At 45.4% G+C, this 123,863-nt stretch overlaps 5 protein-coding genes and 1 long non-coding RNA gene across 13 annotated transcripts; 4 read left to right on the top strand and 2 right to left on the bottom strand.

Annotated features, from left to right (window-relative positions):
* The first annotated feature begins 5,696 nt into the window (after positions 1-5,696).
* On the top strand, positions 5,697-19,120 carry HSBP1L1 (heat shock factor binding protein 1 like 1). Of its 2 annotated transcripts, XM_042239207.2 has the most exons (5): positions 5,697-5,859; positions 7,705-7,771; positions 8,756-8,849; positions 9,705-9,766; positions 11,130-19,120. In XM_042239207.2, exons 1-4 carry the CDS (start codon positions 5,809-5,811, stop codon positions 9,760-9,762), a joined length of 270 nt encoding a protein of 89 aa, XP_042095141.1. In that variant the 5' UTR covers positions 5,697-5,808; the 3' UTR covers positions 9,763-9,766; positions 11,130-19,120. The 2 variants fall into 2 exon arrangements, 1 of the variants encoding a protein (XP_042095141.1); XR_009598220.1 differs by lacking the exon at positions 9,705-9,766 and having other exon boundaries at positions 7,705-8,849.
* On the bottom strand, positions 18,716-29,677 carry TXNL4A (thioredoxin like 4A). Of its 4 annotated transcripts, none has more exons than XM_042239205.1 (5): positions 29,599-29,677; positions 28,874-29,120; positions 26,814-26,883; positions 22,931-23,034; positions 18,716-19,117 (listed from the first exon to the last, which is right to left on the bottom strand). In XM_042239205.1, exons 2-5 carry the CDS (start codon positions 29,103-29,105, stop codon positions 19,101-19,103), a joined length of 423 nt encoding a protein of 140 aa, XP_042095139.1. In that variant the 5' UTR covers positions 29,106-29,120; positions 29,599-29,677; the 3' UTR covers positions 18,716-19,100. The 4 variants fall into 4 exon arrangements, with proteins under 4 accessions (XP_042095139.1, XP_014959051.1, XP_004020444.1 ...); XM_015103565.4 differs by lacking the exon at positions 29,599-29,677 and adding an exon at positions 27,182-27,242 and having other exon boundaries at positions 28,953-29,068; XM_004020395.4 differs by lacking the exon at positions 26,814-26,883 and having other exon boundaries at positions 28,953-29,120.
* Positions 29,678-29,774: 97 nt separating this feature from the next.
* On the top strand, positions 29,775-55,843 carry LOC101122400 (probable 2-ketogluconate reductase). 2 transcript variants are annotated; one of them, XM_042239204.1, is made up of 7 exons: positions 29,775-30,063; positions 43,855-43,901; positions 47,450-47,834; positions 48,718-48,889; positions 50,323-50,501; positions 51,853-51,949; positions 55,629-55,843. In XM_042239204.1, exons 3-7 carry the CDS (start codon positions 47,453-47,455, stop codon positions 55,783-55,785), a joined length of 987 nt encoding a protein of 328 aa, XP_042095138.1. In that variant the 5' UTR covers positions 29,775-30,063; positions 43,855-43,901; positions 47,450-47,452; the 3' UTR covers positions 55,786-55,843. The 2 variants fall into 2 exon arrangements, with proteins under 2 accessions (XP_042095138.1, XP_011958648.2); XM_012103258.4 differs by lacking the exon at positions 43,855-43,901.
* Positions 44,554-57,619, bottom strand: LOC121817713 (uncharacterized). Its single transcript, XR_009598221.1, has 2 exons — positions 46,749-57,619; positions 44,554-46,402 (listed from the first exon to the last, which is right to left on the bottom strand). It is a non-coding gene; the product is annotated as an uncharacterized LOC121817713 (long non-coding RNA).
* A 649-nt stretch (positions 57,620-58,268) lies between these two features.
* RBFA (ribosome binding factor A) lies at positions 58,269-72,604 on the top strand. 3 transcript variants are annotated; one of them, XM_060405418.1, is made up of 8 exons: positions 58,269-58,421; positions 61,051-61,093; positions 61,928-62,809; positions 63,039-63,215; positions 63,693-63,805; positions 66,340-66,424; positions 68,876-68,949; positions 70,058-72,604. In XM_060405418.1, the coding sequence occupies exons 3-8, from the start codon at positions 62,807-62,809 to the stop codon at positions 70,317-70,319; spliced, it is 714 nt and encodes a 237-aa protein (XP_060261401.1). In that variant the 5' UTR covers positions 58,269-58,421; positions 61,051-61,093; positions 61,928-62,806; the 3' UTR covers positions 70,320-72,604. The 3 variants fall into 3 exon arrangements, with proteins under 3 accessions (XP_060261401.1, XP_027816506.2, XP_060261402.1); XM_060405419.1 differs by lacking the exon at positions 58,269-58,421 and adding an exon at positions 58,560-58,832; XM_027960705.3 differs by lacking the exon at positions 61,928-62,809.
* A 13,149-nt stretch (positions 72,605-85,753) lies between these two features.
* Positions 85,754-120,040, top strand: ADNP2 (ADNP homeobox 2). Its single transcript, XM_015103563.4, has 4 exons — positions 85,754-85,887; positions 96,584-96,704; positions 110,140-110,229; positions 115,339-120,040. The coding sequence occupies exons 2-4, from the start codon at positions 96,597-96,599 to the stop codon at positions 118,585-118,587; spliced, it is 3,447 nt and encodes a 1,148-aa protein (XP_014959049.2). The 5' UTR covers positions 85,754-85,887; positions 96,584-96,596; the 3' UTR covers positions 118,588-120,040.
* The last annotated feature ends 3,823 nt before the right edge of the window (positions 120,041-123,863 follow it).

Below are 123,863 nucleotides of genomic sequence, written 5' to 3'. Positions count from 1 at the left end.
CATGATTCAGGTTAATTGCTTCTGGGAAAGGCACTTGCTATAAATGGGGCCAGCATTGTATAATAAATAATTAGTGGGTTAGAAAATAGTGCTTATGTTGCAGTAAAAATAGACGTTAAGGGATTTCCCTGGTGGTAAAATGGCTAAGACTCTACACTCCCAACGCATAAGGCCTGGGTTCAATCCTTGGCCAGGGAACTAGATCCCACATGGCGCGACTAAGACCTGGCACAGCAAAATGAATAAAGGAAATATTTTTTAAAAAATAATTTAAAATTATGATATATTGCAACAGCCAATAAAAGGAAGCAAAAAAAAAATCTATGCTCAAAATCTGTGTATCCGTTGACATATTTAAAATGGATAACCAACAAGGACCTTTTATATGCCACATGGAACTCTGCTTGATGTTATGTGGCAGCCTGGATGGGAAGGGAGTTTGGGGGAGAACAGGTATATGTATAGCTGAGTCTCTTCACTGTTCACCTGAAACTATCACATTGTTAATCACTATATGCCAGTATAAAATAGGAAGTTTTTAAAAATCTGTATATTCAAATAAGTACCCTGAAAGAACTCTTCTTTTATTACAGAATTTTTAAGTGAGAATTTCAAACATACACAAGAGTAGAGATCGTAGCAGTGAACTCCATGTATCCATCACCCAGCATCAATAACTATAAAAGAGCTCTTTTAATGAATATAACATAAAAACCAGAACAGCTAATTGGCAGCATTTCTTCCTTTCTAGCAATGATGGTGCATCTTAAAATCAGCAGCATCTTAGATTGAAGGCCTTAGAAATTAAGCCATTCACATGGACTCAGAGGGGCCTCTGGCCGCTTCCGCTGGCATTCATGCTTCAGAGGATAGAACTTCCTCTTACATTCAGTTCAATTCGTTCAGTCGCTCAGTAGTGTCTGACTCTTTTCAACCCAATGGACTGCAGCACGCCAGGCTTCCCTGTCTATCACCAACTCCCTGATCTTGCTCAAACTCATGTCCATCCAGTTGGTGATGCCATCCAACCATCTCATCCTCTGTCGTCCCCCTCTTCTGCCTTCAGTCTTTTCCAGCATCAGGATCTTTTCCAGTGAGTCAGTTCTTTGCATCACATGGCCAAAGTACTGGAGCTTCAGCTTCAACATCAGTCCTTCCAATGCATATTCAGGACTGATTTCCTTTAGGATTGACTGGCTTGATCTCCTTGCAGTCCAAGGGACTCTCAAGAGTCTTCCCCAACACCGCAGTTCAAAAGCATCAATTCTTCAGCGCTCAGCTTTCTTTGTGGTCCAACCCTCACATCCATACATGACTAATGGAAAACCATAGTTTTGACTCTATGGACCTTTGTCGGCAAAGTAATGTCTCTGCTTTTTAATATGAGGTCTAGGTTAGTCATAACTTTTCTTCCAAGGAGTAAGCATCTTTTAATTTCATGGCTGCAGTCACCATCTGCAGTGATTTTGGAGCCCAAGAAAATAAAGTCTGTCACTGTTTCCTTTGTTTCCCCATCTATTTGCCATGAAGTGATGGGACCGGATGCCATGATCATCTTTTTTTGAATGTTAAGTTTTAAGCCAGCTTTTTCACTCTCCTCTTTCAGTTTCACCAAGAGGCTCTTTAGTTCCTCTTTGCTTCCTGGCATAAGGGTGGTGTCATCTGTATACCTGAAGTTATTGACATTTCTCCTGGCAATCTTAATTCCAGCTTGTGCTTCATCCAGTTTGGCATTTCGCATGATGTACTCTGCATATAAGTTAAATAAGCAGGGTGACAGTATACAGCCTTGATGTATTCCTTTCCAAATTTGGAACCAGTCTGTTGTTCCATGTCTGGTTCTAACTGTTGCTTCTAGACCTGCATACAGATTTCTCAGGAGGCAGGTCAGGTGGTCTGGTATTACCATCTCTTGAAGACTTTTCCAGTTTGTTGTGATCCACACAGTCAAAGGCTTTAGTGTAATCAATGAAGTAGAAGTAGATGTTTACCTGAAATTTTCTTGTTTGTTCTATGATCCAGAAGATGTTAGCAACTTGATCTCTGGTTCCCTCCCTTTTCTAAATCCAGCTTGAACATCTGGAAGTTCTTGGTTCACATGCTGTTGAAGCCTGGCTTGGAGAATTTTGAACATCACTTTACTAGTGTGTGAGATGAGTACAATTGTGTGGTAGTTTGAACATTCTTTGGCATTGCCTTTCTTTGGGATTGGAATGAAAACTGACCTTTTCCAGTCCTGTGGCCAGTGCTGAGTTTTCCAAATTTGCCGGCATATTGAGTGCAGGACTTTCACAGTATCATCTTTCAGGATTTGAAACAGCTCAACTGGAATTCCATCACCTCCACTAGCTTTGTTCATAGTGATGCTTTCTAAGGCCCACTTGACTTCACATTCCAGGAAGCTCTAGGTGAGTGATCACACCATCATGATTATCTGGGTCATGAAGCTCTTTTTTGTACAGTTCTTCTGTGTATTCTTGCCACCTCTTCTTAATATCTTCTGCTTCTGTTAGGTCCATACCATTTCTGTCCTTTATTGTGCCCATCTTTGCATGAACTATTCCCTTGGAATCTCTGATTTTCTTGAAGAGATCTCTAGTCCTTCTATTCTATTGTTTTCCTCTGTGTCTTTGTACTGATCACTGAGGAAGGCTTTCTTATCTCTCCTTGCTATTCTTTGGAACTCTGCATTCAGATGGATATATCTTTCCCTTTCTCCTTTGCCTTTTGCTTGTCTTCTTTTCTCAGCTATTTGTAAGACTTCCTCAGACGACCATTTTGCCTTTTTGCATTTCTTCTTCTTGGGGATGATTTTGATCACTGCCTTCTATACAATGTTATGAACCTCCGTCCATAGTTCCTCAGGCACTAATCCCTCAAGATCTAATCCCTTGAATCTATTTGTCATTTCCACTGCATAACTGTAAGGGATTTGATTTAGATCATATCTGAATGGCCTAGTGGTTTTCCTTACTTTCTTCAATTTAAGTCTGAATTTGGCAATAAGGAGTTCATGATCTGAGCCACAGTCAGCTCCTGGTCTTGTTTTTGCTGACTGTATAGAGCTTCTCCATCTTTGGCTGCAAAGAATATAATCAATCTGATTTCAGTATTGACCAACTGGTGATGTCCATGTGTAGAGTCATCTCTTGTGTTGGAAGAGGGTGTTTGCTATGACCAGTGAGTTGTCTTGGCAAAACTCTCCTAGCCTTTGCCCTGCTTCATTTTGTACTCCAAGGCCAAACTTGCCTGTCACTCCAGGTATCTCTTGATTTCCTACTTTTGCATTCCAGTCCCTATGATAAAAAGGACATCTTTTTTTGGTGTTAGTTCCAGAAGGTCTTTTGCAGGTCTTCATAGAACCTTTCAGCTTTGGCTTCTTCAGCCTTAGTGGTGGGGTCACATCGGTCACACCAATGTTCTCATCTCTCAGAGTTAAAATTCTAGCTTTCTGATTTAAAGTTATGTTTTATGTTTAGCTGCTGCTCTTGTGGTCTGTGTCTGATTCCACTGTGTACTTCTTGTGAGTGAAAGTGTTAGTCGCTCAGTCATCCAACTCTTTGTGACCCCATGGATTGTAGCCCACCAGGCTCCTCTGTCAATGGAATTGTCCAGGCAAGAATACTGGAGTAGATAGCCATTCCCTTCTCCAGGGGCTCTCCCTGACCCAGGGATCGAACCTAGGTCTCCTGCATTGCAGGTAGGTTCCTTACCACTGAGCAACCAGGGAAGCCCTGTGTACTTCTTAACCAGACTCTGTTTTCTTCCTCAGCCTGTCTTTGCACCAGTGAAGCATTGTCTAGTTTCTGCGGCTTCGCAGCACACTTGAATACTCTCCTGTTGTAGATTTGCGAGATCAGCTTCATTAGAGAATTTTTCCCCTGAACCTAGTTCCTGGGATTTAACATCCTTAACAAAATGAGTTTTTGTTGAGTGATTCTCATTTCCATATTAATAAATTTGTGTTCCACAAAGGCAGAACCAAGAATTTGACCCCTTCTTAAGGCGTGTAGGTGCTAGATAGAGAATGACAGGTCCCATTTCTCCAGTAGAGATTGGATTCTCAGGGTTATCAGAGAGTTTCTGAGTAGCTTTCCACTGAATCACAGAGATTGCAGTTGAAGAAAGAAAGAAACCCCTTAACTATGATGCAGTCTCTCCCCTTCCCCCTCCACTTCCTGTCTTTATGGATCTGCCAGGCTGAACCTGTCCTGTGGGTGGAGTCTAACCACTCATCCTCTCCTGACTGGCTTCTCACTGAGCATCATGCTCCCCAGGTTCATCCACGCTGTGTCAGGGGTCAGGGATTTATTCCTTCTTATGCCTGAATTGTACTCCATCCTGAGGAGGGACCACATTTTGTTTATCCATTCATCTGTTGGTGGACATCTGGCTATTTCCACCTGTTGACTATCATTAATAGTCAATAATGCTGCTATAAACTTTTCTGTACACGTTTTTGTGTGGATACATGCTGTCTTTTCCCTCGGGCACATACCCAGAGACAGAATTGAGGTTGCCTGGTAGCTTTATGTTCAACCTTTTATGGACCTGCCGGACTGGCTGCACCAGGCACCTTCCTACCTGGGTGTGACACAGACTCTGCCACTCCTTGTCCACACCTGTCATTATCCTTTTGACTCACATTACACACAATGGGTGTGAAGTGGCTCCCCTGGTAGTTTTGATCTGCATTCTCCTGATGAAAGAGGATGTTGGGTTTCTTTGCATGCAAGGCTGTGCTTCAACACACATCCAGCAGCCAGATGTCACTGTGTGGTCACTCGGCCAAGACCCCTGGGGTGCTGGGGCACCCATACAGACACAGCCCTGCCTGCAGAGGTGCAGATGTGTAAACAAAGCAGGTACTTGCCAAGCACAGGGTCCTGGGCCATCACCCATGAAGTGCCCCCGAGCCACGATCCAGACAGGCCTGCAGGGCACAGAGGGAGAGAAGGCAGCAGTGACAACTTCTTTCCAGCTCCTCAAAACATCAGAGCAGAGACTCAAGCGTTGGCCATTCTGCGTTGGTCACAGGACAGGACTAGCCTTTCTTTCTTCTTTTTTTTGGCCACCCTAGGAGGCTTGTGGGATCTTAGTTCCCTGACCAGTGATTGAACCTGGGCCCTTGGCAGTGAGAGCTTGGAGTCCTAATCACTGGACCACCAGGGAAATCCCAGAACAAAACTATTCTTAATCTTACAGTTGGGGGCAGAAATGGCAGAGGTTCAGGGAGAAGAGAGTCTCCTGGGTGGAAGATCACCAGGCGCAGGACCTCAGTGGGCTGCGGCCAAACTCCATCCTCAGCCCCACACCCCCACCCCGCCTCCAGGATCTCCCAGGAGGCAGGTGAGAGCACTGCTTGGTGAAAGGGTGAGTGCCAGGGGCTGGGGAGCTGGGAGGTGGTGTCCCCGGGCGCAGAGCCTGGGTTTGGGGCGAGGAGAAAGCTCAGGGAGCGGATGGCAGTCGTGGTCACACAACAACGCGGTGGTACCTGACGCCACTGCACCGTGCCTTAGAAACGTGTAAAACGGCAATTTCTATGCTGTGCATTCTCTGCCAGGATGGTCATTAAAAGGTCGTGCTCACTCTGGGCTCTGAAGCAATGAAAATAAACAGTGGAGCTGGGATAGGCCTGTCCGCCGAGATCCCGCCCCGCCCAGGCCGCCACCCGCGCGCCGTTCGGGTCTTGCTCCGCGAGTCCCCGGCCATCGCCGCCGGGAGCCCAGGGCGGCTGAGCGGACCCCGCGGAGCGGCCGGCCGAGGACCAGCCGGCCCGCCTGCAGCCCCAGCCCGCCGGCCGCAGACATGGACGCACGGGGCCCCGAAGCACCCGGAGGGCGCGCGCTGCGGGACGTGGTGAGTGGGGACCCTTCCGCGCCGAGCGCCCCTCCCGGACGGACGCCCCGCGCCCGAGGCTGCACCCCCTCACCCTCCACCCAGCCCGCAAGGCGCCACCACCCCACCCACCCCCTGTGCTTCCCATTTGCAAAGGGGCTGCAGTGCCAGAGATGAGACGGCCCAGGGCTGGTAGTCTCATTAAGAAGATTTGGTTAGGTGTACACGATTGAATCCACGTTTTTCTGACCAAAAAAAAAAATCTGATTGACCGCCGGGAAGCGCTCCAGACAGAGGGCCTAGTTCCACGCAGGAAAGGAGAGTCCAGGGGAGACCCGCTTCGGTGTTCTTGGCTCTAAAGCGGAGATAACACTGTGCGTGGAGGGAGTGTGTCCTGGACGGGGTGAGACTTCCACCCGGAAACTCAGGGCAGCCTGAGTATGCCCGCCTTCAGGCACAGGGATGGTGTTCCAGTTTGGCCCCCTAACAGGTTTCTGCAAACCCAGTCCCGCCGAACAAGCACCCAAGAGTGTAGGGGCGGCGCGCACCCGCGCGGTGTGCTCTGGGGAAAACTCCTGAAGAATTCTTTGAGAAGCCGAGGTTAGAGGTTTTCTCCCGTGCTATCTTCTGAACGTACGTCTGATAGTTTGTTGCTTGTATTTAAATGTCTGATGGCCTGGAGTTAATTGTGGATGGTGTGCGGTAAGGGTCAGGCCTGCTTGTTTAGTTAGTTACCGTCTGGCTATCACTGTCCCAGCTGTTGGTTGAAGCTGTTGGTTGATTTCCTTTTCTCTTTGTGTGGGAAAGCCTTCGCACCGTGTGAAAAATCAACTAATGGTAGGGTGCAGCCTCTGTGAAAAATAGTACGGGAGGTTCCTAGAACAGTAAAAACAGAATTACCGTGTGATCCAGCAAGCCCACCCCGGGCATATGTTCAGACAAAACTATAATTTAGAAAGACACATGAGCCCCTATCTTCACAGCATTATTCACAAAAGCCAAAACATGGAAACAACCTAAATATCCATTGACAGATGAATGGGTAGAGAGGATGTGGTGCACATAGGTGTGTAACGGAACACTGCTGCTGCTAAGTCGCTTCAGTCGTGTCCGACTCTGCGGCAGAGACGGCAGCCCAGCAGGCTCCCCCGTCCCTGGGGTTCTCCAGGCAAGAACACTGGAGTGGGTTGCCATTTCCTTCTCCAATGCATGAAAGTGAAAAGTGAAAGTGAAGTTGCTCAGTCGTGTCTGACGATTAGCGACCCCATGGACTGCGGCCTACCAGGCTCCTCCGCCCATGGGATTTTCCAGGCAAGAGTACTGGAGTGCTACTCAGTCATAAAAAAGGAATGAAGTAATGCCATTTGCAGCAACATGGTTGGACCTAGAGATGATCATACTGTGTGAAGTAAGTCAGACAAAGACAAACATCATATGATATCACTTACATGTAGAATCTAAAATGAGACACAGATGAACCTATCTACAAAACAGTCTCATAGACACAGAGAACAGGCTTGTGGTTCCCAAGGGTAGGGGGAGGTATGGGGTTCACAGACGCAAACTATGACGTTTAGAATGGATAAACAAGGTCCTAATATACAGCACAGGGAACTGTATTCAATATCCTGTGACAGATCATAATGGAAAATAATATGAAAAAAGAATATATGTATAACTGAGTTACTTTGCTGTACAGCAGAGATTGGCATGACATTGTAAATCAACTGTACTTCAATAAAAAAAAAATTAGCGTCAAACAAGAAATCAACTCATTGTTTATAGGGATGGTTCCCCTTCCATGGTTCTTAGAATGCTCTGCATCACAGGTAAATATATATTCACTTGTCTTGTTCAATTTTTCAGGCAGAAAATCTATTTCAGGAACTTCAAGAACATTTTCAAGCTCTGACGGCAACATTAAACCTCAGAAATATCCTTTTCTGTTTCATAACAAATACTGCAATGCTTTTGGACTGTTGAACTGTTGGGGACTATCTTCTGTTTTCTGCTGTTGATGGATAATTGCTGACGCGGAGCTTCCTGGTGTTTCCATCTGTGCTTTTACAAAAGATCCTGATGTATTAATCACTACCCGAAGGTAATACTTCCTGCTTGACCAGCAATGCAGGGTGTTTATGTAAGGCAGGGATAAAACACAGGACATACATATAGTACTTTTACTATCCAATGGGCTTTTCCAGCAGGCTTAAATAAATCTGGATGGTCTGCTCAGTAGCGTTTGTACTCCCTCAAACAGTCTGAACCCTGAACATGCACTGGGTAGGTCTCCAGCCTAGGGATCTTTATAATGGCTCTCCTGGCCTTGTTTTGCTTTGTAACTTCAGCAGCTAACTATCTGGTTAGATGTGAATTCAATCAAAGTTAGGTAGACTGTTTGTTTCTGGTTTAAGAAGACCCAGAGAAAGGGACACTTGCCCTAAGACTTCCCCAAGTGAAGTCACGTCACACAATTAAACTCCTGCCTTAAAACGCATGGGCATCATTTGCTGAGAGAACCCTTTACTTGCAACTTTTGATCCTGTAGATGGGGCCCAACAGGGTAAAGAAGATTCTTGAACATGATAAAAATAAACAGTAGGAAATTGTTTTAAACAGAGGTAATTTTCATCGTATTTACATGCTGATTAGAGTTTGGTTAAAACACAGTTAAACATACCAGACAAGTTCACATCCTAGAATCCATGTGCAAAGAAAGGGAGCCAAGTTTTCAGAACTGGGCGCACAGTGCCAGGACAGCAGCTCCGAGCCCGTGCAGGACACGGTTAGTGAGCACTGCCCTGAGGTTCGTGCCTTCGACGCCCTCCTTTCACGTGCAGCGCAGGGTGTGGCCATCGGCCTCTGAGGGGCCGAGCTAGGTGCCCGTGTCCATATTCTGCTCTCCTTGACCTTGTACTGGAAGAAATGGGGGGTCGCATTGAAGACTTGCAGAAGAACGTGAATGACCTGATGGCCCAAGCTGGGATTGACAGTCCTGCTCAGAAACACAGGTGAGGCCTCCTAGGGCGCTGATGTTCGCCTGCCACATGGCCTCTGCTTTCCTCTTGAACCTTTGCCCCGTATTTGCTCACTAAGGGAACGACTGCTTCTGCACTGCATGAAAAACCTCCAGGAGTGATTTTCAAAATTCACAAATGCTCTTTTCTAAGTTGAACAGAAACATTCTCTCATTGTTCCTTAAAAAGTGCACATTTAAAGGAAAAACCACTATTTAAATGTGGATTTTATTAAAGTACTTTTCACCCTCATCCCTCAAATTAGCCTTCAATCAAAACACAAGTCGCAGTGAGAGATTGGGAATGATGACTAGTGGCTTCTGTTTGAGACAGTACGTTCGTGGAACCATTTAAAAAGACACAGATGCATTAGGCTCTCCCCGTGGTTCATGAGCACTTCCTGAGGGTCCCACTCTACCCTCCAGAATGCAGGCACTTCTTTTCTGGTGGAATTTTGCTTCATCTTTTTTTTTTTTTTACTATTTTATCTTTCATTTTATTTTTATTGAAATTTTTATTGTATTTGATGTATAATATTATATGTACAGGTGTACATGTAATGTGTACAGTGTAGTGATTCACAATTTTTAAAGGTTAAACTCCATTTATAGTTATTATAAAATATTGGCTATATTTCCCAAGCTACAATGTATCTTTGTAGCTTATGTTATATAATAATTTGTACCTCTGAATTCCTTAACTGCCTCTTCCCTGCTCCCCTCTCCCCACTCACTTGTTCTCTGTATCTGTGAGTCTGTATATTCACTAGTTTGTTATATTTTTTAGATTTCACAATACAAGTGATAACATACAGTATTTGTCTTTCTCTGTCTGACTTATTTCACTTAGCATAACGCCCTCCAATTCTATCCACGTTGCTGCCAATGGCAAGTCTTCTTTTTTATGACACGGTAACCATGTCTTCTTTATTCAGTCATCTGTTGGACACTTGGGTTGCTTCCCTATTTTGGCGACTGTAAATAATGCTGCAGTGATCATTTGGGTGCGTGTATCTTTTCCAATTGGTGTCTTTGTTTTTTCTGCACTTCTTGAAGATGTAGATAAATGCTTGGCCTCAGGTCTTAGACTGAATGTGTTGTCTGTGTAACATACCTGGAGACACAGCCTTATTTTATTAAGATGCTCAAGCACGTTTTACTGACATAATATTCTGCTTCTGTGAGCACGCTCTAATTTTAGCTGAACAGGTAGATGTGGTCGCTTTCCTTGCTTTCATTTCTCTGTCAGTTGTTATCCCAAGTCAGTTGGCAGATCATCTGTGCTTACCCTGCTGAATCAGAGCAAGTTCACCTGTCAGTGACTTTATAAATTTCCACATCTGCTGTTCTGGTGGAAAAGATCGCTGGAATCTGTCCTGGACACACGAGCTGCAGGTCTGGGGGCGGGCGCTCCAGCTGTGTCTGCAGGATACTTGGCTCTACGCAGGTGGGGGGCTGCCTCAGACGGACCCACCTGCCCTGGAACGCTGTCCTCCCTGCGGGTGCCGAGCACTATGTTCTCAGGGTGCGCTTCCCTGAGGGGGCCGGCGGCCAGGAACGTGGCCCCTTCTGTCACCACCCAGACGCCAGCGGGCTGTTTTAAGTTTGGTCAGAACCCATCATAGGTTAGGCATCAAGTTAAATGGATAAGTAGGATCAAAACTTCACCTTTCAATGCACATACAGCCATTATCTGAAGCAGCATGAGAGGTCAGCTAATGCCTTTTAAATCAAAGGAAGTACCTGAATAGGTCTAAATCTGTTTGGCTAAATCTGTGCTTTTTGCTTCTGCTGGGTCAGGGGTTCCTAACATAGGGTGCTTGCTGTGGATTTCAGGGGATTTGATAAGCACCTTAAACTTGTGTTCCTGCTGTGAGTAGGGGAGTCCATGACCCCCACAACTACTGTTTCACGTTCTCCTGGCCGCCTCTTGGGTGCAGCATCTGAACACCTGTCCTGTTGCAGGGAAGCGGGCAGGCAGTTGTTCCAGGAGAATGTCTTCACGCTGTCGATGCAAAGTAGTATTCTGCCATTGGAAGAGCAGGCACTGTTTATTTGCCTTAAATTGTGCATCCACACAAGTGTCTGACTCAAATGAGAATTGTTTAACATTCAGGTTTTCTATATACTGAATTTTTCCTGTATAAAACGGTTCTAGTAATTACAGGAAAGGAAGGTACATTTTTTTGTTGATAGTGTTGGATTCCAATTTATTTAACTGCATATTAACTGATATTTAAATTAATCATTACTTCTTTCCATTTTTTTCTTACAGACTTGAAGACAGAACAGTCATTTGAAAATATGAAAAAGTGAAAACTGTACCTTTTGAGTAATAGCTATATAACACAAGTTCTTATTTTTAGTATTTAAGAATTCATTTTAGTAAAATAAAAGATTAAAAGAACAAAGGCAGGGCAATAAGAATGTAATTAGGCAAGAGATCAACCACTTAACAAAGATGGTTGTAAAATGACAGGACACACCTAACATTTGTGGATCATGGGGGAAAAGAATAAGATAGAACAGGTCAATTTTCCCCCAGAATTAAGCTCTATATAGAACTTTCTTAAGAATATCATAAGCAATTTTCTACAGAAGTTGCTTCTTCAACATCTTCGTTCCTGTTCAATAATTCCAGTCACATGATTCTGGGGAAGACTCATGTTCACCCATCCAGTCCAAGCAGACCCTGATGGTATGTTCTCCAAACCAAAGCAAAACCAGAGAAGCAGTTGATGCAGGCGCTCTGGACAGCTTCCTAGGACACCCTTACCTGCCCCCCACCCCCACCCCGCTGCCCCACGTAGAGGTCGTGACCAAAGAGGTGCACAAAGATTGCACCCATCCTTATCTTGTCAGTTAGAGAGGCTTTCAAATAATTGTCAATTCACCTATCTCTGAGCCAAAGTAAAAAAAGCTATGATCACCTAAAACAGGGTCCATTGTAGGCTCTCATTATAAAAAAATAACATTATCCCTGCATATAAAAGAAATCATACTCTTTATACAACTGAATGACTTCACTTTCACGCATTGGAGAAGGAAATGGCAACCCACTCCAGTATTCTTGCCTGTAGAATCCCAGGGATGGGGGAGCCTGGTGGGCTGCCGTCTATGGGGTTGCACAGAGTTGGACATGACTGAAGTGACTTAGCAGCAGCAGCAGCAGCATACAAAAGTCAAAAGCACTCCTACAATTTAGAATTACACACTATCAATACTTTTTTCTATGCAGGCAATTTTACGTAGTTCATCATATTGCTTGTAATTTAATATCCTGTTCTCATAAACACTTTTCCCCTTGTGAAAGTTTCATATACACTTTTGTATGGTTACTAATACTCTATTATGTGGCTGAAATAATTTAACCATCCCCTTAACCATTCCTTGGGGTTGAGATTATTTCTTACTTTCTGGCTAGTATAAGTGAGTTCCTTTAATGAGCATTGGCTATCCTCGAATTCTCTGCACATTTCTCTAGGGCCAGAAGTATGACCACAGGCCAAGCACACTGAGCAGAATGCATGTAAGAAAGGAAAGGTCATTTTATACCCTCAACAGTAATGCAAACCCAAAGTGTAAACCCAAAGTTTTTAAATTCAGTTTTCTTGGTGGTTTAAAATCATATTTCCATTTAATTATATGAAAGATTTCAAAACATCTTAGGTGTAATTTTAAGTTTAGCAGAAACTAGAGAAAATTACTTGAATTAAAATAAACCAAACAGATTTGCATCTCCATGAATAATACAGAACATAATTTAAAGTCCAGGATTTTTAATAAATTAAGTAAGTAGGAAAGTAAGCTTCTGTTTAGTTATTAACTAAAATAAAACATAGACATTGTCAAAAATTTATTAACTTTGCAAAGAAAGTTCTCAGCTGATCCCCTTTTATTGGCTCATTTGGCCATTTAACATCTCAGTTATTCACTCAAACCACAGATATCCATCTTTAAAGAGATTACACGGCATTTTTTAATATCATATCTGTTTCAGTATCTTCCTAATACTTTTATGAAGAATTGCTATTTTCTAGCACACTGTTACATATATTTAGAAAAAATCAAATGTTTTCATAAGAAAAAGAGGGAAAATAGTAGACAGATTTACGTGTACTTAAATACTCTTATTCTAATCTAAATGGGATTAACACCACTTTAGTAGAAAGCAGTTTATTCATTGAATACCTAAGTAAAATGGAGTTACTTCAATATAAAATCCTATATTCATGAATGTGTAATTTAAAACTTAACACAAAGTTATGAACTTGTGAGAATATAAAGCTTAATAATAGAGTTGAATCTATAGGGCAGAAGTGCTGCAAGTTTTAAATTCTTACATTTCATTCCTTTTCTACAATTGCCTTTATCTATCTCCATAGATTTTTAACTCTCCCCAAATCTCCTTTCAGCACCCCCGCCCAAGCTTTTTGGAAGTAAATTCCATCAACTCACACCTCCTTCCCTAGCAGAGCCTCTGCAGCTGCTAGCTCCCCTTAACCACACCATATTTCCAGCCCCAGGGCCTCGTCCCACCACAGGGCCTGGTTCTGAGGTTCCTTCTGGACCGGAGTTACACACACACACACAGACACACATCCACACCAGTCAGCACTTCCTGTATCTGATCTCAGCTTGAACATGGTCTCCTGAGAGGTCCTTTCCCTGAATGCCTGTCTGGGTCTGATGTCCTTCATGCGGTCTCTGGCTGACTGTCACAGTTGTCATTTCACTTCTTTGTAATCATTTGAGTCTCCTCCACAAGGCAGCAACCGGGTTGATTTTGTTCACCTCAGCTGCTCAGGGCTGGCACCAGCCCTGGAACCCACGAGCTACTCAAACTTTTTTTTAAACTAATGAATGAATTTTGAGAGTTTCTAAACACTTTGCAATCTTTTCTATGATGCTTTTTGCCCACAGAGATGTGTGAGAGCTTGATCACCTTTTGACAAGAAAACCAGAGGCCAGAGGGAAGACTGGGGACAACAGCAGTGACTGTAGGCTGGGGTGGTATGGGGAGGCAGCGCTGAGCTCCTGAGGGCACCGCGAGTGTTCTTTGTAAAACGTTGACGAAAAATGTAAAAATGCTGAAAAGAGTGCTAGGATCAGTTGGGTTTAAAAATCATGTAGGAAAACTCTTCAAAATGATACCCACCTAAAGCAAGTCAAGGTCCTAGGCTGATCTTCAAGACCTCATATAGTCACAAGAAGTCTGAGGAGGTCTCGAACATACACCCTGAGTTTTAACTAAGCAACCCATGAAACCAAACTTTGAGTGTGGTTTTCAGAAACATCAGCAGTGCGATTTTCTAGGAGAGTTGTAGACAGTAGATGCTTTGATTCTGTTGGTGCCCGAGCTCTTCATCTCTTACCGGCTCGGCAGAGAGAGAACTGGGCAGTCTAGCCTATGGACACGTGGATGCCTACATAGCTGTTTGTTGTACTGTTTCAGATCTTTGTTGTGAATGTCTTAGACTATGTAAATAGCATCATAACCCAGTGTCCTTCTGTACCTAGTTTTCCATTCAGTGGTTTGAGATTTGCCTATGTTAATATGTATAGGTCTAGATCAATGTAACTAACCACAATATAATAGTCCTTTGACTATTTGTCGTTTGTTTCCAAATAATGCTGCAATAAACTCTGCAGAGACATCACTTTGCCAACAAAGGTCCGTCTAGTCAAAGCTATGGTTTTCAGTAGTCATGTATGGATGTGAGAGTTGGGCAATAAAGAAAGCTAAGCACCGAAGAATTGATGCTTTTGAACTGTGGTGTTGGAGAAGACTCTTGAGAGTCCCTTGGACTGCAAGGAGATCAAACCAGTCAATCCTAAAAGAAATCAGTCCTGAATATTCATTGGAAGGACTGATGCTGAAGCTGAAGCTTCAATACTTTGACCACCTGATGCGAAGAATTGACTCAGGGGAAAAAGACCCTGATGCTGGGAAAGAGTGAAGGCAGGAGGAGAAGGGGACGACAGAGGATGAGATGGATGGCATCCCCGACTTGATGGACATGAGTTGGAGCAAGCTCCAGGAGTTGGTGATGGGTAGGGAAGACTGGCGTGTTGCAGTCCATGGGGTCGCAGAGAGTCGGACACGACTGAGCGACTGACCTGACCTGAATGCTGCAATACTCTTTCATGTCTCCTGTGCGTGTGCTTGTCTCTCTAGTTTACCTGACTGCTTATTCTATTACTGAACATATTCTGTACCTCTAGGTTGGTTGCCTCTGTGTTAGCTGCCTTGTCTAATTGCTGGACTTTGCAATAAAACTCATCCTGGGAAGAATGGGAAACAGAAGTCTCTTTGTGCCCAGACAACCGGGGGGTATCATCACCTTTCTCTACTAGCTCATTTCAACTTGAAAAAAGCAACATGCACAGCAATGAGGCAAGGTTTGATAGCCCTACAGATCTAGGTTTCGAATTAATGTCCTCTGCAATTAGTTGTGGTGGTGGTTTAGGCACTAGGTCGTGTTTGACTCTTGGGACCCCATGTACTGTAGCCCACCAGGCTCCTCTGTCCATAGAATTTTCCAGGCAAGAATACTGGAGTGGGTGAAAATGAAAGTGAAAGTCACTCAGTCGTGTCCAACTCTTTGCGACCCCATGGACTATACAGTCCATGGAATTCTCCAGGCCAGAATAATGGAGTGGGTAACCTTTCCCTTCAGGGGATCTTCCTGATCCAGGAGTTGGACTGGGGTCTCCTGCAATGCAGGAGGACTCTTTACCAACCGAACTGGGGTGGGTAGGCAGCCACCTCCTTCTCCGAGGGATCCTCCAACCCTCGTATCGGACCTGGGCCTCCTGCACTGCAGGCGGAGTCTCTACTGACTGAACCACCAGGCAAGTCCAGTCAGTTGTAACTACGGGCAACTACGGTTTAGTTTCCCTCTCTGTAAACTGTCTACCGGGCAGGTGCTTGGAAGGATTTGAGAAATGACTTATAAGTTACTTGGTTAAGGGTGAGGTAGATGGTAATAAGATATAAGCTTAGTATTACAGTTAATAAGCTTTTTACAATAAGATATAAACATAAAGAGGCCAAATCATAATTCAGTGATATTATACTTACACAGCACCAGTGAAAAGATAATTTTTAAAGCCAAATGTGAAGTCATTACAACTTGTAAATAAAACAAATTTATACTAGAGTAAATTTACAAACGTGAAGTACGATTTTTTTTGTTGTTGTTAATAAAGCTTTATCAATGAGAGAGAATTCATATGCCATGCAATTCATCCAACTAAAGCATACAATTCAGTGATTTTTCATATATTCACAGACATGTATATCCACCACAATTCTGCAAGATTTCCATCATCTTAAGAAGAAATCCTGTACCCATCAGCTGCCACTGCCCAATTTCCCCATCCTCCAGTCTTAAGCAAACACTAATTAGCTGTCTGTCTCTATGGATTTGCCCATTCTAGACCTCTCCTATAAATGGGATCACACACGACATAACCAGTTTCTTCTACTTATGTTAATGTTTTCCAAGTTCGGAGCCTACATCAGTACTTCGTTCCCTCTTATGACCAAGTGCTAGTCCGCTGCATGGATAGAGCACACTGTTCAATCCACTGGGGAGCTGACGGATGTTTGAGATGCCTGTCTTCGGCGCTTATGAAAAATGCTGCCATAAAAATTTGTGTCCAAATTTCTGTGCGGACATACATGTTTGAATCTCTGAGATATATACCTAGGAGTGACTCTGATGGGTCAGATAGTAATTCCATGCCATATTTTTGAGGAATTTTGCCACACTGGTTTCCACAGTGACTGCACCACTGTCCCTTCCCATCAGCAGTGCATGTCACCCCATTTCTCACATCCTTGTCAGCACTTGTAGTAACGGACTCTTGAATCTGTTCATACCCATTCTCATGGGTGTCAAGTGGCATCTCCTGGTGACTGATGACGGTGAGCATCTTTTCAGGTAATTACTGGCTAATGGTCTTGCTTGAATAAATGTCAGAAGTATACTATCAAATGTCTTTCATATGCCAGGTACTTAGGATCACATTTTTTTTCCTTTAGCATCTCATATGATACAGTATTATACTATTTTGGGGAAAATTAAAACTGGAGACATTAAACTGCATATTTGCATTTGAGTTTTATATCCATTTTTAAATTTTTAAAAAATATTTATTTGGCTGTACTGGCATCTTTAGTTACGGCATGCAAATTCTTAGATGCAGCATGTGGGATCTAGTTCCCTGACCAGGGATCAAACCTGAGCCCCCTGCATTGGGAGTGCAGAGTCTTAATCTCCAGATCACCAGGGAAGTTCCTATCAATTCAGTTCAGTCCAGTCACTCAGTTGTGTCCGACTCTTTGCGACCTCACGGACTGCAGCACGCCAGGCCTCCCTGACCATCACCAGCTCCCGGAGTTTACTCAAACTCATGTCCATTGAGTCAGTGATGCCATCCAACCATCTCATCCTCTGTCATCCCCTTCTCCTCCCACCTTCAATCTTTCCCAGCATCAGTCTTTCCCAATGAGTCAGTTCTTTGCATCAGATGGCCAAAGTATTGAAGTTTCAGCTTCACCATCAGTCCTTCCAATGAATATTCAGGACAGATTTCCTTTAGGATGTACTGGTTGGATCTCCTTGCAGTCCAAGGGACTCTCAAGAGTATTCTCCAATACCATAGTTCAAAAGCATCAATTCTTCGGCATTCAGCTTTCTTTCAACTCTCACATCCATAGATGACTACTGGAAAAATCATAGCCTTGACTAGATGGACTTTTGTTGGCAAAGTAATGTTGGCAAAAAAGTCCCTATATCCGTTTCTAAAAGCACATACTTGTGTGTGTGTGGCTTTTTAAAAATTTCATTCTTTGGTAAGTACACTCATGTTTCAACAATGAGTCAATCTGATAAGGCAGTGAGCCTTTTCACAGCAGAGGGCCCCCAGGGAATGCTGTGACTGATCTGAGTACAACAGGTGTCAGACAGCAGACGCTACCATCCTCTTCACACGGGAGAGCACTTGCCCAAGGTCCTCAGTAAGCGACGGAGGATGGCTGTGAAGCCAGGTGTGGGCTCCAGGTGTGCTCCCCCCCGCCAGGAGTCCACTCTTGACTTCATAGTCTGTGTGCACTGAGATGCGCCCAGGAAGATCCCAACTAACAAATGCTGCTTGGGTAAGCAATATAGGAGAGGAACCTGAGACTGTGATGAGGAAAGTAGCTACACGGATTGAAGGGTCTGGTTTCCACATAAAATACAGTATATGTACGCACATTAGATTTGATCTTAGCAAGTATAACAATCAGCTCTTAGTCTAAAGGGAAGACTGCAAAAATCATTATTTTATCGTACTGCTTTTATAACCAGAATAAAATGTAATTTTTCATTAAGGGTGTTCCTGAACTCAAGCCTTTGGTTCTATTGAGGGTTCAGCTGTGTCCCTGACAATTCCTGCGCTGGAAGTTCTCACCCCTGGACCTCAGAATGTGTCCTTGTGGAGATGGGACCGTTGCAGACGTCATGAGTGGAGATGGTCGTGCTGGAGCAGGGCGGCCCTCACCCAGTGGGACATCTGAACAGACATGCATACAGGGAGAACACTGCGTAGGATGAAAGCTGGGACTGCGGTGAAGCATCACCAGCCAAGGGACAGTTAAGATGCCAGAAACCACCAGAGCCAGGAGAGGGGTGGGAACAGACTCCCCGTCAGGCCCTGGAGGACCAGCCTGACAGCTGGATCTGACTCCAGCCTCTGGCATGATGAGACCCACTGAGCCTCACTCAATGGTAAAGAGTCAATTCTTGACTACCAAAATCATTAATCTATACACTAAGTTTCTTAGTAAATAAATAATTTTGACCATCCCCATCACTGTGTATTTTATTTATTTCAGTTAGATATTTACAGATATTTGCTGATACAAAAATACAGTGACCAGGCAGACTGAAAGGCGAGGCAATGCCACCCACACTGCAAAACCCTCCAGCTCCTTAAGCTCCGTGTACTTTGCCAAACGCTTTCTCAAAGGCTTTAAATAGTTGAAAATACTTCCACATGAGAATGACCCCAGGGCACCATGTGCACTGGGTGGGCCGGGCTCAGTATCTGTACTTGGTGGAGTAGTCCTTTGGAGACACGACCAGCCCACGGCCCTTGCGGGCCCCCCGGTACACCGTCTCGATGATGTCGATCATCTCCTGCTTGTCCTCCATGGCCCAGTTGATCTTGTTGTTGTTGCCGGTGCCCAGATCGATCATGATATGCTTGTTCCTGTAAGAGGGAAGGGGTCAGTGCTCGCAAGAATCCCTCTGAAAAAGAACCACACGGAAACATGCCTTACATCCCCACCTCCATCACAGGCTCTTGTCAAACATCAGCACAATCAAGAGGATCCACCATGGTTCAGAAGAAGACTATAAACCATCTAAATACTGTTAAGAAGGACACATGTTCCTTCTGTGTGCTCTGTAATTCCTTAGGACAAATCACCTACAGGGCAATCAAGGGTTGAAGGACACAGCCTCAGTCACCTGGTAAGCCAACAGTTTTCCAGGGGGTTGTAGTAACTTACCTGAAAAAGCAATGTGTGAGTTTTTCATGGTGTTCTTATGAACGCTTAGTGTAAATGTTACTGAAAGTCCTATTGACTGTGAAGTGAATGACATTTTGCATTTCTCGATTCTCCATAGATGGCTCTTTCAAGAAGCTACTTTTTAAAATGAATTTATATGTGCAATTCATGAAATAAAGATATTAACCCTTGTTGTATCAGCTGTACTAATGGTTATCGATTTAACTTTCTGTTTTTGAGAGGCTATGGGTCTAGCTGCCAGCTGTTGTTTCCTGTCGTGGGCTCCACCTGGGGCTGCAGAGAGGTCTCCTTCCAGTCAGAGCGAGCTTCCAGGAGGCAAACTGGACATCACTCTCCTGCTGCAAAAACTCGCTTCCAGGAGTCACACTGGCCCAGGAATCCGGGCATCTGGGCCTGGCCCTGCCCTCCCTTCCACACCTGCCACTCCCCACCCCGACCTGTGACGCCCGTGTCTTTGCAGGTCCCCAGATGTGTGGGCCGTTCTGCCCTGTGCCCCTGCCGGGCTCACGCCGAACTTACTCAGCAACCTCTACACACTCCCTGCCGCCCGATGACAACCAGTATTTGTGCCTCTGCAAATGTCTGCTGCAGTACTGTGACACAGGAGAAATATATATGCGGTCACTCAAAAGATATACTCTCCTATGGATTTGGTTTTATCCACAGTTCCTGGCTCAATACTGCCAAAACCTTTGGAACTGTCTGCAGTAAGAGTGATGGGATATTTGGACTCTGGTCCTCAGTTCCTGAAGACACTTCACGGCCATAAAGCTGAAATGGGTGCCTTGCTATTCCTAGGCACCTCTTCTGTTACAAGGGAGTTCACGTTAACGAAGGCCACTTCTAGATCCTACGATTGCTTGTGGGTGAGGGGAAGCCCCTCCCACTGGCACGCACACATGCTGTCGCCTGTCACTTCTCCCTGGTTTCCGGTGCTATCTGCTCTGCTGTTGCCATCAGAGGATGTTCTGTGACAGCAGGCACCCTGTCTGATCTGATTCATGTCCCAGCATAGACATAAAACTGAGCAAGACTTATGTATATACATATTTGGTGAATAAATTAACTAAAATTGTTACTACTTGTCTTAGAATTCTGGGTTGCAGGAACAGCAGAAGGCTTTGTCTCCTTTCCTGAGTGCAGCATCAGTTCTAAAATATCAAAATACACACCCAGCCCCAGCACTACTCAACCTCTTTCCCCAGCAAGGCATCTCCTGCCCCTCAAGGCTGGTCACACGCGGTGGAAGGCAGGATCCAAGATGGGAGGACTTTGGGAGAATTCTGAGGGGCAGACAGAAAAGACCCAGACTGCCTTCAACAGCCTGTCACTAGGAACATGGGCTGGGAGGAAGTGGGGATGCGTTACAGGGAGAAGAGGATGCCTGCAACACTCCAAAGTGATGGACGCAGATACCAGCTGAGGACACCTAAGTGTCCAGAAGGCGCTGTCGAGTTTCGTGCTGCTTACAGTAAAATGAGAAGAGAGACAAACTGGTGTAAGATCTGTTAACCAGAAAAATTTCTCGGCCTCTCCAGATAGCAGAAGGTGCTGAAATCCAGAAACAGCTGCTCAACTCTTGACAAAGAGGCCACACAACCTTCTGCGGAAACTTAGGGAAGACCTAAAGTCAGAGTGTCCAGTCACAGGACAGGCTCTTCCCTGAGGAAACAGCTATTGGGCACAGGGCACCCCAGAGCCCAGGACAGGAACCCTACTTGCTCAGGCTGAAAGGGAAGAGCATGCAGTGAGAAGAGCTGACACAACCCCAAAATGCTGCTGGCAGGAAGCAGTTGAAAAATGAACCAGCTGCAAACACCCTTCACGAAAAGGCAAAAAATAAAAACCTGCATTGGGCCAGGAGGATGACCCAGTGCTGCACCAAAGCTCCTCCTCCCCAGGTCCCTCCTCCCCATCTTCCGTCCTTGTGAGCCCAGAAGACTGTTTTTCAGGACTGTCCACACTGCGTCCTGGAGGAGGGGCCACAGATAAGGAGCAACCTCCAAAGCTGGCCAGAGAAGCCTCATCCACACCCGATTCTGCAACGGGACCCGAGGGTGGGGACCTCGGCGGGGGCATGAAGCTCTGCAGCCAGGGTGGGCCTGGCCTGGCATGCTGCAGTGCACAGAACCCAAAAAAGAGCCCCTACCTCCCACCTGAACCCCCGGAACTGGGCTGCAACGCGACCACACCCATCATCTGGTACCTGATACCGCACAGGGGGATCTGCAGCTATTTCCATGGTTGCTCATTGGTTGATTTTAAAATAAGGGGATTCTCCTGGATTAAGGGGTTCATCTAATCCAATCACACGTGCCCTCTGAAAGCAGAACAGGATGTTGGAGCAGCTTATGAAAAGAACTCAACTCATTGCTCAGGGTTTCAAAGACAGAGGAGCCTCTAGGAGCAGAGAGGGTCCCAGCAGAAACAGACCTCAGACCTGTGACCACCGGAAACTGGATCCAACCAATAGCGCCCCCTGAGCCAAGTGGATTCTTCCCTGACCGACAGCCTAGATGGGAGCCTACCATGCCTCTGGCCTTCGGAGACCTCATGTCAGAACCCTGACCCTGCCTGGACTGACCTACAGACCACCAAGTTTGTTACACGGAACAGAGAGTGAGTACACACCCTGCACACCCCAGCCAGACTTCCTCGCTCACTAGGAAGCTCTGCTTCTAGAGCTGGCCTAGTGTTTATACTGCTACTTACTAACTTCTGGAGTAACATAAGAAATTCTGACAGGCAAGTAAAAACAGTGTCATATGGTGATTTCTTTCCAAATTAAACCTCCACAACAGAAATTTTTTTCCCACTCATGCTGTTACTTAACTTTATTACAGAAAAAGCAAAAACCGTGTTTATATCTGCATCAGACTCCTGTGTCTAACCAGTAGCTACTCTGCATTCTCTTTTCATGCAAAGTTTGCATATCATAGGTGTAAATTTATTCAAGGCGATCAGGGAGATTCTATTACTTGAGCCAATGATACTGACTAGGGTCCACAAAAGAATTTTTCAGCTGATAAAAGATCTTTTTATAAGATGTTGTATTTATAAGCAAACTAAAGAAGTATAGGTTTCCCTCTTGGATATCACAAAAGGATGCTAAACAGTCAGTAATATATTTAAAAACTGAGTTACTGTAAACACAGTTTTCAATTTAAAAAGTGAGTTACTGTAAACATATTTTTCATCAACAGATTAAATTTAAAGGTATCTTAAATGTCAAAAAGAATGTTCTCCATTTAATTACACTTCACCTAGGTTCCTGGGCAGTTATTTCAAAAGGGTAATTTGTTACTGAGTAAATGGTAAAACTGGAATTGTTACTTTGAAAATTATTTAAAAGATCACATTGATTGCCTGGTGATACAAACTGTATTATGATACGACCACATTACAACTTCCTTCTAAAGATATCTTGATTGCATGAAATGCCCAGACCATCTTCTCAATTTAAATAACAATTTTAAGATAAGTGAACATACCTGAAGAAAAACATGACAGTACACGGATCATATAACTCGTACATTTTGTTGAAGTCAGGTACTTCTGTAATATCCACAAGATAAATGACTGCAAAATTTTTAACCTAAAAGTAAAGGAGATTGAGGGGGGGAAAGAACTGAAATAGCAAATCAACTTTTTTTCTGTAAAAGCACATTAAAAAACAAAAACAAGAGAATCTGTATATAACAAGACAATTTTCAAACTAGCTCTGCAACAGGTTTTCCCAGGAGAGTTGCCATGTGGACATCACTTCACTAGCATCACAGTCCTGAGCAACTGTCCATTAGCACGCTTAACATTTTCCAGACAGCAAGTTACGAGAGTCCTGCAGGAAAAGTCCACAGACACATCATTCATGCTGCTCCAGTAAAATGCTACATAAACTTTTACAAACATTTAATTGTATGTAGCAAACAAATGCTTTAAAATATGCCCCTGGAATTCAGCCACACAATCCCCTCTAACTTAGGTCTGGACACCTGCACATACTAAGGGCCTAACAACTCAAATCATATTGTAGGTAACAAATATTCTTTAATTTCTTTCTTAATTGCAAGTCCATCACAGAACATTTAGAAAACCCAGAAAATCATAAATAAAATTACATCCAATCCCAACACCCAGAGTTAATTGCTGAGAACATATTTTTACTATATTCTTTCCCACTTTTTCTGGTCTATATGTTTATGCTGTTCTAATAAAATGTGATCATATGGTGATCACACTACAATATTTTGTATCTCACTTTAATTATGAGTGTCCTCATATAAACTGTATACTGTATATAAGAAAGCAATCAAAACTTTATGGCTACTTAACATTCATCAAATGGCTATGCCATTATTTTACCATTCTTCTGTTATTTTTAAAAATTTTTCATGAATATAAATAAAATTTCATTAATATCAATTATTCACATATGAACATTATTACCCTTAAATTTATATACATATTTCATTATTTCTTAAGGATAAACACCTAAAATAGAATCTTCAGAATAAAGGACATGACATTTTGAACGCTCCTTATGATTTCTGTCTCAGTGCCTTTTAGAAAGCTTTTATCAACTTAAAATACTGTGGGTTGAATTATGTATGTCCTTTTACCCCAACAAGAAAACAAACTGAGCCCCTGAGCCCTCGTTCTCAGAAGGTGGCCTGACCTGGGAACAGGGTGCCTGCAGAGCTCATCAGTGAAGGTCAAAAGAGGTCACACTGGAGTTTGAGCTGTGATCCAACCCGGCTGGTTGAAACAAGCCAAGGGAGAACACAAACATGCCAACTGAACCCAGAGGGCTAGGGAAGGCACCTAGAAGTCGAGGAGTACCCCAGGAGGGGAGACACCAGGATGGGGAGAACAGCAGGGACTTTCCCGTGGGAGCACGTCCTGCTGACACACCAGCCTCGGACTTCTGACCCTCAAGCTGTGAGACAACACATTTCTCTTGTTTTAATATGCCCAATTTGTGATGCTTTGTTACAGCAGCCCCAGGAACTGCACAGAAAATGCGCATTTCTTCCTCCAAACTAACTCTAAAAACCTGACTGTAATTTACCAGTGAAATAGCGTGGGATATGGTTTAATACGACATTACAAAAACTGAGGGATTAAATGGTACAAGACTGACAGAATACTGGTAACTGCGACAAGTATTAAGTATTAGGTATTAAGTCCACTATGCTCTACTCTCTATTTTTGGGAATATTAAGAAATACTGACTATGGACATTAAACCACCACCTTCCACAAAAAGGAGGGAAGGAAGTTTACATTCACGAGCACCCCTTTTGCTGACAGACGTCAGTGCCAAGGCAGGGGAAGAAAAGCAGTCACTCCGAGCCTCTCCCACATCTTCTCTTCCTGGTGAATGGAGAGAACACCCCTGCAGAAGGCAGAAAGCGAGCTGAGCCCCACGGGGTCACAGGCACACACAGATGGAGGACTGCTGGGAGCAGCCACTCGCTCCGCTGCACGACTGCCTCCTGGCAAAAGTTACCCTCTGGTTAATAAGTTCTGGTGGCTGTGGTTTAGTTGCTAAGTCGTGTCCGACCCTTGCAACCCCAAGGACCATAGCCTGCCAGGCTCCTCTGTCCACGGGATTCTCCAGGCAAGAGTACGGGAGTGGGTTGCCATTTCTTTCTCCAGGGTTATCTTCCTGACCCAGGAAACAAACCTAGGTTTCCTGCCTTTCATAAGTCCTGCCTGCATCAAGTTTTACTAAGCAGAGATATTTTACTTCTTCTCTCATTAAAAAAGCAAATACTACAATGTAAAAGTTAGGTATTAACATCACAGTATAACCAAACACACACACACACACACACACACACACACACATACGCGCATAGCTTCCTAAAGCATAAAACGACAACTCAATGATGTACAATTTTCACGCTGTGAATGTTTGTTTTTATGTTGAGACCCTTAAAAAAGGTCTTATTTTCTTTTGCCTCCAATGATGAGTAAGGAAACGATAGCTCATTCAGAAGTCAAAAAACAAATGACACTACTGGCCTTCATCATCTCTTCCTTCCACATAAATCCCATCACGATAGACGTGAAGCCTCACAAGGCTGGGAGCCACATCTGCTGTCTTTTCTGGTGGTCCTCAAGCCAACCAGGACCTGACATACCCGGGGCACCAGTAAGTATCACTAGCTGAATGAACGAACTTCAGAAATACACATATATTTCAAAACTCAGAAAATGTTTCATTGTCACTATGGACTTAATTACATAATCCGGAGTTCAAACAGACCTGCCTTAAAAGACAGTCTGTTCTTCCTAGAGGAGGTTACCTGACAGGTCCTCTAGCCCTGCAGCACCAGTTGGCCTCTCTCCCACACAGTCACAGTGCAGTCCCACAGTCCTGCATGCCACTCAATGCCACTCACGCATGTCACTAAGACTGAAGGCTGTCAGTGTTGCCTTCCACTTTCTCTATGAAGCTCCTCCATTAGCTAAGAACCCACTTACAATTCTGGACAAATGTTCTTGACTGTCAATTGGTACCAGGTATTTTTGAAGTATCAATATTTACATTTTTAGATAGTTCCTTTCAAAGCCATCAAAAAACTGCATGATAACTTCCTTTTCTCAAACTATTATTTGCTCTGATTGGTTACTGGTTCCTATGAGATTTCTCAGTTGAGCATAAACTTCTGCAGATTCAACCTACTTTATGACATGTTTAAGAAAGAGCCCCGGAAGTCATTCCTAAATAATTCCACGAATACATTTACCTTATATACAAATTAGAAGGTCTGACTATGAGATAGTATCACTGAGGTTTTGCATATTTTAAATTCTACTTGTATGAACTCTTTAAACATACAAGAATTAAACATCCCATTTATTCTTACACATAATGGGACTTGGTCACAGTGCTGGCAAAGTACACTCCCCCAAAATGGCAAGACAAAAATAGTCTTACCTTGAAGCTGTGCATAAAATCACCCACTAATCAGAAAACTTAATTTTTTAAATATTTATTTTTATTTACTTTGCTGCCACCAGGTCTTAGTTGTGGCATGTGGGATCTTCAGTTGTGGCACGTGGGATCTTTAGTTGTGGCACATGGGAGCTAGTTCCCTGACCAGGGATTGAATCTGGGCCCCCTGCTTTGGGAGCCTGGGGTCGGGGCCACTGGACCACAGGGAAGTCCTGGAACTTTATTTTGATAATAATTCTACCAAACTGCAAACATCTGCAAAATCTTTCAACGTATCTCTATGTTTTCAGTACAGCTCAAAACTAATCCAGCATGAGGTGGGGTTGGGGCTGCTGAAGCAGTCAGTCAATAAAACACATTCCAGGAGAATAGTATAATCAAGTCCAGCCTCAATGTTGGAATTTTACTCACTTTAAAACAGCTGGGGTATCCAAACAGAGCTCGTAACAAGATGAGGAAGATCTCCCATTATCTGCCATTTCTGCAGAGGGAGATAGACAGTTAAATTGTTCTTTATACTAAAACCTTAGATTTCAAAAATTCCTGTTGAACGTCCCCAAAAAGGGCTTCCAAAATTATAAACTCATATTCTGCCCTTACACTAAGCAGAAAATAGAACATTAACATTTGTGTAACGCATTTCAAGTTTGCATTTTTAAAGACTATACTATTACATAGTATTAGAAGTTTATTAAAATAGAAATCGGGATAAAAGAAAAAGAATCACTTAAAAGACTAGAGAAAAATACTCCAAGTGAGCCCAATTAAACTGTTCTTACCAACAGGTTCCATTCCAAAAAGAGCCACCTGCTAGCAGTATAGCAATCTGGTCTCTGACCGCTACATAGGGATTAGAAAAGAACAATTCTGGTAAAAGTCCCTAAAAACTTACACTGACACAAAATCTGTCTCCTAGCTAAGAGTATCTTGCTGAGTTTTGCTCAGATATGAACAGCAAACAACCCTCACGCCTCTGCCATTCTAGCCTCGTGCTGAGGGCCACCGGGTCTGGACATCCCCTGATGCTTACTTGTCACCTGCAAGGCAGAACCCAGAACACCCACCTAAGTTACATCAGCGTCCACACAGCAGTGATTCACTTACTGAAACAGGGTCTTCATCCATCATCACTGACTTCTGCAGTCTCTGCCCTTAACCACTGTGGCTCAAGTCATGGGGAAATGACTTCTGGGCACCACCTCACTCCTGACCTCGGACCTGACAGGGAGGACCCAATTGGAAGAACCCTGCTCTCCTGAGTTCCCCAGGCATCTCTTCAAGCTCCCTCAACACCTTTCTGTCCAAGAGGAAGAGGAGGGTAAGGTTATCACCACAGACTCCTGCTCTGACTTGGATCTCCTTGAAGGGATTCAGAATTCCTGGGGGAGCTTCTGGATCTCATCTCAGATCTCCAGGATCAGACTCTCTGAGATGCACTTTCGGTGACAGACACAGAAAGATAGTCCCTAATGTTCAGAGTGCCATCACCCCTACCTCACTCTGCCTGTCCTACCAAAGAGGAGACAGTGAAAATTACTGATGGCAGGTCAGACTACTTTTCAATTCCTAAATACAAACTATATCCTTACACCTGTTACTCTTTACTCAAAGGAGTTATTTTAATCCAGCCCATACTAGCATATCTTACTCCTGTGAAATAAATGATGGCTTCAATGTTTCCCTTATTTTTATACTCTTTAATAAAATGAATAACCTCTCAAATTAACATTGAATATTAAACTTTTTATTAATACCCTAATATTTTTGCCTCTTGCCCTATTACTACAGTTGCAAAAATCTAAATCAAATTTACCTTAAAATACCCATGAGACAATTACAGAAAGAGAATTAAGCCCTAGTTACTCAACAGTACCCTACAATTGCTCTTTATTGTCAGCAAAGGGCCACAGACAACCCCCTGTACTAAATTTAAGGATTAGGAAAACTAGTTCTAACATTACAGTTCTACCTTTTCCCAGTGTTTCCTACACTGGTATCACTCTAAGCTATAAATCAAGTCACTTACAAAGAGCACCCTGGGGTAAAGAAGGGACTCAAAGAAAAAGAAGGGAATTTACTATGTTGTTACCATAGATGTTCTGCTCAATACATACAACAAACAAACACGGTACCAAAAAAAAGTCAAGTTTTTTAAACTAAGCCATTCAAAGTAAGCTCCTACACTCAGCCAAATGCTGCAAACGTGTTTTGCTCCTGGCACTATAGATGTAAATTTTTGAAAACACCTATGAGTTAAAACCGCTATAAATTAATAAGAATCACTTCTTCAAGGAGAGACATCATGAACCTCTTAAAAATTTGAGAATCTATGGAAACTTCTGCCAGTAAGGATATAAGCTATTCTGACCAATTTCAGGGAGCCCATCCTCATACTCCAAGGTATGTCTGTACTTCTGTGAATCCTACTGCTTCTCTTTAACCGGTGAACTGGCTGTACTTTTAATTCTTACCGGCAAAACAACAGCAATCCGACAGGATGCAAACACCAAACCTGGCGGCAGGACGTGACGGGAGGTGTGGCTGCTTTACCTTTTCAGCAATGCTGTACAGAACCTCATCCATCTTCATGCAGGTAGGGTCCCAGTCGTGCCCAAATCGAATGACGACCACGCGGTCTTCTTCCGAAAGGATGGCCTGATCAACCTGCCAGCCATTGTGCAGGTGCGGGAGCATGTACGACATCTTGAGCCAATGGGTCTGCGGGGGAGTGGAGGGAAATCACCGGCCAGTTCCTCCCAGCCCCCCCATGGCACACCCACGGGACCCCCCGCCCCACGGAGCCTCACCACGGGGGCCCCACCCCACGGAGCCTCACCACGGAGCCCACGGAGCCTCACCACCGAGCCCACGGAGCCTCACCACGGAGCCCACGGAGCCTCACCACGGAGCCCACGGAGCCTCACCACGGGGGCCCCACCCCACGGAGCCTCACCACGGAGCCCACGGAGCCTCACCACGGAGCCCACGGAGCCCCCGGCTCACGGGGGCTCACCCCGAGGGGCAGTCGATGCGCCGCCCGCAGGGCCAGGCCCGCGTCTACCAAGTTCCGACCCCGATCCCGCCACAGGAACGCCACTGTCCCCCGGCCAAGAAACCAAGGCGAGGGGACCCCTGGAATCGCACACCCGCGCATCACTCGCCGCCCCCTTCCCACCGTCTCCAGCCGCGCACCCACCTCTGCCCACACCGGACCCTCCCGCTCAGCAGTCCTTCCGGGCGCGGAGCGCTCCCACAGGCCGAGAGCGCCGGCGAGTGAGCCCGCCCGCCCACAGAGCGTGAGCGCCGGCGAGTGCGTGCGCGCGCCCGCAGAGCGTGTGCGCCGGCCAGTGCGTGCGCGCGCCCGGGCCGGGCAGGGGCGTGGACTCCGCTCAGGTACTGGGGCTGAAGGTGGGTTTAGTGTCATGAGCGTCTTAGAGGCGGCGGCTGCTTCAGACCTACTGTGTCTCCAGTGAGTCGGCGTTCAAGTTTCCTCGGTGCGACTGGGACCAGGGAGTGAACGAAGAGGATAACCTCTCTGAAGAAGGGCTCGTCGCCGTTCACTCCCACACAGAGCCCCCTAATTATTTTGGAGGCCCTGCTTTCCAGACGCAAGCACAGTTGCTTTACTTGTGAAAAGCGGTTCATTAACAGAAGAGTACTGGTAAGACGCAAATGCCCCCCAAATAAGTTATTGAAATTAGTATTTCTAAACATTTTTTGTTGTTCAGTTGCTCAGTCGTGTCCGACTCTGCGACCCCATGAACCGCAGCATGCCAGGCCTCCCTGTCCATCACCAACTCCCGGAGTCCACCCAAACCCATGACTATTGTGTCGGTGATGCCATCCAACCATCTCATCCTCTGTCTTCCCCTTCTCCTGCCCTCAGTCTTTCCCAGCATCAGGGTCTTTTCAAATGAGTCAGCTCTCCGCATCAGTTGGCCAAAGTATTGGAGTTTCAGCTTCAGCATCAGTCCTTCCAATGAACACCCAGGACTGATCTCCTTTAGGATGGACTGGTTGGAACTCCTTGCAGTCCAAGGGACTCTCAAGAGTCTTCTCCAACACCACAGTTCAAAAGCATCAATTCTTCAGTGCTCAGCTTTCTTTATAGCCCAACTCTCACATCCATACATGACTAATGGAAAAACTGTAGCCTTGACTAGACTGACCTTTGTTGGCAAAGTAATGTCTCTGCTTTTTAAAATGCTGTCTAGGTTGGTCATATTGTTATCGTAAAATTTAAATAGTATCAGTTCAGTCGCTCAGTTGTGTCCGACTCTTTGCGACCCCATGAATCACAGCACGCCAGGCCTCCCTGTCCATCACCATCTCCTGGAGTTCACTCAGACTCACGTCCATTGAGTCCGTGATGCCATCCAGCCATCTCATCCTCTGTCGTCCCCTTTTCCTCCTGCTCCCAGTGCTTCCCAGCATCAGAGTCTTTTCCAATGAGTCAACTCTTCGCACGAGGTGGCCAAAGTACTGGAGTTTCAGCTTTACCATCAGTCCTTCCAAAGAACACCCAGGGCTGATCTCCTTTAGAATGGACTGGTTGGATCTCCTTGCAGTCCAAGGGATCTCAAGAGTCTTCTCCAACACCACAGTTCAAAAGCATCAATTCTTTGGCGCTCAGCTTTCTTCACAGTCCAACTCTCTCATCCATACATGACCACTGGAAAACCATAGCCTTGACTAGACAGACCTTAGTTGGCAAAGTAATGTCTCTGCTTTTCAATATGCTATCTGGGTTGGTCATAACTCTTCTTCCAAGGAGTAGGCGTCTTTTAATTTCATGGCTGCAATCATAAAAGTTACCATTTTAGCTATATAGTTCAGCGGCATTTAGTATGTTCATATCATTGTGCAGCATTACACTCCAGATACTTATTTCGTTTAAAAGCTTGTTGAGATATTATTCACATACCATTTGTGGCTCAGTGGGTAAAGAATCTGCCTGCAGTGTGGGAGCCCTGGGTAGGGAAGATCGCCTGGAGAAGGGAAAGTCTACCCACTCCAGTATTATGGCCGAGAGGATTCCATGGCCTATACATGGGTCGCATAAGAGTCAGACATGAATGAGCGACTTTCACTATGTGGTACTACTACCATCAAGTGATGCACCGTTTTAAAATAAGATGGTTTTTCACAGAGTTATGGAACTCTGCAATCCAATTATGGGTGGGCATGGCAGTCCACTCCAGTATTCTTGCCTGGAGGATCCCCATGGACAGAGGAGCCTGGTGGCCTGCGGTCTATGGGGCCTCAAAGAGTCAAACACTTCTGAGAGATTAAGCAGAGCAGACACAGCAGTTAGTCCCACATCCTTCTCATCCCTTTGGCTTTTGGCAACTTCTAATCTATCCTAGGGCCTTCCCCGCTGGTGCTGCTGCTGCTAAGTCGCTTCAGTCTTGTCTGACTCTGTGCGACCCCATAGATGGCAGCCCACCAGGCTCCCTGTTCTTGGGATGCTCCAGGCAAGAACACTGGAGAGGGTTGCCATTTCCTTCTCCAATGCATGAAGGTAAAAAGTGAAAGTGAAGTCACATGGACTGCAGCCTACCAGGCTCCTCTGTCCATAGGATTTTCCAGGCAAGAGTACTGGAGTGGGGTGCCATTGCCTCCCCGGTGGTGCTAGTGGTAAAGAACCCGCCTACCAATGCAGAAGACAAAAGACAGTTGTGTTCCATGCCTGGGTGGGGAAGATCCCCTGGAGGAGGGCATGGCAACCCACTCCAGTGTTCTTGCCTGGAGAATCCCATGGACAGAGGAGCCTGGCAGGCTGCAGTCCGTAGGGTTGCACAGAGTCAGACATGACTGAAGCGACTTAGCATGCATGCAGGCAACCTATCCTAGATGTTTTGTGTAAATGGAAACATAAATATGTAGTCTTGACTTCCTTCACGTAGCATAGTGTTCTCAAGGTTCGCCCACACTGTATAAACATAATAGCAGGCGTCAGCACAGTTGACCCTTGAACAACACGGATTTGAACTTACACATGTACTGTGTGCACTGCATGGTCTGCAGTTGGGTAAATCTGGGGAACTAGGGATATAAGGGGCCAACTATATAGCTGTGCAAGGAGTTTTGACTTCACAGAGGGTCATCATTGAAGGATCAACTGTACTTAGTTCCTTTTTGTTGTTTGTTGTTTAGATATATTGCATTTTATCTGTCCTTCAATTAATTGACATTAGAGTTGTTCACACTTTTTGGCTGTTATGAGTAATGCTGCTATGAACACCTGTGTACAAATTTTTGTATGGATTTAAGTCTTCATTTTTCTTGGTTATATACAGGTGGGGTAGCTGAATCATATTATAATTACATGTTTTGAGAAATTGCCAACTGTTTTCAGACGTGGCTATACCATTTTACATTTCCAACAGCGACATGATGGTATTGGATTTCTCCATGTCTTTGTCTACTCTTATTATTTGTGTGTTTTTGTTGCTGTTTTTTTGGAATGATATCCTGCTAGTTGTGACATTTTATTATATCACAACTTTCCCTAATGGTTAGTGATATAGAGCATCTTTTAATATACTTGTTGGCCATTTGGAGAAATGTCTGTTTATCTCCCTTGGTCACTAAAACTGGATTAGTTGTCTTTTTATTATTGAGTCACAGGAGTTCTTTATACATTCTGGATAGAAATCTCTCATCAGATATATGATATGAAGATATTACCTCCCATTTTGTAGATTGAATTTTCACTTTTTATTGGTATTGTTTGCAGCACAAAACTTTAAAATTCTGAAGAAGTCCAGTGTACCATTTTTTCACTCTGTTGCTTGTGCTTTGAGTGTCATATCTAAGAAACTGTTGCCTAAGTCAAGACCAGGAATATTTACTCCTCTTTCTCCAAAAGTTTTACAGTTTTAACTCTTCTTTTTAGGTTTGTGGTCATTTGGAATAAGTTTTTGTGTATGGTGTTAGGTAGGTGTCCAAATCCACTCTTTTGATTTTTTGTTTTGTTTTTGCCATTCCATGTGGCTTGTGGGCTCTTAGTTCACCAACTAGGGATTGACAGCTCTGTTCTTTTGTGTGTGGATATCCAGGTGTCACAGAACCATCTCTTGGAAAGATTTTTTTTTCACCATCAAGTTGCCTCGACACTCTTGTTGAAAATCAGTTGACTTTAAATATCAGGATTTATTTCTGTAGTCTCAAGTTTATTCCAGTGATGTGTATGTCTAGCCTTATGTCGTACCACACTGTCTTGATTAGCATAGCTTTGTAATAAGCTGTGAAATCAGGAAGTGTTAGTCCTATTCTGTTCCTTGTTAAGATTGGCTTGGCCATTCTGGGTCCCTTGCATTTCCATATAATCTTTAGGATTAGTTTGTCAATTTCTGGTGGAAAAAAAAAAGAAACACACACACCCCTGGGATTTTGATAGGAATTTTGTTGAATGTGTACACCAATTTAGGGAATATTGCCATCTTAATAGTATTAAGTCTTCCAATCCATGAATATGGGATACCTTTCCATTTATTTAGGCCTTCTTTAATTTCTATGATTTTTATAGTTCAGTTCAGTCGCTCAGTCATGTCCAACTCTTTGCGACCTCATGAATCACAGCACGCCAGGCCTCCCTGTCCATCACCAACTCCCAGAGTTCACTCAGACTCACATCCATCGAGTCCATGATGCCATCCAGCCATCTCATCCTCGGTCGTCCCCTTCTCCTCCTGCCCCCAGTCCCTCCCAGCATCAGAGTCTTTTCCAATGAGTCCACTCTTCGCATGAGGTGGCCAAAGTACTGGAGCTTCAGCTTCAGCTTTAGCATCATTCCTTGCAAAGAAATCCCAGGGTTGATCTCCTTCAGAATGGACTGGTTGGATCTCCTTGCAGTCCAAGGGACTCTTCAAGAGTCTTCTCCAACACCACAGTTCAAAAGCATCAGTTCTTCGGTGCTCAGCCTTCTTCACAGTCCAACTCTCACATCCATACATGACCACAGGAAAAACCATAGCCCTGACTAGATGGACCTTAGTCGGAAAGTAATGTCTCTGCTTTTGAATATACTATCTAGGTTAGTCATAACTTTTCTTCCAAGGAGTAAGCGTCTTTTAATTTCATGGCTGCAGTCACCATCTTCAGTGATTCTGGAGCCCCCCAAAATAAAGTCTGACACTGTTTCCACTGTTTCCCCATCTATTTCTCATGAAGTGATGGGACTGGATGCCATGATCTTCGTTTTCTGAATGTTGAGCTTTAAGCCAATTTTTTTGCTCTCATCTTTCACACTCATCAAGAGGCTTTTTAGTTCCTCTTCACTTTCTGCCATAAGGGTGGTGTCATCTGCATATCTGAGGTTATTGATATTTCTCCCGGCAGTCTTGATTCCAGCTTGTGTTTCTTCCAGTCCAGCATTTCTCATGATGTACTCTGCATAGAAGTTAAATAAGCAGGGTGACAATATACAGCCTTGACGTACTCCTTTTCCTATTTGGAACCAATCTGTTGTTCCATGTCCAGTTCTAACTGTTGCTTCCTGACCTGCATACAGATTTCTCAAGAGGCAGGTTAGGTGGTCTGGTATTCCCATGTCTTTCAGAATTTTCCACAGCTTATTGTGATCCACACAGTCAAAGGCTTTGGCATAGTCAATAAAGCAGAAATAGATGTTTTTATGGAACTCTCTTGCTTTTTCCATGATCCAGCGGATGTTGGCAATTTGATCTCTGGTTCCTCTGCCTTTTCTAAAATCAGCTTGAACATCAGGGAGTTCACGGTTCCCATATTGCTGAAGCCTGGCTTGGAGAATTTTGAGCATTACTTTACTAGTATGTGAGATGAGTGCAATTGTGCTGTAGTTTGAGCATTCTTTGGCATTGCCTTTCTTTGGAATTGGAATGAAAACTGACCTTTTCCTTTCTGTGTCCACTGCTGAGTTTTCCAAATTTGCTGGCGTATTGAGTGCAGCACTTTCACAGCATCATCTTTCAGGATTTGAAACAGCTCAACTGGAATTCCATCACCTCCACTAGCTTTGTTTGTAGTGATGCTTCCTAAGGCCCACTTGACTTCACATTCCAAGATGTCTGGCTCTAGATTAGTGATCACATCATCATGATTATCTGGGTTGTGAAGATCTTTTTTGTACAGTTCTTCTGTGTATTCTTGCCACCTCTTCTTAATATCTTCTGCTTCTGTTAGGTCCATACCATTTCTGTCCTTTATCGAGCCCATCTTTGCATGAAATGTTCCCTTGGTATCTCTAATTTTCTTGAAGAGATCTCTAGTCTTTCCCATTCTGTTGTTTTCCTCTATTTCTTTGCATTGATCGCTCAAGAAGGCTTTTTTAAATCTCTTCTTGCTATTCTTTGGAACTCTGCATTGAGATGCTTATATCTTTCCTTTTCTCCTTTGCTTTTTGCCTCTCCTCTTTTCACAGCTATTTGTAAGGCCTCCCCAGACAGCCGTTTTGCTTTTTCGCATTTCTTTTCCATGGGGATGGTGTTGATCCCTGTCTCTTGTACAATGTCACGAACCTCATTCCATAGTTCATCAGGCACTCTATCTATCAGATCTAGTCCCTTAAATCTATTTCTCACTTCCACTGTATAATCATAAGGGATTTGATTTAGGTCATACCTGAATGGTCTAGCGGTTTTCCCTACTTTCCTCAATTTGAGTCTGAATTTGGTAATAAGGAGTTCATGATCTGAGCCACAGTCAGCTCCTGGTCGTGTTTTTGCTGACTGTATAGAGCCTCTCCATCTTTGGCTGCAAAGAATATAATCAATCTGATTTCAGTGTTGACCATCTGGTGATGTGCATGTGTAGAGTCTTCTCTTGTGTTGTTGGAAGAGGGTGTTTGCTATGACCAGTGCATTTTCTTGGCAAAACTCTTTTAGTCTTTGCCCTGCTTCATTCCGCATCTCAAGGCCAAATTTGCCTGTTACTCCAGGTGTTTCTTGAGTTCCTACTTTTGCATTCCAGTCCCTTATAATGAAAAGGACATCGTTTTTGGGTGTTAGTTCTAAAAGGTCTTGTAGGTCTTCATAAAACCGTTCAACTTCAGCTTCTTCAGCGTTACTGGTTGGGGCATAGACTTGGATAACTGTGATGTTGAATGGTTTGCCTTGGAGACGAACAGAGATCATTCTGTTGTTTTTGAGATTGCATCCAAGTACTGCATTTTGGACTCTTTTGTTGACCATGATGGCTGCTCCATTTCTTCTGAGGGATTCCTGCCCGCAGTAGTAGATATAATGGTCATCTTGCACTCTGTATTAATTTTGTTCCTAAATATTTTATTCCTTTTGATGCTCTTTAAATGGAATTGTTATTTTAAATATTTTCAGATTGTTCATAATCAATGTAGAGAAATAGATTTTCTCATTTGGTTTTATTTGTTATTCCAGTGTTATTGAGCTGTTACTGACATACAGCATTCTATGAGTTTAAAGTGTACAGCATAATGATTTGACTTGTGTACATCATGAAATGATTATCATAGTAAGGTTAGTGAGCATCCATTATCTTATATAGATAAAAAAGAAAAGAAAGAAAAAATATTTTTCCCCTGATGAGGCCTCTTAGTATTTACACTGTTAACAACCTTCATATACAATTTATAGCTTTGTTTATTATATTAATCATGTTGTACATCTGTAGTAGTTTTCCATCTTTTTAAATGTAACTTTATTTATTTATTTGGCTGTGCTGGATCTTTGTTGCTGCATAGGCTTTTCTTTAGTTCCGGCAAGCAGGGGCCACTCTAGTTATGGTGTGTGGGTTTCGCATTGCAGCAGCTTCCCCTGTTCCAGAGCAAAGGCTCTAGAGCGTTTGGGCTTCAGTAGTCACAGCTCCAGGACTCCAGAATATAGGCTCAGCGGTTTGGGGTGCAGTGGGTGTGGCTCCTGGACTCCAGAACACAAGCTCAGTAGTTGTGGCACATGGGCTTAGTTGTCCCAGGCATGATGGATCTTCCTGGACCAGGGAACGAACTTGTGTCTCCAGCATTGGCAGGTGGATTCTTTACCACTGAACCACCAGGGAAGCCTCACTTACTTCAGTTCAGTTCAGTTCAGTCATTCAGTTTTGTCCTACTCTTTGCAACCCCATGTACTGCAGCACGCCAGGCCTCCCTGTCCATCACCAACTCCCAGAGTTTACTCAAACTCAGATCTGTTGAGTTGGTGATGCCATCCAACCATCTCATCCTCCGTCGTCCCCTTCTCCAGCCTTCAATATTTCCCAAGATCAGGGTCTTTTCCAATGAGTCAGTTATTCGTATCAAGTGGCCAAACTATTGGAGCTTCAGCTTCAGCATCAGTCCTTCCAATGAATATCCCGGACTGGTTGGATCTCCTTGCAGTCCAAGGGACTCTCAAGAGTCTCCTCCAACACCACAGTTCAAAAGCACCAATTCTTCGGTGCTCAGCAAAGCTCAGCCCACTTACTTAAAACAGAAAATCTGTACCTTTAGACCACCTTCTTATAGTTCTCCTTCCCTCAACCCCCCACCTCTAGTAAGCACAAATCTTCTCTTTTTCTATAAATTTTTTGTTTGTTTTTTGAAACATAATTGACCTACAACACTCTGTTGGTTCCTGGTGCACAACATGGTGATCTGATATTTCTATACATTACAGGACAGAATTGATTTTTGTGTAGTGATCTTGTACTCTTTGGGCTGCCCAGGTGGTGCTTGTGGTAAAGTACCTGCCTACCAGTGCAGGAGACATGAGAGATGTGGATTCGATCCCTGGGTCGGGCAGATCCCCTGGAGGAGGGCATGGCCACCCACTCCAGGATTCTTGTCTTGAGAATCCCATGGACAGAGAAGCTTGGTGGGCTACAGTCCATAGGGTTGCAAAGAGTCAGAGATGTCTGAAGTGGCTTAACACTTACACTCTGCAACCTTGATAAATCATTTATTATTTTGAAGGGTTTTTTTTTAGTGGATTCCTTGAGATATTCTGCATATAAGATCATGTCATCTGCAAATAGGGACAGTTTAGTTCTTCTCTTCCAATCTAGATGCTTCTTATTTCTTCCTGTCTAACTGCCCTGGCTAAAACATCTAGTACAGTGTTAAATAGAAGTGGCAGGGGCAGACATTTTGTCTTGTTCCTTATCCTAGGAGGTAAGCATTCTGACTTCACTATTCAATATCATGTTTGCTGTGGGTTTTTCACAGATATCCTTTATGAGGTTAAGGAAATTCATTTCTATTCCTACTTTGTTGAGTGGTGGTTTACTTTTTAATATTTATTTATTTTGGCTGCATTGCATCATTGCCATGCCATGCACAGGCTTTCTGTAGTTGTGGTGCCTAGGCTTCTAGTTGTTATGGCTTCTCTTGTTGTGGAGCATGGACTGTAGGGTTCGCAGGCTTCAGTAGTTATAGCACATGGGCCCTGTTGCCCTGTGGCAGGTGGGATCTTCCCAGAGCAGGGCTCTAACTGGTGTCCCATGCATTGCAAGGCAAATTCTTAACCACGGGACCAGCAGGGAAGCCCTGTTTGTTTTAATCATGAAATACTGTTTGGTTTTGCCAAATGCTTTTTCTGTTGAGATGATCATATGAGTTTTGTACTTTATTCTGTTAATATGGTGTACTACACTGATTTTTGTATGTTAAACCAGTCTTACCTGCCTCCTGAGAAATCTGTATGCAGGTCAATAAGCAACAATTAGAACTGGACATCGAACAACAGACTGGTTCCAAATCAGGAAAGGAGTACGTCAAGGCTGTATATTGTCACCGTGCTTATTTAACTTATATGCAGAGTACATCATGTGCTATGCTGGGCTAGATGAACCACAAGGTAGAATCAAGATTGCTGGGAAAAATATCAATAACCTCAGATATGCAGATGACACCACCCTTATGGCAGAAAGTGAAGAAGAACTAAAGAGGCTCTTGGTAAAAGTGAAAGAAGAGACGGAAAAAGTTGGCTAAAAACTCAACATTCAGAAAAGTAAGACCATGGCATCCAGTCCCATCACTTCATGGCAAATAGATGGGAAAACAATGGAAACAGTGACAGATGTTACTTTTTTCAGCTCTAGTATGGTCAGTATGGTCAGCTGCAGATGGTACTGCAGCCATGAAATTAAGAGATGCTTGCTTCTTGGAAGAAAAGCTATGACAGACCTAGACAGCATATTAAAAAGCAGAGACATTACTTTGCTGACAAAGGTCCATCTAGTCAAAGCTATGGTTTTTCCAGTAGTCACGTATGGATGTGAGAGTTGCACTGTAAAGAAAGCTGAGTGCCGAAGAATTGATGCTTTTGACCTGTGGTGTTGGAGGAGACTCTTGAGATCCCTTGGACTGCAAGGAGATCCAACCAGTCCATCCTAAAGGAAATCAGTCCTGAGTATTCACTGGAAGGACTGATGCTGAAGCTGAAACTCCAATACTTTGGCCATCTGATGTGAAGAACTGACTCATTGAAAAAGACCCTAACGCTGGAAAGATTGAAGGCTGGAGGAGAAGGGGATGATAGAGGATGAGGTTGGATGGAATCACTGACTCAATGGACATGAGTTTGAACAAGCTCTGGGAGTTGGTGATGGACAGGGAGGCCTGGGAGTTGTGCTGCAGTCCTTGGGGTCGCAAAGAGTCAGACATGACTGAGCAACTGAACTGAAACCCATCTTGCATTCCTAGGATAAATCTTATTTAAGTACTAGTATTAGTCTCTCAGTCAGGCTCCTCTGTCTATAGGATTGTTTAACCTATATGCTGAGCACATCATGAGAAATGCCTGGGCTGGATGAGTTACAAGCTGGAATCAAGATAAGCAGGAGAAACATCAACAACTTCAGATATGCAGATGATGCCACTCTAATGGCAGAAAGCAAAGAGGAACTAAAGAGCTTCTTGATGAAGGTGAAGGAGGAGAGTGAAAGAGCCGGCTTAAGACTGAAAAAACTAAACTAAAAAAAGCTAAACTAAGCTAGACTAAAAAAGCTGGCTTAGTTAAAAACTAAGATCATGGCATCTGGCCCCATTACTGCATGGCAAATAGAGGGGGAAAAGGTGGAAGCAGTGACAGATTTCCTCTTCTTGGGCTCCAAAAGCACTGTGGATGGTGACTGAAGCCATCAAATCAGAAGACAGTTTCTTCTTGGCAGGAAAGCAATGACAAAGCTAGACAGTGTGTTGAAGAGCAGAGACACTACTCTGCTGGCAAAGGTCCATATAGTCAAGGCTATGGTCTTCCCATGGTCACATATGGTTGTGAGACCTGGACTGTAAAGAAAGCAGAAGACCAAAGAGTTGATGCCTTTGAACTATGGTGCTTGAGAAGATTCCTGAAAGTCCCTTGGACAGCATGGAGATCAAACCAGGCAATCTTAAGAGAGACAAACCCTGAATATTCACTGGAAGGACTGATGCTGAAGCTGAAGCTCCAGTATTCTGGTCACCTGATATGAACAGAAAACTATTGGAAAAGTCCCTGATGCTGGGAAAGATTGAGGGCAGAAGAAGAGGGCGTCAGAGAATGAGATTGCTGGATGGCATCACCAGTGCAGTGAACATCAACTTGGGCAAACTCTGGGAGATGGTGAGGGACAGGGAGGCCTGGCATCTGCAGGGATCATGAAGAGTCAGACATGACTGGGCGACTGAACAACAACTCAGTCGTGTCCAGCTCTTTGCGACCCATGTACTGTAGCCCGCCAGGCTCCTCTGTCCATGGGATTTCCCAGGCAAGAATACTGGACTGGGTTGCCATTTCCTTCTCCAGGGGATCTTTCCAACCCAGGGATTGAACACAGGCAGATTCTTTACCTTCTGAGCCACCAGGGAAGCTAAGTCCTATTTGGTCTCAGTAGTTTTTCAAAATATGTTGCTGAATTAGGTGTGCTGGTATTTTATTGAAATTTTTGTGTCTATAACTCACAAAGGATATTGGTCTGTAGTTTTCTTGCAGTATCTTTGTCTGATTTTGGTATAGGGGCCTCATGGAATGAGTTGATAAGTCACTAGTCCGGCCAAGAAAAATTGATTATTTGATCAAAGCTCTCCATTTCTCCTTTCATTTCCTCTAAAAGTATCTGATCATTAAGAAGATGGGAATAAATAGGCTAAATCATCTCTGAGTTAATCAGATGTCTTGAATTACATTTTATCTTTAGAAACTGAATTATTCATTTTAAAAATGACTAAACATAAGCATTAAAAAACGCAGTCTGGAATTCTCAAGTAAGGGCAAGACAGATGTTTAGTGGGAGAAGATGTTCCCATGTCTCCTAATTGGGAAAGGACACTCATGGCCAAACAGAGCCCTCATTCCTGTGGAGCAACTGTCTTGAGTTGAAAAGAAGGCAATTTGACAGAACTAATTGTTACTAATAAAAAATTATTGAAGAGCCTTATTACTCTTCTAGAAGGATTTGCATTTTTAAAAGAAGAAATGTTTTAAATCAAATGTAAGACTGTTAAAGTGAGACTTTCTCTCAAATTTCAGAGGCCCCAAGTTGCAGATAAATGTACACTAGACTAATAACAAGAATAAATAGCAGCTAAGGTGGGAAACTTCTTAGAACTGTCTGAAACTGAAAGAGGAAAGGAGAGTTTTAGTGGAGCAGAATAGAGTGGAGACTGAAAGAGGACGTTGTGTTTTACTGTTCCATCTCAAGGTCCTAAAAAGTCTCTTGAGAGAGCATTGCCTTGCAAAATGGATTTATTCAGGAATAGCAAGAACTGCAATTTAAAACAGGCAATCAATGGCTAAAGAAAGACAAGTCCAGAGAACAAAGGAGAAGAATCCCTTTTATAGAAGAGAAGGGAGAGATGAAGGTGAAGGAGGAGAGTGAAGAAGCTGGCTTAATACTCAGAACATTCAAGAAACAGATCATGGCATTCAGTCCCGTCACTTCATGGCAAATAGATGGGGAAACAATGGAAACTATGACAGACTATTTCCTTGGGCTCCAAAATCACTGCGGACAGCGACTGCAGCCATGAAATTAAAAGACACTTGCTCCTTGGAAGAAAAGCTATGACAGACCTGCTGCTGCTGCTGCTAAGTCACTTCAGTCGTGTCCGACTCTGTGCGACCCCATAGACGGCAGCCCACCAGGCTCCTCCATCCATGGGATGTTCCAGGCAAGAGTACTGGAGTGGGGTGCCATTGCCTTCTCCGATGGCAAACCTAGGCAGCGTTCTTAAAAAGCAGAGATATTACTTTGCTGACAAAGGTCCCTATAGTCAGAGATACGGTTTTTCCAGTGGTCATGTACGGATGTGAAAGTTAAGACCATAAAGAAGGCTGAGCGCTGAAGAATTGATGCTTTTGAACTGTGATGTTGGAGAAGACTCTTGAGAGTCCCTTGGACTGCAAGGAGATCAAATTCTAAAGGAAATCAACTCTGAATATTCATTGGAAGGACTGATGCTGAAGCTCCTATACTTTGACCACCTGATAAGAAGAGCAGACTCATTGGAAAAGACTCTTTTGCTGGGAAAGATTGAAGGCTGGAGAAGGGGAGGACAGAGGTCAAGATGGTTGGATGGCATCACCGACTCAATGGACATGAGTTTGAGCAAACCCTGGGAGATGGTGTAGGACGGTGCAGCCTGACATGCTGCAGTCCATGGGGTCGCAGAGTCAAACACGACTGAGCGACTGAACAACAAAAGGGGAGCTGGGCATGGCTTCTTGTAATAAAGAGTCCATTGGAGGGAACCTGGAGTTGAAAGTGTAGTGGCTTCCCATTAGCTGGGTTGCTTCCAGACTGGGAGGACGGTTTCCTTTCTTGTAGGCAGTGAGGCTGCGCCCTTCTTCCTGCTGGGTCTCCAATCAAGGGAGAGTGGTACCCAGAACTATCCCTTCTGGCCTCCCAACTCTAAAGTGAGGTTTCTCCGTGTTGATTTTCACACTTCTCACGCTGAGACTGGCCTGCAACCTCCTGCACGGACAGCCCCACACTCTACCATCTAGACTCTGCTCCTGCAGGAGGCTCCACCAAAGCCGTCCATCTAGGCGCCATTTGCCCTAGCCGTCCATCTAGGCGCCATTTGCCCTTCAGGCGGCTTCTCCTTGTGCCTAGAGTTCTCGGCCTCTGGACCTAATGCTGGAAGTGCAGGCGCGGCGTAGTTGGATGGGGCGGGGCTCGCAGAGGAGGCCCAGCGGGATGTGGGCTTTGGGGCGGAGCTGGGGTTGGCTCCGGAGGGGAGGGGCGGGGCTCCGCACGACCTGAGTCTTCACTGTCCAGGTTTTGCCTGGGAGATTGGGTTGACTGGAGCGTCCCTTAAATCTGGAGTCTTTTTAGAAGGTAAATGTACCCCTAGAATGTTGCGGTGTGGGGGGAGACTGGATCGAGCTCTGCCGCGTAGACATGACTGACCTTGGACTTCACATGGGGCAGGTGGGCAGCATTAGCCTCCTAAGACCCTTCTGGGCCCCCAGGGCACAATCCTGAAGAATTTAATAAGGAAACTCTCATGTTGTTATTTATACCTCCCTCGTTCCAGAGAAGACTTAAGGTGGCTTCAGAGATTCTCAAGGTCATTTTGAACAGGTATGTACTTTTTTTTCTAAACTCTAGGCAGTGGCAAATTAAGCTTTAAATGAATAAGATCCAGGTACCCACATAAGATTTTACAGTTTGTTCCCTACATTAGTCAAATTTTAATTTTTTAATCTTGCCTTTCTTTTCTCTGATATTTAGCAAGCCCTGACAAACCATTTCTTAGGAGGGAAGCAACCGTTTTTTGCTGAGACACATTGTGACAGTGTTGGTTTTAAGTTGCATTTGTTGATAACCTGGTGATTGGAGAAGTCTCACACCAAGGGTGTAAACAGTGCAGTTTTCATTAAGTCGGAAATGGCAAACACACCCTCAAGGGTATGCCGTTTGGTATATCTTAATCTTCAGGTCCCTTTATCTAGTCATGTGTGAATAGATCATTTGCAGCAAATCCAGAATATCAGCATAAGGATGATTTTAAAAAGCAGAGGGGCTAAACATGGCATCTCCTACTCTTCGTTACAGATTTTTTTTTCCTAGTCTGTTTTTCTGAGCCTCTTTAGAGCAGAATCAGGGATCTGTAGAGGACAGAGAACAAACAATTGTGATTTTATCCCCAGGGAGAGAGGGCAGAGAGCTGCTCCATAGGTGAGATTGTGGTAGCCACACGTTCCCAGAAACAAACTCACTCAGGAGGACGATGCAGATAGTGGAGTGCAGTTTATTACACTGGCGGGCCCAAGGCAGAGTCTCCTCTTAACCAACGACCCTGACCAGTTTTTGTGAAAATCTTATATACCCTAAGCGTACTTGATCAAACCCACCTCCCCAAATTCCTTGAAACTAGTCTGGACAAGATAAAAGAGATATATGATCAAAGTTAACCCATGATTCATGTGTCATAAGCCTAGATAGTTAAACATAGGCCTTTCAATAGGCGTACGGTCATATCCTGGTAAACATAATGGAATTTACGACTTTGTTCTGTTACAGAAATAATTAGCATATTCTTTTAGGCGAGGGAGAGTCCAAGTCCAAGTCCTGAGGTTCTTTTATCTGAGGGGATCTGGTTTTCCATTGGTATGCCATTTCTAAAGACACCGGGCACAAAGTTCAGAGTCCATTGGGAGGGTGACCATGTGTGTAGCCTAATGTTCGTAGTGTGGCCTTAGATGGAGTCCAGCTCTGTCTGTTTCCTCCTTCAAGATGAGGATAGACTTTGAAAGGGACTAGAGAGAGGATCAGAGGACAGAGTGGCAGGGAGAGAAGATAAAGTCAGTGGGCGCCAACTTGAAGCAAGTCTTGGCATGTTGGGGATCTGAGGATGATGGGAGGGTATTGGACTCGTCTCTCAAATACTGCGAGGAAGCTTCGTGAGGAAATAAGAGTTTTAAGAAAATTTTTAAAAATTTTACTGTGCTATATGAATTCAGTCTCTCTCTTTGGTGTAAGTTTGTTTCTAGATACTTAGCTAGATGTCTACATTGTTCTTCAGATTTGAACATTAGCAACCTCCTTCACTGAAGGCTTGCCCTCAGTCCTGCAGGCTCTGAATGCTGTCTTTCATTATCTGGGCCATGATGCAAGGCTGTGTGTTCCCCTCACTCTGCATTGGAGGAGAGCAAGTTTCAGAGAGAATCACAGTCAGGCAGAGTGGCCTGAACCAGTGCCTGTGGTCCTGCTTTTTTGTCTTCCTTCCTGCCCTCACCCCATCTTTGTTTCTTTCTCTCTATTCCTAAAACTAAAAATACTTCTTTGGTTGCAGTTGGTTTTTATTTTCATTTTTGCTTTTAAGTTAGAAAGATCTCTCTTACTCCCCTCCCCCTTACCTGGCCCCACCATTGCCCCTTCTGTGAACTGAAGTCGCTCTCACTTGGGTCACCTGGTGCTCCCTGCCCTGTCCTGCTCTGGGCTCAGAGTCCAGCTGGGCAGCCACGGTCACTGGTCAGGGATCTACATGCCTTTCTCTGCACTTCCCTCATGAGTGCCATGCACATGTCCGTCTTACTTTTCCTTGAAAGAAGAGGTTGGAAGTTCATTCTACTTTATTTTTCTTTCTGGGTTGCAATTTTAAAGAGGCTTTAAAATAAGAAAATCCTGGGTTTAGAGCCTTGGGTCTGTGGAAGGCAATTTTAGCAAAGTTAATACAAAGTCTTTTATTTTTTAATTGAGCAATCATTTTGCAAGGAGAAAGTAACTAATTTTAAATCTGTGTTAGCAGTTCAAATTAAACAGTGCGAGGAGCATGCACATAGCAGTTAGAAAATATACATGTCTGAACTATCACTCTCTCAACTAAAAACAAAGCTGTAAATTTTTTTTTCCAAAATTTCACCCATGGGTTTATCTTTCGACTTGGACAAAATGTGGGTGCCTAACAATACACCTTCTTTGTGGTGCATTCCTTTGTTGTCAGAATGTCCTAACCAACCATCATGTCAATACTGGGCATCCAAGGATGTCTGCTAGAGGCAAGTCCACTTACCTCTCTCTGTGCAGAAACTAGCAGTGGAGAATGAGATGTGATCTCAGGGCGCAGCTGTAAAACACACCTGTAAATATCATGTCAGTTTCACCAAGAACCGAGGAAGCCTGAGAGACCTTGGATCAGCTGCAGAGCGCTGCTGGAGCCAAAGTTCTCTCTTTGAACCCTAGAGCACCAGGGTCAGCAACAGGTGGGACCCGTGCTCCCTTCTAGGAAAGCAGTTAATGGGGATCCCACTTCCTGTCTCATGCTCCTTGGCCAGTTCCTGACTGTGAGTGGAGATGGTTAGAGGCTGGTGCTGGTGAAAGGAGTTATGGAGCAAGGGACAGAGCCCAGGGACAGGGTGAGCTCTTGAATCTGCCCAACGCTTCCACCCCCCCACTACCGCCGTCTCTCCCCGCTTCGACTCTCACCTCCTCTTCACCTTTGGAGAGGGCGCGAGTCACGTGCATGGTCTCGGGTCTTCACTGTGTGCACCCACTGACAGTGATGGCGTGATGGGTGTGTGTCACTGCTCCATGGCCAACTGGGAGCCGGCAGAAGTTGAACCTGCTCTCTGTAAAACTGAAGTCTTATCCTGAATGAGACTCTTTTAATCTTTTGCTCAAAGTCCAAGAAGTAACACAAGTTTTTTTTTTAGCCAATTATGCTCTGAACTTTGAACACATATTAAACATGTTTAGCCAAGTCTGTGACCTGAAGATAAAATGCACTCATTAGCCTCAACTCTTGAAAGCAGCTGGTTTTCTTTTTGGAAGAAAGCTATAAAATGTTTAAAAAAAATCTTATTTTAAATTAGGAACAAGGAGCATAAAACATCATTTAATTCATTTGACAGACAATAACAAATATCTTTTACTTTCACAATAAAACAAATCAGTCAGTCACTGCAGCTGCTCCGGCCAAAGGGCAGAAAGAAGGAGGAATGTGGCCTGGTTGGTGTCGGTGCCTTCAGGGTCCTGGTCTGTTGTGATTCAGACTTTACAGGAATTCATCCAGGAAATAACTCCAGTCTTAGAGTTCAGAAAATCTAAAGAATAGTAGAAGAGCATACATGTTGTTCTCTTGAAAAAACTCTTCTCTGACAATAGAAATTGTACCTGTCTTTCTGCAGGCCATGGGCGATCTGGACCTCCCTGGAGTTCTGGTGTCTGATCTTGAAGGGCCACATGGTATATGTGAAGATCATGTTGAAGACCTGAAGAGACACTTTAATCTCATTACCATGCAAGACTTTTTGGAAAATAAAGCACAGCTGGGTCCCAAGATCCAAGCTGTGTACATCTGGGGTGGAAGGCCGGCCATCAGCCAGGAGCTCCTGCACAGCCTGCCCTCCTTGAAGATCGTGGCCAGCGCAGGGGCAGGGCTGGACCACCTGGACCTGGGGCTCGTGGCCAGCTTTGGTGTGAAGGTGGCCAACACACCGCATGCTGTCTCTAGCCCCACGGCAGACCTGGGGATGGCCTTGCTGCTTGCCGCAGCTCGGAGAGTCGTGGAAGGTAAACAGCCAGGAGATGTTGGTTTTCCAGGTTAGATGACAGATGTTTAATATCACACCTGGTAAAGCCCTGGTCTCTTCACACTGTGTCCACGACTTGTGGCCCTGGGGTGGGAGCCAGTCTTGGTTGCTACAGCCTAGTGAGGGCCGGGCTCAGCACCTGCACGCATGCAGTCCACATGGTCTGTCTGAACACTGTCTTCCTCCACCGCATCCTACTGACTGTGCCATGGGGGTACCTGTACGTGTGAGGTAATTTCAGCACCACTATGGAAACGTCCTGGATTGGTAGTCAGCTACCCTGGGGTGAAGGCCCACACATGAGTAGGTGAGACCCCACCTCTTCACACACTGGACGTCACTGGGAGTGTTCTAGGAAGGACAGCTCAGCCACTCAGCACTTGGCCGTCATCCTGGTGGAGCTCTGAGATGAAGGGGCTTGAGGAGAGGAGGCAAGAACCAGGCTGGTTCTCTTCTGATTGCTGGTTCACATGGCACACTCACATACATACGCGCACTTGCATATGCACATAAGCCATATATAAACACATACGCAGTCACATACACATACATGTGGTCACAAACGTACAGACACACACACCAGAACCAACAAATTTTAACCACAGATCCTCCCTTAATGTGAAAGAAGTTGCTCGTTTAAAGCATCATGCCAGGAGGCTTGGGTTTGTGATGTGGAAACTGCTGTCCGATCCATCCTTCTTCCTGCAGAAACATTTTGCTGTTGTATAGATGTGCCTGAGCACCCAGGGTCCACCTTGGGCTTCCTTCAACCTCATCTCTCAGTCAGGAGGTCCCGTGAGGGTTGTGGGGATTCTGTGTATGGTGCTGTCCACATTGCCCACTCTGCACCTTGTTTATTTTAGGTCATCAGTTGGCTGTTTCACCACATACAGAGAACTTTCCTATAGACTATATGGGTCAACAAGTGACAGGGGCCACTCTGGGAATTATCGGCATGGGCAGCATTGGCTATAAGATTGCTCAAAGGGCCAGAGCATTTGAAATGAAGATTGTCTATCACAATAGGAAACGCAGGTAAAATTCAGAAAATGGACTTGAAATTAATTGAGCAGAACTTACATCATCACTGCCTTCAGTATGGCTTCGATATATTATTTCTCCACTTTTTATTCGATTCCCTTATTCTGTCTCCAAAAAGCAGGGTCGATGATCAAAGAATGGATTGTAGCATTTCTATGATTCCCTAAAAATGTGGCAGGTAAGCTTCTCTTCATGGAAGAGATTTCACCTGAGGAAAGAGATTTTGGTTCACCTACAGTTACGTGCTTTTTAAATTTGTAAACTGATTCTCTGACCATGAGAGATGCTGCCCACACTTTAATACACATAACACAAGGGCACAGGGTTTCCCCCAGCAGTGTTTCGTCTGAAACCGTCTTCCTCATACTCCATGAGCAGCATTTGGCCCAGTGCCCAGTCTTTTGATTCTGTCTGAGACCTGCCTGTTTGCTCTCACTTCATTGATGCCTCCTGCCTACGCCCTGGCTTTTCTCACCTGCATTCCACTCCCCCAAGGGGCAGCGTTCTCTGTTCTTGAACGTCAGCCCATTTGCAGACCAGCCGGAGAAGGGCGCTGTTCAGAGCCTTTCAGTGGCTTCTGTTCCCTGGAATAGCTTTCTACTCACAGAGGCAGGGTGAGCTGGGAGACCTTACATCAGGACCACCCTCTTCAGTCGATGTGGACACAGTGGACAGTGGTGAGGCTTCAGTAGCTGTCACGGCTCCCAGTGTGGTGAGGGCTGATGCAGAGGCCAGGGCTCTTCGGGGACAGGCATGTGATATGAGCAGGGCCTTCATAGTGGCTGCGCATGCTGGCCGTTCCTTTCCTCCAGGTGGTCCCCTGGCCAAGATGTGTAGAAAGAATCCATATAGTTTTGTATTGCATATTTGTAGGACAGGAGTGGCTACCAAGAACGCTGAGACCTCCTGGAGCTTGGTGTTTCTGTTGAGTAATCAGCTGCCTGGGGTGGGCAGAGCAGCTAGGATTGAACCTCAAACAGCACAGAAGCTGCCTGCACCAGAACCTTGGGTCCTTGCTCTCTGTTGAACACATGGCACTCCTGACCCTCTCCCATTTTTTTTTTTTTTTCCTGGAGTTTCTGACGTGTTTGCCCATATCCAGCAGTGTCTCATGTCACTGAAAGCGTGTCTGACACCATTGGCTGTACCAGCCTCTGGGGGCTCAGAGCTGAGTGAGAGAAGGCTCCTGTCCACAAGAGGCTTGCAGTCTGGTGTGAAATGCCATAGACACAGGGCTCAGAGCACCCAGAGGCACAGGTTTCCATGGGTAAGCCCTGAGCTCAGGGTCCAGCCACCTCTGAACCCACATGGAGTCTGGCCCCATGGGGGACATACTGAATCTGCAGCCCTCTCAGAAACTCCTTCCTGGGGTAAACGGATGAATTTCTAAGCAGAGAACATGGTCTTCTCCCTTGTTCCCTTCATAGAAAATTGGAGGAGGAAGAAGCTGTTGGGGCCACTTACTGTGAGAGGCTGGATGACCTCCTTCAGTGGTCGGACTTTGTGATGTTGGCTGTGAGCCTGACGCCACACACCCAGGGCCTGATCGGGAAGCGAGAGCTGAGGTTAATGAAGCCCACCGCCATCCTCATCAACATCGGCAGAGGTACCCACTCCAGCTGTATGTGGGCTGGAGGGCTGTGCAGGAGGACCCCCAGCCCTGGCCACTCTCTCAATATTTCCAGTCAACCTTTTCCCTCAATGGTCTGAAAAATCCACTAGACTTGTGGGTGGTGCGTTAAAGGGATTATACTTTAGAGATATTTCTGATTTTTATCTTCACATCATTTTGAGCCTCAAGTTAGTAACATAAAGAATGAGAACGCTGACCCTCTGTGGGAGTTTCATATCCCAGTGTGGGCATCTCCTTGGGAGGGCCATCACAATTTGACTTTCCACATGTTATCAAGCAAAAATTATGGGGATAAATTTTCTGAGCCTGTTTGGTTATTTGACATTGGCATAGAGCTGTGTGTGTGTGTGTACAGGAAGCCATAGGTCCTGTGTTGTGACTAAGTTCTCTGGAGCATTTGTAAAGGAGAAAACTGGGTCCTCGATGCTGGGGACATGAGCACATGTGAGGATTGGTGCTGGCATCACACTTCCCGGTGACTTGCCTTTGGGGTTGGGGGCCAGAGGACGTGTGAGACTTGGCACTACCAGAAGCTACCTGGACCTCTCACCCGTAAAACCCAGATAATAGTGCTTGCTGTGAAATCCCACAGGGCCAAGCTAGTGTGCTTGAAGGTCTCGAAAATTCATACCCTGTCGACAAGCAGGAAGGACCAGTGCATTATGTTCTTTTGGTGATGTCAGAGGTTGGAGACAAAGATTCTAGAAAAGCAAACACCCCAGGCAGGGCTTGGAACTAGGTGTCTCCAGCAGCAGCACGCGCAGGCTGGGTGCTGTGTCTTGACCAGTGGGGCAGCCCAGCCAGCCACTGGGAAGGGGACTTCTCTGCTTGAGGGAAAGGACCTCCTTCTCAGCTGCTGTTCAAGCAGGCCCTGCTATTTCACATTTGAAATGCAGTTATGGTTCATGTTTGTGCCTGCTTGGTTTTTTAGCATGTATATAAAACTATTATCCGGGGGCTGTTTCCTGGAATCCTCTGGTGGTTGGGAGGTGGTGTGGTGCAGCGGCAGGGCCCAGGCTCAGGGCCAGACAGACCTGGGCTCAGACCTGGGTGGGCGTGTGAGAAGCATATGACTTCAGCTGAGTATGTCACCTGTGAAATGAGTATTGTCTTCTGCTGGGTAGGCAGAGTCAGTGAGACAGCGTCTGTGAAGGGCTTAGTGCACTGCCTGGCACATGGCAGGCTCTCAGCGTCTGAGAACAGACTGGCAGAATGAAGTTCACGTGCTTTTTGTCAAACTTCCTACAAGATCAAGGTGTGTTTCAGGGTAACTAGAGAGCACTGCCTAACTTGGGCCTACAGAGGAGGGGTCTCGTCCTCCCAGGTCTGCTAGTTGATCAAGACGCCCTGGTGGAAGCCCTTCAGACCGGGCTCATTAAGGCGGCAGCGCTGGATGTGACACACCCAGAGCCCCTGCCCAGGTAAGGAAGCCAGACTGGATCTACGGTTCTCCCCCTCTGGGTGGGAGGTGCCTCAGACAGCTGCTGCTTCTGGCTTCTGCAGCCACGTTGGTTCTTGGCCTTGGAACATGCCCCTTGTGACCCGTCCATTTCTGCAGTGGGTCAGGCCTCTGCTTCAGCGCCTCCACAGACAGGGCACTTAGGGCACTGGGGGCCCAGACCTCATGGATGGAGAGCGCACAGAACAGTCTTTCTCAGGTTGAGCCAAATAGTCCTTCCTTTACCCGTTGATCCTGGTTTGCCCTCTGGAGCATCAGAGGCTAACTTTGATTATTCTTCTCTTTACAAACCTTCAGATAACCACCACATTTCACCATAGTCTTTTTTTTTCTTTTGAGGCTAAATATCTTCATATCCTTTACTTGTAGCCTAAATGATGTCCTTTCCAGACACGTTGTCCTTATTATTGCCTCCCAGTCCTTTGAAAATATGCTGCTGAAGACTGCACACAGTATTCATGTTGTGGTCTGACCACTGCAGAGAAGTTACACAGAGGCTGTGTTAGCAGCATGTTTCCTCACAGCCTCACTACACCTTAACTCACTAAGTTTTTTAGTTAGTTAAACTTGAAATTGTTATTTTCAAGTTTTTCTTTGAGTGTAGAATTTTACATTTATTTGCATTGAATTTCATTTGCTTGTATGTTTTGACCGTGTGATCCAGCCTAGTAGGACTGGCGTCTTGATTATCTTATTTATTTTGAATCTTGATGCTGTCATTTGTTAAACCAGCTATTCCTAACTTTGATTTCCATCCAGTAAGCAAATTACTGTCAGATGAATGAATGTTTTGACCAAATTTGATATCTAAGTTTATCAAGATTGACCTTAGAAATTAGACATTTCTGAGAAAAACAATAATTTATTGAGAATAGTTTCTCAAAATGTGGTCTGGAGACCACTCTAAGGGGTCTATGAAGTCAAAACTATTTTTCTTTTTAAAGGTTTAATTGGCTTCATTAATAATTCATAATCAGCATCCTGTCTAGAAAGAGACATCAGAACTGTTTTCTGTTTCCACATCAGAACTGTTTTTCTGATTCATAAGCAGTTGTTCATTTCCACTCATGTTTTCTCACAAGAGCACAGCAGGGTTTCCTCAGAATGTGTGATGACATCATCACTCAGTTAATGACGTGTATTACATTGTTTTCAGTTTTAATTTCTAATATAATAAATGTTGATAGACATAATCCTCATAAACACATGTTCTTTGGGGTTCTCAATTTTTAAGAGTGTAAAGGCCAAGTAAGCAAGCCACTCAGTTCAGTCACTCAGTCATGTCTGACTCTTTGCAACCCCCATTGACTGCAGCACCCCAAGCCTCCCTGTCCACCACCAGCTACTCGAGCTTACTGAAACATCAAGTTGGTGATGCCATCCAACCATCTCATCCTCTGTTGTCTCCTTCTCCTCCCACCTTCAGTCTTTCCCAGCATCAGGGTCTTTTCCAGTGAGTCAGTTCTTCGCATCAGGTGGCCAAAGTATTGGAGTTTTAGCTTCATCATCAGTCCTTCCAGTGAATATTCAGGACTGTTTTCCTTTAGGATTGACTGGTTTAATCTCCTTGCAGTCCAAAGGACTCTCAAGAGTCTTCCCCAACACCACAGTTCAAAAGCATCAATTCTTTGGCACTTAGCTTTCTTTATGGTCCAGCTCTCACATCCATACATGACTACTAGAAAAATAATAGCTTCGACTAGACGGACCTTTGTCGGCAAAGTAATGTCTCTGCTTTTGAATATGCTGTCTAGGTTAGTCATACCTTTTCTTCCAAGGAGCAAGCGTCTTTTAATTTCATGGCTGCAGTCACCTTCTGCAGTGATTTTGGAGCGCAAGAAAATAAAGTCTGCCACTGTTTCCATTGTTTCCCCACCTGTTTGCCATGAAGTGATAGGACTGGATGTCATGAGCTTAGTTTTTTGAATGTTGAGCTTTAAGCCAACTTTTTCACTCTTCTCTTTCACTTTCATCAAGAGGCTCTTTAGAAAAGAGCTGCTAATCTAGAACAAAAAATAATTTCAATACAAATAAAGAAGCATGAATATTTTAGACAGTGGCCAACTTACTCAAAACTGAGACATCATGCAATCACCCCTGTTGACTAACCTGCTAAAAAGAGCTTTTTCTCACAAGTCACAGGGCAAATACCAGTGTTATATCCCAAAGCTTAGTTTATCCTAATAGGTGATAAAGCCAAGGCCCTTGGCCTAGGCTGTCTCACACCAAAATGATATTTACTTGAGTATTTACATTTATTACAGTATTTATATGACAGGTTCAGCAATAGTATTGATATGACTATGCCTAACATTTGAAGGAGTTACTGTGGGGCAGGGATAAGATTTCAAGAAACAACTAATCCATTGTATTTTTGATTACTTGTTGCCCTGAACCTCTTCATCTACCACTATTTGTATGTTATGATGATCTCATGTAGCACTATTTAGTATATAAAGTTAGGTGATATTTAGTGAAATCCAGTAATTTCTCAGGCCAGTCATTTCCTATTGATCATCAATGTCAGTATTATCATCTGACTTACTTTCATGAGGCAGTTAAATCTTGCCAACAGTGCCAGTGTTACAGCATATTGCTATACATTCATGGTACAATGCAGTTTAATTACATAAGTCAATAACAACTGCAGAGGTATTTGCTATGCCTTCTCAACACCAATGTCTCTTGCCTATACATTCAGATATTCTTATGGGCAGGTGTTGGGTTCCAAGTCAGTTGGGACAGAGTATCACCCTGTCTCACACCCTTGTACCTAGACTGTTTTCCATTGTGTGCTGTTATACAGTAGGGCCCACCTGCTTCATAGGGGTTAGACAAGTGTTTCAGAACAGTCCTATCCCTGCTAACTGTACCACAATGACTTACTTCAATCAGTCCTGGAGGTGAGGGTGGTTGGACTGCATTGGCATAAATTACAGGTGCCTGTAGAGAACTTCATAGGGTTGGGGGTCCTTAAGTTCCCAAGGGCGTGCCCCTTGAGCCTCAGTAGCTATTGGGCCGGGGCGGGGGGGGGGGGTCGTGGGGTGGGGGTGGAATCACTGTCTCGTGGCTACTTTGGCCTCTGTCTGTTTTAAAATAAAGAGGCTCTGTTGGTGACAGCACTTTTCCAATCCTGAGTTCTAATATTATCCATCATTATGCTTGAGTCTGCCTGACCCACTTCACTAAAACCTTATCTTTCCAGGCTGTCTCCCATTCTTTGCCTTCTTCCTGGAAGAGAGCTCCTTCTAACCTGCTAATCCTAGTTAAGAAATCTTTTCCCTCTGAATGCCATTCCCATTAAAGGTGCACTCATCTTGTCCCATCATGCCTGAATCAGCATCTGTCTTCCCAAGGCTCTTTCTTATCTTGTGGGTCACTATCATTTAATCCATCACACATGTTCAGCAATTGTGAACTAATGGTGTGGGTGCAGTTAGGATATGTTATTTTACAACCAGAAACGTTGGGTCACCCAAACCAGGAATAGATGAGGAGTGATCATCTAGAGTACATCTAGGTATCATCTCAGTACACCGTGAGGCCTCCCGAAGCCTTCTTCATCTCAGAGTGGGGATGTGAAGCCAGAATATGAAGTTAAACCAAATGACACTGTTTTCCTCCATTAATCTGTATTTCAGAGATCATCCTTTATTGAAGTTGAAGAACGTCACTCTGACACCTCACATTGGAAGTGCAACTCATCAAGCAAGACGACAGATAATGGAAAATTTGGTTGAAAGCATCCTGGCTTCTCTCAATGGCCTTCCTATTCCTAACGAAGTGCTGCTTAAATGATTTATGTGAGTTAAGAGTTCAGTGGGATGGAAACAGCAGATTAAATGGGAAAGAAACACTTTTGTATACTTTGAGTCCATTATATAGACTGCATTAGTACTTAGATGAAACACTTAAGACTAGTCATAATACTTATCACCTGTTGAAAGTTTGCTAAATGCCTTCCTCACGTGCCCACCTCATCCTCAAGGCAGCTCTAAGAGGGAAGTTCTGTTATCATTCGTGATGAAACTGAGCGCAGGGAATTACTCGTCCACAGTTCAAAAGTCTGCACTCGGTCTATGGGTTTCCCAGTGAGTTGTGCTGCTTTCAGTCTTGATAAATTCTGGTAAATTGACTGGATTACATAGTCTTCCCTGACAGTCTAATCACTATTGTTTTAATCATTCAAAAAAAACCAAGGATAATTGGGCACCGTCTATGTGCCAAGTTCCCACTCAAGGGTTTACTTACTAGTGGGGGAGAAGACCAAGCAGTGCCAGGAGGTCTTGTGCTGAGCGGGAGCAAAGGAGCGGGGAGAGTGCGCCTAGAGCGGAATTACCAGGGGTGACCTCGAAGAGGGGTCTGGGGTGAGGATGCCTCCTTTCTGCAGCAGTTTGGAAGCTGTTTTTCTCCTCCACATAGACTGACGAGCAGGTGTCACAGGAAGTGAGCAAACGAATTAGTAGCATAGAGAGGAAGGAACTTGATCCTTCCTAGTTGTGCCAGCAGCAGGAGCTCTGCTTCAGGACGCCGGGTTTTCATTTAAATCACCTAGTGAGGACGGACCTTACTTCCCTGCTTCTCATTTGATGTTCTGTACCCCGTCTCTGTTAGCTCCGTGCGTGTGCATAAAGTATTCCTCGCTCTGCAGTCTCCGCCTCCGGGTGTTTTGCGCGCTTCCCAGCAGCAAAGCCCAGCTAACGCGGCACTCGCTGGAAGAGCGGCGGCTTCGTGGCTCGCCAGCACCCAGCACATCCTGAAGTCCCGCCCCCGCTCCTCAGGTTACGTCGTGGCGCTCCGCTCCGCACCTTGATATCTGGCCCCACCCACGGGCGCCCCGCCCCGCCTACGGTGCACGGTCCTCTATCAGTCCCGGCCCGGCCCACTTCCCTAACGACACGTGTACGCACACCCCTGCTCACTCGCAGTCCCACCCCTCCCCGCACGCGCCTCCGCTCGGCCGCCTCAGGGCCCGTCTATTTGTCCCCAGACACCGCCGCGCCCTTTCGCCCCGCCCACAGTCTCCCGGCGACTCCCAGCATGCCCAGCACTTGGCCCAGAGCCGCTTCACGGGTTCCCCTAACGCGTCTTCCAGCCCCCACGTCGCCTCAAGGCCTTACGTCGCTCCGCCCCGAGTGGCAACGCTCCACGTCTCCTTGGCAACGTCGGCCAGCCACGCCCTAGTCTATATAGCCCCGCCCTATACATCGCCCCGTCTCGCTTCGTCCCGCCCCACGTCTCCCCGTCAATTTCACTCCACGACACGTCACAGTTAACGTCACCGCGTCCAGCGTCCCTTGCCAGAGTGTCTCCTTGGTAATATTGCCCCGCCCCCACACACATGCCCACCCCACTCCAGTACTCTTGCCTGGAAAATCCCTTGGACAGAGGAGCCTGGTAGGCTGCGGTCCATGGGGTCGCGAAGAGTCGGACATGACTGAGCGACTTCCCTTTCACTTTTCACTTTCATGCATTGGAGAAGGAAATGGCAACCCACTCCTGTGTTCTTGCCTGGAGAATCCCAGGGACGGGGGAGCCTGGTGGGCTGCCGTCTATGGGGTCACACAGAGTCGGACACGACTGAAGTGACTTAGCAGCATACATCGCCCCTTCTCGCTTCGCCCCGCCCCACGTCTCCCCGTCAATTTCGCCCCACGACACGTCACAGTTAACGTCACAGCGTCCAGCGTTTCTTGCCTGAGTGTCTCCTTGGTAATGTTGCCCCGCCCACACACACGTAAACGTATCCCACCCCACACATCGCCCTGCCCAGCCCTGCTCGCCTGAGTGTCGCCTTGGCAACGTCGCCCCGCCCACGCCAAACAAGTCAGCGTAGCCCCTCCCCACACGTTGCACCGCGTCTCTCTCTGCTCCACGCCTCCTTGGCAACGACGCCCCGCCGACTCCTCGTCAGTATAGCCCCGCCTATATTTCGCTCCGCCCGAGCGCTCCTCGCCCCGTCTCCTTGGCAACGGTATACCTCCCACACCCACGCCCCTGTCAAAGTATCCTACCCCGCACACCGAACCGCTCAGCGTCGCTCAGCTTTACGTCTCCTTGGCAACGTCACCCTGCCGACGCCGCGCAAGCGTAGCTCCGCCCCACACGTCGCCCCGCCTCGCTTCTCTCCGCCCTACGTCTCCTTGGCAACGTTGCCCCGCCCACGTCTTGGTCACAACCCCGCCGCGTTTGTCTTCCTGCCCGCAGCTCCCCGCAAAGGTCGCCCCGTCTGGCTTTGCCCCGCCCCACGCCTGCTCGTCACTGTCGCCCCGCCTTGCGTCGCCATTTGTCCGTAGTCGCTGAGCAAACATGTGGGCCGCTCTCAGGGGGCGGCCGGGGCTCTACTTGGGGCTCCTGAGCGGTGCTCGAGGTCTGCACAGCTCGCCTGTGTCCTGTGGCAAGAACCTGCTCAAGAAATTTGCTTCGAAAACCAAGTAATGTTCCCGAGTTGGGTGGAGGGCGTTGGGGCGGCGGCCCCGATGGGGTTCCTCAAGGGTGAGGCCTCCGCCTGGGCGCTAGTAGGCGCCCGAGCGCGCAGCCAAGTCTGAGCGCAGTCTCCGCGTGTGAAAGCCACCCGTCACGGCTGCCGTTTGCAGTTTTTCCTCCCTGCGTTTTTTCTTTACTTTGATACAGTTGTGATGATTTTAGGTCTGTTAAAAGCAAAGTGAGCTTTTAAAGCAAAGTGATGTTTACCTTCCACCGTGGGTCCGAGGTTCCAAATCCTCGGATTCAACCAACCTTGGATTGAAACTATTCAGAAGAAATTCCACGAAGTTTTAAAAAACACAACCTGAGCTTACCTTGCTGGCAACTGTTTTGGTAGCATTTACATGGGATTAGGTATGGTAAGTAACCTAGCGATGACTTAGTGTGTCCAGGAGGATGCGCGGAGTTTGTGAGCAAACGCAACGCGTTGGGCATCCTCGAATTTTGGTGTTTGTGGGGTCTTAGAACCAGTTCCTTACAGACACCGAGGGATGGTGATTCTTACTATTAGAAGCTTTTTGTCGGGAGAGTGGTTTCATTATAGGAAAATAAGAAAAATACGTAAAAATTGCCTTTCGACATTAATGCTTTCTCTGTGAGCATTTTTTGAAGAATAAAAAAAAACCAGGATAGTTTGCGTTGTATAAGAGATAAGTATAATAAATTATTGTTAATTTCCATATCATTTTGATTCTATTGTAGGTGTGTGTAAGTGTATATATGTATATGTATATGTTTTGTTCTTAAGAAGTTTTAGATTGGCAAAGATGAGTAGAGTTCCCATATGAGTACAGTTTCCCCTGTATTAGTCTTTTATGTTGGTGTGGCACATGTGTTACAATGGATGAACCAGCACTGATTCATTATTATTAACTAAAGTCCGAGCTTTATGCACCTTTCCTTCCTTTTCCCCTGTCCTTTTTCTGTTCCAGTATCCTATCCAGGGAAATCTTTTTAGATTCCTCTTCACAGTGTTAGTTTCTCCAACTGTTAGTGCTTGATGACCTCCACAGTTTGGGGAGCACTGGTTAGATATTTGTAGAATGCCTCTCTGTACCGTTGGTACTGGTGTGATGTTTTTCTCTTGATTATACTGGGGTTTTGGTTTGGGGGGAAGACGATACATGTAAAGTGATGGTTTCATCACATCATTACACATATGAACACATACATGATATCAACATGGTTTATCTCTGTTGATGTTGGTCTTGATCATTGACTGGGGTCCTTTGTGTCTGTCAAAGTTTATCCACTGTAAAGTTACCTCCCCTGCTCTGATTCCATACTGTCGTCTTTGCGGGAAAGTTACTGTATGCCGCTCACACCTAAGGAGTAGTGTGAGTTAGGTTCATGAATTATTGAGACTTTTGATGGAACGTGTGTCTCTTTTAGTCCATTTATTAATTCCTATCAGTATGCACCCATGGCTTAGAACCCATTACTACTTTTGCTCCAGTTGTTCCAGCTTTGGACCATTGGTAGCTCTTTAAGGTGGCTCCTATGTTCCTTTGACATGCCTCATTGTTAGGGGTTTTGAAGTAGTTTTTATCTATTTTATTTTATTTATTTATTGGTTGTGCTAGGTCTTTGTTGCTGCCCACAGGCTTTCTCTAGTTGTGGGGAGAGGGGGCTACTCTCTAGCTGCGGTGAGCAGCTTCTCATTGCAGGCTCTAGGACGTGTGGGCTCAGTAGCTTAGTTGCTCTGTGGCATGTGGGATCTTCCAGAATCAGGGATCAAACCCGTGTCCCCTGTGTTGGCAGGCAGATTCTTAGCCAGTAGACCACCAGGGAAACCCGTGAAGTAGTTTTTACATTTAAAGAAATTTATTAGCACTTCTTTACTTTATGGCGCTGCAGAATGCCTCAGTGCTAGAACCAGCCGCTTCTCCAGGGAGCTCTGTCTGGCTCCTTCACTGGACACTGGCATCAGAACCGTGATCTGGAGCTGAGTATGTCATTGCTCCTGGGGTATTTGTCTTTTATACCGTTTCAGCTGACAAAGTGAAAACAATATGTGTTCAGGTTAAGCCAAGGGTATATGCTTATCTATAAATGTTTCTCCATGTCACCACCTGTAGCTGTAAGTAGTGGAACTTGAGTTCCTGCTGACCTCCGTCTCTAATCTGCTGGTGCCCAGACGGTCCTCACCCCCTTCCCTTGCTTGTCTGCAGCAGTCAGGAGCCTGGCTCTCCCATTTGCCCTCTGCTGACCTAGCTGTCGATGTGTGACCGTGTCAGTTGTTAACCAGCTCCCAGGCAGCAGCTTTGTTGAGTAGGACAGTGCTGTCATGCATGTGGTAGGTGTGTTTTTAAGATCCCCTTTCTCCGTCTTTGGGACTAGAAGTAGACTTTAGGTAAAACTTTGAGCTGAATTAAAACTGCCTCCTGTCTCTCCCCAAAAACCCATGCTGCTGTCAGGTGGATATCTAAATCTTTTAGAACCCCAGGAACTTAATGTGTATGTTCAGGCTTAGCCCTTTAGAAACAGCGATGATATCATAACCTACGGTTAGCATTTGTAACTGTTTCTTACCCAATTTGCCATTGTATCCAGAAGAGTTCTCACTTTCTCCCACAGGAAGAAGTTCTGGTATGAAGGTCCTTCCTTGGGCTCTCACTTGGTAAGTAGGAGGAGCAGTGACGAGCATTTTGGTATCTCAGAGGGCAGGAGGCCCTGCCTTGGGCAGCACTCCAGCTTGTGGTCCGTCTGCATCAGTACTGGAGGGGTGAGCCTGCATCACTGCTAACGTGGGGATTTGACCTTTAAAAAAATTACAGCACGGTTTTCCAGAATGTCGTATCTGTTATCAGATTCTAACATGGTGACATCCATTCAGGTTGTGTGTGTGTAACACAGATATGTGTAGGTATGCAGGCACTCCTTGTGTTGCGTTTGTTACTGTGTTTTTTATGGATTGAGGTCTGTGGTATCCCTGCTTTGGCAGGTCAGTGTCAGCATGTTTTAGCAATAAAGTGTTTTTAGTTTAAGGCATGTATGTTTTCTTTAGATGTATTGTTACTGCACACTTAATAGACTACACTGTAGTGCAGACATAACTTATATGCATCAGGAATCCAGAAAAATTGTGTGACTCACTGTATTGTGATATCTGCTTTATTGTGATAGTCTGGAAGGAACCTGCAGTATCTCTGAAATACATTGTATGTGTATCCTGGAAGTGTATGTAACGAATGGTCCCTTTTAGAAAAAAATACACTGTATACTAGAAACCTACTGCTTCACTGAATACACTAAAGCCTTTGGCTGTGTGGATCACAACAAACTGTGAAAAATTCTTAGAAATGGGACCACCTTACCTCCTTCCTGAGAAATCTGCATGCATGTCAAGAAGCAGCAGTTAGAACCAGACATGGGATAACAGACTGGTTCCAAATTGGGAAAGGAGTACATCAAGGCTGTATATTGTCACCCTGCTTATTTAATTTACATGCAGAGTACATCATGTGAAATGCCACACTGGATGAAGCACAAGCTGGAATCAAGATTGCCAGGAGAAATGTCAATAACCTCAGATATGCAGATGAAACCACCCTTATGGCAGGAAGCAAAGAGGAACTAAAGAGGCTCTTGATGAAACTGAAAGAGGAGAGTGAAAAAGCTGGCTTAAAACTCAACATTCAAAAAAAGATCACGGCAGCTGGTCCCATCGCTTTATGGCAAATAAATGGGGAAACAAAGGAAACAGTGGCAGACTTTATTTTCTTGCACTCCAAAATCACTACAGATGGTGACTGCAGCGGTGAAATTAAAGGACGCTTACTCCTTGGAAGAAAAGCTATGATAAACCTAGACAGCATATTAAAAAGCAGAGACATTACTTTGCTGACAAAGGTCTGTCTAGTCAAAGCTATGGTTTTTCCAGTAGTCATGTATGGATGTGAGAGTTGGACTATAAAGAAAGCTGAGGGGTGAAGAATTGATGCTTTTGAACTGTGGTGTTGGAGAAGACTCTTGAGAGTCCCTTGGACTGCAAGGAGATTAAACCAGTCCATCCTAAAGGAAATCAGTCCTAAGTATTAATTGAAAGGACTGAAGCTGGCGCTCCAATACTTTGGCCACGTGATGTGAAGAACTGACTCTTTGGAAAAGACCCTGATGCTGGGAAAGACTGAAGGCAGGAGGAGAAGGGGACAAGAGGAGGAGGTGGTTGGATGGCATCACTGACTCGATGTTTGAGTAAGCTTGAGGAGTTGGTAGTGGACAGGGAAGCTTGGCGTGCTGCAGTCCATGGGGGTTGCAGAGTCGGACACAACTGAGCAACTGAACTGATACTGGAAACCACTGAATTGTACTTGTTGAGAGGGAGAATTTTATGGTATGTGGATTACATTTCACTGAGAATTTTTTTGGAAAAATATATGTACTTGGCCATACTTTTAATTTTGAAGGGATGCTAGGTAAAATCTAGACGGGTCCAGGTCTGTAAAATGAAGTATATCCTCATGAAAGCTAAGGTGGTTGAAGGTGACCCTCGTTGTCAGTAAGGTTCGTGTATAGGTGTCATGTTGGCCTCTGTGTAATGTTGGCATTTCTTCTTGATGCAGACCCACAAGTCCTCCCAGTTGGAGTTCCTGACGAAGAGCACCTCTCGGAGAACCCGGAAGGAAGACCAGGTGCGCCTGCGGGCCCTGAACGGCCTCCTCTACAAAGCGCTCACAGACTTGCTGTGCACCCCTGAAGTGAACCAGGAGTTGTGCGACCTGAACGTGGAGGTCTGCAAGGTAGCCACGGGACTTCACACCCCGGCAGGCGCCTCGTGCTTGGGAGAGGCAGGAGGCAGGCTCGGTGTGCGCCTTGAGGTGTCGGGAGGAAGGCGTGGGGTCAGGCGCAGACAGCACCTGGTGCTCTGCCCGGGGTGAGGTGGGTCATCAGAGGAAGACCTGGCTCAGATGAGTGGTGGCCCGTGTGCCTTCCCCTCGGGGTAAGGACGGGGAGCTGGCTCCTGCCGGCTTCACCATCAGGGTGGAGTGGGTTCACCCAGGGAGGGCAGAGGGCACTGAGGCGCTTCTGGGGTGGGGCGGGGGCTGGAGTCAGGTCAGGGCGCGGGGAGCGGCAGGGGCCTGGGGCCCTGGCGCTGGGTGCTGGTGCTGGGGGCGAAGCCAGGACTGCCCTTGGGTTAGTGCCTATCTCCTGACCCCCTGTGTCCACGAGAGCCCAGGTGAACTGACAGTGATTTGGGGCGGGGGTGGGGGGCTCAGGTCTCTCTGACTTCAGACTTCTCTGCCTGCCGTGTCTTCTGGAGGGCCTCCCTCTCTGAGACTCAGAACGCACACACGGAGGCCGTCCTGCGGAGGAGTGCTGCGCACATGAGGTGAGCCGTCTGCCTGACCCTGCCTGCCGGCTGGTGTGTTCACCACTTTTGCTTTTAAGGAAAATTTGGGAAGTGTTTTCTTGAATTTCAGAGCAGAATTCACATCTTCATGTAAGCCCCAAGCCAGGTCAGTGGTTCTCTAAGTGGGACCTGGTTCCCCAGGGACCCCTGAGGTCCTTTGTGGGGGGATGTTCATAAGGTTAGAGCTGTTTTCATGGTGAGGTGTGATTTTCCTTTCTCGCTGTGTGGACATTTGCACTGAGGATGTCCTGGTCGTCACTGTGGCGTCAGCATGTACTCACGGTAATCAACTGCCAGCTTCATTAAGAATACCCTTGGTGAATAAGCAGAAGTTACTCCCTTTATTAAATCTGACCCTTCAGCACATCTTTTTAGTATCTGTGGTGGAAAGTATGAAGTCCTGGTGGTTGTCTTGGAAAAATATTGTGGTTGCTGATTGTGACCCGGAATATACATTTTTCACTTGGAAGAACAAGTGAACCAATTATGGTTATTAAGATGTAGGAATTTAACAGACATTTTCTCCAAAGTGAGTAAAGTGAACCTGTCACTTCAAGAAAACAACTGACCATGTTTGACCAGTGATAAAATGCAAGCTTTCAGTGAAAATGAGAATTTTAGAAAGCCTGTACCCACTACCGTGAATTTGACAGCTTTGCAGTTTATAAGACCCTTTTGATGAGATTGGAGACGATCTATTGTAAAGTGCATCATCGTTCTGAAAAATACCAATGTATGATGTTACAGAATCAACAATGGGGAAAGGCCAATTCAGAGGGCAAGAGGATCACAGGATTTTAATGTACAGAGAGTGACTTGTCCATCCATCTGGTTTCAGATTCCACATTGCAGCCTTAAATAAACTACTTTTGTTGAGATTCTGAGTAGCATCAGAGAACATCGACACCTTTCTGAAGGACTGTTCACATACTCTTCCTTTTTCAGTTTCTGATCCGTGAGCTTACATTTCCCTCTTTTTTAAGCAAAAGAGTAGGACAGATTGAATGCAGATACAGAGGTGAGAATCTAGCTGGCTTCCATTATGCTGGGTTTCAAAGAAATTTGAAACCATGTAAGCAGTGTCACTCTTTTTAATCTCATTTAAAATACAGCTGTTACTTTAAATGAATTAGTGAATACATATTTTTACATTTTTCAGCTTCATTTTCTAATGTGTTAAGTATTGATTAATGTAACCCACATAAACAAAAGGTCTTTGGTGTCCTCAGTAATTGTTAAGAGTATAGAGGGGGTTCTGAGACCAAAAATTGTGAGAACCACTGAGCTGGGTGGTAGGAAAAAAGTTACTCAGTTTTCTCCTCAGTCTTTAAAACGTGGCAAACCTCAGAACTGGGCTTTCTCCATGCTTCTCTCCTTTTCCCCTGGGCCTCCTGCCTCCCCTGAACGGCAGGCTTTCATTTTTCTGCGTAAAGTTTTATTTATTTTTGGCTGCTCTGGGTCTTCGATGCTGCACACGGGCTTTCTCCAGCTGTGGGGAGCGGGGGCAACTCTCGTCGCAGAGCACAGGCTCCGGAGCACAGGCTGCATAGTTGGGGCTCACGGGCTTAGTTGCCCCACGGGTGTGGGCTCTTCCTGGACCAGGGTTCTTGACCCCTGGACCTCAGGGAAGCCCCATGCTTCCTTTCTAGAAGGCGAGCGGGTAGATGCCGCGAGCAGGGTCCTGCGGGTCTGGTGTTCTTGCGTCAGCCGCTCTGCATCCCTCGCAGTGTCGTGGTCTCTGAAGCCGGGCATCAAAGAGTGGTCAGTCACTCTCAGGTTTTACATTTCACAGAAACAAGGAAACGAGAGATTTCCAACAAGTGTTGAGATAGCAGCATCGTTTTCTGATTAGCTTTTAGGTAATCAGAAAAGTGGGCTTCCTTGGTGGCTCAGTGGTAAAGAATCACCTGCAGTGCAGGAGACACGGGTTCGATCCCTGAGTCGGGAAGATCCCCTGGAGGAGGGCATGGCAACCCACTCCAGTGTTCTTGCCTGGAGAATCCCATGGACAGAGCGAATCCCTGGTGGGCTACAGTCCATGGGGTCGCACACAGTTGGAGGCGACTGAAGCGGCTCAGCAGCAGCAGCAATCAGAAAAGTCAGTTGAACAGAACGTTTCCCACCTCTTTGGACCGCCAGGCTTCAGTGTAAAGGTCTCCGCATGACTGGATGCCAGCTCTGTCGCTGAGCAGCTGTGCTTGCCTGTCCCAGCAGTGTTTTCTGTGTCTGGCATCTGGGGGGGGGGGGGGGGGGGGGGGGGCTGGCGGCCACCCTTCTGTGGTGCTGCTGCTGGTGGTGTGAATGGAGGGACAGGAAGCTGGCAGTGATGCCCGGCAGGCCATCCCAAGTTTTATACCCCTGTTGAAATGTGGCGGTTGGCTAAGGAAGACTTCATCTTTGAATACTGTGATGAACAAAACTCACGTCTCACCTCTTTGTGGGATGACATTTCTATTTCTGGCATCCCTCCGCCAGATGTCACCTCAGCTGCTCAGACCATGTTTTCTCTCCAGGCATCTTCTGATGTCCCAGCAGACCCTGAGGAATGTGCCGCCTATAGTGTTTGTTCAGGACAAAAAATACGCAGCTGTGATGGAGGTAAGGCTTTTACATAATTTCCTCTTTACTGTGTCAACTTTTGTATGCGTAAAGCTTTACGTTGAAGTTTTAAATATTCAAAAGAATAATGTGTACAGGTTTTAAAAGGTAATATTTGGAAAGGTACAAATGAAAAGTAGGGCTCCTGTGCCCCTGTCCTCAGCCTGGTTCCCCAGAGGAAGCCACATTGCATAGCTTTAATTTTTTGATGCTCGTCGGTATCACTGTCAAAACGACAACCCCATAGTTGTAGTTTGAGTATCACACTCAAAAACTGCAACCCTGTCTCTCGGTTCACAAACGTGACGCAGTCCGAGCTGCCCACTGAGTGTGCCGCCTCCTCTTGTTTCCCTGGGTTTCAGTCTGTCTGTGGTTACTTTACACCGTCAAGGCTGACACACTTACATTCTGTCCTGGAACTGTCATTGTTTCATAGTTGTTTTCCTTGTTTTAAGTACAGGTTTTAGAGGTTAAAAACCTGTCAACGTGCATGCAGTTTCCATCTGGTGGTAGTTCCTGGGTTATTGAGGTGTCTTACACCTTCACAGGTTCACTGAAGAAGCCTGCAGCGCTGCAGGGGGATTCGGTGGCGTGTTCAGTGTAAGACTAGGTAGCGCGCAGGTCCACAGAGGTCAAAGATCCAGTTGTACATTGCTGTCTCATTTCTCATCATACAACCTATACTGGAAACATTATTTGGATAATAGCCTCGTGGGTGTGTGGTTTCCTCGCTAGAAGGGGAGCAGGAGTGAAGATGCAGAGCTGCTTGTCAGCCCAGGTGGGGTTTCGGCTGCGGTGTGCAGACCCCAGCAGGAGTCCCGATGCAGGGCTGTGAGAGGAGCCCAGCCTGTCCTGGAGGGTGGGCTCCCTGCTCTCACTGAACTGTGACTCGTCTCACTCTCTGTGGAGGAAGATTTCATAGTTGCAAGGTGCTCCCTGGCTGTATAAGTTCCTTTCCAGAAAAGTCACTGGAGGGAGGGTATATGCTCCCACCTGTACGCTTGTGTGTCTCTAGGGGGGCCTTTGTCCACTTCGTGCCTGTCTGTTCTACCACACGTGCTCAAGGGAAGTGCTGAAGGGTCGGACACGAGCCACATGGTGATGGCGGGTCCTGCACGTGGAGCCATCAAGGGAAGGTCAGGCCGTGGCTGGCCGCATTGCCCTGCACTCTGTCTCACTGTAGTTAGGAGTAAAGGCTGGACCAGAGTGGGTTTCTGCTTTGGGCAGGTGACCGTCAAGGGCATGGTCACTGCTTCCCCTGGCTAAGTCAGAGCAGAGTTTTTCGGACTCTGTACATTTTTAAGATCTAAAATCATCCATTGGTAAGCAGCTTGGAGAGGCACAGAAATTCGAAATTAGTTCTGGAAACTCTGAACTCTGAGACTTGGAGTCTTCTGTCAGTCAGTTTATTTCTAATATTGGTTGCAACAAAAGTCGCAAGTAGTTGCTACTGCTCCAGTTTGAACAGCTTACTTTGCATTCTCAGGATAGAATGCAGTCTTCAGGTCACAGGTCTGGATGTTTGAAAGAGGCTGGGTAATCAGCTGTGTCCAAACTGAAATCTAGGTAGTTCAGCAAAACTCCTGGTACTGCCAGTGAACACACTCAGGGTTGCCCAGCACTGGTGGTTCTGCCAGTGGGCACACTCGGGTGCTCATTACTGGCGGTAGTACCAGTGTGCACACTCAGGTGCTCAGCACCATGGGCTATCAGGAATGTGAGCGAACTCCCAGTTTTAACTAGAGGAGGCCTGTTTGTCCTCGATGCAGCAGCATCTTCCTGTTCCTGGGTTTTTTGTGGACTGACTGGTGGCCGGCTCTGCCTCTTCTCACCTTGTGGTTTTAATAGCGCCAGTTGTTGGTGATGACTTCACGTGGATGTCGGGACCCCGTTGTGGGTCAGGCTGGCTGGGCTCGCACTGAAGTGGGAGGTCAGGCCTCAGTGCCCAGCCCGGGTGGGAGTACCTGGCGGCATCAGAGCAGGCAGGTGAAGGTGGGGGCCCTCGCTGGGCCCTGCTGAGGAGCAGAGTACATCTCCAGCCTTGGCCCCACACACCGCGCAGGGCTAGAGTCAAATGCCGGGCTTTGTGACTCCCACATAGCCACATTTGCCTCAAGCAGATTCTGTGGCAAAATTGAAGCATTTTACAAAACCTCATTAGAAACCAGTGTCAGTAATTCAACTAGTATTTAACTGGTTCCTTTGTAAATTTGACTAACATTTACATGCTTTAAGTACAGTCTTTTGAGAAGACTCGGTTCATTATCAGAACAAGTGTAACTAAGATTGCAGGCATGGGCAACGTCAGGGAGGGAGCCCTGTCACGCAGCTGGGCCCTGAGGTGGCCGCGGCTCTGGGCGGCCTGAGGCTTGCAGTCCGCTGGCACCCCGCTCGGGCACAGGCGGTGGAGAAGCACAGCTCTTCAGTAACCCACTGTCTGTTCCATTTCAGATTGATCGGCTGCTGGCAATTGCTGATTTTGGACCCCGGGGTGAAAAAGAAGACTTTGTGCAAAGTGACTTCAGGTGGTAACGTGGACGTGTATCTCTGATGTGGGCACATGCAGCTATGGACGTGCTGGTTTCCACAACCGCTGCACAGTCCTGCCCGCCCCCAGCCCAGTGTAGTGGGAGTGGGCCCTGCTTTATGCCCAGGGTCTTGACCTGAGGCCCAACCCAGGGTTGGCCCATGGCATGCCACAGTGGCAGCCTGGCCAATTACCCAGCACCTTGGGGAGGCTCTCAGGAGGGCCTCCGGGCCCACTGGGAGTGCTGGGGCCTGGACGCTGAGTGCTGGTAGTTGCAGCTCACCCTCCCTGTTCCCTTGTGCATTATGTCGAGTGCCTGCTCCCAGCAGGCCTGCTCTAATGCTTGGGGAATGCTGTGAGTGGATGGCAGTGTCTTTGGAGCCTGCGTTTTGCTAGGAAGCAGTGAACATCAAGGTAGGCCTCCAAGAAGGTGACGTGAGGATTCCAGGTGAGGGAGCAGCTCCGCCGGATGTCTAGCCGGTGTCCTTAGATCATCTATGTGCGCATCACTTGGGCACCATCAGGGTCTCAGGGGCCTGCAGGAGCCAGCCTGCCAGGGGGTGGGGGGCAACACGTGGACCCCTGAGCTAGGGCAAAAGCCTCGAGTGGCAGTGAGTCTCCAGTTCCAGCTCAATGGGGAGCAGACCTGGGTGAGGCAGGTGGAGCGCCTGTGGGTGTGGAGCCCTTCCAGGTCTGAGAGTGAGGGGCGTGCTGTGGCCAGATTGGGGTTTTGTGAAGATTGCTCTGGTTTTGCCCTCAGAATGGACGTGTCTTCTCTTTTGGTTCATCAGGTAACTAAAGACCAGCTCCCCATGATTCTCTTTAACTAGCCTAGTGCCCTAGCCATGTTTAAGTGGGAAGCATTGACACTTGATGTCAGCCCAGAATGTCTGCATCAGGAGCATGGGGGCCTGAGCCACATACAGGCCCCGGGAGTGCTGGTTAAGAAGTGCTGGACCGGAGACCGCTGGACCAAAGCCCGCTTTGTGCTGGCTCCACAGCCCCACTGGAGAGGTGGCGGTGCGGTGTGTGGGCAGGGGGCTGATGGAGTGTTCGTATGCCATGTGGTATTTGTGCCCGGTGTGACAACTCCCCTTCTCCCCCAGGGACCCCGAGGCCCTGGATGCTGCTTCGCCAAGTGATACCCTGGGTCCTGCTGCACGCTGGAACCCGTGTGGGATTGACCATGAGGCACTCAACAAGCAGATCCTGGAGTACAAGAGGAGGAGAGACCGAGGGCATGGGAGCACGGACCCCCTGTGGCCAGAGCACATGGCTGACCTGACGAAGCAGACGAGGAGGAGGAAGGCTAAGCCCCACGTGGACGATGACCTCTCTCCCAAGAACTATCTGCAGGGTGGGGAGTGACAAGCCCCTGGACGATCGAGGGGCCTCCTGAGGAGTGCGCCCCAGGGTACGAGTGGGGCTCCAAGAAGCAGAGCAGGAACTGAGTTGGAGAGAAAGGACCAGGAGGCAGTGGATCGTGACCTGGCTCCGGGCGCGTGCGCACTGTGGGTGCCGTCTGCACCCTTTGTGCAGTGTTGCAGGGGAGGCCGGTGGGAAGGGTGTAAAACCCTCTTGGTGTATGGCGAGCAGTCAGGCTTCCTTATTTGGGATCCACGTGTGCACGTTTGCTCACTCACTGGTTTCTCCACAGCCCCCAGATCAGTGGCTGCCGTGCTCCCCTGGTCTTCCTAGACGCACAGACACGTGGACACTTGAGTCCTGGGATGCACACGTGGCCTCTGTTCACAGAGGTGCTGCTTTGCCTGCTTCATTCACCTTGTACTGTAAATGGCTGTCCTCTCCGCAGTCAGGTTAGCGCCATATTAGTGCCTTTTGATGGAGATGTCGGTCCTGGCCCTGAGTTGCTGACGAGTTCTTCTGAATGTGAGATTCTGTTCTGTGACTTCCAAACAGAGTGCATGTGTTAGATGAGCCTCGTTAGGAAATAACCATCTGAGTCTGACACAGAGAATGTGTCCTAAACTTGGGGCGTCTCGACTCACCAAGTGTCAGCCTTGAAGTACTGAAAATGCTTCCAACCCAGTTCAGATGATTGGAGAAGGGTTCCTGCTGAGATACAGAAGAGATGTTTGTAGCGCGGCTTTCAGGGTGTGTGATCCCCCTTCTCATAACATCTCTTGGAAAGGTTGCCCATATCCCGGCAGCAGTGGTGTGGCCTGGATGCTCCGTTCCCTGTCGGCACCTGGGACGAGGTGCAGTGCCCGGCAGGGATGCGGCCCCTGCTGGAGGGCCAGCAAGTGTCCTGGGACACCGGCCAGCCACGTGCGTACCCGCTCTGGGCACATGGCTGTGCGGCTGGTGCGTGTGGTGCCTTGGAGGGGTGCGGGTACCTGTGTGGGTGTTTCCGTAGGAAGGTGGGTGCTCACACAGCCTCTTGTCCAGACCAGAGATGTCCAGAAGGAGGACTGGCCAGTGTGAGGATGTGCACGGGACCTGCGCTGGCGGGTGGTGTGGCGCACGTGGGAGCGCCCGCCTCGAAGGACTGGGGGTGCCTCCGGGGTGTTTCTGGTGCTCCTGTCTTGCCAGGCTGGAACCAGAGCTCACACACGTGCCCTCGGAGGCTGGAGAAATGCCATCTCAGTTCTACCTGAAAGTTCATGGTGCTGCTGTAGCCTTCGTGTTGAAGGAAAGCTGTGTCGTCTTCTGTAGCTTCCGTTGGGAGGAAGCCCTGCCCTGCAGCAGAGACAGCCCCAAACTGGCCACGACCAGTGGGATGGCAGCAAGCTTCCCTAGACCTCAGGGCACCTTCCCTTTATAGTCCTCCCATCTCTCACACTCACACACATTCAGACACACACTCAACACAGTGTCTCAGTGTGAGAACGTGCACGCGCGCACACATACCTCTACACCTTCCCTTTGTAGTCCTCCCAGCTCTCATACAGACTCATATACACTCGGACACACACAGCACAGTGTCTCAGTGTGAGAGCACACACATGCATACACACGCCCCTTCCCTTTGGAGCCCACCCAGCTGACACTCAGTGCAGTGTCTCAGTGCAAGGCTCTTGGTAGCCTTCCTGCCGCTGGGCCCTGAGTCTTGGTGAGAGGAATCTTGCTGTCTTCCCTCCTAGAACAGCCATATACGGTGTTAGGACCGATTCTGAGCCCCAGGTGCAGAGGGCAGAAGGGAGGTGCTGTCACGTTCCCCGGGGATGGCAGCTCTGGGTGCCCACGGACTCTCCTCTAGTAGCATCCCAGCAGCAGCAGCCTGGACTCCACTTTCCCTAGAAAACTCAGCTCTGTCTAACCAGGAGCTTCGCTGAACCTGCTGTGTGAGCAGCAGCTCTTGAGTTAGCCATTCAATGTTTCACTTTACCCTCTGAACTGCATGCGGGTAGTCTCACCAGTGTTTGAAGACCTCAGAGTTTTCAGTAGCTGAAGGAAAAACTTGCACCCTACACTGTTTCATTTAGCTCTGCATATCGGTTCCCAGTTTTATAGAATGCAGGTCCCTGCCGCATTGTCTTCATTTTCAAACTGACTTATGCATAGCACCTCTCAACATGAACTGTGACATTATTAGATCCAGCTTATTAAAGTAAGCTGCTCTGCGAAGAATATGTATGGAAGGAACTCTGAAATGTTCAATAAAGTCTCTTCACTCAGCCCCAAACATAAAATCCCCTCTGTCTCCACTCTGCAGATGGTCCATGAACTGACTTTGGAGAAGCGCTTGATGTGGGTTCTGCAGACATGAGTCGGTGAAGTGCAGTGGGGAGAGGCCCCTGTAGGTGATGCGTGTTCTGGGTGGGCTGAGAGGTGCATGAAGAGCAACCAAATGTCATCACGGTCGGCGTGGTGGTGGCGTTCGTGTTGTGTAGACTGGTCCTTCCATTTCCAGAAATTGAGCTCCTGATGTCGGTCCCTGCTCAGACCCATGACTTGCAAACTGGCTTGCGGGCTGGATGCCTGCGTCACACGTTACTGGGACCAAGGAGGCTCGGGAGGAGTCACTGTCCCCATCTGGCTCCCATGCTCAACTACTGGGTCTTCAAAGCAGATTACATCAGATATACGTGAATCTTGGTCACAAGCCACCAGCAGTGGGGTGTGGGTGTTTTAGTGACCAGAAAAGCAAAAGTGGAGGAAGAACCACTGAGACGTGAGGAAAGTCCTTGTGAAATCCTGCCTGAATTCTAGATGTAACTGTCAAAGCCTGGCAGGGCTGTCCATGTAACAGAGCTCATAATAGTATGCTAACTATTCTCCCCTCAAAGTGAGGCGAGAACACTTATCACATTATTCTAGAAGGCCAGTATAACTCCAACACCAAAGCCACACACATACGACAAAAGTGAAATCCAGTATGCTTTATGAGCATTGATGTGAAAATCATCAACAGAATACTAGCAAACAATTCAACAGCATATCAAGAGGATTAAACACTATGACCAAGTGGGATATATCCCTGAAATGCAAAAGTTCAACACACGAAAGTCATCAGTGTTACATGCCACATCAACAAAATGATCGGAAAAACCACATGATCTCAAATGATGCAAAAAACAAATTCAACACCTGTCATGAAAAAACACTCAACAAAATAGGAATGGAAGGAGACTGCCTTAATATAAAATCCATATTAGAAAATCCATAGCAAACAATACCCAGTGGTAAAAGACCAAAAGCTTTTCATCTAAGGTCAGCAGCAAGACCAAGATGCCTGCCTGTTTAAACCGTTTCTATTCAACATAGTCCTGAAAGTTCCAGCCAGAGAAATTAGGCAGCGAAAAGAAAAGGCCTACAAATTAGAGAGGGAAAAGTAAATGGTCTGTTTGCAGATGATATGGTGTTATACATAGACTATCTTAAAGACACCACACCAGAGAAAAGCTGTTAGATCTAATAAATGATCCCTGCAAAGCAGTAAGATTAAGTCAGCACACAAAAAGCTGTGACGTTTCTATACATGAGCAATGAGTGATCTGAAAGTGATTACAGGGTATTCCCTGACAGTCTAGTGGTTAGGACTCCACTTTCGCTGCTGGGGCCTAGGTTCAATCCATGGTTGGAGAACTAAGATCCCACAAGCTATATGGTATGGCAAAACAACAACAACAACAACAACAACCCAAGACCTGATATTACAATAATATTTACAGTACTGCCAAAAAGAAATACTTAGGAGTTAAGCATAAATGAGAAAGACTTGTACAATGAAAACTGCAAAACATGCTGAAAGAAGTTAACTGATTGGAAGACTTATGAAAACAGAAGTATTACTCAAAGCACTCTACAGATCAGTCTGTCAAAATCTTGATTTTTTTTCCTCTAGAAATTGTCAAGCTTATACTATATTTCATAAGGAATCTCGAGATTCTGAGCAGTCAGCACAATCCTGAAAAAGGAATTAAACTGGATGACTTTCATTTTCCAGTTTGAAAACTTACTGCAAAAACAACAGTAATCAAAACTGGGTGTTGGCTTTAAGACAGACATATAGACTAATGGAATAGAATAGCCCAGAAATGAACCATCACATAAATGGCCAGATGGTTTTTGACAAAGGTGCCAAGATCGTTTAGTGGACAAAGGAAACAATGGAGAAAGGGAAATCTCAATAAATGATGCCGGGAAAGCTAGATACCACATACAAAAGTGTGAAAGTGGGGGACTTTTTTGGCAGTCCTGTGGTTAAGACTCCATACTTCCAACACAGGGAGCAAGGGTTCAATCCCTGGTCAGGGAACTAAGCAGGTGCCATGACCGAAACAAGTATGAAGTTCGACATTTTTTCAGTCGCTAAGTCATGTCCAGCTCTTGCAACCCCATGGATTGCAGCACACTAGTCTCCTCTGTCCTCCACTATCTCCCAGAGTTTGCTCAAATTCATATCCATTGAGTCAGTGATGCTATCTAACCATCTCAACCTCTGCCACTCTTTTCTCCTCCTGCCCTCAATCTTTCCCAACATCAGGGTCTTTTCCAATGAGTCAGCTCTTTGCATCTGGTGGCCAAAGTATTGAGGGTTCAGAATCAGTCCTGGTGAACATTCAGGGTTGATTTCCTTTAGGATCGACTGGTTTGATTGAGCTCCTTGCTGTCCAAGGGACTTCAAGAATCTAGCACCACAATTTGAAAGCATCAGTTCTTCAGCTCTCAGGCTTCTTTATGGTCCAACTCTCACATCCCTACTGACTACTGGAAAAACCATAGCTTTGAACCTTTGTTGGCAAAGTGATGTCTCTGCTCTTTGTTATGCTGTCTAGGTTTGTCATAGCTTTCCTTTCAAGGAGCACGCATCTTAATTTCATGGCTGCAATCACCACAATGATTTTGGAGGCCAAGAAAATAACATCTCTCACCCTTTCCCCTTCTATTTGCCATGAAGTGATGGAACTGGCTGCCATGGTTTTTTTTTTTTTTTTTTGAATGTTGAGTTTTAAGCCAGCTTTTTCACTGTCTTTTTTTCACCCTCATCAAGAGGCTCTTTAGTTGCTCTTCACTTGCTGCCAAGAGTGTTATCTGCATATCTGAAGTTGGTATTTCTCCTGGCAATATTGATTCCAGCTTGTGATTCATCCAGCCTGGCATTTTTCTTAATGTACTCTACGTGTAAGTTAAGCAGGGTGACGATATACAGTCTTGTCGTACTCCTTTCCCAATTTTGAGCTGGTCTATTGTTCCCCGTCCAGTTCTAACTTCTTGACCAGCATATATTTCTCAGGAGTATCAAAGACCTAAATGTAAGACAACAATATAGAGAATTATCTGGCAGTCCAGTGATTGGGAGTCCATGCTTTCAGTGCCAAAGGCATGGGTTCAACCCCTGGTTGAGGAACTAAGATCCCATAAGCCACATAAAGACTTAACACTAAAACTTTTAAAAGAAAATACTAGAGCTTCAAAACACTCAATTTGTCATTGATTTCTTGGATATGACACAAAAGGCATAGGCATCAAAAGGAAACAGGCAAGTTGGACTTTGTGAGAATCTTTTGTGCCAAGACACTATCAATGAAATAAAAAGGCAATCCACAGAATGGGAGATAATACTTGCAAATCATATGTCTGATAAGGAATTAAAATCTAGAATGGATAGTGCTTACAACACAAGTGGCAACAAAACACAGTTCAAAAACAGGTGAAGGAACTTAAGTAGAATTCTCTCCAGAGATGTACAAACGACCAGTAACCATATGAAAAAAATGCTCAACAGCACCAACCATTAGGGACGATGGAACAACAGGACATTAGGAACAATAAATCAAAACTGCAAGATAGCAACTCATCCATTAGGATGGCTAGTATTAAAAAGAATTACAGTTGTCGGCGAGGATGTGGAGACATGTGAACACTTGCACACTGTTGATGAGAAGGTAAATGGTACAGCCAGAGGCAGCCCGAGGTCCTGACCTCTGCTGCACCCCCCTTATCTGCGGGGCGGAGCCCATCATGGGAAGAGGGAGCCTTCAGTTGGGAACTGCGCATCCTATTACATACCTGACCTGCAGATGCCCCGGTGGGCAGGCTGTTTTCTGGCTACCTGTGGGGTTGTTTGTCGCCTTCCTTTTGTCTCCGGGGTCCTTTCCAGCATGCGACAGGAGAGTGTGTCCCGGGGCAGTGAGGCGGGCGCAGTGGAGCAAGTCAGGGATGGAAAGAGGCAGGGGGGTGAGAGGGAGCGGAGGGGCGCAGAAAGGCGCGGGCTTGCAAACTCAGTCCTCATCTTACAAACGGAAACGGGCCAACCCGGCTCCTGCTGGCCGGTGCTTAGTGCCCCGAGAAGGCAGCAGGCAGCCCCCACCCCCCGCCCCCAGATGCTGAAGCCCGCTCGGGTTCTGCCTGACAGTCCGCCCCTGAGGGCTGCCGGAGCCCTCGGAAGACGTCTGGCGTCCACGCTAATCACGAGAAGTTAGCAAGAGCTGACCTAATGAAACTCTCGAACCAGTCTCATGAGCACGTCGGTGAACTCTTTCTCTGCGAAACTGCTGCGGAAACGGGGACCGAGTCCAGGCGTCTCAAGCTAAGGAACTCCATCAGCGTCTGTTACTTCGCCAGGTAGGTCAGCCGTTCCCAAGCTTCAGTGTACACCGCGGGGTCCGGTAACACCGTACGCGGCCGACCACCTCTCCGGGGACGCAGGCCTGAGGCCCGAGCATCTGCGTTTCTACGGAGCTCCCTGGAGACACGGCGCTGCCGGCCCGGGTGCACGCGCTGTGGCCCACCGAGCGTCTCCGGCAGGATCTCCCCGGGGCGCGCCCTTCGCCCTTCCCCGCTGCTCGCGGGGTCGCGCGTTGACCCTCCGCACACGTGGAGCGGAGCCCCGCGGGCGCCTCAGGCCGGCTTGGGGCGGCGCGGGTCGCCGCGGAGTGGCCGAGGCACGCCTGCGTCGCGACCCCTGGGCTCGCGGCCTGGAGACGCGCGCGGACCTCCGTGTCGCGTCTGGGTCGGGGGCAGCCCCGGCCGCCCTGCCGCCGGGCGCCCGGGTAGCACCGGGTCTTATGCGAGGAGGCGCTCCCGGCCCGGTGCCCTCGCCCCGCTGCTCGCGCCCCGCTCGGCTCTCACGACGGGGGTCTGCCGTCCAGACTCTCCCGCGCCCCGGCGGGGGTCGCAGTGCAACTGGATTGAAGGGCGGGAACCCTGAAGCCTCGTCGGCTCCGAGGTCTGAGGAGGAAACCACTCCAGCCGCCGAGCCAAGGGGGAGAGCTTCGCCCCAACCCCTCACCCCGCGCTTTCCACCTGCAGCGGCGGCCTGGAGCTCGCGCGGGCGCGGGGGCTGTGTGCCGGCTCCCCGGGCCGAGTGGGAGCCGCTGCCGGCCCCGCCCGGTGCGCTGGACACGCGGCGCGGAGACCCCGGCTTCCCCCTCCCCAGGCCGCGGGCAGGCTCCTCCGAGGGCCCTGCGCAGACCCCGCGGTGTCGGGGGGGACGCGGGTCTCCAGGTCTCGGGAAACACCTCCGGATGCTTTGAGCCGTGAGCAGAGCCCCCCTTTAGCCTGGAGAGGGTTGGGGGGCGGGGCGGGGCGGCGTCGGGAAGAGGCGCCTCTGGGCCCGGGGGCGGCGGGCCGCGGGCGGGGAGCCTTCTCTCGGGGTCCCGCCCGCCAGGTCGCAGTTCCCGCCAGGCCGGGTCCCGCTCGCTTCACCGACTGTCGGCGAGAAAACCGCTCAACGTTCTTCTGCAAGCTTGTAAAGCAGAACATGGAAGCAAGGTTCCTGTTTAAAAGAAAATCTAGAAAATGGTTTCCTGCGTTGCGGGAACTGACCGCCTGCTAGAATCTGGCAGGTGTGAACCCAGTCTCTGGTGCTCGGGCCAGACTCCTGAGCGACTTTGAAGGGAGCGGATCTGTCGCCCTGGGAGGGAACGCGCTGAAGGACCGGGTGGTGTGGTCTCTTCTGAACTGACCATTGCAAACAAAACGCCCATTTGCCTTCTCTCGGTCTGAGAACCACAAGCCAGGAGTCCTCCACTCAACTCTCCTGAATTCCACCAGAGAGACTGCTGGATCTTATGGTGGTTCTGTTTTCAATTTTAGAAAGAATTTCCATATAGGCTGCACCAATTTACATTCCGACCAGCAGTCCATGAGAGTTCCCTTTTCTTCACATCCTCGCTGACAGTTGTTACTGTCTTTTTGACAGTAGCCATTCTGACAGGTGCTGAGGTGACATCTCGGTTTAGTTTGCATTTCTCTCATGACCAGTGACACTGAGCATCTTCTCAGGTGCCTGTTGGTTATGTGTGTGTCTTTTCTGGAAAAATGTCTGTTGAGGTCCTCTGCCTATTTTTAAACTGGGTTGCTTGTTATTTTAATGGGGGAGACCAGGGAGGGGCCCTGGTGGGTGTCTGTCTGGGCTTGGAGGGAGGGGCAGGGGAACAGGGACTGCTGTTGACAGTGGCTATGACTCCTGGGACCATGGAGACCCCTCTGAAAGCTGGAGGTCAGTATTATCAGAGCATCAAAACAGGGCTCCGTTGGTAGCTGATCCTCACCTCCTGCAGCTACCACTGGCGGTGCAGCTGTACCCCAGGATGGACAAGAGTTAGTGCGAACGTAGACCATCCACTGGGCAGACAGTATTGGTTCCCATTTATGATTTCTGAGCATTAGCAGTGTAGCAGGGCAAGGCCAGACAAAAATTTTACTTCTGACTTTACAATTTGAGTTAGATAAAGGACAGTAAAACCCAAAAGAGAAGGATAGGAGGAAACCACTAAGGAAGCAAAAAGGAATTGATAGAGAGTACGTGTAAACATTATACTGTATTGTGCAGACAAGCTTGTGTGTGATGCACTTAATGTTGGAGACAGATATGAGGAAATTGCTTTTATCTTAAAGGCTAAGTTTTAAGCCTTGTGCCTATTAGAAGAATGATGAGCATTCTGCCTTTACAGGAAAAGAGTGAAATTTATTAATTGACAATTTTGATAAAGGAGAAATTCTGAATTAGGTATTATACTGTTGTTTTCTATATAAAATATATAGTTTGAATTTTTGTAAATGTCTACTTTCAAAGCTTTCTTAACTGCCTGCTATTTCATTTGCACCTGCCAGGGTGCTCTGCAGAGCACTTGAGAACCTGAGCATGTCCCCTGGAGAGCCATCTGCTTTGTTGGGGTTCAGAGTGAGTTCTCAAAGTGAGCTTCACTGATGTTTTATTTTAAAACGTAAACATAAACTTTTCCTCTAAACAATTCGGAAATCATTTTTTCCCATGGCTCTTTAAAAGAAACTCAGAGCATGTCCTGATATGTAAATGAACAAAAATCACCTCCATTTTCAGCTGTTTGGAACCAGCACTTCATGAAAGGAAAGACAATGACGAAGGCAGGAATGGAGAGGCATGTGAGCCGTAAAAGCTGTTTCAATCACAGTGGAGAGGACACGGAGAAATGGCTTGGTAGATGAAGTCCCAGTGTCGCCTGTTGATGGCTCTGAACTTGTGCAAAACCCAGAAGTGAGGCTAAATTAGACATGGAGGAAGAAGATGACCAGAAAAGAGGTTTAGAAGCCTTCAGTGCAGGCTTGCTGGCTCAGGCGGGAGGTTACACTGTGCTTGCCTCGCGGGTTCAGATGTTCACGGTTGATTATCGATAGCTGTGGGCACTTGGGCAGAAAAATGGGAAGACCAAGAATGAAGAGTTGGAAGTCCTGTCTCTGTACGCAGCTGGGGATGTGAATTCAGATACCTACTTAATTTTTCTGAGCTGCTGTTTCCTCATCTGTGAGAGACAGTAACATCTCTATGCTTCTTGAAAATTATATATTCTTCTTCCCCTTCACTACCTTTTATGATGATTTATTTTTCAGTTTGGGAATAAGTATGTGTAAACCAATTTTAAAATGATGACTTTTTCCTCCTAAAAATGCTTATATCTCTCTTCTAATAAAAAACTTAAAAATACCACTGGGAGATCAGAAATTCCCAATGTTTTGCTATTTCTTCATTAAGGCAGGATTAATTTGATTAAAGCAGCTTGTGAGACATAATTCTGGGGAACCTGAGAAGTGGAAAGAACCGGTTGGAGGACAGACTGGAAGTACAGTGAAGGGAAGGACTTCACAGGGTTGTTCCCACTGCCTGCAGTCGCCTCCCCTCACTACCACTTGCTGCCTTGACCCACTCGTGCCGACTTATCCTTCTGACTTAAGGTTGCCCCTCTGTCAAGAATGCGCCTCCCATCAGGTCTCTGGGATGTGGATGCTTGGAGAGTCTACCTTCTTCAGGAGTGTTTGCTCAGGTTATAATTAAACTTTGACTGTGTTCTCATTTCACTAATGACAATCTCCCTCATGGTTCTCTAACCTCTATGAAAGCAGGGATTGAATTTCTTCTGTTTTCTGCTCGTTACTGTCTCCTTGGTGTCTAGCAGACACAAATAAATGTAAAACAAAGGTAAGAAAGGCAAGATCACATCTAAGGTATTCACAAAGAATATCTTTCCATAGAAATGTCAGTGGATTTGGATGAACCTTAGAGATGTATTTTATGTAGATGGGCATGTGTACAGTTGTCTCTTTGTGCGTTGCCAGGTATAGTTGCCTATGTGACTTGGAAATCCAGCCCACTCTGCTTGCAAAGGTATGTCCCCTGATGTGGGGCTGGGTCTGCCCAGAGGAAAACACACACACACACACACACACACACACACACACACACACACACACATATGATGTGTCACTTTTATCTGGAAGCTAGGACCCTCAAGGCAGCACCCTCCCAAAGGTCTCCCCCTGTGGGCTGGCATGTCAGGCTCTGGGGCTAGGTAGTCACCCAGATTGCTCTTTTTGTGGTGGACAATTATTTTTACAAAAGCTGATGCTGATTATAGAAGGAACCAGATGAGAGTGTAGAAAAAGTCCAGCACAGGCTATTTAGACCCAACTGAACAACTAAAAGCAAAGCATCTGGTACTGGTACTGAAATGAAGTAGACTGAGAAGAAGTGGAACAAACTTGCTTGTTCTGTGACATGTCCAGCATAGACGCCCTCAGGTTTAACTTCTGATTTTGAATGATTTGATGACTGAGTCCCTCTGGGTCATATTGCTCATTCCTCTGTCATGGGGAGGGACAGTCCTTTCAACATGAAAGTTGTTAATTGTAGTTTTAAATGTCATTTGTAACATATCCATGCATGCTGAAGTGTTTAGGGACATAGGAGACCAAAACTGCAATTTCCTTTGAGTGCATTAAAAAAAAAAAACATGGCACAAGAGATGAAAAGTTGATTCACAATAGCATGGAAACAACATAAATGTCCATCGACTAATGAATGGATAAAGAAGGTGTGGTACGTATATGAAATGGAAAACTACTTAGCCATAAAAAAGAATGAAATAATGCCATCTGCAGCAACATGGATGCAACTAGAGGTTATATTAAGTGAAGTAAGTCAGTAAGAGACAAATACCATGTGTTATCACTTATATGTAGAATCTAAAATATGGCACAAATGAACTTATCTACAAAACATAAACAAACTCACAGAGAACAGAATTGTGGCTGTCCAGGGGGTGGGAGTAGGGGAGGGAGGGACCGGGAGTTTGGAACTAGCAGATATAAACTATTATATATAGGATGGATAAACAACAAAGTCCTACTGTATAGCACAGACAACTATATTCAATACCCTGTGATAAACCATAATGGAAAAGTATGTAAAAAAGAATGTCTATATGTGTTTAACGCTTCGCTATAAAGCAGCAATTCCTTGTAAATTGTAAATCAACTTTGCTTTACAAACATTGTAAATCAACTGCGCTTCAATAAAAAAATGAATGAAAAAGATGAATAGCTGGATAGCTGGGTGATATAGCAAATACAGCAAAATTGTTAATTGTAAGATCTAGGTGATGGTGTTCACTGTACATTTATTTTAACTATTCAGTATGTTCAAAAATTTTTACAAGGTGTTGGGAGAAAAATGAATTCTTTCAGCATTTATTAAAGTTTTATTATGTTTATCAAAATATTATTATGAATTATATTAAAGTAACCTAGGCATCAGGGATACAGTGATGACCAGGAGACATGGCCCCTGTTGGTACAGCACTCCTTGAGAGAGACAGATACATTAGCAAATGAGGATCATACAGTTAGTGCAGTGTTCTGTGAATATCAAGAGGAACCCATCGCATCTTGCCACAGGTATGTGTGCAGTGCTGGTGGTCAGGGAGATCTTGGAAGAGAAGCCAGCCGAACTCAGCCTTGAATGGCAATGGAATAGAAATTAGTTCAGGTTATGGAAAAGGAAGGAATCCAATGAACAAATACAGTGCAGTGTTTGTGTGAGCGGGAGATGGGCTGGGGATGGTCAGCACTGGAGAGCTTGTGTTCAAGCTGAGCAACTGTCAGAATGGCTGAAGGGAAGAAGGGAAGCAACAGGGTCAGACTTGCTTTCGCTAGATCTCTAGGATGGCTGACTGGAAGGCTTCCCAGAGATGCCTGAGCTGACCTGAGCTGTGCAGGTGTTCCCACCAGGAGAGGCACACGTTGTAGGAGGGCTATAGGAGAGGAGCATTAGGATGTAAAGTCAGAGAATTGAAGATGGGAAAAATGAAGGCTAGGTAAGCACACTGCTTACTGTTGGAGGGACTGTGGAGGAGGGGTGATCGTTCAGCCTTGAGCACGTGGACTCTGCGGTGTGGGTGGGACACCCAAGTGGAGCTACCCCGTTGGCAGTCAGAACTCAGGAGAGAGGTGGATACACTGAATCAAAATAATGAAGTTTGAATCTGCCATTGAGATTAACAAGGGAGAGGACGGAGAGTGATGACTGAAAGGGATGGGGGTTCCAGTACCTGGAACAATGCCTGGCACCCAGGACGTGGTGATGAACGTGGACCAGGAATTATGGGGCAAATGTTAAAGGATGTGCTGAGAAGGGGAAGCTAGTAAAGGTGTGAGGACTAATTAGCTAGGGTGGAGAAGATTAGAGGTCATGTGAGGGAAGGGCTTCAGGAAAGGGAAGATGAGGATTAAAATCTGTTCTTTAACAGTTAGGAAGTCACTGGTGGCCAGAGTCATTCAGTCGTCTGACTCTTTGTGACCCCATGGACTATACAGTCCATGGAACTCTCCAGACCAGAATACTGGAGTGGGTAGCCTTTACCTTCTCCAGAGGATCTTCCCAACCCAGGGATTGAACCCAGGTCTCCCACATTGCAGGGGAATTCTTTCCCAGCTGAGCCACCAGGGAAGCCCTGGTGGTCAAGGGATACCTGTAATTTCCCACTCTTAGATGCGGGTGAGGGTGGTGCAAGAGAGCACACGGTGAGGAGTGGAAGCAGCAAGACATTTGGAGAAATGTGATACGATCCTCCCACTGGAGCTGCGTGGTCTGGGTCAAGGGTGACCAGAAGGCTGTAACTTTTCATCCCACCTATTTCTTCAAGAAAGATGTATAGGGACATCATACCCATTTACTGCTGTGATTTATTATAAAATTAAATCATAATTCATAAATAACTATAAAGAGCAAATTCTCCTTCAATTATGGCTTGGATTCTTGTAGAGAAAAAAACAAATTGTGGTTGAGTGATATCAACCCAGCACTCAAGAATATTTTAAAATTAATCCATACATTTACTTAGTGCCTGTTATGTTTTTAGTCATTAGGTTAAACTGAGCAGAAGTTACCCACAGAGAGAAGCTGAAATTAGGGGAGAGGAATGCCAACAAAGGTCCGTCTAGTTAAGGCTATGGTTTTTCCAGTAGTTATGCATGGATGTGAGAGTTGGACTTTAAAGAAAGCTGAGTGCCAAAGAATTGATGCTTTTCAACTGTGGTGTTGGAGAATACTCTTGAGAGTCCCTTGGACTGCAAGGAGATCCAACCAGTCCATCCTAAAGGATGGAATCAGTCCTGAATACTCATTGGAAGGACTGTCGAAGCTGAAACTCCAACACTTCGGTCTGATGCGAAGAACTGACTCATTTGAAAAGACCCTGATTCTGGGAAAGATTGAAGGTGGGAGGAAAAGGGGATGACAGACGATAAGAAGGTTGGATGGCATCACTGACTCAATGGATATGAGTTTGACTAGGCTTCGGGAGTTGGTGATGAACAGGGAGGCCTGGCATGCTGGGGTTCATGGGGTCGCAAAGAGTCGGACACAACTGAGCGACTGAACTGAACTGAATGTCTGGGCAATGAGGTGCCGGGCAGGGCAAACAAGGCCCAGGAATGAAGGGACTGGTCCTGAGCGTGAACCGACGCATACTCTGATCAGGACCGTGCTGAGGAAAACGTGTGCACGTGGGGCCGGAGTAGATAGATGGAGACCATTTTTGGTGGTCTTGGTGTTCTGGAAGTAGACATGGTCTTGTGCTGAAAAGTAAGTTGAGGAGGGGCAGGTAATGGCTTGGCAGCTTCAGTGAAGGGAGAAAGGCTGGAGTAGTCACTGAGGAGCGATAAAGTAAAAAAGTTGTTTGCCTGCACAGCAGGCTTCCCCGTTAAACTTCAAGTTCCCAGAGGGCAATGCGGTTCTATTCTTACCCCTTGGGCACTTTACTCAACAGTTGAAGACCCATAGGCATTTTGAAAGCTCCATTCACGTTATGGTACATTCATTTTGAGAAATATATTATCCCTTCACATTTTTTTTTACAAAGCTGGGCAAAAGTGAACTTTCAAGCCATTTAAGAATTTTTATAAATGTATGCAATTAACTTTTTTCCTACACAGCACGTAGTAGCTCTAACTTAAAAATACGAATTCTCAAGAAAAAGTGTGAAATTAATTTCCTTAGGATATAATTACGAAGTCAGGAGACCCTATCCAGTCAGTTCACCAAGATGTACCAAGAGCATCCTTGTCAAAGTTCTGATAGTTCAAGTTCTATCCTCCAATGATAGGGCAGGATTCCCCTGACAGCTGGTTTCCCATTGGCTCTGAGATGTGGGCGGGGCCACCTATTCCTGCTACTGCCACTAGCTCCACCCCACCTCATGCAAATGAAGACCAAGGTCTAGGAAACCCACGTGATTGGTCACGTGAAGGACGACGCACGGGCTCCGCCCCCTCTAGTGACGCCATCACCTCAAACTCTCACGAGAGTTTGTAGATATGGTGAGAGGCTAGCAGGCCAGTTCACTGTAGCAAGAGTGGGGTCAGGGGAGGGGGCTTCAACACAAAACCCCATTCCCACTGCTGAGCCTCCAGTTCAGCTTAAGGCAGGGGCCCAAAGGGGCCTTTGGGACAGTGCCCAGTGGGGGGTCCCATGCATGCTCTTCTCCCATTGGTTGACTGCATCGGCATGCAAATGAGGGTGCGCGTCACTTCCGGAGGCCAATCGAGCGCCATTTTCTCTTTCTGGCCGAGCTGGGAGGAGGGGACGGGGTCGCGCGGGGTGGCGCGCGCCGAGCGGGGGTCCCGCCGCGCGGGGCGGAGGCGGGCGGGCGCGGGGCCCCAGCGGGCGCGGCGAGACGTGCGAGGGACGCGGCGGCGCTGCGGGCGCCCAGCGGTAGGTAACCCCGGCCCGGCCCGCGGCGACGCCCCTGGCCCGGCCTGCGAAGTCCCGGCGGCGGCCCCGCCCCACCCCGCCCACACCCGGCGGCCGGTGGCCGCCTCTCGAATCCCGCGACGTTCTGCCAGCCCGGGGCTCGCGGCCCGAAGGGTGCCCGTCGTCCCTCCGCGTCACGTGGGGCCGGGGTCGAGGGGGGCGGGGATGGGGCCCGGGAGGCGGGGCGGGGGACGGCATCTGGGCGAGGGGAACGCGGGGACAGGGCGGCGGCCGTGGAGGGCCGGGGAAGGGGGCGGGCTGGGAGCCGGAGGGCCGCCCGGAGCGAGCGCGGACGCGGGCCGGGCTGAAGCGCGCTCAGCTGCCTGCGTTGTGGCGGGTTTTTTCTTGAGCGCACAGCTGAGAGGAGCCCCAATTCCTTCACCCTGGAGTTCTCAGTGTGAATACTGATGATGTGCAGATGTTGACATTACAGTTGAACTTTTCACATGCCGCCGCTCACCGCGCTTACGTAGAGCGCGCAGAATTTCTCCTGACTCTTGGCTTGGGAACGTCGAAAATAGTAGCCGCTAGTTCTAACTGAACAGTTGCTAAATAATTAAACGTTTAAAGTATTTTCTTTGAATTTGAATGGGAGGCTTGCCGGAATGCTCTTAAAACTGTTTATAATTGAATGGAATGGGTAATGGCAGCCTCTTGAGACCTGGAGGACTCTTGTGTGTGGTGATTTATGATGCAGATGGGCAAGTGCTTGAGGGCACCGGCGAGCCCCTCAGGGCTCAGCACGCACGTGGGACCGGGAGTCGGGAGGAGCGCTCTGGGGGAGAGGACCACGTAAAAAGTGCGAGTTGAGGAGAGCGCTGTTGGGCTTTGGTTGGAAGTCAAGTAATGTATGTGTAACTTGTTTAGACATACATGTTTACAAATATGTGTAACTTGTTACTGAGTAGGTAGCCATGTTATGAACGAACTTTAATATTCTCGTTGTAATTGGGAGTTTGTTGAGATAGTGGCCTTTAGACATGGAAGTGACCGATCTGTGTGTCGTAAGGGTACTGGTGCTAGTCTGGAGGGGGACTGGAGTTGGGAGGAGACAGGCTCACTCGTCTGACTGAGCAGTGGTAAGGATGTGAGAGCTGGTTTTAGGGTTAGGAGTTGAAGATTGGTGTCGGGAGAGGATGGGGAAGGAAATGGCAACTTACTCCGTATTGCCTGAAGAATTCCATGGACAGAGAAGCGTGGTGGGCTGTAGTCCATGGGGTCGCAAAAAGTCACACGACTGAGCAGCTCAGACACACACACACAAAATTCTTGTAACCACTCTACCTTCCTCTCCAGTAGTGAGTGAGTGAAAGTCGTGTCCGACTCTGTGACGCCGTGGACTGTAGCCCGCCAGGCTCCTCTGTCCATGGAATACTCCAGGCAAGAATGCTGGAGTGGGTAGCCATTCCCTTCTCCAGGGGATCTTCCACCCGAGGATGGAACCCAGATTCTTTACCATGTGTGCTACCAGGGAAGATACCTATCTATATGAAGATATCTGGGACACCTTTTTAATTTGATCCAAGTTTGCAATATGTTTCTGGTGAATTTATGGTTGTAGTCACTTTGAGTGATCACACCCCAGTATTCTGCTGTGGCTGCCACTCTGGTTATCACAGACCTGTTGGCAGTGTGTTACAAGGAGGACACTGAATCATGAGGACTTGCTGAAGGTGCCTGTCAGAGAAGGAATCTTCCTGTATTTGAACCCAGACCTTTGATTCTTGCTTTCATGTATTGTATAAATATCATGTGTTTTAAAAGTTTTACTTAAAAAGAAACAACAAAACCCTGTATTCGAGTAGTTTTAGCATTTCGCTTATATTTTTTGGAGCTTGTTCAGTCATTAAGTCCTGTCTGACTGCCAACACCACCTCCCCTCCCCCCACCAGGACTACAGGATTCCAGTCTCCTCTGTCCTCCCAATATCTCCCAGAGATTGCTCAGATTCAGTCCATTGAGTCAGTGATGCTATCTATAACCATCTCATTCTCTGCCACCCTCTTCTTTTGGATTCAGTCTTTCTGTGGCATCAGCGTTTTTTCCAGCGAGGCCGCATCAGGTGGCTAAAGTATTGGAGCTTCAGCATCAATCCTTCTGGTGCATATTCAGGGTTGATTTCCTTTAGGATGGACTGGTTTGATCTCTCAGTCCAAGGGACTCTAAAGAGTCTTCTCCAGCATCACAATTCAAAAGCATCAATTCTTAGGTGCTCAGCTTTCTTTATGGTCCAGCTCTGACATGTGTACATGACTACTGGAAAAATAATAGCTTTGACTATACAGACCTTTGTCGGCAAAGTGATGTCTTTTTAATACTGTCTAGTTTTGTCATAGCTTTCTTTCCAAGGAGCAAGCGTCTTTTAATTTCATGGCGGCAGTCACTGTCAGCAGTGGTTTTGGAGCTGAAGAAAATAAAATCTGTGACTGCTTCCACAGAATGCCATGATCCTAGTTTTTTGGATGTTGCATTTTAAGTTTTTGGAGTTAGATAATAGCAAACTCACAGTCTTATGTTCTAAGTGCTTTTATTGTGTTAAGTGAATTTTCTTCCTCAAAACTACTGAGTCGGTTGTGCAGTCCCTGTTTTACAGAAGAAACAGTCCCTGGGATTAAGTAACTTGCTAAAGATCACACAACTAGTAGTAAACTGTGGAGTTTACTTGAACTCAGGCAGTGTAGCTCCAGAGTCTTGCTTGTGAGATCATTGTTCTGGATTGTTTTGCAAGTGAAATCGTTTCAGAACTTAGATTTCACAGGAACTTACAAGAAAGTTCTATGACTTAAAAAATTACTGTTTATTACCAGAATGACTTTTTTTACAGTTTATTTTTTGATAATGGGATATTCTTAAATGATTGTGATACTAAAAAGCAACAAAAACCCTTTAAGTGCCTCTTTGGAAAATAATAGTTTCTTTTGCTGCTGCTGCTAAGTCGCTTCAGTCGTGTCTGGCTCTGTGCGACCCCATAGACGGCAGCCCACCAGGCTCCCCCGTCCCTGGGATGCTCTAGGCAAGAGTAGTGGAGTGGGGTGCCATTGCTTTCTCTGATTTTCTTTTGCACTTTAATGTGATTTTTGGTAAATTCATGTCTACCACATGCTGCGAAATTAAAGGTAATTTACTATGGGACTTTCCTGATGATAGAGTAGGTAAGAATCTGCCTGCCAGTGCAGGGAACACAGGTTCGATCCCTGATCCAGGAAGATTCCAGAAGCTGCTGTGCGGCTAATATGCCCACGAGCCACAACTGCTGAACCTGCATGGTGCAGCTGTTGAGCCTGCATGCTGCAGCTACTGAAGCCTGTGGGTTTAGAGCCCGTGCTCTGCAACAAGAGAAGCCCCACTCCTTGCAACTAGAGAAAGCATGTGTGCAGCAGCAAGCACCGAGCACAGCTGAAAATAATAGTAAAATACAAAAGAAAAGAATAATTTACTGTGAACTGAACCTGGTAGGTAGTACAGCTGCATTAGCCTGCTGTTTCCTAATGGTGAAAATACAGATTTAATTGAGTACTAAGAATATATAGAGAATAGCATCAGTAAAGGATCTATAGATACATGGAAGCATTAAGCAGCTTCTTTTCCAGTTAATTAATCCACTCGGCCTTTTGTGTAGAATCTTGCATCTCTTAGAGAATGGACAAATTATGGTAAAAGTCAGCTTTTTCACCCCAAAGTGGTTGGCAACAGTAGACCAAGGATCCTGACAGAACTTCTGTGATTTACGTGTCTTTTATTTTATTATGTTTACTTGGTTTCCCTAAAACAGTAAATGCTATAAACAGGAAACTTTTTTTAAAAATTAAGAATGGACCTGGGTACTTGTTTTGAGGGAGGGAACCACAGCAACAGTGATGAGGGGATGGGAGCGTGTACAGTTGAGAATGAAAAGCCTCCTATTCTGCAGGTTCACGAAGACTTTGGCCCTTCTCCCAAGCCTTGAGCAAGTACCTGCAGAGCCCTTTAAAACTTGCCTGGTCACTGGAAGCCTCTTCAGTGCCTTCTTCCTGAGAGATGGCCTGTCAGGAGCAGCTGGGGAACCATCCTGTGAAATGTGGCCAGTCCCTGTACTGCTGTTTCTCAACTGTGATAAGATCAGCACTTCCTGTGTGAGGCCAGATTTCTTTGCAAGCAATACATTTAGCTTGTTTGTTGTAGATATAGGTGGATGATGGTCTTCATCTTGGGCAGTCCTATTTATCAGCCAGCTTTTGGTAAAGAAGCGCTCTGGGAACTCTTAAGGAGGACAGACCAGCACATCTGGTGGAGTGAGTGGAAAAGGTGAAGGGAAGTTTCTGTTGAGGCTGCTCTGGCCAGAGAAGCCAGTCTGGGCTTGAAAGTGACGCTGTGCTTAATTTTTAAGAATGCTCCCACAAGGTTCTTGACAACTTGCCTTTTAAATTATGCTTTTGAAGCCTAGAACCCAGTTCAGTGCATTTTATTGTTAATAATTTTATTTTTTTAAAACTTTACTTGCTGTGATTTTTGTATCTTCTGGTTCTAAAATGCCAAGTGATCCTTCAAACTCGCTTTCTACTGAACCTGAAGTATAACTTTTACATAGGTAACTGGTCTGAAAAATGTACCCATTCCAAATTGGCTTCTCGATACTTCACATTTTCTTATTATCCAGTAGGAAAAGTTCTTCCCACTGTTAGCTCTGATGCCACTTTCATGTCTCGTTTTATTCCGGTCCATGTTTTCAGGTTTACTTACCTTTTGCCAAATACATTCAGATATTCCTTTGCTGCTGCTGCTGCTAAGTCGCTTCAGTCGTGTCCAACTCTGTGCGACCGCATAGACGGCAGCCCACCAGGCTCCACCGTCCCTGGGATTCTCTAGGCAAGAACACTGGAGTGGGTTGCCATTTCCTGCTCCAATGCATTAAAGTGAAAAGTGAAAGTGAAGTCACTCAGTCGTATCTGACTCTTAGCGACCCCATGGACTGCAGCCTACCAGGCTCCTCCTCAGTGATTTTTTTTGATGCTTATCTATTTACTTAGAATGTCTTGGACTCCAACTCACCAGTCCTCCATAATAGCCTGTCCATTTTGAACCTCTGTGATAGGCCCAGATGTGCAGAGAAACATGATTCCTGCCCTGAAGATGTTTAGTTCAAAAGGGAAAATAGGTATATAAGGAAATAATTACAATGTAGTGAGGTGAGTGCAGTGAAATAAGTATAAACTGGCCATTCTGGGAGTTCTTAGAAGGGGTTCCAAGCTTATCCTTGAGGGAGGAGGAGTTGTGAAAGGGTTTAGAAGTGGAGTTTCCAGCCAGAGAAATTGTTTAAAAATCTTGGGAGACACTGCCAGTCGGTGTGTAAACATGGAGAAATTAATGTTTTTCTACTTACCCTCACTACCAGTCAGTTCATTTCATTTCAGTTCAGTCGCTCAGTCATGTCTGACACTTTGTGACCCCATGGACTGTAGCACATCAAGCTTCTCTGTCCATCACCAACTCCTGGAGCTTGCTCCAATGCATGTCCATCAAGTCAGTGATGCCACTACCAGTGGATATTATCAATCTTTAAGTTATTGTTTTGATCATTTGAAAATTGGCATTATTTTACCTGACATTTCTTTAACTCAAATTTAACTGATTTTGTTCGTAGCTTTTATAGTTTGTGCATTAAAACCTTTTTTGAAATAGTTTCAGATTTATAGAAAGTTGCTGGTGTAGTACAGAGAACTTCCCCTGAATCACTGGAAACTTCAGTTGCCAGAAAAGACACGAAATGACTCCAATATTGTCCATTTCCTACAATAAGGACATTCTACATACCCAGCACACAACCATCAAAATCAGAAAATCAGTGCATTGTTACCATCTGATCCTCAGCCCACATTGAAGTTTTGCCAGCCAGAAACATCATTTATAGTAAAGAATCTAGTTAGAATTACACATTGTATTTAATTTTCTTTAGTCTCTCACACTCTGAAACAGTTCCTTAGTTTTTCCTTGCATGTTCTCTTTCTAAGTATTGTTCAGTTACTAAGTAGTGTCCAACTCTTTGCGACCTCATGGTGTGCAGCACACCAGGCTTCCCTGTCCTACACTATGTGCCAGAGTTTGCTCAAACTCATGTCCGGTGAGTCAGTGATGCCATCCAACCATCTCAGCCTCTGTCGTCCCTTTCTCCTCCTGCCTTCAGTCTTTCCCAGCATCAGGGTCTTTTCCAGTGAGTCAGCTCTTCACATCAGGTGGCCAAAGCATTGGAGTTTCAGCTTCAACATCAGTCCTTCCAATTCATTGTTGATTTCCTTTTAAGATTGACTGGTTTGATCTCCTTGCTGTCCAAGGGACTCTCAACAGTCTTTTCCTATAGTTCAAAAGCATCAATTCTTCGGTGCTGAGCTGTTTTTATGGTCCACCTCTCACATCCATACACGACTACTGGAAAAACCATAGCTTTGACTATGGACCTTTGTCGGCAAGTGATGTCTCTGCTTTTCAATGTGCTGTCTAGATTTGTCATAGGTTTCCTTCTAAGGAGCAAGTGTCTTAATTTCGTGGCTGCAGTCACTGTCCATGGTGATTTTGGAGCCCAGGAAAATAAAATCTGCTGCTATTTCCACTTTTCCCCCATCTATTTACCATGAAGTGATGGGACCAGATGCCATGGTCTTAGTTTCTTGAACATTGAGTTTTAAGCCAGCTTTTTCACTCCTCCACTTTCACTCTCAACAGGGGGCTCTTTAGCTGCTCTTCCCTTTCTGTCATTAGAATGGTATCATCTGCACATCTGAAGTTGTGATATTTCTCCCAGCAATCTGGATTCCGGCTTGTGAGTCATCCAGCCTGGCATTTCCCATGATGTACTCTGTTCGTTGGAAGGATTGCTGCTGAAAGTTGAAGCTCCAGTACTTTGGCCTCCTCATTTGAAGAGCCGACTCATTGGAAACAACCGTGATGCTGGGTTATTTGAGATTGAGGTCAAGAGGAGAAGGGGATGACAGAGGATGAGATGGTTGGATGGCATCACTGATTTAATGGACATGAGTTTGAATAAACTGTGAGATAGTGAAGGACAGGGAAGCCTGGTGTGCTGCAGACCATGGGGTCCCAAAGAGTCAGACATGACTTAGGGACTGAACAACAACAACTCTGCATATAAGTTATATAAGCAGGGTGACGATACACGGTCTTGTACTCCTTTCCCAAGAACCAGTACATTTTTCCATGTCCAGTTCTGACTGTTGCTTCTTGTCCTGCATATAGACTTCTCAGCAGACAGGTAAAGTAGTCTGGTGTTCCCATCTCTTTAAGAAGTATACTTAGTTGATTTTTAGTAAATTTATAGAATTGTGCAAGTAACAACACAATCTAGTATTAGAACATTTCCAGCATGTTCCCCCAAAACCTATCCATGTGCAGTTACCCACAGCTGACCACTAATCTACCTTCTATCTCTGTAGATTTCTCTTGGACGTGTCATATGTATGGACTCAGACAGTATGAGGACTTTGCCTCTGTGTTCTTTCACTTAGCATCATGTTTTTGAGATACTGATGTTCATGCTGTTGTGTGCATCAGTGCCTAGTTATATGTACTGTCGCAGTGTCTTGTGGTATGAGTATGTCCTGTTTTGCTCATCTGTTCACCATTTGATGGACCCTTGGATTTTTTCCACAGTTTGGCTATTATGAATGGTGCTCTTGTATCATCTGGATACTTCTGAAGTTTACAGGGAATTTTGTCTCTTAATTGGGTGTCTTCCAGACTTCTGTGAATTACTCTTTTCCCCTTGGTTATTAATGAGTATTTTGTGGGGAGATGCTTAGAAATGATATAAAACACCCTGTTGTTGACTAAACTTTAAATTTAATTATTTTTGTTATCATGAACTTGAGTTTATGTTCTAGTGGGTTATATTTTGATAACTGTTTCTGAATACCAAACCACCCTAAAACTTCATGGAGTGAAATATTTTATATGAAAATTCAGTAATTCTTCAGGTGGGAGCAGGAGGAGATGGCTCGTTTATGTTCCACAATGTCTGGGGCCTCACCTGAGAAAACTCAAAAGACTCGGGGTGAGTGGACAGCTGCAGGCTGTAAGAGCATCTTCACTCTCATGTCCAGTGGTTGATGCGGAACCTTTCCATGTGGGCTAGTTGAGCTTCTTGCAATAAGGAGTCTAGAGTCCAAGAGTAATGGTACCCAAAAGGCAAGGAAAGTGTGTGGCGTTTTGTGGTCTAGCCTGGGCATTCACATGGCCATGCTTTATTGGTCGAGGGAGCTGCCGAGTTCTGCCCAGGTTCAAGGAATGGGAGTGTAGATGCCCCTGCTGCTTAGGAGGAATGTCATGGACATGTTCTGAGGAAAGCATGTAGATGGGAGATACGGTGACATTATCTTTGGAAACTTCAGGGCTGCAGGTTATAATCTGTTACCGTCATTTATTTGGTACCCACATTGTCCCATATTTTTGGCTTGTGGAAACTTCTTCAAGCTGACTTCTTTTGAGTACTTTTGACATGTCTCCCCATTTTCCGAGCAACTCCTTTATTTTCTGGCAGAAGACATTCTAGGATCATTTTGTCTCTTCTGTGCTCCAGCCCTGAAATCAGCCATTTTTCCAAGGAGCCCTGCTTCCTTTTAAGGGAAAGTGATATTTAGAAAGGAAGATTTGAGCCCAAGGCGTGGTCTGCTACTGGTGTGTAACTACTTCCAGGCTCTTGCAATGGCCTGAGCTGTTCAATATACGCATACACATTAACAAATATATATTTTTAGAATCTGTATTTATTACAGATAATAAGGTCACAGCTGTACCTTTTATCCTGGTCAGCTACCACAGGATTTATTTTAATTTTTATGCCTTTTCAGATATTTTAAAAGCAGAGTTGGTGGTGGTTTAGTTACTGAGATGTGTCCAACTCTTGCAACCCTATGGATTATAGCCCACCAGGCTCCTCTGTCCATGGGGTTCTCCAGGCAAGAATACTGGAGTGAGGTGCCATTTCCTTCTCCAGGGGATCTCCCCAACTCAGGAATCAGACCTGGGTTTCCTGCATTGTAGGCAAGTTCTTTACCAACTAATCTAGAAAAGCCCAAAAGCAGCATTACTGAGATGTAATTTACGTTCCATACAGTTCATCTGCTTAAAGTGTACAGTCAGTAGTTTTTATTTAGTACATTCACAGAGTTGTGCATAACATCACCACAGTCGATTTTAGAATATTGTCACTGTTCCGGAAAGAAACCTTGTCCACATCACCTTCCGTTCTCCTCAGCCCTAAGCAACCAATGTTCTCCTTTTTGTCTCTGTAAATTTTGTCTATTCTGGACATTTCCTGTCAATTGAATCATATAATATGTGGTCCTTTGTGTCTGATGCCTTTCACTTAGAATAATATTTCCCAAGGGTTATCAGTGTAACATGCATCAGCACTTCACTTTTTATGGCCAGATAATATTCCATTCTTCGGATCCACCACGTTTTATTTATCTATCAGTTGATGGACATTTGCGCTTTTTTAGTTTTTGACTGTTATGAGCAATAGTGCTGTGAACATTCTTGTGCAGTGTTTTGTTTGGATGCAGGTTTTTTATTTCTCTCAGGTGGTATTGCTGGTTCATATGGTACTTACATGTTTAATCCTTTGAGGACCTGCTGGACTTTCCCAAACCAGCTGCACCACTTTTCTGCCGTTACTGCCAGCAGTGCACGGGGGATCCGCTTTCTTCACATCCGTGCCAGCACTGTTACTGCTCCTTTTAAGACTGACAGCCATTCTAGTTGGTGTGACGAGTTATCTCAGGATGATTTCTATTTGCTTTTCCCCATAGCTAATGTTGTTTAGCATATTCTTAAGTGGTTAATGGCCATTTGTATATGGTCTTTGTAGAAATATCCAGATCCTTTTCCTGTTTTTAAGTTGGCATATTTGTCCTTTAATTATTGTCACAGAGTTTTTTTTATATATTCTGGATATAAGTTCCTTATCAGAAGTAAGATTTACAAATGTTTTCTCCCATGTTGTGGATTTTCTTTTCATTTTTTTGATGGTTTTCTTTGAAGCATATACGTTTTTCATTTTGATGAAGTCCAACTTGGCTACTTTTTCTGTTGTTCCTAGTGCTTTACGATATCATATCTGAGAACGTGTTGCCAAATCCAGTGTCATGAAAATTTATGCCTGTGTTATCTTCTGAGACTTTTAAAGTTTTCACTTATGCATGGATGTATAGGACTCATTTCGAGTTAATTTTTGTGTATACTAATAGGAAAGAATCCAACTTATTCTTTGATTGTAGAAATCTAATTGTCCCAGAATAATCTGTTGAAAATTACTCTGCTTTCTTTACCTACCCTGTTAAAAATTTTATGCACATACGTGTGTGTGTGTGTGGGTATATGGATGCATGCTAAGTTGCTTCAGTTGTGTCCGGCTCTTTTCGACCCTATGGACTACAGCCCACCAGGCTCCTCTGTCCATGGGGTTTTCCAGACAAGAATACTGGAGTGGGCTGCCATGCCCTCCTTCCGGGGGTCTTCCTGACCCAGGGAATGAACCCATGTCTCATGTCTCCAGCACTGGCGGGCGGATTCTTTACCACTAGTGCCGTGTGGATGGGTGTGGGGGGGTGAGGGTGTGGGGGTGTGTGTATACACTTATTATAATTTTGTTTTCTTTTCTTTAAAGGAAAATTTCAAAAATGTTTCAAATTCCCGTGGAGAATCTTGACAACATCAGGAAGGTACGGAAAAAGGTGAAAAGCATTCTTGTGGACATTGGGCTTGACAGCTGCAAGGAGCTGCTGAAGGTAAGAGGACACGAGTAATGGATGAAGAGAAGACGGCAACCGTGGAGGCCCTGGGCTGAGGGGGACTCTTTGAATGGGACCCTGAACGGGACTTTGAAAAGGTCAGACGCCTCAAGGTGGAAAGTGCTACCTCTTAAAATGAGGCCCAGGAACAGCATTCCTTCTTATTTATGTCTTTATGGTTTAAAGTGACTGCTTTAGGCTCCAGTTTTTAGTTACTTTTAGGAGGGAGTTTATAGTCATTCAGTTCAGTCGCTCAGTTGTGTCCAACTCTTTGCGACCCCATGAACCACAGCACGCCAAGCCTTCCTGTCCATTACCAACTACTGGAGTCCACCCAAACCCATGTCCATTGAGTCGATGATGCCATCCAACCATCTCATCCTCTGTCATCCCCTTCTCCTCCTGCCCTCAATCTTTCCTAGCATCAGGGTCTTTTCAAATGAGTCAGCTCTTCGTATCAGGTGGGCAAAGTATTGGAGTTTCAGCTTCAGCATCAGTCCCTCCAATGAACACCCAGGACTGATCTCCTTTAGGGATGGGCTAGTTGGATCTCCTTGCAGTCCAAGGGACTCTCAAAGAGTCTTCTCCAACACTACAGTTCAAAAGCATCAATTCTTTGGTGTTCAGCTTTCTTCACAGTTCAACTCTCACGTCCATACATGACCACTGGAAAAACCATAGCCTTGACTAGATGGACTTTTATTGACAAAGTAATGTCTGCTTTTTAATATGCTGTCTAGGCTGCTCATAACTTTTCTTTCCAGGAGTAAGCGTCTTTTAATTTCATGGCTGCAGTCACCATCTGCAGTGATTTTGGAGCCCAGGAAAATAAAGTCAGTCCCTGTTTCCCCATCTATTTGCCATGAAGTGATGGGACTGGATGCCATGATCTTAGTTTTCTGAATATTGAGCTTTAAGCCAACTTTTTCACTCTCCTCTTTCACTTTCATCAAGAGGCTCTTTAGTTCTTTACTTTCTGCCGTAAGGGTGGTGTCATCTGCATATCTGAGGTTATTGATATTTCTCCCGGCTATCTTGATTCCAGCTTGTGCTTCTTCCAGCCCAGCGTTTCTCACGATGTGCTCTGCATAGAAGTTCAATAAGCAGGGTGACAATATGCAGTCATTAGTTGCAGCATATATTTGTTTTTGATCTTTGAGGGGAATATGTTGAATTACTTAAATTTAACAGAAAAAGACTGAATCAGTTTTTCAGTATTAGAATAATCCCAAATGGGGATGCATACTTACATGGTAGGGTTGTTTGTTTTCTTTTGTCTTTTTTGATTTGTGAATTTAATACATGCAGTCTTACAAAAGTTTAAAAATTAAAGTCACAGTCACATTCTTTATGATGAATTCTGTTCTCATATAATTTTATAACGAGAATATATGGCCGGCATAAATAAATAAAAATTGTTAAATAAAGTTTGCCATGTAGCTTTATCGGAGAAGGCAGTGGCACCCCACTCCAGTACTCTTGCCTGGAAAATCCCATGGATGGAGGAGCCTGGTTGGCTGCAGTACATGGGGTTGCTAGGAGTTGGACATGACTGAGCGACTTCACTTTCACTTTTTACTTTTATGCATTGGAGAAGGAAATGGCAACCCACTCCAGTGTTCTTGCCTGGAGAATCTCAGGGGTGGGGGAGCCTGGTGGGCTGCCGTCTATGGGGTTGCACAGAGTCGGACGCGACTGAAGTGACTTAGCAGCAGCAGCATGTAGCTTTATAGCCATTCTGTGCATGTTTAATTCATACCTATTGAAAATAGGGACTGCGTCTGCTTTGAATTTTTCAGAGTTGAGAATAATTTGATTCAAGATATTGGCCCAGGAAGAGTTCAGTTTCTTAATTTTTAAATCTCAGACTTTGAACCAGATTGATTTTATTTATAAAAAGGGGCTGAAAGACTAATAATTACCAGGATTCTCATTAATGGTCAGAATTGATTTTTGCTCTAAAGTAAACTTTCTGAAGAAAACACCTCAAGTAGTTCGCTTGTCAAACGTTGCTGCCCCAGAAAAATCTCCCCCTAAAATTCTGCTCTTTCCACTTCATTATCTTACCTGCTCTGTTTTTCTCCAAACCTCTCGTAATACCTGATGCTGTGTGTTTGTCTGTGTCCCTCAGGTCAGGTGTTGCCTTTGGTTGTCATCTCTCTTTAGTCTCCTTTAATGGGAATTCACTTTTGAAATGGAATTCTGTTACAAACTTAGTGTTTTTTTTTAGATAAAATGTCAGTAGCAACTAAAATTCTTCATCGTGGAGTCCTTTGATTTTGACATTGCATAAAACTGGACATTGCTCACTAACTTGCTTCCTTAGTCAGTCTAAGATTGTTTACTCATCTCAATTTGTTCAAGACTTAACTTTTTCTTTCCAAGACTATGCTGACACAGATCTATGTATATTTCACAAAAGTAAGACATTTGAATGGCATACCAGCATTTTTAGTTAATTAACTATTGGGTTAAATTTTACTAATTCTTTTGGGGGGAAATTTTGTTTTTATTAATTTGTAGTTCTGCAGACTTTCTGAAAACTCAAGCAATATAAAAGTTCATTATAGAAAAACTAGGAGATATACATAGAAACATAGAGAAAAAAATAACTTGCTTGTACGCTGTTACCCTAGAATTTCCATGGTAAACATTGTTATATTAATACCTTTTCAGATTTTTAGAGACAGGACATGCTCTAACCATGTGCTAGCTTTGTGTTTTCTTTTCACTGAATCCCACATTAAGAACTTTTTAATGTCATATGTACTTACTCTTAATCCATTGTAATACTTAAAGTTCTTGGTTAAAAGTGATGAAAACCAACACTGACCAAATGAAACAGGAGGGCGTTTGTCTGTCACCTGTCAGGGTGCTTTCTGTTTCCTTATCCAGCATTTCAGACTTCATAGTGAGAATTCACTCTGCCTTCTTGGAGTTCTAAAGTGTATATGAGAGTTAGGACCTCAAATCATAGGCTGTATAGTTCTTGTCAGAAACCTGGCTGAAGAAAGTAAACCTGAGGGAAAACAGGCTCTTCCATGAACCTTATCTCCTTTTCTAAAAGTAGACCTAAACCCTGCAACTCCTTAGAGTATCTTGAAGAGTTTCTTAAAAAGTTAACAACATTTGATCAGTTATATTAAAGGCTAGCTATTTTGAAGGGCCTTGTGCAAAATGAAAATGTGGGGCCATGAGCAGGCCCCACAAGTGTGCTGTCCCAGGCAGATGATGGCTCCCACGTGATTTCAGCTTCTGAGCCAGGATGCTTCTGGTACTTGTATTCAGAGTGGGCCCTAGGCGCCAAGTTATCTGCCAAACGGCGTGGTGCTGCCAGCCCAGGGTGAGGCTGGTAACCACCTTGCCTCCTCTCCCCAAGTCTGAACCTGGCCCTCAGCAGGGCGACTGTGGAATGTGGACCTCCTGACAGCTCAGCTGGCGCCCCGGGTGGTGGGCGAGAGCCTCAGAGCGGTTGTGGGGCGGGGGGTGTGGAGGGTATGGGGGCCGAGAGCAGGGACAGGCTCTGTCCCAGAAACAGCGGCGCTGAGGCCGTGTGTGAGCTGAAGCTTCAAGCCCCTGGCATGTGCTTCATCGTCCTGTCAGACTTCACGTCATAAAACAAATTCAGAGTTAAAATTATCAACACTTAAAGAATGGTGATAGCAGGGACTCAGCCTGCACTGACTTCTCTGAGCCCAGGACCCTGTGCACCTGCATAGGCTGCAGTGGCTCTTTGACTTTTCCAGTTCTTTGTTTTTTTAATTTAATAATTTAATTTATTTAGCCTCGTATGTTACAAATATTATTTCAGTATGTAATCAGTATAAGGTAAGTAATGAACTATTTTAATCTCTTTTTCCCCTTAAATCTTCTAAGTGTACTTATAAAGGTAAGATATAGCATGAAATTGCCATTGCTGTGTGACTCGTGGGATCATATTTCTCTGACCAGGGACTGAACCCTGGCTGTAGTGTTGAAATCTCCGAGTCCTAATCGCTGGACCACCAGGGAATTGCCCATTTAGCCATCTTTAAGTGTAAAATTCAGTACCATTAATTACACTCACACTGTTTTGCACCTAGATTCCATCATCTAGTTGTTATCATCTCAAACAGAAACTCTAAGTATTAAGTAATAATTCCCCATGCTCCCACCGCAGCCCCTGATAACCTGTAATCTACTATATGTCTCCATAGATTTGTCTATTAAAGATATTTCATGTGCGGGGAGCATGCAATATTGGATCTTTTGTGACTCACTTGTTTTACTTAATGTTTTTGAGGTTCATGTTGTGGCATGTGTCAAAATGTTAGTCCTTTTTATGGCTAAGTAACAGTCCGTTATATAACCACATATTGCATTTTATCAGTTTATCTGTTGATAGACACCTGGGTTGATTTTGTCTTTTGGCTATTGTGAATAACGCTGTAGTGCACTTTGGCTCACGTGTCTGTTTGAGGCCCTATTTTCATTTTTTTGCTGGATCATGTAATAATTGTTTAGCTTTTATGAGGACCCACCTAACTTTGCAAAGTGGCTGTACCCTTTTCAGTTCCCACCAGCCACGCATGAGGGTTCCAGTTTAGCCACAGCCTTGCTGTTTGTTCTTTTTCTCTCGTCCTCTTTCTTTCCCTCCCTCGCTCGCCGCTGTGGGCACTAATGATTTTGAGCATTTTTTCATGTCCTTATTGGCCATTTGTGTATCTTTGGAGATTTGCTCTCAAGTCTTGTTCATTTTTAAATCAGATTGTTTGTCCTTTTGTTGTTGAGGTGTAGTTTTTTTATATATTCTAGATATTAAACCCTTATTAGGTATGATTTGTAGATGTTTTCTCCCATTCTCTTTTTACTTTCTTGATAATATCTTTTGATGCACAAAGTTTTATGTTTCGATGGAGTCCTGTTTGTGTGTTTGCAGTGCTTTCTATGTTGTATCTGAGAAGCCATTGCCAGATTCAAGTTAAGATTTTCTGTTTTCTTCTAAGAGTATGATGGTTGTAGTTCTTTTTGTTTAGGTTGTTGATCTATATTAATGTTGTATGTGGTGTGATGCAAGGGTCCACCTTTCTTCTTTTGCACGTGGAAATCCAGTTGTTCCGGAGCCACTGATTTCACTAATTTTCCCCCATTGAGTGGAATTGGTAGCTTTGTAGAAAATGATTTGGCTGTAGCTACATGGATTTATTTCTGAACTCTCAGTTCTCTTTCATTAATCTGTATGTTTGTCCTTATACTAGTATTACAGTGTTTTGAATACCATAGTTTTGTGTTAAGTTTTGAAGTTGGAAAGAGTGAGTTGTTCAACTTTTTTGTTTTTTCTTTCCCTCAATATTGTTTAGGCTGTTAGGGGCCCCTTTCAATTCCATATGAACTTAAGGATTGGAGTTTCTATTTCTGACAGACTATCGGAATTTTGATTGGGATTATATTGTAGATCACGCTGGATAGTATTGACATCTTGGCAGTATTCCTACCCATGAATAAAGGATGTGTTTCTATTTATTTAGGTCTTTAATGTCTTTCAATAATGTTTTGTAGTTTTCAGTCTACAAGACTTTCACCTCTTTGGTTATATTTATACCTAGGCATTTTATTATTTTAGATGGTATTGTAAATGAAATTGCTATCTTAATTTCCTTTCCAGATTTTTCATTACAGGTGTATAGAAAAACAACTAACTTATGTATGTTCATTTTGTACCTGGCATTTTTACAGAATTTATTATTACCTCTGGTAGCTTATTTTGGATTCTTTTTTTTGGCGGTGCTGGGTCTTCACTGTTGCACACAGATTTTCTCTAGTTTCAGAGAGTGGGGACTACTCTCTAGTTGTGGTACGCAGGCTTCTCATTGTGGTGCCTTGTCTTGTTGCAGAGCGCGGGCTCCAGGTGCTGGGGCTGCAGTAGCTGCAGCACATGGCTCAGTATCTGCGGCTCCCGGGCTCTGGAGCACAGGCTCGGTAGTTGGGGCACACAGGCTTATTTGCTCCTCGGCATGTGGGGTCTTCCTGGATCAGGGATTGAACTCATGTCTCTTACATTGGCAGGAAGATTCTTTACTACTCAGCCACAAGGGAAGCCCCACTTTGGATTCTTAATAGGATCGTATCACCTGTGAATAGAAAGTTATACTTCTTCCCTTTCATTGTGGATACCTTTTATTTGTTTTTCTTGTCTAAGAGCTCTGGCTAGGCTCCAGGACAGTACTGAATAGCAGTGGTGAAAGCAGGCATCCTTGTCTTGTTCGCAGTGTTGGGGGAATGCTTTCGGTCTCACTGTCGAGTATCATGGTGTCCATCAGTGCCTTTTGTCATGCTGAGAAAGTTCTGTTCTACTTTTCTGAGTGTTTTCTTAATCATGAAAGGGTGTTGGATTTTGTCAGATGCTTTCTCTGCCACTTGAGGTAGTTGTGTGGGGTTTTCTCCCCTTTGTTCTGTTTCGTATATTACACTGATGGATTTTCTTACGCTGCCTCTGCTGGCATTCCTGATATAAATCCCACTTGGTCATAGTGTATAATCTGTAGTCACTGTAGGGTTTTGTTCATTAGTATCCGTTAAGGAGTTTTCATTTTTATTCATAAAGAATATTTGTAATTTTCTTTTCTTGTGATGTCTCTGTTCAGCTCTGTTATTAGGATAATGCTGGCCATGTAAAATGAATTAGGAAGTATTACCCCCTCTTCTGTTGTGGGGAGAAGAGTTTGAGAAGAACTGGTGTTAATTCTTTAAATATTTGGTAGAATTAATCAATGAGACCATCTGGCCCTGGACTTTTCTTTGTTTTGATATTTTTGATCATGCCCTTGATTCAATCTTTACTTGTTATAGGTCTGTTGAAATTTTCTATTTCTTGAATACGTTTGGATAATTAGTGTGTTTTTAGGAGTTTGTTTCATTTAGTTTATCTATTTTGTTTGTAGACAGTTGTTGCTAGTATTTTCATCTAATCCTTTTATTTCTGTAAGGTCAGTTGTAAAACACCCACTTTCATTTCTGGTTTCACTTATTTTTATCTTCTCTCTTTTTTCTGTCAGTCTAGCTAAACATTTGTAAATTTTGTTGATCTTTTCAAAGAAACAACTTTTGGTTTCTTTGATTATCTCTTTTCGTATCTTTGTTCAGTTCTCAGGTTGCTTTAATTTTGGTGTGCAGCCAGCAAACTGTTCGGTTGTGAACACCAGGACGCTGAGACTCATGTCATGTGAGCTTCCCCAGAGTTACATTTTAATGCTGTAAAATAGTCACATCAATTATCTTCATTATTTTACTCACATTTCCTCACGTAAAACCTTAAAAAACTTCTCAGAACTTGTGCTAGGAGAGTATGTGGCATACCTTGAATGTGCTGGACCCACGACAGAGACCAGTCCCAGTCATACTGGTGCTTGGTCACCTTAGTGAGGCAGGGCCAGGCCTGGATCTCATTAATTAAAATGCAGAGGAGACTCGTACTGGTTGTTCAGTTTAAACACACACACACACAGACACACACACACAGACACAGACACACACAGACACACACAGACACACACAGACACACACACACACAGACACACACAGACACACACACACACACACCCCTAATTGGTGGGACCAGGAAAGTGGAGGAGACATTAGATGTTCTTTCCGTGTAGAATGTGTGTGCTGCTTAGGGTAGAGATTGCTAATATATGATGTGAACCCTTGAGGAGTCATGAAGTTATTTGGGAGTTATTACAGTTTTTCTGGTGGCTAAAAATTCATAGGTAAATAAAGCATTATCTGAGAGTTGAAAGCAATCTCTTCCATTAAATTACTGTTATATATCAAATGTTCATGGATACTGAGGTGATTAACAGTATCCAAATTTATTTAAAAGTAGTAATGTTCTGGACTTCTCTGGTGGTCCAGTGGTTGAGAATCCACCTGCCAGTGCGGGGGTCATGGGTTCAGTTCCTGGTCCAGGAGATTCCACATGGTGTGGGGCAGCTTGGCCTGTGCACCACAGCCATCGAGCCTGCGCTTCAGAGCTGGCGAGCTGCAAGGGCTGAGTGCACGAGCTGCAGCTGCTGAAGCCCACGGGCCCTGGAGCCCGTGCTCTGCATCCGGAGAGGCCAGCGCACCGCAGCTGGAGAGCAGGCTCTGCTCGGCACCGCTAGAGAAAGCCTGCGTGCAGCCACAAAGACCAGGTGCAGCCCAAATAAATGAATTTAAAAAATTAGAAACTGTTACTGTTCCTAGCAGCTTTTGTCATCCTGTGTTTTCGCAATTAGGAACTGTCAGAGATACAAATACTGCCACATGGGGGCCGGAAATCTTAAAAGAAGTGGTAGGAAAAGGGGCTTTAGAAATAGAAGGTCCCTTGGTTAAAGTATCTGTCAGATTTATTGGGCGACATGAGCTAAAAGTGGTTAAGGCTGACCATCTGGTAGGAACTTGGATCCATGGTCGTAGCTGGCTTTGTGGCTTGTGGATTGTCGCCTCGCAAGCCTTTCCTCTCAGTCTTCTGTGGCGCTGCCCTCCCTGGAGCTCTCTGTGGCCCCGGCCCTGCTTTTGGAAGCCCCGGGGCAGCCTGCCTTTGGCCTGGAAGTCTGGCTGCTCCTGCTCTTGCTACACTGCACCACGCTGTGTTGCTTTCTGCTGCTCTACGCAGAGCTGCCGTTTCTGAGGCAGCTCCTGCACTTAATTTCTGTGCATCAAGTATGAGATCAGGTCGGAACATTTAAACCAGTGTTTGCAAATTTGATGTTGTTGGATCTGAATTAGGGAGGCTTTAAAAAAAGGTGCACTAAACCCACTCCTGTGACAATCTTCTGAGATCGTTATATGTATAAACAGATTTTTTAATGTTACACTATGTTCCTATATCTTAATCTACAAAAAATATTGAAATAGTTAATGTTTATTTCCTAATAATTGTGTTTTATTGTTCTTTAGTCACAAATTGAATCTGACTCTTTTCTGACCCCATGGACTGTCGCCCACCAGGCTCCTTTGTCCATGATATTTCCCAGGCAAGAACACTGGAGTGGGTTGCCATTTCCTCCTCCAGGGGATATTCCCCACCCAAGGATTGAACCTGTGTCTCTTGCTTGGCAGGCAGATTCTTTACCACTGAGCCACCAGGGAAGCCCAGACTAGCTCTCCTTTTCCTGCATCTGACAGTGGAAAGCACTTCTTCCCTTAAACCCGTCTTACCTCCTGCGATAGAACATTACTGCTTACTTCTTCCTTTTCCAGTATTTTCTTATGAAAAATTGAAGCCTACAGAAGTACTGAAAGGATTGTACCATGAAAACCCATGTACCTCCCACCTAAATTCTATAAAATTAACATGCGTATGTATATACACCCATCTGTCAACCTTATTAAAAAAAATTATGTTTGGCTACACTGGGTCTTAGTTGCAGCATGTGAGATCTAGTTCCCTGACCAGGAATTGAACCCAGGCCCCATGCACTGGGAGTGCAGAGTGTTAACCATTGGACCACCAGGGAAGTCCTTCTGTCTTATACTTTGATGCATTTCTAAGTTTCAGGCATTGATAAATTTTCCCTTAAACTCTTTCAGCATAGGTGTATCATAACACAAGTTTAGTATTTCTTTACAGCTTTTAGTGGGAGGGGAATTTATATGTTTGTGAGATGCACCGTAGCTGTCTCCAGTTGATGGGTTTGGAAATGCCCTGACTCATGCAGTACAAGCACCTGTCAGGGCACAGGACCCGGTGTGGAAGTCAGACCCCACCCCACCCCACTGGTTACCATCATGCTGAAAATTTTCGCTGTGGATGAGATTTGCCTGTCTGATGTGTTACATGAGTGAAATAATAGGTGCTCCTGGGGAAGATTCTTCTGTGTTGTTTCTCTGTAGCTGGTCGTTTTTGTTGCTGTGGAGGATCCCATTCTGTAAGTAGTTGTTGATTCTTCTCATGTGAACACCTAGGCTGTTTCTGGTTTGGGGTTATTATGAGTAAGGTTCTTATAAATATTCTTACAGAGCTTCCCTGGTGGCTCAGATGGTAAACAGTCTGCCTGCAATGCAGGTGACGTGGTTTTGATCCTGGGTCGGGAAGATCCCCTGGAGAAGGGAATGGCTGCCCACCCCAGTATCGCCTGGAGAATACCATGGACAGAGGAGACTGGTGGGGTCGCCAAGAACCGGACACAGCTAAGCAGCTAGCACTTTTTCTTTTTTTTCAAATATTCTTATAAAAGTGTGTTTTGTGGACCGCTGTTTTGATATTTCTTGGATAAATACCTAGATTTGGTATTATCCAAAGTAGTTGTGTGATTTCACATTCCTTTCAGCAATGTGGGAGGGTTTCCCTTGCTTCACATCCTTACTAACTTTCGATAGTGTTGGTTTTCAAAAAATTTTTGAAGTGAAACTTAAAATAGATGTAAGAATGTTCTTTACGTTACCATGCAGCATAGTTGATCGCTACATATTTCTGGGAGATCCCCTTTTCAGGTGGAGACATTTCCTTATTCTTACTTTGCTTAGAGCAGGAATTGACTGATGGTTGAATTTTGTCAGATGACTTTTCTATATTAATATAATTTTCTTTTTTTAGTCTAGTGAATTACATGGTTTTTATTTTTTAAGAAAAAAAATTGTTAAACCAACCTCTATCCCTGGGATAAATTCCACTTGGTCCTTTTTAGTATGTGGACTGATTAGCAAACATTTTGTTAAGGATTTTTCATCTATGTTCTTGAAGGGTACGGTCTATAGTTTTCAATTTCTGTTACATCTTTGTCAAGTCTTGGCCAGCCTTGTGAAATGAATTGGGAGTTGTTTCTTCCTTTTTATTTTCTGGAAGAGTCTATGTAGAATTGATAATACCATGTTTAGTAGAATTCCCAGTGAAGCTGTCTGGAATTGGAGTTTCCTTTGTGGGGAGGGCTTTAGTTATGAAGTCAATTTCTACACTAGACATCAGGCTATCGGGTTATCTGATTTTCCTGAGTGAGCTTTTTCTTATGTTCTTTTAAGAGATTTGTCCTTGTCAGTTTAATTTGCTGAATTTATTGGCATTATGGTGTTCATATTATTTTCTCATCTGTAGGAACCGTAGCGGTATCTCTGTTTATTTTTTGGCCGCGCTGGGTATTCGGTGCTTTGTGCGGGCTTCTCCAGTTGTGGCGAGGGCGGGCGCTTCGTCGCAGGGTGCTGACTTCTCGTTGCGGTGGCTGCCCTTGCTGCAGAGCGCGGGCTCTAGGTGCAAGGGCTTCAGCAGTTGCAGGTTGCGGGCTTGGTTGCACCCTGGCATGTGGAATCTTCCTGGACCAGGGATTGGACTGGTGTCCCTTGCATTGGCCGGTGGATTCTTATCCACTTGCCACTGGAAAAAGTCCTCCCCTCTCTTTTTTTGACATTGGTGATTTATATCAGCTTTTTTGGGAGTAGTGGTCACGTGACATGGATTTCCTTCTTTTTATCTTTGACCTCTCTATGATGTTGTATTTGAAGTGAAATTTTTGTAGACAGCATATAATTGTTGCTGTTGTTCAGTCTCTTAAGTTGTGTTCCACTCTTTGTGACCTCATGGACTGTAACATGCCAGGCTCCTCTGTCCTCCACTATCTCCTGGAGTTTGCTCAAATTCTTGCTGGTGATGCTGTCTTAACCATCTCATCCTCTGCCACCCACTTCATCTTTTGCCTCAGTCTTTCCTAGCATCAGGGTCTTTTCCAATGCGTCTGCCCTTTGTATCACTTGGCCAGGGTATTGGAGCTTCAGCAACAGTCCTTCCATATTCAGGGTTGATTTCCTTTAGGAAATGGTTTCCTTTAGGACTGGTTTGATCTTGCTGTCCAAGGGACTCTCAATCGTCTTCTCCAACACCACAATTTGAAAGCAGGTCTTTGGTGCTCAGCCTTCTTTATGGTCCAGCTCTCACATCCGTACATGACTGCTGGAAAAACCATAGCTTTCATGCAGCGGACCTTTGCTGGCAAGATGATGTCTGCTTTTTAATATATTGTCTAGGTTTGTTGTAGATTTTCTTCCAAGGAGCAGGCATCTTTTAATTTCATGGCTGTGGTCACCATCTGCAGGGATTTTGGAGCCAAAGTAAAATCTGTCACTGCTTCCACTTTTTCACCTTCTAGTTGCCATGAAGCAATGGGACTGGATATCATGATCCTAGTTTTTTGAATATTTAGTGTTAAGCAAGCTTTTTTACCCTCCTTTTTCACCCTCATCAAAAGGCTCTTTAGTTCTTCTTCACTTTCTGCCATTAGAGTGGTATCATCTACATATCTGAGGTTGATGAATCCCAGCAGTCTTGATTCCAGTTTGTGAATTCATCTAGCCTGACATTTTGGATGATGTACTCTGCGAAGAACTTAAATAAGCAGGGCGACAGTATGCAGCCTTGTATTCCTTTCCTGATTTTGAACCAGTCAGTCAACATATAATTGGATTGTGGTTTTTAACTCAGTCTGACATTCTATACTTCTTATTTGAGTGTTTAGACTAGAGGTAGGCAAACTGGGCCAAACCTGGCTTGCTATCTATTTTGTAAATAAACTTCTTGAAATATAGCTTTGCCTGTCTGTGTTTACGTACTGTCTGTGGCTGCTTTTGTGCACAGTGGTGAGCTTGAGTTGTTTCAGACAGACTGCATGCTGGCGAAGCCTTACATATTCACCGTCTGACTTCTTACCAACACTTGACGTGCCCACATCATCCCACCCCAGACACACTTCTCCATGGGGTTCACACTGGGAAGACAGTGTTTGCTCATGTGGTTTTTCTCTTTCAGAAATTATTTGTGGGAAATCTCATCTGCTTATTTCTTATAAGACTGTATTTTTAAAACTACATATATATATATATATATATTTAGTATGTTTTTGAATTTATGGAAGACTGAAGACATGGAAAGAATCTAGCACCCCAGCAAGTGTGGCCAGGAAGGAGATCAGCTCTGTAATAGGACAGTTTAGTGAAGCGCAAACAAGAGAGTGTGGGAAAGGAAGAAAAAAGTGTATTGAATTTAAGACACTGTGAAACTCAGAAGATACGTTTACTAGGTATAAACTCTGTAAGGACTTGACAAAAATTGAAAGGCAGCTGCTGAAGTACAGAAGCTGTACTATTAACTTGGATTATTTCAGCATTTTCCCCAGGTCTCCAGCTTGATGGGAACTCTGTCAGAGTTTGCCATGGGGTATATTTTCATGTCAGTTTTCCCACGTAGATGTCCCTTTCTTTCTCTCCCTCCCTCCCTTTCTCCGCACCGTGCAGCACAGGGGATCTCATTTCCCCGACAGGGATTGAACCTGTGCTCCCTGCATTGGGAGTGCTGGGACTTGTAACGTCTGGTCCACCAGGGAAGTCCCTTGCGTGTAGATTTCTTAAGTGCCAAAGAATCCCATTGGGTTCTTACTTCTTTATCTTCTGAAATTACATAATAATCTCTCTTTTTCTCCCTTTCTAAAAGGACCTTAAAGGCTTTGACCCAGGAGAGAAGTACTTTTATAACACATCATGGGGAGATATTTCTCTGTGGGAACCTTCTGGAAAGAAAGTGGTATGTATTTTTATTTCCAATTTTCATGTTTCCTCAGAACATGGGGTAAGTGTTGGTTTAGTTTTGAGGAATATCATGTGTTTCGGGGTTGCAGATGAATGAAAGGGAGGAGGAGGGTATAATGTAAACATTTAGGGAAGTAGAAAAAGTTAAATGTTTTATAATACAGGATTGTTGATGCTGTGAGAGTTCGCTGCATATAAAGTTGATGAAGTGATACAGTGAAATTATTATATTATTATTATATGCCTCTGATATAAGAAGGGCTTCTGAGTTATGTAACTATTCTGAGTAAAAAGAAATGACTTCAAGTATGAGCATCCATTGTGGTTTCAAAAATGAAAAATATGGAGTTTGAATCAGGGAACACAATTTATAATAAATTTGAAACCTCATAGTTAAGCAGATTCCAGCTAAACTGTGTGTCATACTGCTGAATTCTCCATTGTAAAGTGTTTCCTCTGGAAAACCTTCCTTCCGCCCAGCCGCTGGGTTAGCACCTCTTCAACTCCAGGCAGCTCGCCCCAAGGGGACCAGCCTCCGCTCATTGCCTCCCCCGCCCATTTGTCCAAATGGCGTTGCCCTTGAGAATTCTGGCTTAAAAATGCTTTCTGTAACTCGTCAGTCGTTTTTCTGTCAGAATTTTATTTGTAAACATTTCTGTTGTCACCTTGTCCTCTTGAGTCCTGCTTTCTGCCTGTTCAGTGTCTCTTTCCTTCCTTGACCTGACATTCCCCTCTCTACCAACAGACACAAGATTCCTTGAAATTGCTCTGATTTGGCTATTCTGCTCAGAACAGCTCATGGCTTTTCAAATATGCCTTGTTTTGAATACCGTGGCTTCGTGAATATTTTCTTAGGCCTGTCTGATTTTTCTCATCTGAATTCCTAAAAGATTATATGTAACATGCAGTATAATGTATAATTATATGCTCTTCATCAAGAAACATTTTTTGAATTCCTGCTACAACTATTCTGAGTGCTTGATGCAAAGAGGTGAAAGTTAGGGTTCTTTTCCTTAGGAAGTTTAGTTTTTGTTTGTGTGAATGGGCACAAAAAGTTTAACAATATGAGATAGTGGAGATTGAATATGTTAAATAGGTACCATATTCAGAAAAAATAAACCACTGTTACCTGGCGTGGTAGAGGCTGTGTTACCTGCTAGTTTTAGTACCTTGCTCTGCATTTGTAGATAGCCTTCTTTAATTTGTGTCTGGGAAATAGGAGTTTTGAACAAAGACAGGTTTTCGGCCACGGTAGCAGGAATGTGCTACTTGGCGGGCTTATGTGGCTCATGCTGCAGAGAAATGAGACGTGCTGGATATCTGGGATTGGGATGGAGATGCTCGTGTTATGTTGGAAATGAAGCCCAGCTGTTATGGGACCTGAAGATGTGGCCTTAGGCAGATGGGGAGACAGGGATGATCTCGGAGACAAGGCATCCTGCAGTGCCCAGGATGCCTGATTCCGCTTCTTTCTGCTTCTCTCCTTGGTTATTTTTCTGTTACAGTGAACCAAGGTCTCACACTCCAGTTATTTCTGATTGATCACTTTCCTAGAACTTTGACATACAGGTTTTTCTTTAAACATTTGCTTTCACTTCTCTTGGGTAATTGCCAGGTGTGAGCTTGCTGGGTTGTACACTATATGGTCCATCTCTGTAACAAACTGCCGGACTGTTTTCCAAAGTGCCTGTACCGTGTTGATTTCCCACCAGTGGTGGGTGTCCCGGCTGCTCTGCGTCCTCACTGGACTCTGTCAAGGTTTTTGTGCTTTTGGATTTAGCTGCTTATTTTCCAGTTTAATAGGCGCGTAGTGGTGTCTTCTCTGGTTTGAATGTGCATCTCCCTAGTGACTAACACTGTTGAGCGTCTTTACGTGTGTTTCTTTGGCATCCGGATACCCTCTTTAGTTTAAAGGATTCGACTCTTAAATGTTTTGCCAGTTTTCTAAAAATTGGGTCATATGTTTCCTTACTGAGACTTGAACATGTCCACAGTGTGTTTCATGGACACAAGTCCTTTATTAGATATGTGGTTTGTAAATATTGTCTTCTAGCCTGTGGTTTGTCTTTTTATCTTTTAAAGTATCTTTCAAAGAGAAGATTTCTTACTTTGATAAAATCCTGTTTATAATTTTTTTCTACTGTTGTTCATTCACTCAGTCATGTCTGACTCTTTGCAACCCCACGGGCTGCAGCACACCAGGCTTCCCTGTCCTTCCACCATCTCCCAAAGTTTGCTCAAACTCATGTCCGTTGAATTGACGATGCCATCCAGCAATCTCATCCTCTGTCATCCCCTTCTCCTGCCCTCAATCTTTCCCAGCATTGGAGTCTTTTCCAGTGAGTCGGCTCTTTGCATCAGGTGGCCAAAGTTTTGGAGCTTCAGCTGCAGTATCAATCCTTCTAATAAATTTTCAGGGTTGATTTCCTTTAGGATTGACTGGTTTGATTTCCTTGCAGTCCAAGGGACTCTGAATAGTCTTCTCCTGCATTACAGTTGAAAGCTTCAATTCTTTGATGCTCAGCCCCTCTTTATGGTCCAACTCTCGCAGCCATACATGGCTACTGGAAAAACCATAACTAGACAGATCTTTGTTGGCAAAGTTATGTCTCTGCTCTTTAATATGGTGTCTAGGTTTGTCGTAGATTTTCTTCCAAGGAGCAAGTGTTTTTTAATTTCATGGCTACAGTCAACATCAGCAGTGATTTTGGAGCCCAAGAAAATAAAAGTCTGTCACTGTTGCCTTTTTTCCCCCCATCTATTTGCCATGAAGCGATGGGACCAGATTCCATGATCTTCGTTTTTTGAATGTTAAGTTTTTAAGCCAGCTTTTACACTCCTCTTTGACCTTCATCAAGAGGCTGTTTAGTTCCTGTTTGCTTTCTGCCATTAGGGTGTCACCTGACTATCTGAGGTTATTGATCTTTCTCCTGGCAACCTTGATTCCAGCTTGTGCTTCCTCCAGCCTGGTGTTTTGCATGATGTACTCTGCATCGAAGTTAAAGAAGGAGGGTGACAGTATACAGCCTTGATGTACTCCTTTCCCAATTTTGAACCAGTCTGTTGTTTCATGTCCGGTTCTAACTGTTGCTTTTTGATCAGCATACAGATTTCTCAGGAGGCATGTATTTTCTGTTATGGATTGTATTTATGATGTCTTATTTAAGAAATCTTTCCTTGATCCAAAGATCTGTTCGGTACTAACAGATATTAACAAGTTGTTAGTTCTATTGACTCTTTAACTGGTGTATCTGGTTTTTCAATACAGTATTTGTGGAGTATAACATGGCTCCATTTTAAATGAACCACAAATGAAACTAAAGTACAGCATTAAACTGTCAGTTGTAAGGTGTTTCCAGATTTCAGAGATATTAAAATAGAAAAAAGTGTGTCCGAATTGGTGAAACATATTTTTTAAAATGTGATGTGTGGTTGGCTGTCCCCTAGGTTTCTTATAGATTCTCCTGGAAGTGTCAGAACCTGAGATTTCTTAATTGCTGAAAAGGCAGTAGTGACATGTTGTTGAATGTGTTCGGGTGCTTTCTCTGATCAGTGACCCAAGAGGAAGACTGCGTGACTAGCAGAGAGAGGGACAAAACCCACAGGAGGGGAATTTGTATGTGTGTGTGTGAGAGAGTGGTCTCCGGGCACATGTCTGGGAAGGACGGGGGTGGCCAGCAGCCACTGTGTCAGCGGGAAACAGCTGCAGAGCGGGAAGACCTCTGCCCCGTTGTCTAACCTGTCCACGCCCCGGCCTTCCTGCTTGTGAAGCTAGGCCCAGTGTTTTCTGGTGCTCCAGCTCTGGGATCTGGTGCCTGCCGTGCTGCTTTCACGGCACACCAGCAAGGCTTCCTGGATGTCAGAACACATTGTGCTGCTCAGTTGGCCAGCTATTGTACAGTTGTCTGTTCATGTGCCCCAGGCTTGTTGAATTCCCCATATTTGCCTTACATAGAGATACCACATTGTCAGAGTGGCAATCTGTGGCTTGAACTTACCTCAGGCTTATTCACCGTGAGTGAGCCACAGCCCCTCTGTCTTCAGTGGTTGTCACTGTCCATTTGTCTCCTCAGTTCAGTCACTCAGTTGTGTCCAACTCTTTGTGACCCCATGAATCGCAGCACGCCAGACCTCCCTGTCCATCACCAACTCCCGGAGTTCACTCAGATTCACGTTCAACGAGTCAGTGATGCCATCCAGCCATCTCATCCTCTGTCGTCCCTTTCTCCTCCTGCCCCCAGTCCCTCCCAGCATCAGAGTCTTTTCCAATGAGTCAACTCTTCGCATGAGGTGGCCAAAGTACTGGAGTTTCAGCTTTAGCATCATTCCTTCCAAAGAATTCCTAGGGCTGATCTCTTTCAGAATGGACTGGTTGGATCTCCTTGCAGTCCAAGGGACTCTCAAGAGTCTTCTCCAACACCACAGTTCAAAAGCATCAATTCTTCGGCGCTCAGCTGTCTTCACAGTCCAACTCTCACATCCATACATGACTATTGGAAGAACCGTAGCCTTGACTAGACGGACCTTAGTCGGCAAAGTAATGTCTCTGCTTTTGAGTATGCTGTCTAGGTTGGTCATAACTTTTCCTGGAATCTGGGAAATGAAAGACGGGTGATCGGTTTAACAATTATCAATTTTGGTTATGTTAGAACATTCCAGAAGTTTTAGAATTTGGAGTAAAAGCAACTTGGAACTGAGAAAAGTGGAATGAGAAAGGGAGAAAGTAATTTTTTCTTGCTGAGAATTGAGCTCAATTGATGCAGATGATTCAGAGTACAGGGTTAAATAATGAGATTTGTGATTTTTATGGCTGGCTTTGGAAACGGGGTTCAGGTAGCTATGTTTTTGGGACCAAACACAGTTTGTATGTATGGCCTAAATGCTGAGAACAGTTGTTACATTTTTAAAGTATTTTAGGAAAAAAAATGAAAAGGGTTTTGTGATGTGTGTTATCTGTAGGTGCTTTTCCTTACAACACAGTCCTAGATCCAGCAAGTTAGAAGAAAAAAAAATTGTTTACTTGTTAACTGTAGATTGTGTAGCATCTGATTTTTATTAAACTATGTAGTTTTATTAAACTATGCTTGACTTTTTTTTTTAACAGAGATATCGAACAAAACCATACTGTTGTAGCCTCTGTAAATACTCCACAAAAGTGCTTACTTCATTCAAAAATCATTTACATCGTTACCATGAAGATGAAATTGACCAGGAGCTGGTGATCCCTTGCCCAAACTGCGTGTTTTCCTCTCAACCCAGAGTTGTGGGAAGGCACTTCAGAATGTTCCATGCACCTGCTCGGAAAGTCCAGAATTACACAGTGAATATTTCAGGTGAAACTAAATCATCTAGGAGTGATGTGATAAGTTTTACATGTTTAAAATGTAACTTTTCAAACACACTGTACTACAGCATGAAGAAGCATGTGCTGGTAGCACATTTCCACTACTTGATTAACTCCTACTTTGGCCTGAGAACTGAGGAGATGGGTGAGCATCCAGGAGCTGACGACACCCTCTGTGCAGAGAAGCTGCCCCCTTCTGACAGGTATTACTGTAAAAAGTGCAACGCCAATGCCAGCAGCCAGGACGCTTTAATGTATCATATTTTGACATCCGATACACACCGGGACTTGGAGAATAAGCTTAGGTCTGTGATCTCAGAACATATTAAGAAGACTGGCCTTTTGAAGCAGATGCATATTGCTCCCAAACCAGCTGCACACATGGCCGTACCACCGAATAGCAGTGCTCCGGGCATCCCAGCCTCATCTTGCTTCCATCTTTCCTTGCCACAGAATGGCCAGAGCCAGACCATGGTGCAGCCGGTTCAGGGTGCAGCCCCTCCGGCTGCGGGGGCTGCGGGGGCTGCGGGGGCTGTGGGCAGTGTCACCCACTCTCCGCCGGCCGTAGCCCAGCCTCACGTGACTCTGGTCTCCAGCCCTCTGCCAGTGGGCCAGAGCAGCCTCACTCTGCCGCCCTCGACGCCTCAGCCTGTCTTTCTCTCTCATGGAGTGCCACTTAATCAGGCAGCAAACCCTCCCGTGTTGCCCTTGAGTCAGACGGTTGGACCTGTAAATAAGTCTGTTGGAACCAGTGTCCTCCCCATAAATCAGACCATCCGCCCGGGGGTTTTGCCGCTCAGCCAGCCTGTGGGACCCATAAGCAGGCCAGTTGGACCTGGAGTTCTTTCGGTGAACAGACCCGTTGGGTCTGGGGTCCTCCCTGTCAACCCCTCTGTCACTCCTGGAGTGCTTCAGGCAGTCTCGCCAGGGGTGATTTCTGTGAGTCGGACAGTCCCGTCAGGGGTCCTTCCTGCAGGACAGGTGACCCCTGCTGGGGTCATCCCTTCAGGACAGACAGCGACTTCTGGGGTTCTCCCTACTGGCCAGGTGGTTCAGTCAGGGGTGCTCCCCATTGGACAGACGGCCCCTTCGGGAGCACTACCCACAGGGCTGACGGTCCCGCTGCGGGTGCTCCCGCCTGGCCAGGTAGTCCCACCTGGACTCCTTCCCCCCAACCAGACAGTCTCGTCAGCCGTTCTTCCTGTGAACCAGGGCATTAACTCTGGTGTTCTTCAGCTCAGTCAGCCGGTCATGTCAGGAGTTCTTCCTGTGGGCCAGTCAGTGAGGCCTGGGGTCCTACAGCTTAATCAGTCTGTGAATACCAACATTCTGCCTGCAAATCAGACCATTAGACCCGGTGCTTCGCCAAACACCACTTTCCTGACGTCGGGCTCTATTCTTCGACAACTCATCCCCACAGGGAAACAAGTGAACGGCATTCCCACATACACACTTGCCCCGGTATCTGTCACTCTGCCTGTGCCCCCTGGAAGCGTCGCCACCGTTGCCCCTCCCCAGATGCCCATCCAGCTCCTGCAGTCAGGCACAGCTGCCCAAATGGCCAGTTCCATGGCTGGCATGCCCTCCCCTCCCGTGGTGGTAAATGCCACTCAGAGTATGTTTGTTCAGGCCTCTTCGTCTGTGGCAGAGGCGAATCACGTGCTCAAACAGGCCAAGCAATGGAAAACCTGTCCCGTTTGCAACGAGCTCTTCCCTTCCAACGTGTACCAGGTCCATATGGAAGTGGCGCATAAGCACAGTGAGTCCAAAGCTGCCGACAAACTGGAGCCAGAGAAGCTGGCGGCATGTGCGCCGTTTTTGAAGTGGATGAGAGAGAAGACAGTGCGGTGTCTGTCTTGTAAGTGCTTAGTTTCGGAGGAGGAGCTTATCCATCACTTACTGATGCATGGCCTGGGTTGCTTGTTTTGCCCGTGCACCTTCCATGATATCAGAGGCCTCTCAGAGCACAGTCGGACCATGCACCTGGGGAAGAAGAAGCTGCCCATGGATTACAGTAACAAAGGTTTTCAACTGGATATCGACGCCAACGGCAACCTGCTGTTTCCCCACCTTGACTTTATTACCATATTGCCCAGGGAGGAGCTGGGCGAGCGGGAGGTCTACCTGGCCATCCTGGCGGGGATACACTCCAAGTCGCTGGTGCCCGTGTACATCAAGGTGAGGCCCCAGGCTGAAGGTGCATCTGGGAGGCCCGGCAAGCAGGTGTTGACCTGCCCCTTTTGCTTTGGCACCTTTGTGACAACGGAGGCATACGAGCTGCATCTGAAGGAGAGGCACCACATCACGCCCACAGTCCACACGATTCTGAAGTCTCCGGCTTTCAAGTGCATCCACTGCTGCGGGGTCTACACCGGCAACATGACGCTGGCAGCCATTGCCATCCACCTGCTGCGCTGCCGCAGCGCCCCCAAGGACAGCAGCCCCGACCTGCAGGGCCAGCCCGGCCTCCTGGAGAACAGCGAGCTGCTGTTAGTCAACGGCGAGGTGATCCATGACGCCAGCTTCTCAGTGAAGAGAAAGCTGCCCGATGGTCACTCCGGGGCCGAAGACCAGAGGGATGGCGCGGAGCGGCCCCTCATCATAGACGCGGACGCAGACCCGGCCCCGGAAAAGGCGCCAAGCGCTGCACCTGTTAAACGGCAGCGGAGTGAGGGCAGGACGGAGGGACCGCCCATTAGTGACGATGCTCTTCAGGTTTTAGCATTAAATCCTAAAAAGTACGAAGACCGTTCTTATGAAGACAAAAAGCAGTTTCTTAGGGATTATTTCCACAAGAGACCATATCCTAGTAAAAAGGAAATAGAATTGTTATCCTCACTTTTATGGGTGTGGAAAATTGATGTGGCTTCATTTTTTGGAAAAAGAAGGTATATTTGCATGAAAGCAATAAAAAATCACAAGCCTTCTGTACTTTTAGGCTTTGACATGTCTGAACTTAAAAATGTTAAACACAGATTGAACTTTGAGCATGAACCACAAAACTTGTAAAAAAAAAAAAGGAAATCTAAAGTATTAGATAATTAGTAGTTTTTTCAATTGAGATTTTTAAAAATGTTATTTTCTTCACTGTATGTTGAACTAATCGATTTCAGTGGTCTTTATGCTGCTCTTTAGATTTCTTTCAGGTGCTCAGAAAGACTTCTGTATAAAGAAGTGAATAGTTCTTTCAAATTTGTTTTCTGCAGTTTGATTTTGTAACAATTATTTTTTGTTTTTTTCCTCTGCCATGTAAATTAAATCTTTTGATAATTCATGCACGCCTTGTTTTCCCAGTAGTGTCAGTATCGTATGATAAAAACCGAAATCTATCTATGTTTATCTTTCATTTAAGGAAATTTCAGCTTGTTTCAGAACACTTGATTAACTGCAAATTAAAACTGCTCTCCCTCAGCTTCCCAAGTAGCAGCAGACGATACAGTAAATGTTTAGAGAAGTGAGTAGCAGCCTCCGTGACATGTCTGGTTCCTTAAGGATGCACTGCATTAACTTATGCTGATTTCTTCTTGTAAGGTATTTGCTTATTAGATTATAATTTTGATTTACGTTTTTTCAGTTGTTTACGTCCTAACAGTTGTTTTTGATTGTAACTCAGAAAACCAAATGTTTTCAGTTGTTAAAAATATACTGAACCGGTATTTAAATCAAGTTATTTTACAAATAAAGTAATTCTGTAGGTACAAAATACTTCTCACTGTAGACTTTCCCCGTCTTTTTGATATGGTGATAAGTCTTCTCCATTCAAAGACAAGACAATAAATCTTTAGTGCCTTTAGAACAAACACTGAAAACACACACACACACAAGCTCTCCTCCTAACCTAACTGTTCATAAACCAGTGAACGGGAAAGTCTGTGTTACTCAGGAATAAAATGTTGACCCCTGAGTGTGGCTACTAAGATTTAAACACAGGTTTTCAGGGAACAAGGTGAAATGTATGGACTGGAGCTAGTCTCTTAGTTGGTGTATTAAATCTGACAGTTTCCTGGAGGTAAATTTATTCATTCTGGGAAAATGGGCTTTCCCATAGCCTGGTGTCCAGGTTACTGGGTTGGGCTATTGCTAAGGAATCAAGTGTGTTACTGTCCTTCGGCCAACTAGGCCTTGTTTTTTCCACAAAATCTGAAATAAAGCATCAGAAGCAGTTATGGAGACCAGCCTGTTTGACCTTGAGCTGCAGTGCTAGTGATGCATGGCAGAGGCCCCTGTGCCTCGTGCTTGGAAGATGTGACAGTCTACCACGTGGATTTTTAAAGTATAATTCTTGCATGTCATTGCTGTAATGTACATTTTTGAGGCAATTGTGAAACTGCCGTGTGTGTGATTGTTGGTGTGCTCTGTTGTAAATTCAAAGAGCTTGTTCAAGTTGTTTTTTTTTTTTTTTTTTTTTACTTATTGTTTTCAGAGTGTCTATTTTGAATTAAAACTTGTTATACCACTGCAAGTAGAACTGTTTAATTCTTTTAAATGTTAAAACATCGTGATGATTCAGAAACAATTTAAACATGGAAGTAGATACCATATTTGTTGTTGTGAAAATAAGCACACCTCCAAAAGGCTGACTAATTACAGGGTCACGAAATAGCTGTGGCTGGAGATCCTTGCTTTGTGTGACGGTGGCCGGGAGTTGCCGTTCTCCAGGCTGAACTCTGTGCTGACTGGCGCAGCTTGCCATCTATGTGGCTTGGCCTGCGCTCCTTCAGTTGTGAGACTTTGGGGCTCTGTTTGCGTTTGGGGCCTGGTCAGTCTGTCGGACTGACTGTCCTGTCCATTGTAGGATCAGAGCAGCATCGCCAGCCTCTTCCCTCCCAGCCATGGCCCCTGCACCCTCCCCAGGCTGTGTCCCTCCAGCAGAGAGGAGCAGCCCTGAGCAGAACCACTGTGATGAAGGAATTTCGGTTGCTAGCTGTAGTCCAGCTTTTGATGTGGAGTCTTTTTATATGTTAGTTACTGGTTTTTAAACACTTTTTTAGGCTTACAGATCAAAATTTGATATAAACTGAGCTTCAAAAAGCATATGGGAGTTCTTGTAAAAAGGGAGTAAATTTATTACTACTAGCTATGCTATGCAGTATGTGGGATCTTAGTTCCTCAGCCAGGGACTGAACCTCTGCTCCCTGCACTGGAAGTGTGGGCCCTTAAACACTGGGAATTTCCCAAGTTTATTATTTGAAAATGAAAAACTAAACTTCAGATTAATAGTTTTGTGGTGGGGGATTTTTATGCTGTCATTTACAAGATTGGAAATTGAGAAGGAAAGAAGACAATTCTTTTTTTATTTTCATGGTTTCAAAAAGGTATATATTTAAATTTTAATCTATGCATGAACTTTAAAACTATTACATATTTGGAGACACTGCTTTGGGAAATATCCCCAGTGTTTTTGCTTCAAGTAATAAATGCTTCCTTCTCCTTCCCTCTTCCCCCAGATTACATATTTGAAGTCTATTCAGTGAAAGACAAATTAGAATGTAGCATATTAGTGTAATTTCTGAATTCTGTTACCATGGTTTGGGGATGTATTATTTTTTAACAGCCAGGAACCTTGTCACTTCATTTGTTACAGTGAATAGTAAATGAGAACAACTCCGGAGGCCCCAGAAAGCCTTTCATTCACCGGGTAACAGGGCAGGCCCCTTCACCACTGCTCCTGTGGTTGATCTTTTGGTGACTGCCCTCCCACCTGCCTGTCAGCGTGCTGCTTCCAGAATGGAGCTCTGCAAATCTTTGTCAGATGGCCTTGGTAACTCAGCTGAGGAACAGGTCGGCTTTGGTGTTGCCTCATCCTAAGGCCCTTGAATATTTCCTCTAAGAAGCTGAAGGCGAGTGAGGTTGGACGGGCAGAGCGTGGCTCCCGCGGCTCTAGCGGGCAGCAAGGCCTTGCAGGGCTGACTGCGCCACAAACCGCGGGAGCTCAACGAAGAGGTGGGAGTCGAGTCTCCAGCTTCTGGGCTGTGGGCCACAGGCCGGTGCGAGGGCACACACTGTGGGACGCTGTGCCGAGGACAGCACTGGTGCCAGGCTGTGTCAGCACCACAGGAGCGTGGAGATGACTTGGCACAGAGGATTGCCCACTCCTGCCCCCTCACCCTCACCAGTGCGATCAAACAGGACACAGCAGTCAGTGAAGAAGCCAGGCTGGTCCTGAAAGCCAACGGGACAGAAGACCGTCATCCACCTACCACCAGGTAACCACAAAAATGGCTGCTGTATCACCCCCGGACTGGCATCCTGGGCATAGGCGCTCTTCCAGAAGCCCTGGTGCAGGTGTGTCCCAGGGAAGGGCTGTTGCTCACACCAGCCCTGCAGTTGGCCTCCCGGGGGGGTGGACATGTCCTCTCCCTCAGGCTCGGGCCAGGTCTGTCTCCCTGCAGAAGCCACGTGGTTGTGCTTCACTCAGCTTTGCAGCAAGGCCTCTGGGAATGCTGTGCTGTGGCTGCTGCTCAGCCACCTCCCTTTGTTCTCAGAGCAGCAGCTGCGCCAGGCCTGCGGGAGCTGATGGTTCTGCCCCAAGTCCCCAGGCATGTGTTGGTGGTAACCCATCTCTGTTACCCTTTCCAGCAGCCTCACATCTGATGCTTATGTGTAGCTCTCTGTTTCCTCTCTGAGGAAGCAGCAGCCCTGACTAAGAAAAGAAAAAAGAGCCCCAAAACACTAACCTAGTTTATACATTGGTTTTAAACCGCCTTTCTAATAATAAGCATTTATCAACAGTTTACCGTTGCTGGAAAATGGGCTGAGTATTCTAATGATGATGGTGATGGTCTGCTTTCCTTACTTGGCTCTGTGTTGATGCAGCTGATGTGCATTTTAACTCGACAGACCTAGGAGGTGAATGGTAGTATTCATACATAAGGAAAACGGAAAGTTCTTTTCCCTTTTTCAATATAAAGGAAACTGAGGTTAAGTAAGCTGCCCAAGGCAGGGAGCTAGTCAGGTGGAAGGAGTAGGGAGGTGACAGGTAGTGTTGCTGTGCTCCATTCTTCTGTCCTGTATTAATAGGTCCCTACTTAAGCCTCAGTACTCTTGTGAGTGGGTATTATTTTGCCTGTGTTTTCAAGATGATGTGGATTCCAAGGTAGTGTGGCCAACTGTTGCAGTCTGCTCACGACTGAGGGATTTCTCTGAACTTTTAGTACCAACACTGGGAATATCTAGGCAGATGGAGACCAGTTGGTCACCCTACCCAGGGGTCAGTTCACCTCCCCACAGCGACACATCGCTTAAGGGATGCAGTACTATCGCTCCTAAATGTCCGTTCTCTGGATGTGCACGTAGCCCTGTTGGTGTGGAGGCGCAGGGCACCGTGCCCTGGATGGTCACAGCAGCGACAGCAGCGGTGCCCTGTGCGCCCGGTACTGTTCTGAATGCGTGATGAACTCAGTGAGGTGACATTTTTTGAATGAAAAGTGAAAGGAGGGAAGTCTTTGATTAGAACAACAAAAAAGAAATACAAATTTGCTATTTCATTCACTATTTTGGAATGTCTCCCCATGTTACTAAACAGAGCCCCTGCTGAACTATCAACCAAGGAATACAAATTTGAACTACGAGGTACTGCCAGAAAACTAAGTTTTAAAAATTTAAATGTAATGTCATCTTTGTCCTGAAAGCAATTCTTTTTTTTGTAGGTGGTGAGTAAACATATAAACACACAGTCCTTAATACAAAGCCTTACCTTGTAGCGCTCCTGCTGGTGCACACTTATGGAATCACACTGTTACTATTCATTACCTAGTTTTTAAAGTTTAAAAATTTAGAAATCATTATAGCAATGAAAATTTTATACAGGGAAACTCTTTATAATGAGTGAGCCCCGAGAACATGTTAGTTGTAACAGTGCCCAGTAGTTCTTGTTACTTTCAGATTCTAACCCCAGGAGTTTTAAAATTTGTGATCCATGAACCATCTGAGTAAAAGGTGTCAACACTGATGAAGGTTTAAGTCTAAATTACCAGATTTTTATAATACACAGTTAAGATGACAGTTTACCGGCACTATCAACCACAAAGACCTGTGATAATGACATATGAAAGCAGTCTAAACTTTATGCTTATTTGGGATCAGATATCTAGGAGGGTCACCATGTAAAGTAGATTAAAATCAAAATAAAAATCTGTTTTATGACTGGGGTCTCTAAGGCCACTATGTTGGCAGGTGGAAAACTGACACCATTCACGGAGATGACCTAGCTCACCTTTCAAAAGGTAAAATATATATAATAATGCTGCTAAATAGTAGGTAACATTTGTTTCCCACATGCTATT

The sequence above is a fragment of the Ovis aries genome, chromosome 23, assembly GCF_016772045.2.
Source record: "Ovis aries strain OAR_USU_Benz2616 breed Rambouillet chromosome 23, ARS-UI_Ramb_v3.0, whole genome shotgun sequence".
NCBI classification, from domain to species: domain Eukaryota; kingdom Metazoa; phylum Chordata; class Mammalia; order Artiodactyla; family Bovidae; genus Ovis; species Ovis aries.
This window is presented reverse-complemented; position numbering and strand designations above follow the sequence as displayed.

Bases quoted from the DNA above. Each gene is read 5' to 3' on its own strand.
- ADNP2 (XM_015103563.4), top strand. From the start codon at position 96,597: ATGTTTCAAATTCCCGTGGAGAATCTTGACAACATCAGGAAGGTACGG. The intron at 96,705-110,139 runs GTAAGAGGACAC...CCTTTCTAAAAG, and splicing joins GCTGCAAGGAGCTGCTGAAG to GACCTTAAAGGCTTTGACCC. The intron at 110,230-115,338 runs GTATGTATTTTT...TTTTTTTAACAG, and splicing joins AACCTTCTGGAAAGAAAGTG to AGATATCGAACAAAACCATA.
- HSBP1L1 (XM_042239207.2), top strand. From the start codon at position 5,809: ATGGACGCACGGGGCCCCGAAGCACCCGGAGGGCGCGCGCTGCGGGAC. The intron at 5,860-7,704 runs GTGAGTGGGGAC...TCAATTTTTCAG, and splicing joins GGCGCGCGCTGCGGGACGTG to GCAGAAAATCTATTTCAGGA. The intron at 7,772-8,755 runs ATATCCTTTTCT...TTGACCTTGTAC, and splicing joins GGCAACATTAAACCTCAGAA to TGGAAGAAATGGGGGGTCGC.
- LOC101122400 (XM_012103258.4), top strand. From the start codon at position 47,453: ATGGGCGATCTGGACCTCCCTGGAGTTCTGGTGTCTGATCTTGAAGGG. The intron at 47,835-48,717 runs GTAAACAGCCAG...TGTTTATTTTAG, and splicing joins AGCTCGGAGAGTCGTGGAAG to GTCATCAGTTGGCTGTTTCA. The intron at 48,890-50,322 runs GTAAAATTCAGA...TTCCCTTCATAG, and splicing joins TATCACAATAGGAAACGCAG to AAAATTGGAGGAGGAAGAAG.
- RBFA (XM_027960705.3), top strand. From the start codon at position 58,297: ATGTGGGCCGCTCTCAGGGGGCGGCCGGGGCTCTACTTGGGGCTCCTG. The intron at 63,806-66,339 runs GTGAGCCGTCTG...TTTTCTCTCCAG, and splicing joins AGGAGTGCTGCGCACATGAG to GCATCTTCTGATGTCCCAGC. The intron at 66,425-68,875 runs GTAAGGCTTTTA...GTTCCATTTCAG, and splicing joins AATACGCAGCTGTGATGGAG to ATTGATCGGCTGCTGGCAAT.
- TXNL4A (XM_004020395.4), bottom strand. From the start codon at position 29,105: ATGTCGTACATGCTCCCGCACCTGCACAATGGCTGGCAGGTTGATCAG. The intron at 23,035-28,952 runs GTAAAGCAGCCA...CTTTACTTTTAG, and splicing joins TGTACAGCATTGCTGAAAAG to GTTAAAAATTTTGCAGTCAT. The intron at 19,118-22,930 runs GTATGTTCACTT...TCCCTCTTACAG, and splicing joins ACTGTCATGTTTTTCTTCAG to GAACAAGCATATCATGATCG.